This window comes from Rhinolophus hipposideros (genome assembly GCF_964194185.1).
Source record: "Rhinolophus hipposideros genome assembly, chromosome: 16".
NCBI lineage: Eukaryota > Metazoa > Chordata > Mammalia > Chiroptera > Rhinolophidae > Rhinolophus > Rhinolophus hipposideros.
This window is the reverse complement of record NC_138062.1, coordinates 38,743,151-38,884,076: the sequence shown is the minus strand read 5'-3', so window position 1 is coordinate 38,884,076 and position 140,926 is coordinate 38,743,151. Positions and strand designations below refer to the sequence as shown.

The 140,926-nt window shown below is 47.3% G+C and overlaps 7 protein-coding genes and 1 pseudogene across 17 annotated transcripts in view; 3 read left to right on the top strand and 5 right to left on the bottom strand.

Moving 5' to 3' along the window:
• The window catches only part of ELAVL3 (ELAV like RNA binding protein 3), a 14,400-nt gene extending 506 nt beyond the window's left edge, over nucleotides 1-13,894 (bottom strand). Inside the window, exons 1-7 of one of the 3 annotated variants that reach the window (XM_081075873.1) lie at nucleotides 13,454-13,894; nucleotides 7,117-7,336; nucleotides 6,760-6,863; nucleotides 3,232-3,385; nucleotides 2,844-3,069; nucleotides 2,068-2,106; nucleotides 1-443 (exon numbers count right to left, since the gene is read on the bottom strand). The exon at nucleotides 1-443 is cut by the window's left edge and continues 506 nt beyond it. In XM_081075873.1, coding sequence (XP_080931999.1) covers nucleotides 113-443; nucleotides 2,068-2,106; nucleotides 2,844-3,069; nucleotides 3,232-3,385; nucleotides 6,760-6,863; nucleotides 7,117-7,336; nucleotides 13,454-13,462 — 1,083 coding nt within the window. In that variant the 5' untranslated portion in view covers nucleotides 13,463-13,894 and the 3' untranslated portion in view covers nucleotides 1-112. Of the gene's footprint in view, nucleotides 465-2,067; nucleotides 2,107-2,843; nucleotides 3,070-3,231; nucleotides 3,386-6,759; nucleotides 6,864-7,116; nucleotides 7,337-13,453 lie in introns of all 3 variants that reach the window. The other 2 variants (XM_081075874.1, XM_081075872.1) reach the window with 2 other exon arrangements.
• Nucleotides 13,895-16,242: 2,348 nt separating this feature from the next.
• On the bottom strand, nucleotides 16,243-32,475 carry ZNF653 (zinc finger protein 653; the record flags this gene model as incomplete). 2 transcript variants are annotated; one of them, XM_081076735.1, is made up of 9 exons in its annotated part: nucleotides 16,243-16,666; nucleotides 16,870-16,969; nucleotides 17,766-17,880; nucleotides 18,953-19,064; nucleotides 19,149-19,329; nucleotides 19,459-20,070; nucleotides 24,326-24,541; nucleotides 26,575-26,618; nucleotides 32,174-32,475. In XM_081076735.1, the coding sequence occupies 9 exons, from the start codon at nucleotides 32,470-32,472 to the stop codon at nucleotides 16,489-16,491; spliced, it is 1,857 nt and encodes a 618-aa protein (XP_080932861.1). In that variant the 3' UTR covers nucleotides 16,243-16,488. The 2 variants fall into 2 exon arrangements, with proteins under 2 accessions (XP_080932861.1, XP_080932862.1); XM_081076736.1 differs by having other exon boundaries at nucleotides 16,468-16,666; nucleotides 16,870-17,034; nucleotides 32,174-32,472.
• Nucleotides 32,476-32,928: 453 nt separating this feature from the next.
• On the bottom strand, nucleotides 32,929-46,667 carry ECSIT (ECSIT signaling integrator). Of its 3 annotated transcripts, XM_081076657.1 has the most exons (9): nucleotides 46,275-46,360; nucleotides 44,217-44,373; nucleotides 41,102-41,220; nucleotides 38,065-38,482; nucleotides 37,476-37,699; nucleotides 34,407-34,464; nucleotides 34,142-34,290; nucleotides 33,846-33,951; nucleotides 32,948-33,288 (listed from the first exon to the last, which is right to left on the bottom strand). In XM_081076657.1, exons 3-9 carry the CDS (start codon nucleotides 41,195-41,197, stop codon nucleotides 33,041-33,043), a joined length of 1,299 nt encoding a protein of 432 aa, XP_080932783.1. In that variant the 5' UTR covers nucleotides 41,198-41,220; nucleotides 44,217-44,373; nucleotides 46,275-46,360; the 3' UTR covers nucleotides 32,948-33,040. The 3 variants fall into 3 exon arrangements, with proteins under 3 accessions (XP_080932782.1, XP_080932784.1, XP_080932783.1); XM_081076656.1 differs by lacking the exon at nucleotides 44,217-44,373 and having other exon boundaries at nucleotides 32,929-33,288; nucleotides 46,275-46,667; XM_081076658.1 differs by lacking the exon at nucleotides 44,217-44,373 and having other exon boundaries at nucleotides 32,940-33,288; nucleotides 46,283-46,368.
• Nucleotides 46,668-56,635: 9,968 nt separating this feature from the next.
• CNN1 (calponin 1) lies at nucleotides 56,636-62,495 on the top strand. The gene is made up of 7 exons (XM_081076952.1): nucleotides 56,636-56,779; nucleotides 58,725-58,846; nucleotides 60,425-60,491; nucleotides 60,583-60,720; nucleotides 60,902-61,012; nucleotides 61,507-61,653; nucleotides 61,734-62,495. Exons 1-7 carry the CDS (start codon nucleotides 56,717-56,719, stop codon nucleotides 61,977-61,979), a joined length of 894 nt encoding a protein of 297 aa, XP_080933078.1. The 5' UTR covers nucleotides 56,636-56,716; the 3' UTR covers nucleotides 61,980-62,495.
• Nucleotides 62,496-64,378: 1,883 nt separating this feature from the next.
• On the bottom strand, nucleotides 64,379-70,526 carry ELOF1 (elongation factor 1). Of its 2 annotated transcripts, none has more exons than XM_081075960.1 (4): nucleotides 70,474-70,526; nucleotides 66,633-66,766; nucleotides 66,463-66,533; nucleotides 64,379-66,171 (listed from the first exon to the last, which is right to left on the bottom strand). In XM_081075960.1, the coding sequence occupies exons 2-4, from the start codon at nucleotides 66,746-66,748 to the stop codon at nucleotides 66,107-66,109; spliced, it is 252 nt and encodes an 83-aa protein (XP_080932086.1). In that variant the 5' UTR covers nucleotides 66,749-66,766; nucleotides 70,474-70,526; the 3' UTR covers nucleotides 64,379-66,106. The 2 variants fall into 2 exon arrangements, with proteins under 2 accessions (XP_080932086.1, XP_080932087.1); XM_081075961.1 differs by lacking the exon at nucleotides 70,474-70,526 and adding an exon at nucleotides 70,255-70,381.
• A 5,034-nt stretch (nucleotides 70,527-75,560) lies between these two features.
• ACP5 (acid phosphatase 5, tartrate resistant) lies at nucleotides 75,561-123,744 on the bottom strand. 4 transcript variants are annotated; one of them, XM_081076765.1, is made up of 11 exons: nucleotides 123,551-123,744; nucleotides 102,050-102,176; nucleotides 101,783-101,855; nucleotides 99,693-101,471; nucleotides 84,606-84,851; nucleotides 78,795-79,050; nucleotides 77,681-77,767; nucleotides 77,180-77,440; nucleotides 76,851-76,978; nucleotides 76,383-76,728; nucleotides 75,561-75,995 (listed from the first exon to the last, which is right to left on the bottom strand). In XM_081076765.1, exons 8-11 carry the CDS (start codon nucleotides 77,438-77,440, stop codon nucleotides 75,744-75,746), a joined length of 987 nt encoding a protein of 328 aa, XP_080932891.1. In that variant the 5' UTR covers nucleotides 77,681-77,767; nucleotides 78,795-79,050; nucleotides 84,606-84,851; nucleotides 99,693-101,471; nucleotides 101,783-101,855; nucleotides 102,050-102,176; nucleotides 123,551-123,744; the 3' UTR covers nucleotides 75,561-75,743. The 4 variants fall into 4 exon arrangements, with proteins under 4 accessions (XP_080932891.1, XP_080932893.1, XP_080932892.1 ...); XM_081076767.1 differs by lacking the exons at nucleotides 84,606-84,851; nucleotides 99,693-101,471; nucleotides 101,783-101,855; nucleotides 102,050-102,176; nucleotides 123,551-123,744 and adding an exon at nucleotides 79,177-79,210 and having other exon boundaries at nucleotides 75,567-75,995; nucleotides 78,970-79,050; XM_081076766.1 differs by lacking the exons at nucleotides 84,606-84,851; nucleotides 99,693-101,471; nucleotides 101,783-101,855; nucleotides 102,050-102,176; nucleotides 123,551-123,744 and having other exon boundaries at nucleotides 75,567-75,995; nucleotides 77,681-77,760; nucleotides 78,795-79,186.
• LOC308509229 (glycine cleavage system H protein, mitochondrial) lies at nucleotides 111,417-112,540 on the top strand. Its single transcript, XM_081077012.1, has one exon. The coding sequence runs from the start codon at nucleotides 111,489-111,491 to the stop codon at nucleotides 111,999-112,001; it is 513 nt and encodes a 170-aa protein (XP_080933138.1). The 5' UTR covers nucleotides 111,417-111,488; the 3' UTR covers nucleotides 112,002-112,540.
• LOC308509047 (ribosomal protein uL24-like) lies at nucleotides 118,978-119,424 on the top strand (annotated as a pseudogene). The gene has a single exon. The product of its transcript is annotated as a ribosomal protein uL24-like (transcript).
• Nucleotides 123,745-140,926: the final 17,182 nt, after the last annotated feature.

The window sequence follows — 140,926 nt, the reverse complement described above, 5'->3', positions numbered from 1 at the left end:
GGTGCGGGGCCTCGTGCTGTCCGGGGTCTGCCTGTGCTGTCTCTCTCGGGCCCCTTCTCTCTCTCTCTCTCTCTCTCTGCTGCCCAGGGAGGGTGGGGAGGGCGGCGGCGGCTTAGGCCTTGTGCTGTTTGCTGGTCTTGAAGGACACCTGCAGCACACGCTCGCCCAGGCGGTAGCCATTGAGGCTGGCGATGGCCATGGCTGCCTCGTCATAGTTGGTCATGGTGACAAAGCCGAAGCCCTTGCACTTGTTGGTGGTGAAGTCACGGATGACCTTGACATTGGTGACCGCCCCGAAGGGCCCAAACAGCTGCCACAGCACGCTCTCGTCTGCCTCCGGCGACAGGTTGTACACGAAGATGCACCAGCCAGCGCCCGTTGCTCCCCCTGACAGGCCCACGCCCGCCAGGCCACTCATGCCGTCGATGGCGATGGGCGAGAACCTGGCGATGAGCGACAGGGGACTACTTTGGGGGTCACGCGGGCTCTGCCCTGACCCCCAGCATGCCCCCGACCCCACTGTGACCCCGTGACCCCCAACACTACCATGACCTCTGACTGTATCTTGACCTTGGGACTCTTGTGAGCTCTGCAGTGTACTGACTCGCCGTGACCTCCATCTGTAACCCCACCTTCAACCTCACCCTCTCTGAGACACCAGCCCCCAAAGTCCACCCTGACCTGTACCCTCTCCTGATTTCTGCCTGTCCCTGAACATTAGGCGCTCACCCAGGACCCTGCCCCGAGCCCCGAACTATACCCTGACCCCATGACCTTTGGCCCTGCTGACTCTGACCACTTCCCCACACCCTTGGCCACCCCTTCACTTAGCACATCTTCCCACACGACTGCCCTTGCCCCTATTCTGATTGCATCCTGACCCTGCTGTCAGTCACCATGCCCCTTTTATTTGTCCCACTGGCCACCCAGCCACATGGCTGGTGGTCCATCCGGGAAGGGCAATGCTGGGAGCCAGGATGTGAGCTTAGTCGCTTAAGTGCCTCCCTCCTGTTATTCAGGTGTCAGCACGACTCTCACCCCCTCAGGGTGGCCTCCTCTGACCCATAAAGTGGCCATCTCCTCCCTCTGCCCCTCTTTGGCCTTTTCCTATTCAAATTGTGTATTTATTATTGGCTCCCTCTTCTCTAGGTTTTGTTCCCTGTGGTGCCCCAACCCAGAACAGCTCCTAACAAACAGTAGGCACAGGGGATCCACTCAGCTGGGCAGAGATCCTCAGGGCCTGAACCGTTCAGTCTGAGCTTCTGGGACTAACTGCTTGCTCCATCCTTGGGGCAGTCACACCGGCTGTTCCTGCTGCCAGGAACTCCACTTGGGCTCTGTCGTCTCAGACTGGTTGGGGGTCCACGCTGCATTCTCATTACTCCTTCTGCCCCCCTCGCCACCCTAATCACTGTTCATCTAACTGTCTCCTTTCCCACTAGACTGAGATAATCAATAACAGTAACAATAATCATAATAACAGCTACCTTTTATTGAGCGCTCACTATGTGCCAAGCACTGTGCTCAATATCATTTCATCTCCACGAGGGACCAAGTCTGGCTGGGCCACACTGGATCCCCAGCCCCAAGCCAAACGCCTGGCACTCAGCATACGCTCAACAGCTCGTGATGCAATAAACACGGGACCTTCACAGGGTCAAAGATGTGGGCAATGTTGTGGGGTCCTCAAGGTCCACCCCCAACCACAGGGCAGAAGGGGGCAGTCTGTGACCCTCAGCAAAGACAACCAATAATGGCAGGTGGGACCCAAGGCTAACATGGGACCCAGGGGGCATGGCTGTGACCCAGGCAACACTGTCCACCTTCCACTGGGCTGGAGAGGGTGACGGACAGGGCCCAGGGCCCAATGCTGTAGTAGCTCTTTGTAGGCATTTACTAAGCTCCACAGCCCCCAAATCTCTTAATGGACACACTACTCCCTGACAGGGACAGACATGGCTAAGCTGGCATTCCTGGGGGTGAGGCGGGGGTGGGGGTGTCCATCAGGGTAAGGATTCGAGGAGGGACAGTGAGGGGCTGGGGGCAGCGGGGCGGGGGCACTGTTACCTCTTGACTCCGTAGGCCATGTTGAGCAAATTGTCCAGCCTGTGGAGCAGAAGGGGTGGTCACCGGTGGCCTCCAGGCACCATCCCGGCTGTGATGCTAGTCAGCCAGCCTGCCCTCCCCGCCCCCACTCTGCAGGCCAGCAGCCTCAGCCCTGCCACCGCCCCCCTACCCCTCCCCCTGGCTGGGCACCGCCTGGCACGGACCGTGGTTACTCCAGCACCGCCTCTCGCCTGCCCTGTCAAGCCCTTGTCTTCCCTCTCCCGGCTGCTCGGTCCCATTCTCCTGTCCCCATCCTGCAGGGCTCAGGTCCCCAGAAGGGAAGGTTCGAGTCTCCTCACCACAGTGCCTAGGCTGGGCAAGCGACAATGCCTCTCTGAGCCTCAGGGTCCCCATCTGTCAAATGGGCACAAGACAAGCTGCATTCTCATGGGGCTGGTATGTAGAGTAGAGTGCGCCTGGCACACAGTAAGTATTGCTGAGATGTGCTTGAGGGAACCACATGCCCAAAAGAGAGGGACGCAGTCAGAGCTGGACCTGATCAGGTGGCTCTAAATTCTTAACACTGATAATGCCACTTGTAGTGCCCTGCACACATTGAATGCCTGCTGAATACAAGGGCTTGGCCTCAGCACCCCAGCAGCCCTTTGCAGGGCCCTCAGCAGTCCCAGCAGGTGGGTACCATACTGATGTCCCTCTGCCCTGCAGGAATGGGGTTCAGGGAGGACAGTTTCAAGCCTTGGGACCCTACCCGGGGATAGGGGCAGCAGGTGGCTCACCGGAAGCGCTGCGTCTGATGGTGCAGGGGACCTGCGTAGCGCCGGGCTGATGACTGGTAAAGATGAGTGAGCAGGGCCTGCCCCGTCTTCTGACTTGGGTTGTTGGCGAACTTGACTGTGATGGGCTCAGTTGCACCCAGCGGCTTCTGCCCGTTCAGTCCTTTGATGGCCTCCTCAGCCTCAATCCTCTTGTCAAAGCGGATGAACCCCACACCCCGAGACACACCTGCCAGGGGGCGAGGGTATCCTGAGGACCCAGCCCCTCTTCGTGTGACCCCCTTCCACACTCCCCCTTCTCGCCCTGCCATTCCCCATTTCTCCATTCTGAATGCACCTTGCTGCCTCTACCCAACACCCCTGCCAGGTGCACCCTCCCCAGAGGCCTGACCTGTGACCTGGTCCACCAGGATGCGGGAAGTGATGATGCGACCATATTGGGAGAAGAGCTGCTCCATTTCCTTCTGGCTCATAGTCTTGGGGAGCCCACTGACGTACAGGTTGGCATCCCGGATGGAGGCCGAGCTGGGTCGGGCATAGGACACCTGAGGGAGGGTTAGATGGACAGGCGTGAGGGGAGACCCATTCTGCAGATGGCGAGAGAGGCTACAACTGAACCACCACTGAGTCACAGGAATGCCTCATCCGCTCACATAACAAATACCTACCTCTTGAGACGTCCTCATAGGTGCAGCTGACCGGGGTGTGGGGGACAGGGCATGGCCATGGCTGGGACAATGTGGCCATGGCCCTGCCTTCATAGAGTGATGGAGGACTGGGGTCACATGTCTCCCTGGGGATCTCAGGGACTCTTGTGTCCCCAGCTCATGCTCTCACGTTGGACATCCCAAAAACATCGATGCTTCCCACTCCTTTGGACACTGGCCCCTTCTTTTCCCAACTACACTGGGCCCCTGATGGTCACTCAGGTCTTTAGCCACCAGCTCAACCCTAATGACTCCCAAATGTCCATCCTTGCCATGGACCTGGCCACCAAACCCCATGCCTGTGTGACACCTGCCTCACTAGGGTCACACTCAGTGTAGTTATGTCAGGCTCCCAATTGCCCCCAACTTGCCTGGACTCAGTAATGGCAGCTCTGTCCTCCTGGGTGCTCAAGACTCAGCCTCAGTTGTCCTTGATGCCTCTCTGACTTGCACACCCACAGCCAATCCACTATCAATTCTGTTGACTCCACCTTCCTCGTTATCCAGAATCTGCACACTTCTGCCCACTTTGATTCCCCACTCGGGCCCAGCACCCACCATTGCGTACCACAACCAGTACAGCCATCTCAGTCCTGGTCCCCAGTCCCACTCTCACCCCTCACAGGTTGTTCCCCTCCACAGCAACCAGAGGGCGCCTGTGAACATCTGAGCCGCGTCACATCTCTCCTCTGCTCAGAACCTTCTGTGGCTCCCACCTTCCTCAGAGTTCAGGTCCTTTTCACGGCCCACAAGGCCCTACACAACTTGCCCCAGCAACCCCCTGACCTCATCTCTACACACTTCTCCTTTGATTGCTCTGTTCCAGTCGCACAAGCCTCTTCGTTGTTCCCCAAACACCAGGCACAGTCCTGCCTCAGGGCCTTTGCACTGGCTGTTCTCTCCACCTGGAACTCTCTTCCTCTGTTGTCTTCTCTAAGTCTCAGTTGAAATGTCCTCCCTGTCCTCTGCTGTTTGACTTTGGTTGAGTCCCCATTCCTAACCCTGTTACTCTCAAAGTACTTCTCTCAGTTGTGAATTAGACATGTTTTAGTACAATCATTTGATTCATGTCATTAATTATGGTCCATCCCAACAATGAAATCTCTGCAGCTGCTTAAAAAATGGTGGACGTGGATATTGATTTCCCTGAAACAGTGGTGAGTATTGTAAAGTGGGGGAAAGAAGAGTCCATTTATAGGTCAGTGAGTATTGTGTGACCCCATCTCATTGTGTGTTTATCAATGTCCTGGAAACATGGAATGGATGGCACCCCTCCCCCCAGTGCTAACAGGGTGACCTATAACTTGTGGGGGTAGGGTGGGGGGTGTTATGAGCTCCTCTCCCCCTTATTTTTGCCAATGTCTGTTTTCTATTTCTTCTAAATTAACCTCTGGGTAGATAGGGGTTAACCTCTGGGTAGATAGGGGTCATTATCAGGGGTCTGGCTTTTGTTTGTGGTTGTGAGTTGCAAGGTCATGTTACTTCATTACAAACAACTAATTAAAAAATTAACAAAATGAATAAATTGGGCTGGGAGTGGATGGGGTGAGGGTGCTGTAGGGGTGGTGGTGGAGTTTCTAATTAACACCACTGTTCACACCTGGGGTCCTCCAGGAAAGAAAGAAAACACATCAGCTGCTATTATTTCTGTAATAAAAATTAAAAATCTAGTAGTGCATTTGACAGTTTTCATTCTCCCCCATAGGTCTGTGAGCTTTGAGGGGTGAAGGCTTGTTGATGGATCGGAATTGGGGATGATGGGAAGGGGGCCTGAGCTCCTGGGTGTTTGGAGTCAAGGGTCATCTGAGGCACAGAGTAGGTCTTCAGGGGCCTTTCCTGTCCTTCCATGATATGGGTTGACCTGGGTCCCTCACTCCCTCACCAGGACAGGGCCTGGCTCACAATGGGCGGCTGGAAACATTTTTGGCAGAATCTGTTAGAACATCTAGTCGGGACTGACCATAGAACACAGCCACCCAGGCAGACACACTGTGGCACCCATTGCACAGCCAGGGCAACCACCCCTGCAGGAGGGTAACACAAGGCTTTGGCCACATTCATGGCGAGTCTAGGAATCTTGGGTAATAATAGTAAGAGTCATACCACCACACAAGCCCACAACATCACACATATTCCACCCTAAATGAGGCAGAGGTAGACACACCCACACAACTTCACCATGACACACAAACACCCTGTCACAGCCAGACACACCCATGCAGCTCCACCAGGTCACAGTCAGAGTCGCGGTGTGTGACAAAGCACACATATTAAACAGATACCATGTCCCACAGACACATAGTAACACACTCAAAGTCTATAATACCTGGATCCATGTGACAACAGCCACTCACATAGCCACAGTGTCCCACAAATACCGTCTCATAGCCTAGGGTCTCACACACACACACACACACACACACACACACACACAGTGGCCCTCTGGGCCTTATGGTTCGTCACTAGGTTCTACCCTCACACCTGGGGGCTTCTGTGTCTAGTTGGCCATGGAGGGACCCATCAGGTCATGCTCTCGCCCCTCCATCAGGAAGAGGAAAAGATTCCTGCACCTGTTCCCATGGTAAACTGGGGGCCAGATGAGTAAGTACCCCCCCAGCCAAGCTTCCCCCAGGGTTCAGTAGCAGATTTGTGGGGCGGAGCCCAGAAACGCCCCAGGAACCTAGAGAGGGGGTTTCCATGGTGATCTTTCCCCCAGGGAACCTGGGCTCCCAGGGTCCCAGCTGCAGCAGCTGAGAGGGGAGGTCGTGGGGGAGGGGCATTGCACAAAGGTAGGGGAAGGGCCCATCCTTAATCCCGCCCTCCCAGACCCTAATTAGGTTCCAGATGGCAGATGGGTCCCCACCCCTCCCCCATTTCCATGACAAAGGCAGGCAGGGGGATGCCCACCCTGGTCACACTCTCTTCTACTGCCAGCGGGGCGGGTACCTCCCTGAGCCACCACAGAATGTGGGGCTGACATTCTCCCCATTGACAAGTGAGGAAACTGAGGTTCAGAGAGGCAGAGCCATTGGTCGGGTGGTGGTGTTGGGGGAGACTTGGGGGAGAGATTTGAACCTCTCAGGGAATGAGCCATTGAGGAGGATGGGTGGAAGTGAAGGGGTGGCCGGGGGGCAGTAAGAAAGGGGAAATGGGGACAGTCAGGATGGGCACTAACAGGGGCACGAGCAGCCCAGGGGAATAAGGGCACCAACCTTGATGGTCTTCGTCTGCAGTTTGAGGCCGTTGAGGGTGTTGATGGCTTTGTCTGCGTCGTTGGGATCAGAGTAGTTCACAAACCCATAGCCCAGGCTCTGCCCTGTGGGCAGGATCAGGACAATGACCCACTGCCTGCACCTGCCAGTGTCCTCCCGGATCCAGGCCTGAGAGGCTGGCCTCCCCTAGGACATCTTAGACCCTAGGGTCCCACCTGTTCCCATCACCCCTGAGAGACCCCATACCTGTCTCTCCATCACACCTCAAACCCCCAGGTCCCGCCTGCCCTCGTCACACCTATATTCCCGAGGCCACCACCTCTGTCCCTCCTCCTCCCCACCTGCCAGCAGCCACACCTGTGATCTTGTCCCGAACCAATTTGCAGGACTCAATGTCACCAATGCTGCCGAAGAGACTCTTGAACTCATCCTGGGTCATGTTCTGGGGCAGGTAGTTGACGATAAGGTTGGTCTTGCTGTCATCAGTGGCTCCATTTGTACCAAGGAGTGGTCCATTGGGCAGGGCCGGGCCGGCCGGGCCCCCTGCCACCTGAGACTCCATGGCCCCGAGTATCTGCTGGAGACAACAGGCCATACCCGCTCACGGCCCAGTCCCCACCCCAGGCTCAGGGGACAAAGGAGGGGCTTAGTGGTGATGGATCAGTCATGTCTGACATGGGCTTGGACGTGAGGAGAGGACAACGTATTATTCTAATAATCCCTTCCACTCCTTGAGCACTGAGCAAAGCACTTAACATGATTATACTGTGAAAAATTCCATATATAAAATGCCATATGTCTCTTTGATGTTTGCCTGTTTGTATCAAACCAACCTGTGCACTTTCAGAATAAAAACGAACACTTTTGTCTTCTGAATGAGAAATGTAACATTTTTATTAGCTTTGAAGCCCTCATAAGTCCTCCTTGACTATGTACTTCCCTCCTCCCACCAAAGGTAATTCCTATCCTAAATGTGTTCATATTTCTTCTGCTTTATGCATAATTTTCCCACTAGGCACTTACCTCTCCCCCTAGTTTTCCACTGAGCTATTTTTTATGTATAACATCACACCTGCAAATAATGGCTGTTTTATTTGTCTCCAATCTATACCTGTTGTTTATTTTTCTTATCTTATTGCAGGGGCTTCAATATGATGTGCCTTCTTTATTTCTGATGTTAAAGAAAATGCTTTAAATATTTCACAGCTAAATATGATCTTTGCAGTAGGTTTCTTTTGTTGTTGTTAAATGGCCTGTATCAGGTTAAGATGTTTAATTTTAGTCCCAGTATTCTAACAAGCTATTTTTTTTAAAGGATGGATGTTGAATTTTACTGACTGCTCTTTTACTACATCTATGTTTTAAATTGAGATACAACTGACATGTAACATTGTATTAGTTTCAGGTGTACAACATAATGACTTGATATTTGTATATATTGCAAAATGATCACCACAACAAATCTTGTTAACAATCCATCACCATACACACTCACAAAATTTTTTTTCTTGTGATGAAAAATCTACTCTCTAAACAACTCTCACATATATTCTACATCTATTTTACATTGTCAAGAAGAATTTGAAAGCCACATCTGGGCTCAGGAGGAAATAGTGCTGGATTGATTGGTGTCTGTCGTGGACATGGGAAGGTAAAGTAGCCAGCATTTCCTTAGGTCTTCTCTTATGGCTCGAGTTGGAATAGGTTGCCCTCACTTGAAAACTCAAATCGATTGTAGGGTCTTTCTAGAGGGATGAAATTAAGGATTTGAAGCTATATCCAGTTTCAGCAGGAGAGACCACTGTGATGGATTAACAATATCTGCTGTAGCCACAGAATTAGTCAGTAGGTACACATCATCTCAGCCATCTCTGACCCAAAGTACAATATTATAATTGTTCCTAAATATTGTTCCCTATATGCCAGGCACAGAGCAAAGCCCTCTACAGGCAATTTTTCTTTTCTTATTCACAATAGCCCCCAAAAGAGGAGGGTTTTATTTACCCTGCTTAACAGATGCTATGGACTAAATGCTTGTGTCCCCCTCCAAATTCATATGTTGAAACCCTAACCCCCAATGTTATGGTACTTGGAGGTGGGCTCTTTGTGAGGTAATTAGGTCATGAAAGTGAAGACCCCATGAATGGGATCCATGTCTTTATATTAAAAGGGATAGGAGAGAAATGATCTCTCCACCATGTGAGGACAAAGCAAGAAGACAACTGGCTGCAAATCAGGAAGAGAGCTCTCACCAGGAACCGAATCAGCTGGCACCTTGATCTTGGACTTTCCAACTTCCAGAACTATGAGAAATAAATGTCGTTTAAGCTACCCAATTTATGGTATTTTGTTATAACAGCCTGAGCTAAGACAACAGATGAGGAAAATAAGATTCAGAGATGTTTTAAAAATTACCAAAGATCATGCAGCCTATAAATGGTCGATCAGGGATTCGCACATGAGTGTTTCTGATCCAGAGTCTGTATTTCCAACTGTCACTGCCAAACTCATGCCAGCCTTAACATTTCCCAGCTGTGTGTCCTCAGGTATGCTACTTAACACTTCTGGGCCTCTTGGCTCCACTTCGTTGCAAACTCCAAATTACTGGCACCAGTGTCCCAGGGGAGGATGTAAAGCCACATATGGGTGCAGATGAAAAGCATTCTGGGATCAGTTAGCCATGTCTGCCATGGGTACAACCATGGAAAATGGAAACAGCTTTGCCATATCCACCATCCCTGCCTCCTAATCCTGCTATTAATAATCATTCTGCTCCACTGAGCATGTATCATGTGCCAGGCACTGTGTGAAGCGCCTCAAGGCATCATTTCACTTATTTCTCTCAACAACCTTGAAAGACAGTAACACATTCTTCATTTTACAAGTGAGGAAACTGAGCTCAGAGATGTTGGGTGATATAAATGGGGAACTCCATTTCAAATCTGCTTGTGTCAGACTTTAGAGCTTTTTTAAATGACTGTGGCCAATGCGTTGGGGCAAATTTGTCACCTTATAGCTATGTGTCTTCAGGAATGATCTTAGCTCTTCTTTGGACCTCTGCTTCTTTTCCATTTATTCTTATTAAAAGGATGGCACAGAGGGTCAACTCCCCTGCATCTCTAATGAGATTGGCTACCTGGGGGGGCTACCTTGAGGATTATTCTGAAGCCACATCTGGGCTGAGCAGGAACAAGCACTGGGTTGATTAGCAATGTCTGTCACAGTCGCCTGTAGTAAAGCAGTAAAGCACACTCCATGGATCTGCGTCCCCTAACATTAATACTTTACTAATAATGTGGCCATATATTGAACTCCTGCTACATGCCGAAAAAATTCTTATGTGAGAATTTCCAGCAATTCTCCCAATGTTGAATATTAGGGGACTCTTTTCTCCATTTAACAGATGAGGAACCAGTCTCAATGAAGGGGTAGGGATTTGCACAAGGTTGGGCAGCAAGCAAATAACAGACCAAGAATTCAAATCTAGGGTTTGGACTCCAGAGTTCACTTTCCTAATAAAAAGGCCAATAATAGTAAAAATAACAGCCAACTGAAGCTGAGCACCCCACTCTATGCCACGCCTCAGACATCTATATATAAACCCACTCTGTTGCCTGAATTTACTACTCATCCAATTCAACAAATATTTACTGGGTGCCACCATGTGCCAGCTACTGGCTTCCCCCTCCCCCTGTGTGTCTTCTGACACTCACGTTGCCTCCCTGGGTCTCTGTCCCTCCACTTAAGGCACAGAAGTCCCCCAAGTGTGGAGAATTCTGAATTCCTGTCCAGACTCAGCAAGGTAGAGATCTGTAATCAGTTGATAATGTCTGCTATGGGAGCCTAACAAGCATTCAACAGTATACAGCCCTGTTTCAGGACACCTCAGATTCCAGCTTTGGGACCTCGATTACAGGGGTGTCCAAACTGTGGCCTGTGGGCCAACTGCGTCCCGGGATCCATTTTTAATTGGCCCACAGCAAATTCCAAAAATATATTTAGTTTACTTAAATAAACCAGGTGAGGCAATACATACTTCACCTCGAGTGAGTGGACAGGCTGTTTGCGTATTTTACCGCATATGGCCCTTGGTCAAAAACGTTGAAAAAAGTTTGACACCCCTGCTCTACTATGTGCCAAACACTGAGCATGTACAGTTTTCATTGAGTTCCCACAACTACACGGAAAGCTAGAGATTTCTTCATTTCTCAGATGGAGAAACTAAGGGGCAGAGGGACCTGGGGGTCCCCAGAGTGACAGGGGGAGATGGTAGTGACACAGTCATGGTTTGACTCCTGATCAGATGACTGCAAAGCCTACAGATTTACAGGTCCCCCCCCACCCTAAATACTGCCTTCAACTTGAAGGAGGTTAAGAGTTAATTGAGGGGTTCCTACCTGGGATCTTGAGCCGCAGCCTACTAATCTCACCATCACCCTTCTCCCTCCCATCTGTGCCAGAGCTTAGTTGGATCAGTGTCGCCTGCATTTCCTCCACGCCTGAGCCGGCTGAGCTGATAATGGGGATCAGATTGGTGGAGGTCACACCCACCCTGCTCCAACCCACAACAAATGTGTGGCCTGGGATGACACAGGAATCACAGGGACTTTGAGGGCTGTCCCAGGGATGGAGGAGTGAAATCAGAGGGGAGGAGGGCCTTGGATAGAGAGGCAGATGCTGACAGGGAGCAGTGGAACCTTCCCTCCCACTCTTTAACTCTTCCTCTGGATCTCTTCCTCTTTGTTTCTTTCCTGTTCCCTCCTGTTTCTCTTTCTCCTCTGTCCATCTCTCCACCTCTGAACTCTTCTCCCCCTCCCTCTCTCTCTTTCTCCAACTCTTTTGCACATACATCTGACATAAGGATTTTGCAGTGAACACACCTGAGATCACCTGCTGTGTAGACCCTCCAGTATCTGACCTCCATGACTCCCAGCTGCATGACCTCCATGACTCCCCCTCTCCCCCCACTCCCAGCCCGGTCACGGTGTCAGAGGCCTAGATAGGGACGACAATGGGGCATTGAGTGGCTATGCATGATAAGGCTGGGCCACCACGTGGTGCTAACTGAGCCTCCCACTTCTGGGCCCTTCTCCCTCTGTGCAGGGCCCTCACTGTCTCAATTTATTCCCACCTCCGCCCAGCCTGTCCCCATGGTGAGTCTCTGCCTGAGTGCCCTCCACTGGAGTAACCAATCCTCCAAGGCCCTCCTGTGACCTCTGACCACACCCTGTCCGCTTTGTGCATCTGTTTCTTTTTCAAATGAGGGAACAGATCTGAGGAATGGATGCTGGACTGCTGTGGGGGTTCCTGAGGGTTCTCAGGAAGCCACATTCACGTCCCTGCACCTGGATGAGCAGCGTGAAGCCCAGAGAGGGGAAGGAGCCACCTTGAAGTCACAGAGCAGAAAAGAGTGGCCTCTCAGGCCTTATTTCTCAGATCAGGGGGGCGGTCCCAGGATCCAGGAGAGTGCTCAGCATCTCCCCACCCACTGTGCTCTCCAAGATTGGAAAAAGAGGCCCAGAAAGAGACACAGTGTACAGAGACACACACAGAAAACCGAGAGACTGGAAGAGGGGAAAAAGGAGGCCCGGGCGCTGGGACCAGACAAAGGACGCGGCGGCGCGGGGAGCGGAGTCGCGCGGTGGGGGTGGGGGTGGAGCCGGGGTGGGGCTAGAACTGGCCAGCCCCGCCCCCGGGGAGACGCCCGGGATGCCGAGTGGAAATCCGAGGGCTCGGGCGAGGCAGGCCCCCGGGGCCCTAGGGGGCGGGGCATAGATGGGCGGGGCAGGGGCGTGGTCGGGCCGGGCGTGGTCGGGCGTGGCTGCGCGCTGGGGAGCTGACCAGCTCGGTGGCTGCTGAAAGCGCCAGGAGCCGGGCTAGTGGGGCGGGCGGGCGCGCTCAAGGTCACCCCGCGGCCCAGAGCCTTGGCGGGATGGGGCGCCTGGACCTGGCCTAGGGGGCCTGCTTGGGCCCCTTACCCCATCCCCCGGAAGGCGGGGGCCCAGCAGCCGGGTAGCACACCCCCACCCGTGGGCCCTTCTCTCCCCTCCCCCTCCCCACAGCCTGAGGCGCCCGCGCGATGCTACAGCCCGCGAAGAAGCGCCGAGAAACAAAGGGACGCGGCAGCGGCGGCGGCGGGCCCGCGGGGCCTCCGGGCGCGCCCCCTCCTCTCCCCTCCCCGCTTGCCGCAAGGTCGACGGACTCGAGGACGAGACACCCGGCTCCCGGGAGCGGCTGAGGCCCAGGGCGCGCGATCCGACGCCACCCGCTTCCCCGGCCCTCTCGGGGACGCCTTGCTGCCTTGTCCTGGCCCAGCACCAGTGATTGGGGCCCTACGTTTGCCTGGGCGGCCTGCGGGGTCCGGGCCTGGATGAAGGAGGTGTCCTCGGCCGCCGCGGCCCCTCCCCCATCAAGCCTACTGAGAGGGGCAATCCCGCCCCCAGGGCGCCATAGGATACCCCCCCGAATCTCAGCTCGGCTCCCTAAGGCCTCTAAGGCCAGACTCTAAGCGCCCTCAGCACTCTGGGTGCCGCCCTGCCCACTCTCAGGCCCCGAGGCTCGGTCCTACCCCCCCACCTGGGCCTAGCTAGGCCTGGTCCTACCCCCCCCACCTCGCCCCGCCACTCCATCTCCGCGGAGCCTGTGCCTAACCCCTTCTGGACCAAATTCCCTCTCAGCGACAGGGAATACCTACAGTGACCATTCTTGTGTGCCCGGCGGGCGCGGTCCGTGTTGAGGGCGGCTCCGGGGGTTGTGCTCTCCTTGGGGGGCGCTCGATGCTTACGCCGGGGTCCTGCCTGGGCCGCCTCTGGCACCGCCGCTGCAGAGATGTCGGTGAAGGCGGCGGCTCCCTCGAGGGCCGGAGACGGGCCCGAGCCCGGGGACGCGCGCGCGGATAACCGAGCCCCGGAGTGGTCTGCAGGCGGCAGAGGATGGAAAGAGGGAGCGGGCGCGGGAGTGAGAACGCCCCCTGCGCGGCCCTGCGGGGCCCGGGGAGGTTGCGCTTCCCGACAGAGATCGCGGCGCTCTGCCTTTTGCTGCCGCCCCTCACCCTGGCCTGTCCGGTTCGGGAGTGCTCAGTTCTCTCCCCTCGCCCGCCCTCCCTCCCACCCTCCGACCCGCGCTGCGCGCTCCGCGATCTGGGCCGCGCCGCCGCCGCCCCCAGCCCTTTATATCAGCAGCTGCCAGCGCCGCGTCGCTCATTGGCTGGAGCAACCGAGCCCCGCCTCCACAAGGCGCCCGACGGCGCGGCAGGTGGAAGAGAGCGCGCGCTGGCCGGAGTAGCTTCCTGGGGACTCCTGTCGTCAGATTCGGGCCCTTTGCCCCAGCGGATCCTGCTTCCTGTCTTGGCGCCTCTTTTTTGGGAAGGTTTTCTGACCGGTAGACAGGGCGGGCACTCCTCTGTTTAGCACCCAGAGCTGGAGGAGCGAAGAGGAGGAGATCTGTGGCCCGATTGTATGACCTTTCGGAGGGGCTGTCCACCAAGAAGACCGGAAAGGGACAAGGAAACAAGACTTCAATGGGCAGAGGCATGGGTCCCCAGATTTGGGGGTACCAGGTGTAGTCCCCTAAGACCAAGGGAGGAAGGTGGCGATAGGAGGGATCCTAATCTACCTGCAGAAGGACCTCGCACCCTGTGGGCTAGGAGTCTCTAGGATTCAAAACGTGGAGACTGACACTCTACAGTTCAGGGACACTCAGCACTGCTGCGAAGGGGGTAGAGAAGTTTGGGGCTTAGAGTTCCAGAAAAACTGCGCTGGCGCCCTGCAGTCCCTGGAAATCACTGGGCCTTCTCAGATCCCATAAATTTGGGATTGGCAGATCTGCCATGTAAATGTCCTGTCTTTCCGGCCTCGTGATTGGTCTGCTTGCGGAGTCATGCTCCTTCCTTTTCTGCTGGGGAGGACCTGGCCATTACTAAGATGTAGCGAATCCACCTTGGGTGCGCGGCCGCAGGTGCCAGTTTACATTGGGGCGGCCACCAGGCGGTTTGCTCCCTAGGACGGGACACCTGCGAATGAGGCTTCAGCACCATAGACAGCGGCCTGACGGCCCCATCGAGGGAGCTGCGTTAGGGATAGCCAGGACCCCCTAAACCCGAGAGACGCTGTTCCCACCCTATCCTCGTCCCTCAACGCCCTTTTAGGCTCCATACTGTCCGAGTGTGCCGTCAAACCCTGCGAGGAGAGCCTAATTTGACCAATCAGGGGCATCCCTCGAGAGAACGAATTGCGAGGAGGCCCTCGAATTTGAGCCAATGAGAACGCGCGGAGCAGAGACCGCTGCCACGCTTATGGAGAGGGCAGGCCAATCATAGTGGCCCGCATAGTCTGGGCGGTGGCGAAGCGGGTCCCCAGGTGGCCCCTCTAGGGTTTGCCGGGGCAACGTGGTTGTCAACCCTGGTTGTCAAACGAGCGATGGCTTGTTTCCCCACCCTGTGATCCTCCCGGCTCCTGTCGGATCAGAAGCTGTGCCTATGCCGGAAGTGGGGCTACTCCTGGGCGCGCAGACCCGACTGTGGTTCCCATGGAAACTGCTGACTACGGCTATGCAGGATAGTGAAGGGGACTGAGCCTGGTGGGAAAGGGGGCGACTGGCGGGAGGAGGCCCCAGCGGCCGGACTCGCTCATTCTTCCCGACACTTCTGTCCCTGACAAGGGTAGCCCCCTGGTCCGAAGCATAAAATAAGACTTTAGCTGCAGCCCCGCCCCAAGAGCTGGTGAGGAGCCGGCGGGGCCAATCCGCACAGGGCGCCTCAGGGCTCCCTAGGGCACGTGCCCGGGCTCGCGGCTGCGGTCCCCGCGGTCACGTGGCTGCAGCCATCAGGGCCCAAGCGGCTTGCGCGCCACCTGGCGGCACGCGGCCTGGTCTCACTCCCTGGCTGCTTGCAGGATGAGGAGGCGGCAGCCTCAGCATCCTCCTCTGGGAAATGGGGCCAGGGCAGCCATCCCTACCCCCGCGGCTTCCTTTTCCAGGGACACGCCGAGCCCATTCTACTTTGGTGCTTTGGCACTAGCTGTTCCTTCGCCCTGGGATTTGCCTCCCCCAGCTTTCTTCAGGGATGGAATCTCCTTGTCATTCTGGTCCACGCTCAGTTGCCACCTCCTCAGAGAGGCCCTCCCTGACCATCGACCTAAACAGCATCCCTGGAAATATACTACTCTATTTTCTGTACTGAACATCTCCCCAACGGGCCCCTGAGCTCTAGGGTGGGGAATGAGTGACCTATGAGGGATTTTAGAACCAAGCGTCAGTACTGAGTCCTGGGAGATGTCTAGTGGCCTCTCTGGGCCCCCAGCCACACAGCCCTGACCGTGTGAGAGAAGCGAGTGTTCGGGGTTGCCCAGGCACTGCCGAGGCTTACAGGAAAGGGCCCCGTCGGGTGTGCAGAGGCATCCCCTTCCTCCCCCGCCCCAGGCCTTGTTCAGGAAAGGATTAGAGAGGGGCCCACTCAACTGAAAATCATCCAGGCCTCGGGAAAGGTCATCTCCTTTCTCGCTCTTTAATCTCACTCTGTTCTCTTGAAACAGTTCCAGCAGTGCAGCCCAAGGCGCCAGCTCCGGGGACAAGGCAGGGTGGGGTGGGTGGGACCAGCCCCAGGGCGGGGTAGGGGCGCCTCCTTCCGGCCTGCGGTCCGAGCCGCCCTCGCAGCTGTCTGGGCCCAACAGGCCCGGGTGTAGCGTCCGAGCGATCGGACGAATAAATAGACACGGTCAGTGATAGGGTGGGTCAGGTGGGCTTGTGGTCTGGGTGGCTTTTGAGAGTATGGAACTTGACGCTGTCCAGCTTCTCGAAACGCTTCCCGCAGCGCTCGCATGTGAAGTTGTACTGCACCTCGGCCATGTGCTTCTTCATGTGCCAGTTGAGCGACGCGCGCTGTCGGCACTGGTAGCCGCAGATCTCGCACCTACAGGGAGTTGGTGGGCGGCACCAGGGCGGGGTCAGAGCGCGGGCGGTCCCAGAAAGGGGCGGCAACACCTGGGACACTAGAGCTAGTGGAACTGGGCGTGGCAACTCGAGGCGTGGAGCCCGCCAGTAAGACCTGTTTGGTGGGAATCCAGGCCAGGATCCCCTCCCTCCCAGTTCCCTCGCAGGACGCCCGTCACTCACTGCAGAGGCGTCTCGCCGGTATGCGTGCGCCGGTGTACCTCCAGGTGGTTCTTCCTCTTGAAGGATTTGCCACAGGTCTCACAGGTGAATTCACGGACACCTGGGGAAAATGCGAGGCTGAGGGCTCCACCCTTGGAGAGGAGACTGTCGGGTGTCTCTGCTGCGCTGCAGAGACCAGACAGGGTGCAGATGGACCAAACCCCATATCTTCCGAGCATGAATACTGACTCTAATAAAGAGGGGCTAACAAGAAGGGAGGCTCACGGCCCCTCCTGAGACGCGGGGAGGCTGCCCAGTTATACCCTGAGCAGAGCTGGAATGTGAACTCGGGTCCCTGAGGGGCGCAGGGTGTAAATGGTCAAGCCAAGATGGGTCTGAATTTGACCCCAATATTTGAACTTTGAGGCAACTTCACATAAAAACCCAAAGTTCTGGTCTGGAAAATTTTGAAGCTGTGCCCTTATTCTGGGCACAGATACCAGCACTGGCCACTGTGTCCACAGCCCCCAATTGAGGCAAAGGAGGAACTTGGAACAGAAGAAACAGAGGCCCTGGCCCAGGCTCACTCCACCATCCAGCCCATCTGGGGTGGTTCACTGTCCTCCCTCAGCCCCGGAATTGCTCCCGCATGAGACCTGCTTACAGGGGTAGGGAGGTCAAGGAGCCCCAGTTGGAGAAGAAACAGTCAGCCCTTGCCCAGCTCCACATGATTTGTAAGTCAGTGTCACTGTGACTTGTACAGTTTCAGCTTAGCAGAGGGTACCAGGTTAATCACTGTACTTCCATCATTTCATGCCAACCCACATGGAGGACAGGGAGGAGGCTCTGGGTCCTGTGCCTGCGTTTGACCCCACCTGCCCCGGCCCTGGCTCCGAGGCTGAGGCCCTGGGCCTGACCTGAGTGGATGATCATGTGTCGCCGCAGGTGGTTGGATAAATAGAACTTCTTGCCGCAGCCTGGGTGGGGGCACACTTTGGTCTTCCCTTTCCGATGCACGAGGTTGACGTGATTCTGGGGACAAGACAGGCAAGAGTGGGGCTGTGGGGACAGGTGAGGGCAGCTGGGAGGCAGGCTGGGGCTGACCTTGCTGGAGGAGGGAAGAGGGGTGCTTTTTCCCTTGGGATGGACTCCCAGCTCGGAGCTGGGGATCAAGGGCAAAATGGGAATCAAATAGCAGCTTTACTGAGTACCTGCTAAAGGCAGGTGAGCGGATGGGGCATCAGTCAACCTTGTCATAACCCTGTGAAGGGGCCCAGCCATTAACCCTGTGTATGGATGGGGAAACTGAGGCTCTAGAGGTTCAGTGGTTTGGCCTGTGTCTCACAGGTGGGCAGTGGCAGGGCTGGGATCGGATTCCAGGGCTGTCAGCCACACAGAGAGCTTTTTGCTATGGTAGCATGTTGCCCCCGGGGCCTGGGCAGATAGATACTCCCCAAGTCACTCCTTTCCCTCTTTAAACTCACTGGCATGTCTACAACTCCAGTGCCCAGCACCAGCCTGGCACCGGCAGGTGCTCAATGTGTGCTTAATGAAAACATGACTCAGCAAATACAAAGGTCTGCTGGTGCCACCTCCTGTGCCTGGAGTGGCGATAGGACCCTGTCTCTGCCCTTGGGGCATCCCATCCAGGCCTAGAGGGCAAACTACAGGTACATCCTGGTGGTGCAGTGACCTGGGGTTCACAGTCCCCACCAGTCCTGGGGGCCTGGGGTGGGCTTCCTGGTGTGTTCAGGGGCGTCCTCAGTTGAGAGGGTGGCCTGGGCAGAGGCAGCCGGAAGAACAGAAGTGTGTGCGGAGCCACCAGGCCAGGACCAGGCAGCAACTTGGGGTGTGCAGAGAGGCTGTGGGTGGGTGCCCTGGAGAGTGGGAAGGGAAGGGAAGGTGGCGAGGTGACGCCTGGTGCTCTGTGGCTGAGGCAGGGTCTGTGGGAAGCTGCTGAGATCGGCTGGGGAGAATGGGCATGCAGGAGGCAGGCCTGTGGCGCCTGCTGGGGCCCTCCACGAGTCACACTGCCCACACCCCAGCATATAGGGAGCTGGACACAGAAGCAGGCCCTGCTCAGCCATTCGGGTGGTGGCCTCACCTGGAAACTACTGAGGGCCACATACACCTGGCTGCAGCCCTCGTAGGGACAGTGGAACATCTCGAGTAGGCCATCGGCGTCCATCACCCGTGACCGCTTGCTACGCCTCCTCCTGGAGGGGAAGGGGCTCATGGCGTCAGGGCTCCCACACCCAGCCAGCTGTCCTCGTCTCCGCCCCCTCCCACTTGACACCCACTTCTCAGGCTCCTTGGGGATCTCATAGATGATGGCTGACATGTCACTGCCATCCAGCTCCTCCCCGTCTGCTTCTGCCTCAGGCTCTGTACTCGCAGGAACTGTCGCTGCCAGCTCTGCCAGCTCTGGGGCCACTGGCTGTTCCTTCTCCTCCTTCTTGAGCATGTACAGGTCCTCCTTCTCTACGGGGTGGACACAAGGTGGGTGTCCACAGGGACTGAGGCTGTTGAGGAGCCCGCTGTGGGGCCACTCCTTGCCCTCCCCCTCCCACATCCCCCACAGTCCTCCCAGACTAGCATGGCCCCCCACACCTTTCTTGGTCTCGATGCCTGCCATTGCGGCGGGGTCCATGGTGATGGGCTGGCTCCCCTCAGGCTCCGTCTGGGTGTAGGCCGCCACACCCTCCATCATGGAGCAGGGCACCTCGTCGCCCAGGCCCCCACTGGGGGTACCGCTGCCTGCTGCCACGTTGAGGTGGATGCCCTCGGCCGTGAGGGCATCATAACCAGGGCCTGCGATGATGATTACCTGGGAGCCGGGCACCATGCCTGGCATGGGACAGCTGGCCACCACCTCGCCCAGTGCCTCCTGGGGCATGTTCTCAAAGAGGGTGCCAGGGCCCGGGCCCACCTGCACAGGAACCGGCACGCACACCACCGTCTCCAGGGTTTCGGGTCCACTGCCTGCTGGGTTGGGGCACAGCGGGGTGCCCTGCTCAGCCAGGCTTTCCACGTGGTGGACATCAAAGGGGATGTGCACGCCCTCTTGTGTGATGAGCCCACTGCTGCCCGCTGGGCTAGTGGGGGTAACTGCCGCTGTTGCCACTGTCACTTTGGCTGGCTGACTTTCAGGGGGCTCCTCGGAGTCAGAGCCAGAGCTGGAGCTGGACGAGTCGGAGCTGCCGGCCACCAGGCCATTGTCTACTGTGGTGACAGAGGAAAGGGGACAGTTACAATAGTGGCAGCAGCAGCTGGTGTTTGCTGAGGCCTCACCAGGAAGCTGTGACTCCTCACTGCCACAAACAGCAGTCACTTCTCAGTCTCTATCCCCTCAGCCTCCCCAGGCGACCTGGCTCCTCAAAGACACTCTCCTTCCTCGGCCTCTGGACCCACTCTGGTTTCCTAGCCTCTCCCTGATGGCTCCTTCTCAGTCTCCTCTTTTGCTCTTACAGGTCTGGAAGGTTCTAACCAGGGCCTCTCCTGAGTGCTCTGCTCACGCCAGGGTCTCACCGGGGTGATGGTCTTAAATACAGCCCTGGCTCTGACACCAGCATGGTTTCAATGCAATTTTCACATTCTCTACCTGGAGTTGGTGTCAGTCCCTGCCAGACTGATCCCACCTCCGATGCCAGCCGAAAGTCATGGGCCACCTGTACTTCTGGTCCTAGACTGGGAGTTCCCACGACCAACTCCCTGCTTAGGTTTGATAATTTGCTAGAACAACAAACAGAGCTCAAGAAAATGCTCTACTTCTGATTATAGTTTTATTATAAAGGACGTAACTCATCAAGCCGGACGGAAGAGATGTATAGTGCAAGGTACAGGGGCAGGGGTCGAGAGCTGCCAAGCCCTCTCTTAGGTGTGCCAACCTCCCAGCACCTCCATGGGTTCACCAACCTGGAAGTTCTCTGAACCTTGTTGTTCAAGAGTTTTCATACTCCCGTCTCCAGCCCCCGTCCACTGCCTGGGGATTCGGGTAGGGCTGAGAGATCTCCACCCTCTAATCACGTGTTTGGCCTTTCGGATGACCAGCCCCCCTCCTGAAACTACTTTGGGGTCACCTCATTAGTATAGACCCAGGTATGTTCCAAAGGGGCTCCTTATGAAAGGGACTCATTATGATAACAAAAACATTTCTATCACTCAGGGAATTCCTAGGGTTTTATGAGTTCTGTGCCAGGAACCGGGAACAAAGACCAAATATCTATTTTTATGATGCTGCCACCACCCTGGTTCCTCCATGTGGATAGCTTCTGCCTGGACCTGGACCTCGAGTGGAGCTGCAGACTCTTACGTGCCACTGCCTCCTCTGCTGTCCCCACCCCACCATGGGGTCTCACAGGCATCTCACACTCAGCAACTCTGGGCTCTGAATGTGCTCTCAGAAAAAGCCTGCAGCATTCACGGATGTCCCTGTTACAATAGATGGCAGCTCTGTCCTCTAGTTGCTCAGGCCAAGTCCCAGGGCTATGCTTGACTTCTCCCTTTCTCTCACACCCACTTCCAATCTGTCAGAAAAACCTGTTGGTGCTGCATCCAAAATACATCCACAGGCTGACAGCTTCTGCCACCTCCCCTGTGCACCCTGGTCACGGCCCCGTCATCCGCCTGCCAGCACCGTGCAGTCCCTTCTACCTGCTCCCCTGGCTCCTACTTCGACCCCGCCTCCCCAGTTTGTCCCCCCCACAGTGCCCAGGGAGCCTAGGAACACCTGCTTAGGTCATGTGCCTCTTCGGCTGAGAACCCGCTCATCAATTTCTGTGAAGGAGACAGGCCAGATGCTCACCAAACCTGAGTCTGTTTCTCCTGACACCCAGGTAGACTACGTTTCCCAGCATCCCTTGTAGATAAGTGTGGCCACACAGCTGAGTCCCAACGGAATGTGAGTAGTAGTGAGCTCCCAGCCAGGAGCTTCCACCTCTGTTCCCCACAGCCAGCCAGGACTCAGAGGAGGCTGGAGCCCCAGAACAGGAAAAATCCGAGTCTTGGGATGGAAGGCAAACTTGTGGGTCAGGGGTGTGTCTGTTTCAGTAGTTGGTCTTACTGAGGTAAGGCCCTTCCCAATTCACTTGGCATAGCAGCCCAAGCTCTCACTGCAGCCACACAGCCTGCCCCTTCCCTCGAGCCCCACTGGTCTCCCTCCTGTGCCTAGGGACACTAGATAGCTTCAGCCTCAGGGCCTTTGCACTTGACATTTGCTCTGTGTAAACCCTCTTCTCTCAGACACCTGTGTGGGCTCCCTCCCTCACCTCCATCAATGGTGTTTTTTCAAGGGAGGCCTCTGAGCACCTGTCTCTCCTTTATTTCCCCCTCTATACTTCCTACCTTCCCGTGTACTCTGTATTTTATTGTCCACTGCAAAGTGCTTCCTGCGCATGGTCCCCAGGGCCCACAGGCTGTATGGTACACAGTGAGCCCATGTTTGTAATAGTGAGTGACCCTCAGGCCAAGGATGTGAGGAAGGCCAAGGGGGCTGACATCTTACCCAGGTGTTTGGTGCTAAGGTCCTAAGGGGACAGGAAAAAGGAATGACTGTCCCTAAAGTTACACACTCGTGACATAGTTGGGCACACTGTCTGGGAACCCATGTGTTCCACACCCCCAGAGGGTCACATGGAGAGTGCAGGCTCTGGAGACAGACAACCGGTGTGTGTGGGGGGATTCCAGTGCTTGTTCCTCCAGCTTTGTGAACACGGGCACCTTATATAATCTCCCTGGGCCTGGGGATAACTTGGCACCACCTTTGGGTGTTTGATGAGTAAACATGTGTAAAGGGCTGAGAAGTTAGCACCCTGTGAATGTGTCCCACTATCGTTAGTATCCTAATGCCCCACTCAGGCCCTGGGTGGGAGCGCGGGCAGCAGAGGATCAGCCCCTCCTTCCTATCTCCGGCTCTACCCTGATGGAGGGGGCAGTCACCTAGTGAGTTGGGGGGCTGGGTGTGCGTCTGGGTCCTTGACGGCAGTGTCCAGCTGTTAAGGCTGCCACTAGACTTCTCTCAAGATGATGACAACACTCATGACTGAAATGGCTGTGCACCCCCAGCCTCCCACAGTACTGGCAGGAGGTCCTTTTCCTGAGTGCGAGGTGGCAGGCGTGCCCCAGGCACAGAATAAATAAGGGTGATGCTGAGGGACCAGGGCTGGGACAGGGACACAGCCACTCCCTCACGACCCCCAGCACCCACAGCAGACCTGGCTCATCAATCATTCCGAAGAGCCCAGATCCAGCAGCCACTAGTGTCAAAGTTAGATTGGGGTGCAAGGGGGCTCCTCTGGGTGTCACATCCATCCCAGCCGGACTCATCAACACATGGGCCAGTCATGTTACTCCCAAGGCCTTAATTTCCTGAACTGCTCAGTGGGGCTAATGACAGGGCTATGGGGAGGACTCAGGCTTTGGGGTGGGCCTGGAGTGGAGCACAGGACAGGATGGCCAAGGGGTGAGCTGCACGCGGGAGGCCTGACCAACACAACGGGATGGTCATTGGCCAGGGTGCCTACCCAGAAAGCCTCTCACCCACAGCTTCCCCTCACCAGCTGGGATGCCACCTGCTCCGAGATGCCTGCCAGTAAGCACTCAGCCCCGTGACTGATGCCACCCTCAGCCCTGGGAGGGCACCTGGCATGGGCCCCACGATCCTCATCACAGCTCACGCCAAGCCCCTGAAGCAGGCTGGCGGCCCCTCCCCCACAATGTCTCCTCTGCTCCTCCACCAGGTCCCACTGGGCCTTTGTAACCGAGTCCCTCCCAGTCCTGAGCTGACAGCCAGCCAATTCGTGTGACCTGGGATGGCAGGAGAGGGGCAGGGACACTGAGAGACAGGACTGCGGGGACAGAGACAGAGATGGAGGAGAGATGGGGAGAAACAGAGGGGGGAGGCAGGGAAAAGGAAGGACACAGAAGAGAGAGGAAACACAGAAAAGATGAGTGAGAGAGACAGAGAGCAGAGAATGGAGAGTAAGGAGAAGGTGAGCAGGATGGACAGAGGGAAAGAGATGAAATTGGGAGAGACAGATCTTGAAGCCGAGAAAGGTCCAGAGAAAATAGAGGAAGAGGAAGAGGCCAGGGGAGAAGAGCCACACTGGTGAGTCTGAGGCCCAGCAGCCCTTCCCTCCTACCAGCCACCGAGCCAGGTTTCCGGGACCCCAAGCTCAGCCCTGCCTGCGACTGGCCTTGGGCACAGATGGTCAAACTGCTCCGTGCCTCAGCTGTCCCTGTGTAAAACAGGACCTCCTCTCAGGCTCTGTAAGGACTCAGAAGATTGCAGCCCAGCTCTATGAGTCTGCGCTCCACCCCGGAGCTAGAACCAGTGCCATCTAGTTGCTGTGACATTTGTGACAGTAGCCTGAGGCTACGAAACCCAGGAGGGCAAGGAGTCCAGGGTGACTCTCCCCTCAAGAGGCTGTAGCCCTCCAGACACTGGAGGCCACTGTGTGCCTTCGCCCTGCAGACCCACCTTTGTCACTGTCGGGATCCGAGTCGCTGAGCGGCTTCAGGGGTGAGTGCAGGTCTTGGAAGTAGCGGTGGCCAGCTTCGCACTGCCACACGGCCGTGGTGTACAGGCCAAAGGTGGGGTCCAGCTCAGCCAGGTGCGGTTCGTACGGGCAGCGGTGCTTGTGGTCCTCGTACCAGATTACCACGTTCTTCAGGCAGTTTACATTGCGTCGCCGCCCTGCGCACACAGGGCCGGGGTGGGTGTGAGGGGCACGGCTAGGTCACCCATGGCAGCACGGCCCCCAGAACTACCCGGGCCTTCTGGCTCCTAGGGATTGAGACAATCTTGAGCACCGTCCAGGCCTGTCCCTGGTTTATAGGTGAAGAAACTGAGGCTCAGAGAGGTGGGACACACCCTTGAGATAACAGACTGGCCAGAGACTGTCCTCACTAGATGAGTTAAGTCATATAACAGTGGGGCGTGATGCATGTAGGTGCGCAATCACTGTTAGCTGTTTCTTATTGTTATAATCAGTTCCCCTAACCGGCCCAGCTCCCACCCTGGTGCCCTAGTCTAATCCCCCCAAAACCACCAGAGGGCGCCTGTGACTACTCCGGTCAGGTCACACAGCGCTGCTCAGAGTGCTCAGGGCTCCCCCCTCACTGGGGCTGCAAAGCCAGTCCTCCCGTAGTTCACAGGCCCTGCATGTTCCGCCTCCTGTCCACCCTTGCCCTGGCTCACTCCACGCCAGCCTCGTGGCCTCCTCCCTGTTCAACTGCGCCAGGTACGGTCGTGCCTCAGGGCCTTTGCATTGGCTGTGTCCTCTTCCTTTCACTCGGGTCTCTTTCTCAGTCAGCCCACCCTCCCTTTCCCTCCAGCAGACCTGACTCTGTCCTTTTTCTCTAGGTAGCACCTAGATACCATCTATGCTTATCTGTTTCCCTTTCTTGTCTGCCTTCAGCACTAGATGTCAGTTCCCTAAGGGCAGGGACACTTATCTGTGTTCCTCCTGTATATCCAGCACCTACAACGAGGGGCTGGGGACAGTGAAGTCAGACCACCGGGGTTCACATTGTGGCTCTACCACTTCCTAGTTGGGTGGCTCCAGGCAAGTGATTTGGCTTCTCTGAATCTCAGTTGCCCCCTCTGGCCAGGGGTCCCCCTTCCGAGGGCTGCTAGGGAGGAGGTTAGGGAGTGAAGACATCTACAGGGCACAGAATGGGGCTGAGGACACTGCAAGTGCCCAAGCAATATGTGTGATGATCCTGCTCCCTCAATGGAGTGGGAGGAAGGTGTGCCCCCACGCTTCCAGGCTGGGAGATGAGGAGGGGGCCCAGAAAAGGTTCTTGGGCCTAGGGATGCTGCCCAGGGCCTCCAACACAGTGACAACCACAGGGACACCGTCAGTAGCACTTGCCCCCTTATCTCCATCCTCACCGCTTTAGGATTTGGGGGTCATAGACTTAGTTCACCCGGCCCCTGCCCCTGAGAACTATGAGAAGGAGTGGGGCTCACTACCACCAGACTGCTGTCCCTAGACTGCTGGCTCTCACCCTACTTGACGTGGCTCAAGACCCACAGCCCCAGGGCTCAGGGTCAGGAGGGATGGGCTCCAGCCTCTGCTCTGACTGCCCATGCCTGGCTCCCCTTGAGCCTGGCACACAATATGCCCTTCAGGCCCTGGCACAAGCTGTTCCCTCTGCTCTGCCTGGCTTTTTCCTGGCTGACTCCCACACACCGGGAAGGAGAGTGGAGGAACTAAGGGGGCCACTAGGAGACCGGAGGACCTGAGTCGCAGTCTAGTACCGCCACTTTCCAGCTGTGCAGCCTGGCGCAGTGATTTGGCCTTCCTGGGGGTCTTCATGTGTAAGATGGGGATGATGAGGGCACCTGATGGGCAAAACACAGGTTTGGTCCTGGCCCCACCCGGGGCTAGGTCAGAGCCCTCCTCTGGGCCCCAGTGCCCTGCCTTCTCCCATCATAGCCCTGCTCAGCTGGTTCCTTGTCTTTCCCTTGAGACTGTGGGCTCTATGAAGGTAGGGCTGGGTCTGTCCTATTTTGCACAGCACCTGCCACATGCAGGCCCTCCACAAGAGGTCGCTGAGAGAATGAGGGAGCAAAGGGGGAAGGAGGGAGGGAGGGAGGGAGGGAGGGTGGGAGAAAAGAGAAAGGGAGAGAGGGAGGGAAGAGAGGAAGGAGGGAGGGAAGAAACAACAAAGCCAGTTACTCCCAACACCCGGCCCCGCCCCCCTGGCTGCAGTCCTACTTACTTTTCTTCCTCTTTGGCTTTTTAGGGACCTGCTCCCAAGGCTTCCTGTAACAGAGAGAGGCAGGGGGGAGTGACACAGGGCTTTACTGATGTTGAGATAACGACAGCAACTCTGGCTACTGCTCATGCTGCTCTGGGGCAGCATGTTAACTTCTTTCCTGGGCCTGTTCTATTTCTCACGGCCCTTCACTTGGGCTCTCTCCTGCACAGACACCAGCCCTTGGAGGGAGGTCTAGTATCATCACCCACCTCGCAGAGTAAAAATCTGAGGCTCACTCAGCTGGTGAGGCCTCCAGCCCAGGGTCCCGTAACCAGGGAGTGGAGAGGTCAGAAACGGTACGGAAAGTTGGTGTGGCATGCAGAATTCTAAGATAGCCCCACAATCCCCCGCTCTGGGGTACATGTCCTGTATAAGCCTCTCCCCATGAGTGAGGCGCGCCTGTTAATACCACTCCCGCGGCTAGGTGACTGAATTAATCAAGAGGGAGCTTATGGAGGTGGGCCTGACCTAATCAGGGGAGCCTTTAAAAGGGTCCTGCTGAAGTCAGAGACCAGAGGCTGAGAATGAAGGGGTCACGTGGCAAGGACATTAGAATAAACTGCCGCTGGGAGCAGAGAGCAGTCCCACTGACAGACAGGAAGACTGCAGCGACCTCAGTCCTACAACCAATAGCACATGAATTCTGCCAATGCTCTGAGGGCGTCTGGGAGCAGATCTTTACCTAGTCTTGTCTCTAGATGAAGACATAGTTGGCTGATAATGTTGATTTTGGCCTTGTGAGACCCTGAGCTGAGGACTCAGCTAAAATGTGCCAGACTCCTGACCCATAGTGAGATAATTTGTGTGGTTTTAAGCCACTAAGTTTGTGGTCATTTGTTACACAGCAATAGAACCTGGGCTGCCCCATCCAGGGTCCTGCAGAGTCTGCCCCCCAGGCTGGCCAAGAGCCCCGGGAGATTGTCAGGCTGGCATTGCTCTGACCCTAACTGCCTATTCCATGAGGACCTCAGCCCAAGGTGCTCCCCCTCCAGCAGTCCTGCTCTTGCGGGCCCAGTCAAACACCTCCTTGTGGGGCCTTCCCCACCCTGGCTGAGGCTCAACACCCCAATTGCAAGCCCCAGTAAGCCATGGCCTTAGGGAGCCCCGGCCAGGGCCCTCATGGCCTCCTACCCCAACACGGCCATCAGGGGGGCTCCTAACCCCACTTGGGCCACCTGGCTGTGGCCCAGCACCAGCTCTACATAGACTGAGGGCAGGTACTTTGGATCCATCTCTGGACCCTCTAGGGGCCTCCCTCTGCCTTCCTGCCACCATGCTTCCGGGTCTGCCCACCTCACTCTGGCTGCTTCCTTGTTCTTCCTTTTCTAAGCTGCAGCAACAGCAGGCTCCGTGACACTGGGTGAGTGACCATGCCTCCCTGTATCTCAGTTTCTCCATCTGTAGCAATCATAACAGCACCTTCCTCATGAGGTTACATACATTGTAAGGAGCTTGGTGCAGCCTGGCAATCAGTACTCACTCAGCAAATGGTGATAATGATCATTATGATTATCAGTGTTATCAGAGCCAGACCCTGGAACACTGACCTCCTCGCTGTGGCTGGGGCCATGCTCTCAGCACAAATATCCTGACAGCCAGTCCAGGGTCTCTTTTCAGCTCCATTGCCCACCCTCTCTGTCCTGTCTAGCCTGATAACAATTCTCAGGCCCCGAGCCCCAATCTTCTTTGTCCTTCTTGCCCCAAGTTCTAATCTCTGCCTGGTGATCCACTCCCCCTCGCCCATCCCAGGAGTCTCTATCCCCACCAAGGGATCAGGCTGTGCAGACCCTCCTGCAAAACCCAAGTCTAAACACCCACGGCCACTTCCACCCACTCATGGCCTCCCCATGACTGGGGTGCTGGGAACACATTGTGGTGGGGACAGGCTCATCTCTGCTATCGAATGGCTGTGTGGCCTCAAGCACGTCCCATCCCCTCTGAGCCTCAGTTTCTCATCTGTGAAATGGGTATAACAGCAGTGCCTCCCACAGAGAGCTGCTGTAGGGATTAAATGGGATCAGGCCACATTCTGACCTCAATGCAGTGCTTTCCCCTTCAACCCAAAGTACCTTCCTTCACTGCCTGCTTCTCTAAGCTCTACCACCTCTGTGACTCCCTGTAGTTGTCACCTGCATTTGAGGACAACAGTTGTTGTTGGGGTTTCTCTAGGGCATGGTGGTGCTTTCCTCTCAGCGACCAGCCCCAAATGGTGGCCAGCAACTATCCTTTGCTCCCCTCTGCGCTTTGTTTTCACTCTTGACCTGACATTCCCACCAGCATCCAAACACGCTGGCACTTCTAACATCTTGGATTAAAATGACCTTGATCCCCTTCCCTGCCAACTTTCGCGCTATTCCTTTGCCATTCTCTGCCTGAGTTGTCTACACTAGCAGTCTCCATGTCTGTGCCTTCATCTCCCTTGAGCCCCTCTAGTCAGGATTTTCCTGCACCATGCCTCAAACTGCCCGGCTACAATCGCCAGGGACGGCTCGCTCATCCAGCTCGGCAGTACTTGACCCGTAGATCCTCTCCTTGTTCTCTAGGACATTGCCCTGCCTGGTCCTCTGCTGGCCTCCCAGGCTGCTGCTTCTCCCTCACCTCTGACTTCCTGAAGCACGGAGAATGGCAATGGGCTCACACATGTGTGCTCTGTTCCCACGCATCCCCTTGGCAAGCTCCATCACCATACCGTCACTACCCTGGTGACTGCCACACTCAGCTCCTGCCTGGCCCTCTCCCCACCACAACACTCCAACCTCCTCCTTGACACCCCACGTAGGAGTCTCATATGTAAGCTGTCATTCTGAACCCCAAGGTGGCCCTTCTCAATTAACAGCAACTGCAACTTTCCAGGTGCTCAGGCCCAAACCTGTGGCATCTCTCCTTCCCTCACATCCACTTTTCTCCACTTCCCGTGGGCCTGCCCTGGTCGAGCCCCACCACGGCTCTCCTGGACCAGCGCAGTCACATGCTTCCCGGTCTCCCAGCTCCTGCCCTCCCCTCCCACAGTGTCAACATAGGAGTCAGGATGATTCTTTCGATTTTCTTAAGAGTTTAAGATTTAAAGTCTTTAAAAAGACAAACACACATAAAGCTAGAGAGAAGAGTGAACCTCCTTGAACCCATCACTAGCTTTAATAACTGTCAACTCTGGGCCAACCTTCTTTCAACTTATACCCCACCCATTCCTCCTGCTACACACACCCTGGAGAGTGCTTCTTTTAACATCTAAGCCGGACATGTGACTTCTCTGCATTTCTGAGCAAAAATCAAAACTCTGCACTCAAGGAAGGCAAAAAAATCCCACCAGAGCTCCCACTTCACTAGGAGGAAAAACCAGGGTACTCCGTGTAGCCCACAAGGCCCCATCACCTCCCTGCCTTCATCTTCTCCCTCTCTTCTCCCTCACTAATTGTGCTCCAGCTACACGTTCCCCTTGCTGGCCCATGTACAGATCAGGACACCAGGCAGGGTTCTGCCTCTGGGCCTTTGCACTTGCTATTCCTCCTTCCTCTAACACTCTTCCTCTGGATATCTGTATGGCCCTCCCCGGCCTCCTTCCTTCAGGTCTTTACTCAAATGCTGTCTTCTCAAGGTGGCCCCCGATGCCCTATTTAAACCTCCAGCTCACACTCCTGATTCCTCTTTCATTATTTCACTTTTATTTTTTCCACAGCCCTTATCAATCTTTCACATACTACATCATTTATTTATTATGTTTCTTGTCTGCAGCAGACAAGCCTTTGCATGCCCTCTGCCCTTTAAAATGTCAGCTACATGAGGCAGTGATCTTTTTGTTCATTGCTGTATCCTCAGCACCTATACGTGTGTCTGGCACATAGTCGGTGCTCAATAAATGTTCCTTAAACAAATGAATGAAGAAACACTGGAAATTCCCCTACGGACCATTGTTTCCCTTTTCCCACTGGCTGCTAGAAAGCGCCAAGGCAAATTCAGGGCCTATTCGCCATTCCCACTTCATGTCTCTTGAACTCGTCTGGTTTTACCTCACCATGGCACAAAGCTGCCCTTGTCATGTTCCCTGTGCCGTATGCCTCAATCCAAAAGCACTGATTCTGGCCTCACTGTGTCCTTAGTTTCTTTTCACTTCTACCTTCTTGTCCACATTCTACAGACCTTGAACAGAAATCCTTCCAGGTATAAGACAGGTTATAAATAATTGAACAATTGAAATAACTGATTCCCTACCTCTGGTCATGTCTGTTCCCCAAAGGGTACTCCTCACCCAGGTTGGCATATTTTCCTGACTATCCATGGACCCAGGGCCAGGTTTTTGCCACTCACTGACTGGGCTGTCTCAGTGCCTCTGCCCCAATTCTGCAGGCCCACACAGCTCCAGCTCAGCCAAACCAAGTTTCTGCAAATAACACTTTCAGTTTAGGGACCTCCAGGGGCTCCCTCTGGCCAGTAGTTCTCCAGCTGCAAATCAAGTCTCCCCAGAAGCTTTGCAGAATAAATAAATAAGTAAGTAAGTAAGTAAATACAGGGTTTGCAACTCCACCCAGAAATCCAATAGTTGGACACTGGCTTGAGGTTTTTGAAGCACCCAGCATTTCCTGCCATGCTCTTGGGCATATAACCCAGCCTGCCACCCTGAGGAGTGGGTGGGTACAATTAGGCAGGATCTGGTTGATTCCTGACCCTCAGAATCTCTCCCTGGAGAAACGAGAAAACGTGTACAAATAAAACCAGGGCGGAAAAAGGCTTTTGTTGCAGCACTGCTTGTGATGGAGAAGAAACATCCTAACAGCTAATGCATGCAGTGCTCACTATGTGCCACACTGTTGTAATCCCTTTGCTGTATTTTAACTCATTTAATCATCCCATCAACCTACAAGGCCGGAAGCGAAAAATTCCACCAACATTGCTCATTCTCAAGACAGAATCTGCAAAGGCCTCTCCCTGCCCTCCACCTGTGCAACTAACTCTGGGTTTTCTCTTCACCTGAGTCTCCCTGGGCTGAGGTGCTCCACAGAAGCTAAGCGGTTTAGGGGAATGAGATCTGGATTGTGAGGGGTCCTCAGGTTATGTGGGTCGAGGGTTGTGGGAATGGGGCGACACACAGTCCAAGCTGTGGCACTGGAACCTCATGAGGGGCAGAGTCTCAGGCTTCACTGTTTTAGAGTTTTAGAGGATGAGGCTTGCGAGACCCCACCGGTCAGCAGGAGCCTCCGGCCACGGAGGACTCAGGAGGCGGGGCCGCCCCTTTAGGGACTGGGCAGTTAGAACGTTTGCAGGTGGGGCCCGTACCAGGATTGGGCAGCCAGAGCTCTAGCGGGCGGGGCCAAGCGCCCAGGAGGCAGGTCGAGGCTGGGCGCATCCTAGGATTGGGCGGTCGGAGCGACGGGAGGCGGGGCCGAGAGCCAGGCGCGTTCTAGGACCGACAGTCAGAGGGAGACCCAGGCCAGGACTGGGGCTGCTGGGCGGGGCTCAGAGGTGCTAGGGGCGGGCCCTGGACGGAGGGGCGGGGCCACACTCAGCGGGGGATGGGGGCGTCTCCTCCCTCGCTCCCTCCCTCCCTCGGGCCGGGCCCCCTCACCCGTGGCGACCGCTCCGCTGGCCGCGCTCCAGCGAGATGAGGTAGGCAGCGAGCTTGGCGTCGCTCCAGCCGCTGCGGCGCCGCAGGTCCACCCAGGGCCCGTGCGCCTCGCCCAGGTACACGCGCCGCACGTCGTACTTCTTCCGGGACTCGAGCCGCCGTCGGGCCCGGTCCGACTCCGTGAGCCGCGGCCGGCCCCGCGCCTTGCGGCCCGCCGCGCCCTCCTCGGCCGCCGCCTCCCCGCCCGCTCCCGCCTCAGCCTCAGCCTCCGCCTCTGCCTCAGGCGCCCGCTCCGCCATCCCCCCCTCCCTGGTTACCAGCCTCCCCCGTTGTTAGGAGCCCGACCGGAAGTGGCGCGCATCTTCAGCGCCGCCGGGAAATTTCTCATGGACTCACTGCCTCGCGGCGCCAAAAGGAGACCGAGCACGAAAAGTGCGCATGCGCGCAACCCGCACGTGCAACAGCTCATTTCTTACTCCTTTTCTGTTAAACTTTCTAACTTCGTAGAGATGGAGGAGGGGCTGAAGGTTTGAGGGCAGCCCCAGGAAGAAAGAGGCAGATGAATCTGTAGACCTTGGGGGATGGGGGCTTCTCCTTCCGTGCCTTTGAGTGCATGTTGGAGATGACAAGGTAAGGGTGGGAGCTGTCAGGTGAAAGCAGAGGGAAGGCCTGGGTCTGACCTGTCAGTCCTGGATGCTGGAGGGCCCTTGGAAAGCCGTGCCGCCAGGCATTAATGGGGCAGGGATGCCACAATGCCAGAGAGGAGGGAAGGGAAGGCAGTCCAAAGCCGGAAAAATTTATTTGCTGTACATTCAAAGGTCATGCTTTCACAGCAGTCCAAGCCTGTGCCCTTGTGACGGCTCAGGCTCAGCTCTGGCCCCGCTGCTGTCGCTGTGGATCATCTTCCTCTTCTTCCTGCTCCTCGGGTGGTGGTGGGGATGGCTCTTCTAGTCCTGAGGATGCCAGGAGCTCCCCGGTGGATGCTGCCAAGCGGAAGACCACGGGAATCTGGGCCAGGGCTGGGTTGGTCTCCTGCAGGCCCTGGATCCACTTGGCCAGTGTGGCCTGGTCATGGGCACCCGCCATGCACATGGCAAAGATAGGGCCTTCCTCCACTGTTGGTAGAGACAGGCCCTCAGAGTTTACGCAGTGGAGACGGGAGCAGTCCCCCGCTCCTCCCACACACACACACCTCATGCTCACACACCTTCCAAGGGCAGGTGCTTTAAGTTCTCTTTCGGCTTTCTTGTGTGTCCAAACCTTTGCACAAGATACGCACTCTACCTAGACTGCCCATCCCATGTTTCACCTGTGATGCCTCCTGGTTCTTGGAGACTCCACCAGAAAGTCCTCACCACGCCCCACCTGAGACTAGGTGGTGTGCTCTTTCCCTGAGACACCAGGAATATAACTTACCTGTTTCCCGACTGGCCCTGTCCTGGTCAAGCTTGGCAGCCAGCGCAGAGGTGCTCCATGACTGAGGGCTGACAGGCCTGGAGCCCCTGGGCGGGGTGTGTGTGTGTGTGTGTGTGTGTGTGTGTGTGTGTGTACTTGGGTATCTGCTGGGTATGTGTGATAAATGGGCTGGGTCTCAGCCTGGACCCCACCCTCCGACCCGAGGCTGCACCGCATCCAGGGTGTTGTTTGGAGTCCTGCTCATCCCAATTTTTACCTTCATTAATATCAAACTGATAGTCATCCCAGCCGCTCCTCCCATAGTCCAAGTCAAGCTGCATCGGGTAGTAGAGGTTCCATTCCTCTGGAATCTCCTCCACTTCCTACGGGGCGATGGGCGTGCAGGCAGGGTGAGAGGCCTAGAATTTTGCAGCCACCTACAGTCTCCCCCTTCACCACCACCTGGAACTGCCACCACCCCCAACCCCCACCATCCAGAATCTGAGCCCTCATGAGCTCTCAGGGCAGTGCCAGCCCACCCCCTCAGCCCCCACTCATGCTTTGGGACCTCACCCTCTCCTCAGGGGGCAGCAAATCAGCTCTGAGGATGTGGTAATAAACACATTTGTTGCGAAGCCACAGGGAGAAAGGGCCCTCGACGAAGATAGGCCGGGCTGGGTTGTGGCGGGCCAGGGCAGCCTGCTGATCGGGACTCTGGATTCCTGGTAAGAGAAACACATGCCCAAGGGGCCTTGGCTAAGGGGCTCAGTCCGAAGCCCTTGTGAGTCCACCCAGCAGTCCCTGTGAGAAACTAGCTGCTCCATGCGCAGGGCCTTACCTACGATGTGTGGCTCGGTGGGATCTGCTGTACCTATGGAGTCTTTCGATGAAGGCATCTGCAAGGAAGAGTAGGGGTGGAAGCTTGCAGCCCCCTGCCCCTACAGAGGAGCAGGGGAGAGAGAAGTTGGAAAGGGGGGGGGTTTCAGTGCATTTTGGGCCCTTCTTCTGGGCCTCATACACATCACTCAAGCCCGCCCTCTCCCTGCTTCTGTCCAATTCAGCATAATAGCCACCAACATTTAAGATGTTCACACAGTGGGAACGTTGGCACCCAACCACCTGCGTTAAAATCTGTGCTCTGCCACAGGCTGTGTGACCTTGGCCAAGTCACTGTACCTGTGCGTCAGTTTCTGCAATTCAAATGGGGATAATAACAGCACTTACTTGAGATAGTTCTAAAGATGCTGAGAATAGTGCCTGGCACATAGTAAGTGCTCAGTGCTTGTAAAATTTAGAGAAGAAAAAGAATTCCACATGCACAGAATATTCCATAAGAGACATAAGAAGCAAGTCTCAGTGTTTGCCTCTGTAGAGGACAGGGAGGGAAGGAATACCCTTTTGCATCTACTTAGTTTTACACTCTGAATATGACTAAAAAAAATGAAATTTAATTTTTAAAAAAATGTACATATGCGGTGGACAATACATCTGAGAGTGGACTACTATTGGCACACACATCATCCATTTCAAGTTAAAAAGAACTGAGATGGATCAATGGATACAAACATAGAATGGATGTCCAATTGTATTACTGAAATCAGCAAAAGGCGTGATACAGAACGTGTGTGATGCTCTGCCATTGGTGAAACACTTTTTAAAGTATATTTTTGGAGGTGGAAAAAGTATGTTTTGCTTTGGGGCCCTTTTACTGGACAATATATTTATACTGATTTTTCATTTCAAATTTAACACTATGGAGTTTTTTAAACATTTGATTATATAATTATATCTCATGCTAAAAACCTTGGTTCCTATCAGCAGTAATACATGCACTTATTGGATTTATGCGTCAATATACATAAATAGTTTTGATATGACTACTAACCATAAGGTTGTGGAGTTAAATTCAGGATTTCTCTGCAGATCTTGTTTCTTTAGCCACTGAGGATGGGCAGTCAAATGACAGTGATTCAGAAGAGTTTTTTTCCTCATTGGTTATGCTATCAATTAGATATTTAGCCACTTTCATTTGTTTGTTTTTAATTTTGGTGGTGTTTCCTCTTTTTATTTAATACACTAAACATTTACATAGTTTAAAAGCCAACTTGTATTAAATAAAACCATGTCTCTCTTCCTTTCCTATTCTCTCTACTCCATTTCTGCCTGCCTAGAGGTGATGATTTCTACATATTTCTTTTATTTTTTTAAGGAGGGCACAGCTCACAGTGGCCCATGCGGGGATCGAACCGGCAACCTTGGTGTTATCAGCACCATGTTCTAACCAACTGAGCTAACCAGCCACCCCAAACTGAGCTAACCGGCCAGCCCCTCTATATATTTCTGACTTATCTTTGCATTGTTTATTTTTGTGAAAATAGGCAAGTAGATATATGTACTTTTATTTCCCCTCCCTTCTCACACTGATGGTAGCTGACTAATACCTACATTAACAAATAAGGTATAAATAAAGGGTGACATACTTCACCCTTTCACTTGTTCTTTTCACCCATCTTTGACTGAGGTGCCACAGTCTACAGGCACAACTCGCTCTTGATGGATTGTTTCCCTTCTAAAACTAGGTAGTGTCAGTGATCATTTTACCATGCTTTTAACCTTTCTGTATTTTTCATGAGGTGGGGAAAAATAAGACTAAACACAAAGGATATATGTGCCAAAAAAAAAAAAAGTGCATTTGCTTGCAAACGCATAGAATCTTTCTGGAAGAGACATATAAGTGATTACTTCTGGAGGAGACAGGGCTGAAGGGGCAGGAGTGGAGAGAACTCTTCACTGTTTGTTCTTATGTACTGTTTGGCTTTTTAATGCATTACTTTAAAACAAGGAAGAAACGTGTTAAAAACTACCCTGCAACATGTTGCTACACTCAAGGCCAAGTCTCTGTCTTCTCTCACCTGGACAGCACTATCCTAGCTTCTCTGCCCTCTCCCCCACCATCCAACATCAGCCACACAGCCACTAGCGAGCACTTTCAAAATGGCAGCTCCTTCCAGAAAGTTGACTTCCACCCCATCCCTCCTCTTGGCTCTCCTCACCAAGAGATTCAAAAACCATCATCCTCCATGCCTCTTCTCCCCCACCCCGACCTCCTGCACCAAAGGAAGCTCTTTCAGTATCTCCTTTAACCCTCCAAGTCTTGGCACATGCTGCTTCCTCCCTGGAATACACTCCTCGCCCCTCCTGTCCTGCCTGAGCCCAGTTTACCTTCACCTCCTCCAGAAAGCCCTCCCTGCTCCCTGCCCCTTCTGGGCTACCACAGCCTCCAGGCTTCTCCATCTCAGAACCAGTGCCTCTGAGGGAAATTGTCTGTCATCCAGTGTCAGCCTCCATGACCAGACAAGTGCTGTGAGGGGCTTTCTTTGGATCCCCCGTGGCCTGGCATGAGTGGGCCCCCAGGACATGGGAGATAAGGAATATTTCATTCAGTCATTCAACAAACAACTGCTGAGTGTCATCTTTGTGTCAGATCCCATGTTGGGCCTTGGGTGACACAGGGAAAACAGAGTCACAGTAAATGAACAACCATGCTCAGTACAGGGAAGCAGTGGTCAGGAAGTGGGACCTGAGGAAGGGATGATGGTGCTGAGACTAGAAGAACGTTAAGTCCCTGGGGAAGAGTGTTTCTGGCTGAGGGAACAGTGGGCGCAAAGTGTAAAGGCCTTTGGAGGGAACTGGCACAGATCACTCAAGGAAGAGAAAGGCAGGCAGATGCCTGGATTATAGTGTGTGTGGGGTGAGAGGCAGGAGCAGAGGTCAGGGGTCAAGCTGCAATAAGGAGTGAGAGCCATGGGAATCTAGCAGAGGCTTCGGCCTGGAATCATGGCCTGTTGGGCTGACTGAAGGGGGGCCCAGGCCAGGGTGGTGGCCAAGGGTGTGGATGGGTGCATACCTGGTAGACGGTGACCCTGGCGCTGAGATCAGGCTCCATGTGCCGCAGGCCCAACCTGGCCAGGTCCACAGGGTCCTGGGGGAGGTCCCGGGGCACCGGGAAGGGGTTGATGTTCTTGAAACGGGAGAACCACAGCTGCATGCGCACGAACTTGAGCATGGGATAGCTTTTGCGCCCAAATATCTGAATCAGCAGAAACTCCGTCTCCTTGTTGGGCATCAGCCCTGTACCGGGTGGATGGTGGCAGAACCTCAGTGAGGGGGCAGAGAGGGAAGATGCGGGACAGAGACCAGTGGAAGGGACCAGGACCAAGAGAGAATCATGGGAGGGCCAGATGTAAAGAACCAGAGACAGGGAGAATGGAAGTCAGGGAATTGATGGTAGAGAGGGAGGAGGGAGTCCAAGAGAATTTAAAGAAAAGACAGAGGGAGAGAGAAAAGATATAAAAGATAGAAAGAGAGATTGAGAAAGAGGGGGAGGGGGAACAGGCCAGACAGACCGAGAGGAGTCAGAGCCATGGAGCAATGGAGGGGCCCTGACACGGGACGGGGAGACAGCCACTCCCCTGCCCCAAGCCTGCTGGTCTCACCGTGGTTCTCCATCTGCTCCAGGACAGCAATCCCACACTCCTGCTGCCGGGGGTAGTGGATGAAGATTTTCTGGAAGATGTTGCGAGGTCGGAAGACCTCCTTGGGGAAGATGTCGAGCAGCATGTTGTAGACGGCCAGGTCCCGCTCGACACCATACTCCTTCATCTTGCGCAGCGCCAGGTAGATGAAGTCCACGTGGCCCCGTTTGTGCACATTGTGCTGCCCGAAGTTCTGCACGGCGCGCACAAAGCTGGCCTTGTCCCGTGCCCCAGCTGGCGTCTGCCTAAACAGCTCCTCGTGGAGTGCCAGGGCCTTGGCAGGTTTCCGCAGGGGCTCAGGTGGGCGTGGGACCAGGGATGAGTCAGAGTTGTGGGTGGCTGAGCTGCCGTGGAGGCCCCTTGGGCTCTGGGGGGGCAGCTGGGGACAGAGAACCACTGCTGGAATCTGGCACCCCAGTGCCCCAGGGGACTGCCGGACTGGCTCTTTCCTGGGAAAGGTGCCAATGGGCATCCCTAAGGGCCTCTGAGAAAGTGTGCTGTGGTTACAAACCCAAGATCAGGCACCATCACAGATGAGAAAACAATGGTAAAACCTCCACGGAGGCAATTTGGTAATATCCACTATGAGGAAAAACACACACCCTCTGTCACAGCAATCCTGCATCTGGCATTTAAATCTGACAGCTCTGAATACACCTGCACTAAGTGACTTTTGTGCATCCGCTGTGTCAGTGGAAATGGCCTCCAAATGCATCAGCAAGGAGATGATAATGCATATGGTCATGAACTTGGACAAGAGCACCTTCTGCTGTAAGACACACTGAGGCGGTCTCATGTGAGCTTGGAGGCATATTGTTAAATGGAAAACAGCAGGTGTAAAACTGTAGAGTAGGTTCCCGTATGTATAAAAAAAACCCACTTATATACAGTAGATCCTCATTACTTGCGGATTCCATATTTGCAAATTTGCCCACTTGCTAAAATTCATTTGTAATCCCCAAATCAATACTCTCATGGCACTTTCCCGGTCATTCACAGACATGTGTGGTTGAGCCCCTCCAACCCAGTGGAGGTTGCTCTGCCTTCTTGTTTCTGGTCTCTTATCCTGTCAATAACTGTCCTTTTAGAGGTTTATTTAGTGCATGCCTGTCACATCTTTTTGTTGGCGATTCTGCTGTTGAAAATACCCCCCGGGTGTGATGCAGAGTGCTGCCTAGTGTTCCTGTGTGCAGGAAGGCTGTTGCTTACGGTAACATGCACGTGGTAGACACGTTTCGTTCAGACATGAGTTATATAGTTATAGTTATAGTTATAGTGCTGTTAGCTGTGAGTTCAATGTTAATGAATCAACAATATATTAAATAAGTTGTCTTTAAACAGAAACACACTTACAATGTTATGTATTGGTTGGTTGAAGAAAATGTGACCAGAAGCTCGCAGGAACCCCACCCCGTATTTCCCTTGGGAGTAAAGGTCTAATAATCACAATTCAGTATATGTGGCAACTTTACAGACCATAACTACAGCGAATAATGAGAATTGACTGTGTGTACATATATTTTTTGCTTCTGTGAAGTATCGCTGGGAGGAAATACAATAAGTGGGTAACATCTCTTGCTTCTAGGTGGGGAGCTAAGTGGTGGCCAGATGGGAGGACAGACCCCTGTCATGACGTAGCCTCAGAACTTTCTGAATTTTGAACCACTTGAATATTGCCCACTGTAACTAACTGTAGCACCTCTTCAAAAGGTAAATTTCAAAAACTGAGATAAAAAAAGAAAATACAGATGTTGGAGTCAGCAAGAGTCTCAGTTTGACTGTCCTCTGCCAGGTGACACCCACATCCCACTTTATTGCTCAGGCCTCAGTTTCTCCATCTGTTACGACGGCATCTCCCTTGGGTTAAAGAGAAATCTTATTTCCAGAGTGGGGAGTGCATGCTGCTGGGAGCAGATAGAGCAGAACAAAAGTAGGCAAACCACTGCCTGTGGACAAATCCAGCAAGTGCCTGTGTTCGTTAATAAAGTTTTATTGGAACACAGCCATGCTCATTCATTGGTTTGGTGTAGGGTTGCATTGTGCTACAGAAGCAGAGTTCAATAGTTGTGACAGAGCATGTGGCTTGTGAAGCAAAAATATTTACTATCTGGCTCTTTATGAAAAAGTGTGCCAACCCCTAGTCTAGATGGTACACTAACAAATTTCTTAATTTAAACTGAATGTTTAAATTAGAATGGTTATACATAAGGCATCTTTTAAAATATACAGCTAATAACAACTAATATACTGCGTATTCTTATGTTTCAGTCATTGCTGAGCACTTACTGTACCCATTTTACAGATGAAAAACTGAGGCAGAGGGGTAAAGTAGGATGCCTGGTGTCACATAGCTGCAGAGCAGCAGAGCTGGGATTAGAGTTTCTGCTCTGCTGCCATCCGGAAGTCCTGCTTAGATAGGGTAATGTCAAAAAAAATAAATAAAAAAGCATTCATTTAAAGTGAAAGTGTAGGCAACTAATACTACAGGTGGTGTGTGCATAAGGCAAAACTCGGAAACGATGCTCTAGAATCCCCAAAATAAGGGGAGACCCCACAAAGGAGACAATGTAAATGAAATGCATAGCACAGGGCCTGGCACAGAGGAAGGGCTCATAAGGGAGCTATTACCACCACCATCATCACTGTTGTTGCAATCTATGGCTGTTGTTTGGTTTGGGCCATCTGGTCACTTTGGGTAAGGGGTTGAAGTTCAATTTTCTGCCCACATCTTCACAAGTGGACGTAGGAGATACCACAGTCACCACCTACTCATCTCATACGAGTACATGCTTAGTTTCAATTTCAAACCCCTCAGACATATGGGCACCTGCACTTTTTAAAATGAATAAGAGATATTCAATTGGCCCTTAGAGCAAACAGACCAGCCCAGATCCTGCAGAGCTGGCTTCACTGGGTGGATTATGAAGGGCTTGGAAGCAGATCCCAGGCTTGCCTGTCTGCCTCCCTCCACCCTGATGATTGCTTGGCTGGCAGTTACCTGAGAGAAGGGGGCTCCCGTGAGGGCAGCGCCACAGATGCCTCCCCAGGCCCGAGACAGGCCCCGGGCCAGCAGGATGGCTTGGGCCCAGCTCATGCCTCTCTCTGTTGGACAACCACCTGGACAAGAGAGAAGAGACAGCATCAGCCTGGCACCCCACCTGCTTAGGCAGGAAATATGTTGCAGACTTAATGGCTAACTCACCAGCCCACTGGTTTCCTCATCCATAAGATGGAGCTTAAATGACTGTTACAATCAAGAGTCCCTGTTCTGCTGGGCCAGAGCCTTCAGTATCTAGAGGAATTTGCTCCAGCAATGGTCCCCCTCCCTACTGATTCATTCATTTTTTTTTTAACAACTTTATTCATGTACCATACAGTTCACCCTTTTAAACTGTGAAACTCAACGTTTTCTTTTTTAGTACATTCAGAGAGTTGTGCAACCATCACTGTAATCTAATTTTAGAACCTAGACCCATTAGCTGTCATTCTCATTTCCCCTCATCCTCAACCCTGGGCTGCCGGTAATCTACTATTTCTATAAATTTGCTTACTCTGGGTATTTCATATAAATGGAATCATATGATATGTGTTCTTTTGTGGCTAGCATCTTTCACTAAGCATGTTTCAAGGTTTATCATTTTTTAGAATGTATCAGACTTCATTCCTTTTAATTGCCAAAAATATTCCATTGTATGGATATAATGTTTTATTTTTCCGTCCATCAATTGATACTCATTTGGGTTGTTCCCACTTCTTTACTATTATGAGTAATGCTGCTATGAACACTCATGTAGAAGTTTTTGTGTGAACATGTATTTACATTTTCTTGGTTATAGACTTATAAGTCATATTGCTGGGATATATGGTAATGCTATGTTTAGCATTTTGAGGAGCCCCTGGCGCTGTTTCCCAAGGCAGCTGCACCATTTTACATTCCCACCAGCAATGTATAAAGGTTCCAATTTCTCCACATCCTTGCCAATACTTATTATTGTCTATCGTTTTTATTACAGACGTCTTAAGGAATGAGAAGTAGTATCTCCTTGTGATTTGGATTTGCATTTCCCTAATGATTAATGATGTTAAGCATCTTTTCGTGTGCTTATGTGGCCATTATGCACCATCATTAGAGAAATGTCTATTTAGACCCTTTGTCCATTTTTTAAATTGGCTTCTCTTTTTATTGAGTTGTAAGAGTTCTTTATATATCCTAGATACTAGACCCTTATGATTTACAAATGATTTTCTCCTATTGTTTGGGTTGTCTTTGCACTTCCTTGATGTTACCACTGCAGCACAATTCTGATGAAGTCCTATTTATGTGTCTTTCTTTTATAGCTCTGCTTTTGATGTTGTATCTGAAAAACCATTGCTGAGCACAAGGTCATGAAAATTTACTCCTGTTTTCTTCTATGAGTTTTAGCTCTTACATTTAAGCCTATGATCCACTTTGAATTAATTTTTATGTATGGTGTGAGGAAAGAGTTCCCCTCATGTGGATATCCAGTTGTCCTAGTACTATCTGTTGAAGAAACTATTCTTTTCCCCATGTTATTTCTCAGCACTCTTGCTGAAAATCAGTTGACCATAAATGTAAGGATTTATTTCTGGGCTCTCAATTCTATTCCATTGATCTGTACGTTGAGTCTTAGGCCAGTACTACACTGTATTGATTTTTGTAGTTTTGTAAGTTTTAAAATCAGGAAGTATACAAGTCCTCCAGCTCTGTTCTTTTTCTGTATTTTTTTTTGTTTTTTTTCTTCAGTCTAGTTGTGGAGGGCGCAGCTCACTGACCCATGTGGGAATCAAACCAGTGACCCTGGTGGTATGAGCACTGTGCTCTAACCACTGAGCAAACCTGGCCGCCCCCAACTCTGTTCTTTTACAAGATTGTTTTGGCTTTCTGGATCCCTTGAAATTACATATAAATTTTAGAATCAGCAATTTCTGCAAAAAGCCAGAGGCATTCTGATAGGGATTGTGTTGACTCTGTAGATCGATTTGGGGAATATTGGTATCTTAATAATTATCTTCTGATCCTTGAATATGGGATATCGCTCCATTTATTTAGATCTTTAATTTCTCTCAATGTTTTATAGTTTTCAGTGTGCGAGTCTTTTAACTTTTTGTTAAATTTATTTGTATTTCAATCCTTACGAAGCTATTATATATGGTATTCTTCTTATTTCTACACTGTTCATTGCTAGTGTATAGAAATACAGTTTATTTTTACATGGTGATCTTGTATACTGCAACTATGTAGAACTCACTTATTAGCTGTAATAGATTTTTATTTGACTCCTTAGAATTTTCTATATGTAAGATCATGTCATCTGCAAATAGAGATAGATTTACTTCTTCCTTTCCAATCTGGATGACTTTTATTTCTTTTTCTTGCCCAAGTGCCCTGGCTGGAACCTTTAGTACAACACTGAATAGAAGTGGCAAGAGCCACTTCCTTGTCTTGTTCCTGATCACAGGGAGAAAGCATTCAGTCTTGCATCATTAAGTATGATGTGAGCTATGGTTTTTCATAGATGCCCTTTATCAGGTTGAGGAAATTCCCTTCTATACCTACATACTGAGTGTATTGGATTTTGTCAAATGCTTTTTGTTGTATCTATTGAATTAATCATGTGGTTTTTGTTCTTTATTCCATTATTATGGTATATTTTATTAACTGATTTTCAGATTTTAAACTAACCTTGCGTTTCTGGGATAAATTCCACTTGATCATGGTATACAATCCTTTTTTACATGTTGCTAAAATTTGGTTTGCTAGTATTTTGTTGAGGATATTTACATCCATATTCGTAAGAGATATTGATCTGTAGTTTTCTCTTAGTGTCTGGTTTGGTATCAGGGTAATGCTGGCCTCATCCAATGAATTGGGAAATGTTTAGATTATTCCGATCACTATTTAAACTTTCTCTAGCATCTCTCATCTTGACCTGAAGTCTCCCTTCAGCCTCTGCTCCACATCTTGCTCCCTTTACAGCAAAGCTTTTCCTTAGAGGTGTCTACATACTGTGTTCTACTCACTCCAACTTGGCTGCTGCACTAACCACTCCACTAACACTACCATTAAAGGTCCCTGTGTGTTCTAAACTTACCAAAGCCAGTGTGATTATTTCTCAGGCCTCATTTTGCTTGAGTTCTCAGTAGCATGTGGCATGGGTGAGGCCCTCCTGCCATCTTCTTGACAATCTTGATTTTCTTCCTAGCACCCAGGCCTGTTTCTCAGCTAATCAGCAAGACCCACTTCCTTCTCTACAGTTTACAATGTTTGCAAACTTGAATGTGCGGACGAATCACCCGGATCTTGTTAAAATGCTAATTCTAATTCAGCAGCTCTGGCGTGAAGCCAGACTCCTGCACATCTAACACACTTCTGAGTGATGCTTATGCTACTGATCTTACTTAGAGACCACACTTTAAGTAAGAGGGCTACAAAGAGTACTACATTCTAAATTTGTCTGTTTACTACTCTGAGGTGTCATTCAACTTGTTCCTCTGTTCTTTGTATTCCTGTGGGCAGTTCATGTTAGAGTCATCTAGGGAACTTTAAAAAATTGCCATGCCCAGGCCATACTCCCGACATATTAAATCAGAATATCAAGAGGCAGGGCCCAGGCACCAGCATTTTAGCACACGCCAGTGACTCTCATACACAGCTAAGATTAAAACCTTAATTGAAACATTCACTGCTCAAAGTGTGTTCCAGGGACAAGCTACATTGGCATCATCATCTGGGAGTTTATTAGAAATGCAAAATCTCAGCCCTAACCCAGACCTACTGAAACAGAATCTGCATTTTAACTACAGTCCAAGTTTCTTCTATGTGTGTTAAAGCATGAGAAATGACGATCTATGTGCAGATGAATCGAAATGTTTATCGCCAGTTGTGAGCAGCGGCCTCCATACCTAATTGCACTTTGGTGTATACTCAGCCATCTCAAACTTAATTTGCTCCAAACTGGTATCCCTGCTTACACTTGTTCCTCCCCATCATAGCCAATGACACCATCATTCCTACTCATTCATACCACAAACCTAGGATTCACTTCTGAGTCCACTGTGTCCCTCATTTCCATATTCAATCCATATAGTCCTGATGACTACTTCCAAATCCATCCCAAATGCGTCCATTTCTCTCCATCTGCAAGCCAACACCCCAGGGACCTCTTTCTCATCCTCCCACTTCTTTCCTTACTTGTCTCCAGTCAGCTCTCCCAACCTGGGCCAAAGGAAGCTTTTTAAAACGTGAACTATATTCAGCATTCTCTGCCTAAAATTGCTAATGATATATCATACTTAAGATAAAATCAGACAGGGTCTACCCTTCCAAACTCAACCCTTACCACTGACAGCTCCAGCTACCTCTATCTTAAACAAGCTACGTTTATTATAGTCTCAGAGCCTTTGCACTTGCTTTTCCTTCTGTTTGGAAATTTCTTCCCCTATCAGTCCACAGGTGTCTCTGATCATTCAAGTTTATATTCAAAGTAGAGGCTTCCCTAACCGCTGCTGCCACACTTCCTATCTAAAGCCTCCATCACTCTGATAAATGCATTTTAGCCCCTACTAGCATCTGAAATCATCTGTTCTCTTTCTTTCTGACTTGTTCAATGTCTGCCCCCTCCCTCCGCCCCCAGGAGATGACGGATTTTTGTCTGACCTCCTCATTGCTGTGTCTCCAGCACCCAGAACAGTGCCTGGTAAATGATAGGTACCTAACAAGTATCGGTGTAATGCGAAGAAGAGCTAAACTTCTACAAAGCGTCTATAATCCATAAATCTGAATCCCATAGCCGGGTGTACCTACAGCAGCTTTGAGACGGGCTGCCAGGATTCTGGGCTTCTTGGGAGAAACGGGCAAATGCGGGTTTGAATACCAGCCTAGCTGCCGACCTGCGGCGTGACCTCGGGAGGGGCCCTTAACCACTCTGAGCCTCAGCTATCTCATCCGCAAAATGGGCAATTAAGGACAGGAAGAGGCGGGTGCACAGAGGGAGGCTTTTCCCCGCATGTCCCAGCCCGGCACCCTAAAAGGTCATGGTGCCCTGGCTCTGCAGCCAGGTCCCTCCGGGCCCGCCCTTCCGCGCTGCCGGTCCAGAATGGGACTCCCCGGGGTCCTGCAGTTCGCGCTCGCCTCCCCACGCGCGACCTACCTACTCACACGGGTGGCCGCGGAATCCCAGCCAGCTGCCTCTTGCCGCTGGGCGCCGCCATGTTGCCCGGAGAGCTTCCAGGTCACGGACCACCAAGGACACAGCAAATCAAGAACGCCGGTTTAAAGAAGTCCCGCCCAAAAGGGATGATCACCAATAGGAAGGCAGATGACCCTGGTACCGCTTAGTAACGAACTAGGCCCCTCCCCCCAACAAGGCAAGCCACATCGCTGACCAAACGAATTGAAGAGTATGGCCGGGGAAGGAGTGACAGGATCGTTTCCGGGTTGGGAGGCTGGACTTGGTGACGGCCGTGAATCCAGTTAGCGGTCCGTTTACCTACGTGAAATGTGGGAATGAAATATTAAGGGTGCAAGTATCCCCAAACGTGTCAAAAATGTAGTGTCTGGGTCCCTGTATTTATACGTCTCCCCTCTGTGCAGCATGTCCATGATCACCGGATAATCCCTTTACCCCCCGGCAGGGCGACAGTAGAGATGGTGTATCTGGCATCCGCCCCGCTGACTATAGGAGCTGGGCAGTCGGACATAGGAGGTACCCGGAGCGTGGACGTGGCTGCAGCGCAACGACTACACATACCCATCCCTATGGTCCCCCCTCTTCCGTGGTTCAGCCTCCTGACTTCCTCTTGCGCAAGATCAGTTTCTGGGTGCTGTGGGGACAGAGCCAGGAGTGCAGTTTCCAGGCTCTCACCCTCACGTGGAAAGGTGCTGGCTCAGGTAGTAAATGGCCATCAACTGTGATTGGCTGGCCATCAGCTGTGGCTAGTTGGCCGTCAGCTGTGACCAGTGAGCGAATGGCCACTAATATAACTGCTGTGGCTACTCTAGCAGCAAATGGGGGCTAGCAAGAAGATGGTGGCTGAGCTGGCAAGAGCGGATTGCAGTCAGCATGGAGGATTGCAGCTAGCAAGTGAGTTTGGTTGGCAGAGAGAAGTGGACGGCAGGTTGCGGATAGTGTGGCTCCTACTTCCTATGTATCCGTCCCAGCAGCCGGGAAGAATATAGTGGTATGACTCTCCAATTATGGCTCTGTGTGTGTTCCTTTTTGGCCTCACCATATCCTGCGTTCTAATGTGGGGAGCGGGACCAGAGACCCCGCATGACACCCTGCATGACAGCGCTCAGCCAGCGCGTGTTCCACAGTCTCACGTGGGCTCAGAAGCACCTTGGAGTCACGCAAATGCCTCCAGGTAGTGCGGGGCGGGATCTGAGGGCCTGGGCCTAACTCCCTTTTCCTCCTTCACTCCGCTCGCTGCCCTCGTCCCCAGGTGCCCATCCATCCTCCTCTTCCTGGCCATGAGCGCCCTCAGGCGGTACAAACTGCTCTCCAAGGAGAAAATCAAAATCAACCTCACTCCATGAATCAGCTGGGTGAGGGTGGATATTCTCCACACCACTCCCACCCCTGCTCTTCGCTCCTGTGGGGGCGGGGAGCTAGTAGCATGGGGAGGACACTGCTGAAACTGTCCACGTGAGGAAGGATCCCCTCCAGGAAGGTTCTCAGAGCTAGGCTAAGGAGCCTCATGGGCCAGCCCTCTGTCTCTACCCCAGCCCTGGCAGAGGTTGACTCAGGGTCTTGACCCCTCCATGCCAGGCCCCCAGTTACCCTGTCCAGAGCTGTCCAGAATTTTGGGGCGGGGGGAGTCAATGGACTCTGTGCCCTGGTGACTGTGGCTGATGCTTCTAGTTACCTGCTCCATGGCAGATGGGGTACAGCTGTGTGGGCCCAGGGTCACATTCACTTAATCCCTTGCCCCCCTCTGACTCCTCCCTCCCTCCAGACCTCGTGCTGATCCACTGCAACTAGGCCATCAGATGTCCCCGCGTTACCATGCAGTTTCTCTCTTCAGCTTTCACCACTTGGAATAAAGACCCTTGGAGACACCCCACACACACACCACCATGATGTATGAACATCTCCTGTGTGCTCCTTTAACATAAGCTCCATGAGAACATGGAGATTTTGTCTGTTGCGTGTGTTGTCACCAGCATTAGAGACAGGGCCTGGAACATGGTAGGCGCTCACTAGATGTTAGTTACAAAACGAATAAATGAGTAGATGAATGTTCTTTTCATCCTAATATTTAAACCCTAGAAACTGTCCCTTGTGAGTTGTCACAACTGTCCTGATGCTCACCCAACCTTTAAACCCCAGCAGTGACACCTTTAAATCCCTTGTGACAGTACCATGTGACTGCCTTTGCATGCCTAATTACCCTACCACTGCCTTCCCCCATCTTTCCCCAGCTCCAGAGCAGCCTGCATCACCTCACAGACCTCTATGCCAATTTGCTCACAGTCCTTTGTCAATTTGGGGTACTTGGATTTGGGGACATGTGAGGGCCTTCCTGCTCCTCTCCTGCATTCCCCTTTCCCTCCCTCACCTTGACCCCCCCTCTACTGTCCAAAATTGGTTGCTGAGTACAGCGAACTGCCCCTACAATTTGCTAATGGCCTTACTGAGTGGTGTGCCTCTGGCTGTGGTCTGTGTAGCTGGCATCAGTGTGATGTTGTTTTGAAGCTTGAGGGGTATTGACTTAGGCTACACCGGCCGTGGGCATCCTCAACGTGCTGTGAGTATACCATATCATGCTGTCCAGAGCATGAGGCCGGGGAGCCCTCATGTCCCAGAGCAGAGTGCGGGAAGGTGTTGAAGAGATGTGGAAGAGCTCCCCTAAACCTGCTGTAGACTTGGACCCAGGGCCAGAATGGTGGAGGCTGTGCCCATCCCACAACCAGAAGGCTCAGATTCCCTCAAGAAGCATTCATTGAGTGCCTCCTTTGTACCAGTCACGGCTCTAAGCCTCGAGGAACAGCGGTGAGCACAAAAAGATTCCTGACCTTGGGGAGCTGGCATTCTAATGGGGAATACAGACAAAAGACCCATGTTCTACAGAAATATTTTACAACTATTTGCAGCTTGAAAAATATTAAGTGCAAACTCTAAAACTTTTGGATATGATTTCGTCTATCATCTTGTTAACCTTAATCTACTTTTGGACTTCGACCATGTTACCTTTTGTTAATAACATTTTTCAGTCCTTTTTGCTTGTGTGTAGAGCTTGACTCTGTGTTCTGTGTATTAATTTAGTTATTTAGATTTATGTATTCCGTCATTCTGCCATCTAAAACAAAGCATCAAAATACATTCATTATACATATTTTAAAACAAATACGTGTTGTGTGCTGGATCCAGAGGGAAATATAAAATTAATTTGAAAAGGGAAAAGAAATTTAAGTTCGCCAAATGCTTAGAATTTTTTTCCAAATTCATGAAGGAAAAATGTAAAATGCGGGGCCAACCTGGTGGCTCAGGTGGTTGGAGCGCTGCGCTCCTAATGCCGAGGTCGCCAGTTCAATTCCCACATGGGCCAGTGAGCAAAAAAACAAAACAAAACAAAACAAAAACTATCAGTAAAAATGTAAAATGCTACATGTGATTAACATAATGGTTATTATTAGATTAAGAATTTTTTTTAAAAAATAGCTTGAGCTGTGTGGCAATTACATGGTATATATATGTAAAACTTCATTGAGCTCTCCATTACTCTTTGTGCATTTTACTTTAATATTTCAATTTAAAAGTTTTAAAAAGTGATAAATGATTCATTGAGCTTTAATTTGTATAGTTTTCTCTATACATTATATACTCTAAAAGTCTATTTAAACACTTTAAACCCATTAGGATGGCTATTATCAAAAAAGCATAATCTAACAAATGTTAATGAAGGTGTGAAGAAAGTAGTACCCTTGTACACTGCTGATGGGAATTTAAAATGGTTCAGCCACTATGGAAAACAGCACAGTGGCTCCTCAACAAATTAAAAATAGAGCTACCATATGATTCAGCAATTCCACTTCTGGATATATACCAGAAGAATGGAGAGCAAGGACTCAAATAGTTACACACCTTATTCATAGCAGCGTGATTCGCAATAATCAAAGCAACTCAAATGTCCATCGACAGATGAACTAATAAAATGTGGTATGTACATATAAAGCAATATTATTCAGATTTACAAAGGAAGGAAATTCTGTCCTTTTGTGAAATAAACCAGTCACAAAAGGACAAATACTATGTGATTCCACTTATATGAGGTCCCTGGAGTAGTCAAATTATCATAGAAACAAAAAGTAGAATGGTGGGTACCAGGGGTTAGGAGAGGAGGAATAGGGAGTTAATGTTTAATAGGGACAGAGTTTCAGTCTTGGAGGATGAAAAAAGTACAACATACGTGTGTACTTAATACCACAAAACTGTACACTTAAAAATGGTAAATTTTGTTATAAACTATACCATAATTTTTAAAACGTCTACTGAAAAATGATAAGTGATAAGAAATTAGGTCAGATTGAAGTGGTGAGGGAGAGGTCCTGGGCTCCTGGAGAAAGCTTCAGTTTTAGGGTGTTAATCTAAGTGGACTAGCACATAAAATGAGGGCTTGGCAGTAGCAAAGGCTCTAGTCAAGGACAGTTATCTGCCCCCATTAAGAAAGCCATTTCTGCAATACTTTGGCTTCCATGACGCAGGACACTGGCAAGGGGACAGGAAGATACACGCAGCCAGCTTAGGATGCCTCAATGACTGCGCAGTGGCAGCGTCTCTGCCCTATCAAGATTCCTGTGATTGGTCGATCTGAGACAGACTTCAGCCAATCAGCTGTTGGTCCAGGAGGGCTTGCGCACCCCGCCCCAGCACGTTGACAGCCACGTGGACAGCTGCCGGCGCGCTACTGCCCTCTGTCACCCGGCGCGTACCTAAGGCGCAGGAGCAGTCAGCGTGGGTGAGGGCACTCGTGTTTGTTGGTGGGGTTGCCATCTGGCAATCTGGTTTCAGAGTTCCCAATGTCCATTCCCCTCTTGAGGCAGTTACGGCTTTTATTTTCTTCACAGAAGTAGTCATTCAAACAGCAGCCTTTACATATTTTTGTATTTATTAACAGAGACCACAATGGTATGTGTTAACTTTGCAGACCCTTTAACACGCAGTCCTCAAAACAACCCTGGAGAAAATAGCAGCTTCACAGTGGAGGGTCCTGGCAGAACCACTTTAACCAAGGGACCAAGGTTAACATCACCAGCGATGACTCATAGTGACATCATATGCCCCCTCAAAAGGGAACATCACCTCTCTGGTATCTCACTATCCTTCCTAGCAATGCAAAAACCTCAGTCTGATCAAGACAAACCAAATTGAGAGGCAATCTACAAAATTACAAACAAGTACTTTTCAAAAGAGTCAAGGTCATAAAAGACTGAGGGACTGCCACAGACTGGAGAAGTCTAATAAGACATGACAACTAAATGTAATGAGGAATCTTGGATTGTGTCCTGGAACAGAAAAAGGATATAAGTAGGAAAATGAAAAATCCAAATCAAGGCAGTCTGTAGTTTATTAATAATATTGTACTAAGATTAATTTCTTAGTTTTAATAAATGTACTATGGTTATGGAAGATTCACAGCAGGGGCATCTGAGTGAAAGGTATATAAGCTATTTTTGCAACTTTTCTGTAAGTGTAAAATTATCTCCAATAAAAAGTTAAAAAAATAAACCTATGAACCAGTCACTATTAATATGCCTATTTTCCAGAGGAGGAAACTGAGGCACAGAGAGGTTAAGACACCTGTACAAGATCACACAGCCAGGAAGCACCAGGGTGTATCTCAAACCCATGGAATATGGATCTGGAGCCCCCACTCATAACCACAGCACCACAGTGCTTTTATTTAAATGAAACAAAGTGCTGCATATTCTGCCTTCATCTTTGTCTATCTCACTTGTTCCCTGTTGATGAGCTATAGTGTGACTTGTTATTAAAAGGCCACTATAAGAAATGTTCTTGCACATACGTCATTCTTCACACCTACACTTGTACTTCTTAGGACTATCCAAAAAAAAAATTTGCTGGTTCAGAAAGTAGGTAAGACAGAGTTCTCCAGAGAAATGGAATATATATATATATATATATATATATATATATATATATATATATATACATATACACATACATACATATATACATATTATATATATTATATATATATAATTAGTTGGTTCATTGTAAGGAATTGAGTCACATGACTATGGAAGCTGGGAAATCCAAGATCTGAAGTTGGCAAGCGGGAGACCCAGGAGAGCCAATGGTGTAAGTTCCAGTCAGAATACTGCTGGCAGGCTAGAGACCCAAGAAGCACTGATGTTTTAGTTCCAGTCTGAAGGCAGAAAAAGACCAATGTCTTGAAGGCACTCAGGCTGGAACTGTCTCTTAACAGAGGGTCAGCCTTTTTGTTCTATCCAGGCTTCCAACTTGAATTGGAAGAGGCCCACTCATATTGGGGAAGGCAATCTGCTTCACTCCATTACCAGTTCAGATGTTAATCTTATCTGAAAAACACCCTCACAGTCACACCCAGAAGAATGTTTGACCAAATATGTGGACAATATAGCCCTGTAGCCCAATCAGATTGACACATAAAATTCACCTTCAGAAAGGTAAGGACACTTGTCATTTTGAAAGCTATTGACAAATTGCCCACTCTCATCAACAGTGTTGCCACAGCCTTGGTCAAGTGTTCTGATTTTCACCCATCTGATCGTCACCTGTCCACTTTTTAAAAATGCTCTCTTGTTTAACTAGATGTTGCAAAGCTCACGGCTGGACAAGGGAGTGGGCAGCTGTAGAATGGCCTGGAATAACTGCAGCCACAGACTGTGACCTAACCCCCTCTCCATCATCCAATTGGTCTGGGGAGGGTTGGAATGCAAATGCAAAGATGACCCCCACCTCAACTGTCCTCTGCCAAGGAGATTCTAGGAAACTGTACCTTTTGTGTGTGTTTAAGCACCAGTATTTTAGACAGACATGGGTTTGAGTCCTGGCTCATTCCTTTAATTCTATTTATGCACCGAGAATTGTTTGAGCACCTGATGTGTACAGGTACTGTACTGGGCACTTGGGATAGAGCAGTGAACAAGCAAAGCCTGCCCCCAGGGGGTTTCTCTTCTTATAGTATGAGATAGATAATAAGCAAATAGGAGATGGTAAGAAAAAGAAAGCAGGAGGTGCTTTTTTAAATCAGTGGAGGTAGACATTTTATGCCAGGTGCAAACACAAGTGAATAGCTCCTCTCCCTCATGCCCACCCTCTCGGTCAGTCTGGTGGGAGGGGATGCTATTATTTTACAGCAGGTGGTCAGAGCGAGCCTCTCTGAAGAGGTGACATTGGAGCAGAAGAAGTGAGGAGAGGCCATGCCATGTAGGTATCTTGCGGAAATGTGTCCAGGTCGAAGGAACTGCCCATGCAAAGGTCTTGTGGTAGGAGCTTGCTTAGCAGTCAAGAAATACATGGGAAGGATCTGGGAGCAGTGTGGCACTGGGAGAGTGGCTTCGCCTCTCTGAACCTCGAGTTTCCTTATCCATAAAGTGGCCCTGAGAGTTTTCACCAAGAGGGTGGTGGTGAGGATTAAATGAGATTGAGCCTGGCACAGTGCCTGCCAGGGAGTGAGCCCTCCAGAAACAGAAGCCATTGGGAATAACAGCCTATTCCTCTTTTCCGGAGGGGAAAACTAGGTCAGAAGAGAACAGGGCTGCCAAGGTAGGCAGGTGCAGGGGGAAGGGCTTGCGACTCTTTCCTGGAGACTCACAGGTACAGAGAGGTGTGTGTGTGTGTGTGTGTGTGTGTGTGTGTGTGTGTGTGTGTGTCTGTTCTGAAAGTCAGGTAGGTTTTAGAGGACTCTTATTAAAGTTGAGAAAACGCAGGGCTTTTCTTTCATGACTAGACTGGATGGACCCTTTGGACAACTGTTCTCTACAAGATCCCATCTTTTCATTTAGATGGGAAACCTAGGGGCTGGGGCCTGGGTAACACGAGATAGGACTTGAGTGGACTCACACCAAGCAGCCAATGATAGGGGAGTCCCCTGGGGTGGGGAACCCCGGGATGGCATCAACCCCCCTCTCTGTCTCTACTCTCATTTACCCAGCAGAGACATCGAGAAAGAAAAACAGTGGTCCAGAGATGTGGAACAGAGACAGAGAGATACTAGAGGAGACATGGCCCGGGGGTGGGGGGGGGAGGGGGGGAGGCAGTGTGACAGGCAGATTCATGGAGACACAGAGAGACAAAGGGTGAGACAGAAAAGGGTTAAGCGACGCGGAGGGACAGACACAGAGCAACCAAGAAACAGAGCATAAGATACAAAGACACAGACCCAGAATTGGAGGGACAGGACAGACCCAGGAAGGGCCGTCCTCTAGGGAGACCCCCGGTTGCCCTGTCGGGGGGCGCGCCAACTATTTCTCCACTCCGCCCCCGTCGTGCCTGGGCCGTGACTTCAGAGCCGGCGCGGATTCTATAAATGGCCAAGCGGCCGCAGATCGGGAGGCAGGGCCGAGTGAGTCAACGTGCACGTCACCACCACCGGGTCCCTGCCAGACCCTCCCCCCGCATCCTGGGCCGCCAGGGGGCGCGGGCCACGAGCTCCTCAGGGGCGTGGGTCTTCACATGCGCAGTAGCGACCTGTGGCCCGCCGAGGGCTGCTCCGCGTGGGCAGAATACCGGAATCTGCGCGTTCGAATCCTGGCTCCGCCACCCTCGTGCTGTGTGATCTCCGGCAGTCGGTTCCTCCTCTGTGCCTCATATCCACCCCACCTCATAAGGCTGTTGTGAGGAATGAGTTAACAGATCCAATGCATTTAGTACATAGCAGGAGCTAATTGTTAGCTCATTTATGTATTTTAGTGTATCTTCAACATATTATTACACGCCAGAATTTGTCTAGCCCAGTCGATCTCAAATGGGGGAGAACTGCCCCCCACCCCTCGATCATTTGGCAACGTCAGGAGATATTTGACTAAAGGGGTGCTACTGGCATCTGGTAGGTAGAACCCCCGGGATGCTGCTTAAAACCCTACAATGCCCAGGACAGCCCCCTACCTCATAGAATTATCCAGCCCCCTGTCAACAGTGCGAAGGTTGAGGAACTTGCCTTTGCCTCTTAGCATTAGGGGTAGGGACCTGGGTTCAAATTCTGCTCAGCCACTGGCAAGCAGTGTGACACTGAGGCAGTGATTCCACACTCCTGTGCCCCAGTTTCCCCATCTTTAACTTTCATATAATAACAGCGTCCACTTCTGAGAGTGCTGTGAGGATTGAGCTGACAACATGCACAGCGCTTGGAACAGGGCCTGATATAAAAGCTGCTGTGATGTTAGCACATCACAGGTGTGCCCTTGGCATGTGGGCAGCAAACTGCATGTCCTTAACATATTAGAGTATGGCAGGTGATGACAAGTCATCCAAGTGTCACTAACAAGGTCTTGACCTATGTGGCATAATGTGGGCATGATACCCCCCCCCCAGTGGTCCAGAGGTAAGATCTGGCCAGGGGGAGCTGCTTGCAGGTGTTCCCTCCAGGCCAGCCTGGCTGGTACAGGGACACATGGGGCTGTCCAGGGCCTGGAACCTGTTAACAGTCAAGACACAAAGACACAGACCCAGAATTGGAGGGACTGTGTCTCAGTCTGTGTCTCAGACTGTGTCCTTGGATAATTGGAGAAGGTGAGATCCGGGATCTCTGCTCCCCCCAAGACCTTATGAGGGACTGGAGGGGACAGAAATGGATGCCAGAAATGGGTCCCCCCAGAATTGGAGGGACTGTGGCTCAGGCAACCCTTGGGTAGTTGGAGGTGAGATCCAGGATCTCTGCTCCCCCAAGACCTTATAAGGGACTGGAGGGGGCAGAAATTGGTGCCAGATTCTCAGCAGAAATAGTGCTGTTCCCTGAGTCTTCCCCTGTGCCTGGCACTGGGAAGGCATGTTGGAGGCCTTTTTACTTCTGATCCTCAGAACACCCTCATAAGCAGGGACTATCATTAACCCATTTTACGGATGTGGCAACAGAGAAAAGGAACTTGCCTACAGTTATGGACTGTTATGTCTGGAGTTAAATCTAAGGTGGTGCTTGCTAAACTACCATGTGTCGCTGTCCTGCCTCAAAGCTGGAGAGAGACATGGAGAGATGGCATCAGAGACACAGCCTCAGAGACAGACACAAAGAGTCTAGGAGACCCAGCCAGGGCCCAATGAACAGTTGGGGGTGGGGAGGAGTGAGGGAAAGGTTGGTCTCTGTCTGGCTAAGCACCCCCTCAAAGAATAACCCAGGCCGCCCCTCTAGGTGGAAACAATGACACAATCAGCTCCCAATACCAAGGCCCTGACATCACGAGGTGGGGGTGGCCGAGGTGGGGGTGTCCCGCCCCTTGGCAGGCCCCTGCAGCCAATGGGATGGACTTGGACGAGGCCCGGGCCGCCTCCGTAGCTTCAAAACCGTGTGAGGAGAGAAGAGGGTACAGACAGAGCCTCAGCTGCTGCCCAGTCCTCAGCACCACTGTCACCACTGCCCACCACTGGCCAGCATGTCCTCTGCTCACTTCAACCGAGGCCCCGCCTACGGGCTGTCAGCCGAAGTCAAGAACAAGGTAGGGCCGGAGTGCCTCCCCTGGCCTGGCCCACATGCCCTGCCAGGCAGGAGGCCCCACTCTTGGGGTTCCCTGGATCCCCTCCTGCCTATCCCATGTGACTTAGAACCTAAGAGGGAAGAGGGACAAGTGTGCCACAGGGGCTGCCTTCCTCCCCCTGCTGAGCATCCCAGAGCCCTCAGCTTTGGTTGGGGGGTGGAGTGGGGGGCACATAGGCAGCCACAGGTAAACAGAGGGAGTTGTTCCATTCTGAAGACACCACTTGATCAAAATCCCATTAACCCTTTGTTTTTATGGTGGCCTGGGAGAGGACTTGTTGATTTTCCCTACTCCCCTAGCGGGACAAAGAAGTTGGGGAGTCCTTGAGAGCTGGGGTTCCTGGGAGGTGAGGCCCAGAAAGTGTGGGAGATCTTGAAGGAATAAGGAGACAGCTGAGGAGGGCAGAGAGTGGGCATTAGAGATACGGCAGGAGTCTCCTAATTTTGGAATTAAGAAGGTACTGAGACACCACTTCCATGCTATGGATGGGTAGACTGAGGTTCAGAGAGGAGAGGCAAGCAGCTAGGGTCCTACAAAAGGGAGGTGTACAGCTAGGACCCTGGGCTCACCTTCTTTACACCAGAATGGGGTTAGCTTCTCTAGGGCAGCACATTTGAAGTACCTAATCCACTGGAATGCTCCCTTGAGGCCTGCCACGAGAGGAATCCCAGCCCCATTTGACAGGAACACTGAGGCAGAGGGTGGCTTTTGCCAGGGTTCCACAGAGAGGAAGTTCGGAGCTGGGATTGGAACCTGGGTTGGGAATCCTCGTGGCTGGACGAGGGAGCAGGTGGGGGGCGGGTGCTCAGGCTTGAGACACATCCCAGCACCACCACCCCCCCTTTCAGAGCCGGGCCCCAGAGCTCAGCGGAGCCGCCAAGCCATATAAGGCGGCCTTGGGGAGCCCGGCCCGCGGGGCCGTGCTATATAAGGGCCGGTTTGCTTTATAAATCCGGCTGGTGGGGAGGGGGACAGCAGGGCCCCTGGACCAGGTGAGGGGGCCGTCCTCCTCACCTCTCCCTCCCCCAGAAGGGGCAGCCCTGTCCTCCAGTGGCTGGGAGCCTGTCTGGGCTGGGGGAGAGGGTTCTAGAGAAACGTGATTCTGAGAGCCTGAGACAGAAGAGAGACAGATGTGGGAAGGCAAGCCAGGAGCGAGATAAGGCTGAGACGGGGATGGAAGGGCAGAGGGGGGAAGACAGACGAGCCCCACTCCCATCGGAGGGAGGAAAACTGGAGTCCGAGTTGAAAAGTGACCCAGAGATGGATGAACCAAGAGCCCCACCCCCAGCCAGACATGGAGAGATGGTGGGGACAGGAAGACAGGGCCAAGGAAAGACAGGCATAGCTGAGAGACAGACAGAGGACACGGGAGATGGGGAGAGAGACAGAGAAATACAGACACAGCGCACAGGGCCAGGAGTAAGACAAAGACAAGCCCAGACCCCCAGCCAGAGCTGGAGCCCCAGAGATGAGGGCCTGGAGCAGTCCTCTGCGAGGCAGTATTCAGGGGCACCCTCTTAGGTCTCCTCCCCCACTGCCTGAGGCACCCAGTCTTCCAGCAGGGGGGTGAAGAGGGGCAGGGCCAGGGGAAGCAAAGCCCCAAGTTTGGCCTGGAGGGGGAACTAGGAGGCTAGGCGCCACCCCCCAGCTCAGAGTATCCCCCTCTCCACCCACCCTTGTCTGAATTCTCTGGTGCCAAACCTCAGAATGCCCGGAATGGCCCCCTGGGCAGGTGCCATCTCAGTCCTGGCCCTGAGCCCCCTCAGCCTACCCCACCCCCAACTTCCATGGACACTGTGGCAGAATTGCCTTAGTTGGGAAGGAACAAAGAAGTATATCAAGCTTAGGGAGCGAAGCTTCCCCCCACCTGCATCCTCACCATCATGTCTGTGCCCCACACCCCCAGCTGGCCCAGAAGTACGACCTCCATCGGGAGCAGGAGCTTCGAGAGTGGATCGAGGGGGTGACAGGACGTCGCATAGGCAACAACTTTATGGACGGCCTCAAAGATGGCATCATTCTTTGCGAGTGAGTGGGACACTGGTGGCCTAGACTCTGCCTAGGGCTGTTCCCCAAATTGGTACCCATCTCTCCCCCTCAGTCCCTCCTGGATTGGGTACTTTATATCTCAGACTTTGAAACAGTCCTCTTGAGGTGGCTAATAATCATTGTGCCCATTGAACAGGAAAGAAAACTGAGGCTCAGTTAGGTAAAACACATCACTCAAAGTCCCACGCTGTTCCAACGGAAATGTCTCTACATTCTAGCCTTTTAACCATCATGCATACAGGGCACACAGGCCCATTAAAGGCCTCTAGTGTCCCAAGAAAGAGTGGTCACAACTAAAAGACAATGGGGAACAATGGCTGTCCATCATGGCATGATGACACGAGGGATATGCCACAGTAATTTAAGAGGGCCCTGATTGTCTACCTGTCTCAGAACTTAAATCACTGAGGAAGACGCAACCCCTCCCAGCTCCCAGATACAACCTCAGCCCTAATGCTGGGCGGGAGGGGCCCTGAGCCTAGCAGAGGTCCTGTCTACATTTTGGAGTCTGACCCAGGGCAGGGTAACCATGAGGTGCAGAGTGTGCCCTTGGTAAGGTTCCGGAAGGTGCAGCCTAGGTACTGGGAAGGGGGAGGGGAGGACGGGAGAGTATCTTTTTCTACCATATCCACAGGGAACACGGAAGAGGGGGACAGCCTGGTGTCCCAGCTCCGACAGGGCTTAGGGAGAGAAGAGTGCAGAGCCACCCACCCTGGCAGTCCTTCATGCACCCAGCATTTATGGAGCTTCTGCTGTGTGCAAGGTCTAGACACTGGAGATATTGAACAAAAGAGCCTCGGAGCTCACATGGAGATTGAGACCTAGTGGGGGATCAATCGAGAGATCAATGAAATAATCACATACTTGCCTGTGGTGGAAAGCACCATGGAGAAGTCAGTGGGGAAAGATGGGGGCTGGATGGGGTGAAGGGTTGCTGTTTTGTATAGAATAGTCTGGGAGATCTTTCTGAAGAAGTAACATTTGAGCAGAACCTTGACTGGAGTGAGGGACGGAGCAGGGTGAACATCTGAGGCAAGAGTGGGACAAGCAGAGGGGACAGCCAATGCAAAGGCCCTGAGGCGGAACGTGCCTTGCGTGCTCCAGGAAGAGCTAGGAATGGCCGGCTTCGGGAAGTGGAAGGATGTTAGCTGGGGGCCGATGACTTGGGGCCTTTTAGTCATGCTAAGGAATTAGGAAACCATGGGAGCATTTTGAAGTGGGGAGTAACTGGAATTGTTTTGAAAAGGCCATTCTTGCTGCAAGATGAAGGGTCTGTAGGGGACGAGGTGGAAGCCGGGAGCCCATGGGGAGGCCATTACAAGAGTCCAGGAGAGAGACCCTGGCTCAGAGCAGTGTGGTGGGAAGCTGTGGTGTTCTGGATGTTTTCAGAAGGCAGAGCAAGAGGCCTTGCTGAGGGATTGGATGTAGGGGTGAGAGAAGGCAGAGAGTCAAGGAAAAGTCTGAGGGCTTTGCCTATACCCCCGGAAGGCTGGGTTTCCTAAGCCGCGGAGGAAGGAGGGAGTTCTGTCACTTCTCTCTCCCACTTCTTTCTTATAGGTTCATCAATAAGCTGCAGCCAGGCTCTGTGAAGAAGATCAATGAGTCGACCCAAAATTGGCACCAGGTGAGCCCAGACTCTTTTTAACTCTTTCAACCCCTGGCCACAGCCCCTCAGACCTCCCCCCAACCACCTCCTACCACTGACTCCCCTCCAGCTGGAGAATATAGGCAACTTCATCAAGGCCATCACCAAGTATGGGGTGAGGCCCCATGACATCTTTGAGGCCAATGACCTGTTCGAGAACACCAACTACACCCAGGTGCAGTCTACCCTCCTGGCCCTGGCCAGCATGGTGAGTGAGGGTCAAGGGTGGGTATGGGGCAGGGGGCGGTGGGCAGTCTGGGTTAGGGTTTGAGTGGGTCCATTCCTGTCCTTGAGCCCAGGGTGGGTGGGAGAGGGAGAGCAGGTGCTAGGAGGGAACCCTGAAACCCAGTGGCTCCCTCGCCAGTCCCTGCCCACCCCTCTACCCCCAGGCCAAGACGAAAGGGAACAAGGTAAACATGGGGGTAAAGTATGCAGAGAAGCAGGAGCGGAAATTTGAGCCGGAAAAGCTACGAGAAGGGCGGAACATCATTGGGCTGCAGGTACTGCCCCTTCCTCACCTGGGTCTTCTGCTGCTGAGCCAAGGTGGGAGGTCAAGGAGGCCGGGAAAGTAGCCTGGTCCCTGTAGGCTTTGGGGGACAATATTATCTGGCCTTAACTAAACTATATGCCAAGCATTGTGTTCTAACTCCATACCCTAACTCACTCCTACAACTCTAACGGGTGGGTACTGTTACCATCATACCCTTTATACAGATGAGGAAACTGAGGCCTAGAGAAGCTAGCTCACTTGTCAGGATCATCAAGGTGATGAGAGGCCAGGCTGGGACTTGAACCCTGGAGGTCAGGCCCGGGTGCTCTGGGCCACTTACTGGGCTGTGATGCACTCTCTCCGTGCCTCAGTTTCTAGTCTGTAGCCCCAGGGTGGACACAGTGCCTTGTTAGAGGGCTGTGTGTGCCCACTGATGTTAGTGTGTCTCATGGTGCGTGGTGAGGCTCTGTAACCCTTGAGGTGACTCTCCTTCTGGCTCTGTAGATGGGCACCAACAAGTTTGCCAGCCAGCAGGGCATGACGGCCTACGGCACTCGGCGCCACCTCTATGACCCCAAGCTGGGCACAGACCAGCCCCTGGACCAGGCCACCATCAGTCTGCAGATGGGCACGAACAAGGGAGCAAGCCAGGTGTGTTGGGGGACTGTGGGGCAGGTTGAGGGCCCTTTGCCCTCGCCGTGCCCACAGCCTGAACACGCTGCCTTCTGCAGGCCGGCATGACGGCGCCCGGGACCAAGCGGCAGATCTTCGAGCCAGGGCTGGGCATGGAGCACTGTGACACACGCAACATCAGCCTGCAGATGGGCAGCAACAAGGGGGCCTCACAGCGGGGCATGACGGTGTATGGGCTGCCGCGCCAGGTCTATGACCCCAAGTACTGCTTGACGCCGGAGTACCCGGAGCTGGGCGAGCCCGCCCACAACCACCACCCACACAACTACTACAACTCTGCATAGGGCCCTGGGCCTTCTGCCTTTTCCCCAGGGAGGCCAGCTGCTGCTCTCAGCAGGGCCCAGCCCGGCCCTGCTGACCCCCGCCCCCTGCATGGCGCCCTCCAGTCCCCTGGCACCTGCCTACAGGGTTAGCATTTGTGGGGAGCAAATTGGGAGGCTGGTGTGGGGGAGGGGACCCTCCTCCCTGGATTGCTGCAGGGTCCAACATCGATCGAGCTAGGTGTTCCCAACAGCACCCAAAGGACGCACTGAACAAAGCTACCCCAGCTGTCCCCCAACTCCCTCACAGTGGGTCCCCCCAGGACAAGAAGCCCCCCCAAGCGAAGCCCCCAGAGCCCAGGCTCTGCCCGCCCCCACCCCATTCCCGCAGTGGGAGCCAACTGCATGCCCAGAGACCCAGCGGACACACGCGGTTTGGTTTGCAGCGACTGGCATACGTGGATGTGACAGCGGCGTTTGTAACTCGAGCACTTTCTTTTTCTACTTCACTGGAGCACAATAAATGGCTGTAAAATCATCTGAGGACTCAGGTGGCTCTGTCCCAGGGCCTGTGTGGCTTTTGCACATGTGTCGACAGCCTTGCTCAGACACGCACCATTGCTCTCACATACATCTGCTCAGGCGCACATACTCACACACACCCTACGATACACACACGGAACTCACAGCCACTCACACACAAAAGACACACAAACACCACTTGGTATGGTGTGCACACACTCTCTGCAGCCTTAGGTATAGATACACACATGCAGCACACACTCCTACATAAAAAGACACACGACAATGCACACCCTCACATACGTACACAATACTCACACATGCTCAGTGTTCATGTACCTTCCCTGGGAGCCTATGGGTTGCGGTGAGAAAGAACCCAAGTGCTGAGACAGGATAGATGGGACTAGGTGACCTTGGGCGAGTCACTTCCCCTCTAGGCCTGCTTGTTCATCTGGAAAGTAGGGACAGCAAGCAGGGGGTCATGAGGAAGCTTAAACGACACCTCCAGATGGGATGATATTTGGCACCGACCAACGAGAATGGACAAGCTGGGTCCTGGACGCGCGTGTAGGCAGGGGGAGCCCTTTAGTCCTGGAGTGGATTGTGGGGGTGGAGGAGAGGGCAGTGGGGGAGGATGGGCACTTCAGTGGCCCAGGGCAATAGCCCTTTACCGACTGGCACAGAGCATGCGCCCAGCTCAATCTGCCCTCTTAGGGCTCATTCAGGTCTCGCCTCCTAGCCCAGGACCTTACAAGACTATGGACAGAGCCCCAACCCTCCTACATTTCAGAGGGGACCCTGTTCTGTGATGTGGGCCCCAGCTATCCTTCCTGCAAGCCACCTCTGCCAGGGTTCCAAGGAGAGGATGCAGCCATGCAGGGGTCACAGAGCAGACTCCCCCTTCCCTCCGCAGGGCAGGGGCGAGGCTGGAATGTGGGCACCTACAGAGACAGACACCAGACAACCCACATGCACAGATGCAGTCCCTGGGGCCTTGTAAACCAGATTCCAGGCGCTCTTGGCCTGGCTACCGTGAGTCCTGCTCCCCCATGGCCAGCACGGGAAGCCATACTGAGGAGGATCCACGCCTGGCCCTGGGCCCTGCCTCCTCGGGAAAACAGCACCATATTAGCACTTGGCCTGTGAGACCGGGGTTGGCGGGCCCTGGATGCCAGAGGAATTAACCCCCTTTCCCTGGACCCTGGAGACAACTCTCCCTACCATCCAGGCCAGTCTGCCCATGTCTTCTGGCTTCCGCCTGGGCCAGGGTACCCTACCTGGGCCTTGGAGGGGAGTTGGGAGCAGCAGGAAGGGGCATGCCAGGGCAGGATGGACCTCTGGGGGCACACGCCAGACCCAGAGGCTGGGTCTGGTGGTCAGGGCTTCCAGCCAGCTCAGCATCTTCCCTGGCTATTCACATTCCTCACTACCTGGGGTAGGTTCCCGAGTTGGTCAAACCAGGCCAGGCACCGTGCTAGGCGTCTCCATCCTCAGCATGGCCCCGGGAAGAAGGTTCCATCGTCCTTCCCACTGTACCAATGAGAAATCCAAAGCAAGAAGAGGAGCTGGGTCTGCCCCCCGCTGCTGAGCACCAGGCCCTCCATACCCAGGAGACCACCTCAGGGCACCATGAGTGCCCAGGCACTTACCATCAGTCATGTTCAGATGCGTGCTTTTTCCAACACTACCAAGCAATGAACTCAATTTTGACACTGGCCACCGGGAGACAGCGTCAGAGCCCACCGGATAAGGGGCTGCTCCTATACGACGGCCTCTCCCGCCCGCACTGCAGGTGCCAATTCCAAGTCCAGCTTGTCACCTGTGCTTTGGACCCACTGGCTACCGATCAGGTTTGCCCACCAGCCCCTCCTTGGGTTTACTTTACTAGTAGCTCACAGAACTCAGAGAAGCATTTTATTTATTAGATTACGGTTTATTGTAAGATATAAACTCAGGAACAGCCAGATGCGTGGGGCAAGGCACGGCGAAGGGGGTGGAGCTTCCATGCCCTCTCCCAGCACCACCACGTGTTCACCAACCTAGCTTATCAAATCTTGTTGGTGTTTTTTTTTAAATTAAAGTTTATTGGGGTGACAATAGTTAGTAAAGTTACATAGGATTCAGGTGTACAATTCTGTATTACAACATCTACAAATTCCATTGTGTGCTCACCACCCAGAGTCAGTTCTCTTTCCCTCACCATATATTTGACCTCGTTTTGAAGTTTTTAAGGGAGCTTACTCAGTAGTCACCCACACCCACCTCCTCTTCCCAGAGGTGGGTAGGTGTGGCTGCCATTCCCACCCAATAATCACTTGGTCTTTCTGGTGACCAGCCCCACCCTGGGTGATCACTCAGGAAATTTCAAAAGTTTTAGGAGCTCTGTGCCTCGAACCAGGCCAGCATTTACTGTAACACACACCTGCATCTGGCACCACCTCCAGCCTTCAAGACTCTTTACCACCCTTGGACAAAAGTGCCTTTTGTGGACTCTTACTCCTCGAAGTTCCCTGTCCCCTACAGCCCCCAGGAAGCCACCAGCTGTTCCCATAGCCTGAACCCTGGGCTGTGAAGCCAGGTTTCCCAGGTTCAAGGCCCAGCTGCACCACCCTCCGGCTGTGGGATCTTGGGTCAGTTTTCTCATCTGTGGGCCTGAGGCACGTGCCTCCCAGGGCCGCTGTTGGGACACAGCATAAGGCAGGCAAGCCTGAGAGCGGTCGGGCACAGGGGGCCCTGGAGCACCACCTCCTTCAGGCCAGGAAGGCTGCCCTGACCCCCGCCCCCGCCACACGCTCTGTTGGCCCCATTTCTCATTGGGACTAAAGACTTGCCCAGATGTCTGTGGGTTCCTCGATGTCCCTTGTGCCCAGCACTGCCCTGGTTTCATCATGAATGCTTGTCGAGTGGATAATATTGGACAGTTTGAAGGACTGACCAAACCCCATTTCCAATGGCCTGGCCAAGTTAGTCTCTCCCTCCCCTCTTGTTGAGCCCTGGGGGGTGATCAGAACCCAGGAAATCCGAGAGCCAGGAGTTTGCAGCGACTGCTTTATTTAAGGGCTAGTGACCAACAGTTGGCCCAGACCCAGCCTCTCCGTCCTCTAATAGAAGCTACTAAACATGATTCGGGGTCGCCCTACCAGGGCCCAGCTGAGGAGCCCGTGGCTTTGAATCCCAGGCCACAGGCCTTGGAAGGCAGGCAAGGAGGACGGGCAATCCAGTTCAAATGGGTCAGGTGCTGGGGAGGTGGGTGAGGGTGCTGGAGTCCCAAAGCTGTCTCTGAGGGGCTTGCCCTTGCTCAGGCTGTCAGGACATCGGCCCCAGGAGGAGCCAGGGCTTCAGAGACGGGGGGTCAGGGGCTGGAGGAGGGAGCAAGCCAAAGGCTTTCGGAGCCAAGGGAGGCAGTTCAGGCTCCCAGGGCCTAGCAACTCCACCCCACCCCTGCCCATAAGCACACCCCATGGCCACACTTGCAGCCACACATTCACACCCACTCCCACTACACCTACACCCACACCCACACACAGAGCTGTGAGGGTGCTGGACCCACCCTAGACCCCAGGAATGTCTCTGGATTGGTACCCAATCCACAGCTGCGGGGCTGCCAAGGGGGTGGGTCCTCTGCATCGCTACTGATTGGCTGCCTCGCAGGCGTCTATCCAATCGCTGTACACATCCACTGGTTCTGACAGATCTGAGCCACTGAGGTCAAGGGCAACCACTAGCATCGGACCCCTTCCGCTATACATCTCGTGCTGACATTGCTCATGCTGGTGTCAGCCAGACCCTAGCCCTGCACACTGTGCCCCCACCTAAGTCAGAGGCACCCATTCTTCTGAGTGGCCGCAGCCCTGCACCAGGGCACACAGCATGGCCAGAGTTGCAGGGGCTGGGTTCTAGGCCCCTTGCCCTTTGCCAGGTGCCCTGGAGCAGCCCTGACCACCCCCCTCCCACGCCCGGAAAGGGCCCAGTTTCCCAAGGATACATGTGATGGGTGTCTGGAATTCCTCTAGGCACACAGTACAAGAAATGACTCCGGTGTTACGGGCACGGTCCCTGTAACAGGAGATGGAGGGACTGGTGAGTGAAGAGGCCTACGTCTGGGGGGAGCCACCTCCTGACTGAGGGGAAGGGAGGCCCCCACCCTCTACTCACATTTTGACGTCACAAGACTTCTCGTGGTTGCAGAAGGGACAGGTGAACTGGGTCTCTAGGGTGCCCGTCATCTTCTTCTTCGGGGGCGGCTTCCGTTTTGACTTTCTGCGCCCCATGCCTGTAGGAGGGCGAACCTATGGGGTAAAGGGACAGAAGTCAGCGACTCATGGGACCCATGAGTCTCTTCAGATGCTCTTGGAAGCAGGCCGGGAAGCTGGTCTGGCTGGCTTATGGTGAAGGGAGGACTTGTACAATAGGCCAATCCCAGTGCACTCTGGGTGAAGGAGGTGGGAACAGGCTCTGGGTTCTAACCCCAGCCCCCCACTTATGGCGTGACCCTGAGTAGGTTACTTAATCTCTCTTTGCCTCAGTTCCTTATCTATAAAACAGAGCTGCGGTTGCTACCTCAGAGGGGCCAACATGACACACTATAAGTGCCTGCACACTGACCCATTCATCGTTGGCACCTGCACAGGAAGCCACTGTTCCTGGTAAGGATGACACGAGGGACTGACAGGCCAGTTGTCCAGGGCTGGGCAGAGTCTAAGTGCTCAGGAGGTGACTTAGGAACAGCTGCTCCTCTTGTCACGGGACAGGCGAGTGACACCAGGAGGAATGACACTCAAGGGATCTGAGAGCCTCTGGATGGGCCCCTGGCAGCCTCTCCAAGCTCAGGGGCCGCTGGGCAGAGAGGGGAGGACAAGTGTTTTGAGCAGAGAAACACAACATGCAAAGCTGAGGGGCAGGTATCTGAGGGCCCGGCCAGCATTTGGGGACCATGCAGGTTGAAGAGGGGGCACAGGCTGAAGAGGGAGCAGACAGGAGGTTTCAAATGTTTAGATGGATCCTGGAGGCCACGGAGGGAGAAATAACGAAATCGTTTTCTGCTTTTAAGGGACTGAGGTACGTGAGTCAAAAGTCTGGATGAAGATGAAGTCAGAACCAGGACAAAACTGTTTGGGGTGGAGAGACAGAGGCAACACTGGGGAGGCAAGTCAACAGAGTGAGCGAGTACGGCGTGAGGAGGAAGAGTCCAGAATGCCTCTCAAAGACTGTGGTGGGGGACAGAGTTGGTGAGTAGGGGGAGAAGGTGGCATTACCCTCTGATGTCTAACATATGGGAAGAACAGGGTATTGGGGAAAATGATGGGGTCAGATCCCAAAGGGACGTCTAGGGACAGATGTCTCGGAGGCAGCAGCTAGCACTAAGCACATCTCTATGCCAGGTGCTGGGCTCAGGGCTCTGAATTCACCACCCCTGAGCCTCCCAAGGAGCTCCACTCCCCAGTCACACTCCGTCTTTCTCTCTCTCTGTCTACTGCTTGTTCTAGCATCATTCCTCTGTGACAGGGGAGGTCAGCAGCCTGCCAGAAGAAAGACCCGAGTTTCAGTCACATTTAGCCATTGCTTTTTATGTAACATCCTCATTCTTAACTGAGGGTGCTTCCAAGTCACTGAGTAAACAGAAGCAGTTGGCAGAGAACATCCATAAGCCCCCAGGACCACACATCCGGCCTTTCCTCCTTTGCCTTGGAAGAATGTCTATGCTCCCCACAAAAACAGCTTGTGACCTTGTACTCTGGATCCCAACATCACACTTTCTCTCTCTACTGAATCATTAACAAACACACTCGCTACTACAGCTCCCATCATTCAAATAAACAAATAAACATTCTCTGCAGGCTTTTCCAGTAGAGCTGTCTGCATGTGCCATCTGCATTACCTCCTCTTCTCCCTCCACCACTCACCCTATGCTGCTCATCCCAAGGGGCAGTCCCCACTCCTCAGGGCACTGGATACACTGGTTCCCTCCTGCCGCCCTTCCCACAGAGCTCTCAGGACCCTGCACTCTCATTCCCCTGCTTCACTGGCAGCTCCTTTTAGTCTCTGCTGCTGCTGCTCCCCCCACACCCACAACTGCTCTAATGATGTGAGTCCACAAGCTCAGTCTTTGGGCCCCTCCCCTCTCTGTCCACATTCACATCCATGGAGATCTCACCCAGCCTCAGGGCTTCAAATGCCTCCTCTACACTGATGCCACCTGACTCTCTGGCCTTGCTGTTGCCTCTGAACCGCAGACTCGCCTGTCTACCTGCCTCGGCCATATCTCCACCTGATGCTCACAAACGTTTAAATCAGGGGTGTCCAAACTTTTTTCAACGTTTTTCACCAAGGGCCACATGTGGTAAAATACACAAACAGCCGGGCCACTCACTCGAGGTGAAGTACTTATTGCTGCGGGCCAATAAAAAATGGATTGCGGACCACAGTTGTCCAGCGGGCCGCAGTTTGGACACCCCTGGTTTAAATGTAACCTGTTCAAAACCAAGCTCCTGACACCTCAACCTGCTCTCTCAGTCTTCCCCTCTCAGCAGATAGTAAATCCATCTTTCCAAAAACCTCGGGCTCATCCTCGATTCCTTTCTCTCTCTATCTGACCCTGCTGCTCTACCTCTAAAACTCTTTCAGAATCTGGCCACTTCTCACCACCTCCACGGCCAGTGCGCTGGTCTGAGCCTGGAGTCCCAGTCATCTCTGGCCCAGGTGATCACAACAGCGTCCTCATTGGTCTCCCTGAATCTCCAACCCTGCCCAACACACTCCAAACGTAAATTCCATGAGGGCAGGGATTTTTGTCTTTTCTTTGTATCCTCTGAGCCTAGAACTGCTGGTGGCACAGAACTGGCACTCAGCAAAATGAGTGAATGAATGAATAAACGAATGCCAGGCCCTACCTACACTAAACCACAGCAATGCTGCAATTGAGGTGAGCAAGGTATCTGCCTTTGTGAAATATATTCTAGTGGATGAAGACAGACCCTTGATAAGTTAACTAATAAGCAAGATCATTCCAAATATTGGTTCGTCCTCTGAGGTTAACAGGTAAACACTTCCAGAAGGGGGCTCAAGGGTGGAGTGGGAAGGACCCTCTGGGTAAGTCATTTAGGCTGAGGCCTGAATAATGAGAGAAGGCACCATGCAAAGTAGTCCAAGCAGAGGGAACAGCAACTGCAAAGGCTCTGAGGCCGAAGAAGTTTTTCTTAAGAGAAAAAAACCTGGTACAGCTGAAGCTCAGTGAACAATGGGGAGATAGGTATGAGCTGCAACAGAAGATGGAAGCAGCAGTTAGACCCCACAAGACCTTGCAGGCTTCACTAAGACGCGTGGTCAGCCCATGCTCTCACCAGCCAGGGCACTGTCCCCCCCCCCCCGCCCCCAAAGTCCGGCCCTGGGTACCGCCTGCAACACAATCACCTGGGGCTGCTCACTAAACGCTGATTTCTGAGCCTCACCTAGATGTCCCCGCACTGGAATGTCATGAGAGGCGGGGCATGATTTGCCCACTGCTGAAGCCCCAGCACACATAGTGCCTCGTATGCATTACGCGCTCAGTAACTACTTGTTGAATGAATAAATGAGTCTCCTGAATCAGAAGCTACAGGTGGGCCCCAGAATCTGATTTTACCCGCTGACTGCAGCACCCCCACCCCGGAAAGGGCCTCGGCCTGTCTTTCAGTGGCGACTTAAGTCCAAGGGCGCCAAGGTTGGGATGGAAGAGGGGTCGGCCCCTCATCCAGCTGTAACTCAAGAGGTAGTGGGCGAGCGGTCCCTCCGTGCTCACCGAGGCTTCGGCATCGCCTCCCGCCCGTCGGAGCCAGGCACACGAGCAGCCGCGCTTAGCACGCGGGGGCCTGGGGGAGTCAAGCTCCCCGACCGGCCACCCCCCAAGCCCGAGGCCCTCGGCGCCTCCTCCAAGTCCCCGTGAGTGCCCCCAAGTCGAAGAGCACCCAGCACCACCCGGTTCCAACGCCCGCCCGCGCGAACAGTCACCCACACTCGCCTTCCCTCGTTGGGACAGCTTCGTTCACTCGAGAGACAGAGACTTCCGGCTCTCGGCGGAAGCGGAACCACCTCCTCTCCCCACATGTCCCGCCCACTCTCTGCCGGGACCACCCAGCGAGCAGTCCCGCCTCCTCCAGCATCTCTGGGCGCATGCGTACTCGCATTCGGGGAGAGGGACGGCGGGAGTTTCGCAGTGCGCCTGCGCGAGGGCTTGAGCGCGTTTGGCTGTATCGCGTGCGTTAGTACACCGGGTCAATTTCCCGGGCTGCTGGTTCCCACGTTGTAGGGGCGAGGGGCCGGGCCATCCCAGCTCTGGAAAGGCTGTCCTGCCTCGGTCGTAGCATCTTCCTGGGGGTGTGTCACTTGTCTTTTCCCGTTCAAACCCCAGTTCTTCTCAGGCCACCTAGCTCTCCCCAAAGTGGGACACATTCAAATATCCCGGGGCTAAGGAATGGCAAATACCCATATGGCTGATTCAGGGTGAGCGGGAGGCTTGTAAGACGCTCTGTCAAATCTGAACAAGAACCTGAGGCTCTTATTACAATTCAGGTCTGATTCATTAGGTCGGGAGTGGGGCCCGGAAGTCTGCCTTTCCAAGTAGCTTCACAGTGACATCCATGCTGCTGGTCCGAGCACACTGTGAGTTGCTGAGGTTCCAATAGCAGAGGTTCTATAGGGGGGCAGTGGCTGGGGAGGGGACAAGGCTCCACAAGTCCCACAACTTAGTGAAGAGTCTGGACACAAACATTAAGGATCGATCACTACAATCTTCAGTGCAGCAGAGGAGAGTGTGGATCTCTGAGAGCATGGGACGGTGGAGAGGGTTGCCGAACTAGGCTGAGAGGTTAGGGAAGGCTAATGCTCAAGTTGAATCTGCAGCCTGAGTAGGAGTTACACAGACAGAAGTGGCACCTGTGGAATTTGTGATGGAGTGAAGGAGAGAGGAGAGTCAAGGATGACTCCTACTGTGGAGCCCTGGGTGCTACTTTTTACTCAGACGAGGAAGGCCCAGGGGAGATGATTTGGAGAAGTCAAGGGCTGTGTTTTGGGTAAGTTTGAGACGAGCAAAGGGAGATGTGGAACAGGCCATTGGAAATGGAGTCTGGAGCTCAGGAGAAGGACCTGGATTTGATTTTCAGAGTCGGAGGCATATGGAGATTACTGGAAGTCTTGGGGCCAGAGGAGGTCACCTGGTTTCAGGCCTGAGAGGCAAAATATAGCAAAAGAAGAGGCGTAAGAAGGAGACGGGGGCTCCCCAACCGTAGAGGTGAGGAGGAGAAGCCAGCAAGAGACTGGACAGGCCAGTGAAGTAGGAGGAGAAAGAGGTGTGTTTCCTCTTTGGGAAGCCGCCAGAAAAAAGGTTTTTCAAGTCGTGGAGAGTGGTCAGCTGTCATAGGTAGCTAGGAGTTTGAGTAGGACCAGACTGTTGACATTGGCAAGCGTTTGGTCACTGGTGACCTTGATAAGAGCTGTTTCATTAGCGTGTTCAGAAAAATAAATAACTTATGAGACGTCAAATAGACCTACCTCCAAGGTTTCCATCAGGGGGCAGTGTTACCCTTGGAAGTGCCTTCCTGGAGGCCCCCCCCACCACCGCACCCCCCCAGTGTTGATACAAACCTGAATACACACACAGGATGGGATCATACTATGCACGTTGCTTTGCAACTTGCTATTTCCACTTAATGGTCAATACACATACGCGTACAAGTAACTCTTGTTTTTAGCATAGCTACACAATTCATAGTGAGACTCTGCCACCGTATATGGGCAAGCCTATATTTGCTGGAAATTAGTTCTTCCTCCCTCCCTCCCTCTCTCTCTGCCTCGGTCCCTCCCTCCCTTCCTTCACAGCTTTATTGAGATATAATCAACAGACAATAAACTGTATGTATTTAAACTATGAAATTTTGTCTTGACGTGTATACACCTATTATGAAACCATCACAAAATCAAGATAATGAACACCGCAAGAAGTTCCCTCATGTCTCTTTGTCGTCAATTCCTTCCCCTACCCCCCCCCCCCCCCCCCCCCCCCGCCAGCTGATCTGATTTTAGTTCTTATAGGTTTGTATCTTTCAGAAAGTCACATAAACAGAATCATACAATATGTAGCCTTTTGAGTTTGGCTTCTTTCATTCAGCTTACTACTTTCCAGGCTGATCCAGGTTGTGTCTACTAGTAGTTGGTTTTTTTTCATCATTGAGTTGTATTCCATTATGAGGATATACCAGCTTCTTTATCCTTTCGGTTATTGATAGACATTTGGATTGTTTCCTGTTTGGGGGCAATGATGAATAGAGCTACTGTGAACCATCCCATTCAGATTTTTGTGGGGATGTTTATTTTTCATCTTCTGTTTTATTTTTTATACTGAGAATATGTGATCCATCTGGAATTTATTCTTATACATGGTTGGAAGTAGGGTTCAGGCTCTGTCTTCTGGGCAAATCGACAAAGTGAATTATACCTTTTCCGTAAAGTTGCAATGCCACCTTCAAACTAGATGATATTCTCATGTGTTCTTGAGTTTCTTTCTGGATTCCCTCTGGATGTTTTCCTAGAGCCAGTGTCCCGCTGTTTTGATGACAGTGCATTTTGCTGTTTAGTAAGGCAGGTCTATCACGTTCTTATTCATGATTCTTGGAAGTTGTTGAGGAGGTGGGTGTGGCCTGACTCCCCAGTGGTGGCATGCTTGCTGCATGAGGGTGCTGGTGCCCCTCCCAGCACCTGGTGTGAGGAGTGCAGTGGGGACATGGCATCTGTGATGACAGAATGAGATATGTGGCTCAGGAAGAGTGAGAAGAGGAGAGTCCCTGTGACTGGTCTTGAGGAGCTCTGTCATCTTGTTCCTTGCAGTTTAGAAAGCATCTTTTTAACAATGGCTGTCTGCTCCTTGGTGTCGTCCAAGCTGGACAGAAGCCCTCTGAGGGAGAGTGTCCATCCTGCCTTATTGTTTTGGTGATCCTTGTGTCCCCGGCTATCGGGCACAGGACTTGGTCCTTGGCACTTGGTAGAGTGCTTGGCCATTGTGGAAGAGGGGTCCGTCACCCTCCCTACCACTCATTCCCTGTGTCAGTTTGTATGTGTCACTTCTCCTTTCCACCCTCTGGGCCCTGTGAACAGGGACATTGGGCAAATTCCACGCTCTGGGCCCTGCAAACGGAGACATTGGGCTGACCTCTGATTCAAACCCCTGCCTGCCCAGAGCCTCTGAGTCAGTGGGAAGAGGCCGGGTGGCTGTGAGCTGTCTTGACTGCCGGGGTTAAGAGTGACGGTTTGCCACTCCTTGGCATGAGCCTGGGCACTTAATCTGTCGTTTCTGTAATGTTCTTTGAGAAGCAAGAATGATTATGGCCCTGGCCTCATGGGTCAGAATTAGAAGTGATGGTTTTTTTTGGCATAAAGCTAGGCTGGTAGTAAGTAATACCAGCCAGGTAAACGTCAGCTGGAAGGAATTCATGGCTGACCTTTTGGTGAAATAGCTTTGCTTAATTTTAACAGTAACACATGCACCTTGTAACGAATTCAACACCATCGACATCGCTAAAGTCGTGAATGGAAGGTGTCACTTCCACCGAGTTCCTCTCCCCAGCAGTAACCTCAGCCACATATTGTCCAAGTTGTTATTTCAGTTCATTCAGCTGAGCTAGCAGTCTCAGCCCTGCAGAAGCTGAAGTGACAGTTGAGGGCAGGCCCAGGGAGAAGTTCCGGTGACTTGCCTTGTGGGGGGCGGGGGCGGTGGCGGGGGCGGGGGAGGGGTCTGTGGGTGGGTGTTACTCAACTCTTCCCAGAGGGGAACTGGGCTTCTCTGCAGCTTTCAGCTCAGGAGGCACACTGTTTTCAGCATTCGGCATAAGCATCAGGCCCTGAAATAATTCCACTACTGGAAGTTTTCCTACATATATACGAGTACTTGCACACATGTACAAAAGTGTAGGTCCAGGGATGCCCACGGTAGCTATGTTGCGAAAAGGGTAAGATCGGAGAGGATTTCAGTGGACCCCAGTAAAGAGCCAGTGACACAGGCCGAAGCTCTGTGGCTGTGAAAAAGAAGAGCAGTCCTGCTCTTGGAAATGTATCTCGTTTATCCCACAAACATCGCTGCCCACATAGGAAGCAGGTACAGGGTCATTGATTGCAGCAGTTTTTGAAGATAGCAACATTATTGGAAGCGCTCCTGGCAACCCTCAGGAGACGGCTGGTTAGATAGGCAGTGGGTCAGGCATATGGTGGGGCGTCTGCAGCCAGAGTCAGGAGCTGCTGACAGCTGATGGGCAGATCTCCAGGTATAACAGGCAGGAAAAGGAAAGTGCAGAGAGCACCTTTTGAGGTACAAGACATGCATATATCTTGATTGTGATAGTGGGTTTGTGTCTTTGTCAAAACTGACAGAACTTATACAGAACTATACGCTTTAAATGCATCAATTACACCTCAAGAAAGTTGTTAAAAAAAAAAAAAGCAAGGTGCCATCAGTGAGAAAGGGAAGAAAAAAATCACATTTGCTTTTATTTGCATAGAGAGATACTAGAAAGAAACAAAGAATTTATAAAATGTTATTTCTTTTTAGGAGACGGGGAAGGAAAGAAAGGGAGGGGGTGAGAGATTGTACCTAGAAAGGTGAAATTTTAGACTTTTGAGCCAAATGACCATATTAACATGTTAATGCCATGTTGAAATTAACAAAATGAATGTTCTGTTAGGAACAGCTGAGTTGTGTTTAAGTAGAAACAAGAGTTATGATTAACTAGAAAGAACACATGGAGAACTGTGTGTCTATTGTATTGCTTTGTATAAAAAGTGGGGGAGGGATGTGTTTATTATGCAGGCATCAATTGTGGAAGGAAAGAAAATGATGGTGGTGGCTGCCCCTAGGGAGATGGGCATGGGAGAGGAAGGCTTGCTTCATGTTGTACCCTTTTTTCTGTTTGGTCTTTACTTAAAATTGTATCCATGTATGGGGCCAGTTGGTTGTGGATGGGATAAGAGATGGAGGTGCAGGCCAGCAAGGGAGTGGGCAGCCACTCTCAAAGCCAGGTGATGTATCTCGCCAGAGATGTGAGGAAAGGGACACTCGTGACACACGTTCAGTCATCTATTCTTTTATTGAATATTTGGCAGTGACAGAAGGATGTTGGGTTCAGGAGCATCTGTGGTTCTCCTTCCTGCTCAGCAGGACCACAGGCCCCTGAGAAAGCTGGCAAGGGGCAGGGTCCTAGCAGGGCCCCGCTCCCCCGGCAGGGAAGCCCCTCTGCCTCAGGTCCCTCACAAACTCTCAAGCCTGGCTCGCCTTGGCAGCCTGGTCTTGAAGAGGGACTTGCCAGAGGCCTCGATGTAAGTGACGCTCATCTCTTTGGGGCTGATCTCCACATAGGCGAAGCCACCGAGTGAGTTCTCGACCCCATAGTGGAAGCGCAGGTAGCCACTAGGAACCTTGCGGAAGTGCCTCTTTGAGGGGTCCATGAAGTTCCCAGCCCCGCTCAGTATGTAGCCCGTGCCGTTCTCATCCTGAAGGTACTGTGGACAGAGGACCCAGGGTCAATGGCCTCCAGCCCCTCAGGGGTCAACCATGGGCTTTGTGCCTACCTGTCTTGAATCTAGGGTCTTAAGTGGTCCCTGACCACAGTCACCTTGGGCATGGAACACGAATACCCTCTAAGCCTCAGTTTCCTCACACGTAAGAGTGCATTGATCCTACCTCACAAGTCTAGCTGAGTAAGCTATTGGCAACCTGTGGCTATTATGACGGATTTTAGGGAACTATGGGTTTTTTTCTTGGTTAAAGAGTATAGAGTTTGAGGGACAGTGATATTTGGGAGACCACCAATGTACTATGTGGCACATCAACTGGGGTGGGGACCCCTTATCTAGCTCCCCACCCCACCCCACTTGCAGACCTCTCACCTGCAGGTTGTGGTCGTGGCCACAGAGGTAGGCAGTGACGTTGTAAGCGGCCAGCAGCGGGAGCAGGTGATGGACCAGGCAGTGGGTGGGCCCGTGCTCGGCAATGGACCACACCGGGTAGTGGCCAGCCACCAGCACATAGTCCTCCTTGGCTGCTGCCAGCTGCTTCTTGAGCCAGGACAGCTGCGTGCGAGCCATCTGTGTGTCACGGGGCCTCTGCGGCTGTCGGCTGAGGAAATCGTCCGAGTTGCCACACAGTGTCACTGTGTCCAGCATGAAGATGGCCACGGTCACATTGGACCGTGGGATCTTGAAGTGCAGGCGGTAGTAAGGGCTGGGGAAGTTCCTATGGAGGGATAGAGACAGCAGGCGTACATGTTGTGTGGAGAGGCCCCAGGGTCAAGCTCAGGCCAATGGGTCCCTCTGCCCATCAGAGCGAGGTGTGGGGAGGGGAGGGGGCAGGTTCACCAGCGCTTGGAGATCTTGGAGTAGGCGATCTGTGCTGAGACGTTGCCCAGGTGGTCGTGATTGCCAGCCAGCACGTACCAGGGCACGCTGCGGAGGGAGGGGGCGGAGAACACATCCTCAAAGGTCTCCTGCAGTGGACAGAAAGGGCACCCCCCACCCAAGGGTCAAGCAGCTACCCCGTTGCTCCCACCAAGTCAGGAGCTGGGGACAAGAGAGACACTGAGTGCTCTAGGTCCCCACAAGTGTCAGCTTCCCTCTGCCTTCTTCAGAATCAAAAGGTTGAATGACTTCTCCACATGTCCCGCTCCCCCCACTCCAGTGGCACACACCCGGAACCTCTTGTCGTTGGCATCCTGCACGCCAGTGAAGTAGAAATTGTCCCCCAGAGACAGGATGAAGTCTGTGCCCAGGATCTTTGCGGTCCTGGCAATCTCCTTGGCATTGGCCGTTTCCCGGGCTGTGTAGAACGGGGCATTGGGGACCCCTCCCCAGTCACCCACAGCCACAAAGCGCAGGATGGGGGCAGTACTGTCAGCCAGGGGGAGCACCAGAGAGGCTTGAAGGATGAGCAGCACCGTCCTTGTGTCCATCTGGGAGGGGAGAGACAAGTGTCTGGGGGCCCTGGGCTGAGTGTGGGCAGCAGGCTCTTGAGATGCCCACTTGCCCTGCTCTGGCCCAGCGAGAAACCTTTGGGGTAGGCGGGCCTACTTCCCAGGACTTCAGGGAAAGAGTTGGCAGGGAGAGTGGGACAGGCAGGGTCCAGCCAGGGGCCAGGAAGGATGGCCATGCAGGCCCATTCTGCCCTCCCTCATCCCGGGCCCAGCACTCACCCTGGCAGAGGCACAAGCCAGTCAGCTGGGCCTCCAAGAGGCAGGTGAGCTCCAGGACAGAATGGTGAGGGTCACTGAGCCTTTATTCTCCGGGGCGGAAATGGATCATTAGCAAGGATGATGCAGTTTCTCCGAGGATTGTTTCAGAAGCCCTCCCCTTAGGTCATGTGAGCCTTGCAGTTCCCCAGTGCTGGACAATGGATTGGGGTGGGGGTCTGGCACATGCCGCCCCACTCACACCCATAGGCTCTGTCTGCCTGCCTGAGCTTGTCTGTGTGGTGGGCCTGAGGTGCCGGGTATCTGCACATGCTGTGTTTATCCCAAACACACATCTTGTGTGTCCATGTTTTCTGAGGACGTTGTCTGTTTGTGTCTGGGTGTGTCTGAGTTGCTTTCTGTGTGCAGTGAAGCGTGCCTGGCTGGGTCACATGTCTGCTGTGCCTGGGAGTCCTGTGTAGATATGTACACTGAGCTGGCAAGGCGCATGTATCTGTGATGAACGCCTGATTTCTCAACTGAAACTGTGTGGGATGTTGATTTGTGTGTCCATTTTGTGCCTGCGTGGTGTTGTGTCTACATTGTCTCTCTAACATTAGTTGTGTGTCCGGTGTGTGGTGTGTTTGACAACCACTGAGTATGTATCCCAGGGTCATACCCCTCCCCCAGACAGCAGGGTCTCCCTTTTCCAGGAAGTCCTGCTCACACCTTCCTCTCCTCCCCACCCCCATTCCTACAGGAGGAACCCAGGCAGGAGGCAGCTGATGACACACCATGTGACCACAAACTTTTGACCCTCACACCCTCAGCAGCTGCCCACAAACTCTCCAAATAACCCCAGCCCGTTGAGGACAGGTGGCTAGGTGCCTGGGCAGTGGGGCCCCTGCACTTGTGGCCTGAGGTGCCCCTCACCTCCCTGCCTCCCTCCTCCGCCCGGATTCGTCCCTTGCTGGGGGGAGGGGGGCCGCTCATTCAACGCCTGGGTCACCCAGCACGGGCTGGCTGTCTCTCTCACTCCTGCAGCCCAGACAAACAGGAAGTGGGTCACGAGGACAGGCGCAGACCCCTCCCCCGGGACACGGCCCACCCGCATCTACACCCGTGGAGCCGGTCTCACCTGTGGCCAGCGGGCCCGGGGTTAAGCTCAAAGGCAGGCGCCCCGGGAGCCCAGCTGCAGAAGTGCGGGGTGCTGGTAGTCGGGGGTTGCCCGACTTTCAGGTGCAGTGGCCCATTCGCCCTGCCCGGGGGCCCTGGGCCGGCCCAGGTGACCTCTGGGGCTCAGCGCTCCTCACCTGGCCGGGCAGCCGCGCCCGGAATCCTGCTCGTCTACCCTGCGCCGCCACGCCTCCGCCTCCCGGGCTCAGGCAGCGCATCTGTCAAACAGGGTAACATACTTCAGAGGGCGGCCCAGACCCAACGATTGGGGCTCGCCAGGGGGGCTCGGGAGGGATTTTCTTCTTTCCCCCACAGAGGCCCAGAGGCCCAGAGTCGCCACCTGCCTTCACACGTGGGGCACCACAGCCCTGAACCACCTCTGGGTGGGGCCTCACCCTCAGCTGGGCCACCCTTTAGTGGGGAAGTCTGTCGTCTCGGCTTCAACCTCAGTTTCCTGGTCTTTAAAATGGGTGTGAAGAGGGCAAAAGAGTCAAATCTTCCTTAGAATTCTAAGTCATGTAAATTGAAAGTCTCCTCCAAAAGCTAGAACTCAATCCTTCCTGCTTCCTTTTGAGTGTGGACCAGATTCAAAAGAGTTATTGACTCTTATCCAATGCATAAAGTATGGAAAAGCAAAAGACTTTACTGTGGAAACACCCCGCAGACACCCCTCACCCAGACGGTCCAGGCTAATATTATAGCGGTACATCTTTGTGATATCACATGGCCCTGACATACTGTAGTGAGACGGGCACGTCACCTCTGTGGGTGAGGTAACCAGTAACGAGTAACCATGGGCCGATGATGAGAAGGACAATACCAGATACACCCAAACTGAGGGATATTCTACAGAAGACCTGCAAAAATATCCCAGTAGTGAAAAAGAAAGAAGTGTGAGGAACTGTCCCAGGCTGGATGAAACCCAGCACACAGGAGGACACCATGAAATGTGGGATCCTGGGCCAGAAAAGGGGCATTGGTGCAAAAACTAGTGACACCCAAATAAAGCCCCGAGTTTCGTGAATGGTAACATAATTAAAATACATAATTTCTTAGTAGTTGCAGGAGGATCACGGTGCTAGAAGATATTAGCCATAGGGTAAGCTGGGAACACTAGATTGGAGCTCTTTGCACTGTTCTTGGCAACTTTTCTGTAAATCTAAAATTATTCCCAATTAAAATAGTTTACTTTGAAAATGGGCAGGACCCAAGAAACTGAAAAACGTACTCAACATGTTCTGAGCACGCACTGTACCATAAGCCTGACAAAGCAGTGAACAGGACAGACAGGAAATCCCACCCTGCTGGGGCTGACATGCTAGAGAAATTTATACTCTAGCTGTTAATTACTCTCCTTTTTTGGAGGGTGGGGTGGGGCGTTCTCTTTCTCTTTTATAATTTATGTACTGTTTGGAGTTTTGTTTAAAAAGCCCTTTTAGTTATTTTGCCAGCAGAACAAATGCACACTTCCTCTTAACATATCTGTAGTCAAATGCAAACACAGGAAACAGAGACCTCACTCCAGATTCAGGTCAGTATTTGTTTTTGGGGGGCACGGGGTGGGGGGTGGAGGTGGGGGTGGTTGGTGTGGGGGGGTGGAGGGAATAGAATTGGGGTTTGGGGACAGTGGGGGGGGTTTGGAAAGGGGCTTCAACTTTATCCCTATTGTTTCCTTTCACACAAAAAGGAAAAAAGAAATCAGAAATCAGCAATTAGGATCAAATGTTCACATTTGCTTCTTCATGTGGTGGGTACAGGGGTGTTTTTAGGGATACTCTTCTATGCTTTCTGTACTATTTTTAAGATCACACAAAATTATATTGTCTAATTGTAATACATGGTCTTTATAGAAAAGTTGGAACATACTGAAAAGCACAAATAAAACGATCACACTCGCCAGTAATACCCCTGCCTGGACAGTCACTATCCATTAATTTTTCATGCCTGTTGATATTTCTATGCCTATATTTGCTCTGCAGAAAAATGGGATACTAGTGATACCATTTTATAAGTTTTTAAAGTGTTAATGTTTTCTATGTTTTTTAAATTAAAAATCACAAAAGCAGGTGCACATGACTAAAACAAACCAGACTTTGTGCAGAGTGTGCAATGAAACTTGTGAATCCTTGGCTAGACCTCTCTGCTCACCTCTCGGGTTCTGAAATAAGCTCTTTGCCCTCCATTTGCCCAGGGGAGCCCTGTTCTGCTGATTTTCGGTGGCAGTGGATCAGAATTTGGCTCAGAGACTACCTCCCCCTCCAACCCTGCTTTGCTTCCCAACTGCAACATCGATCCCTTGGTTGAGTTCCTCCTTTGGCGTCTGCACGCCCTGCTCTCACTCCCCTCTCTTCTTGCTTTTACCACTCCTCTGGTCTTCTTAACCTTCCTGGGATAGGGCCGTGCTCTGACCTCAGGGCCTTGGCACTTGCTGTTCCACCTGCCTAGAAGGCTCTTCCTTCTCTAGATTACCCCCACCCCATGGCTCCCTTCCCAATGTATTTGAGTTTCTTTAATTTATTGAAAATGCACCCCTCCACCCCATTCTGACTCCCTTTCCTGCTGCAGTTTTCTCTGTTGCCCTTATCCTGACTTGGCAGACGACACACCTGTTTATTTTGTTTTTGGTCTGTCTCCCCACCAGAGTGAGCTCCAAGGGGCCAATAACTTTCTGGGTCTTGTTCCCTGCTTTGTTTCTCTGGCATCTAGAATCCAGGGCACAAAGGTGGTTGCTCAGGAATTATTTGGGGGATGATGGAGTGAAGGGATGATCCTTCAGGACCCCTCTTCCCTCTAGTCTGAATGTGCAGACTTCCCACCCCCCCACCTCCCAGCTTCATCCCACCAACTCCTTTACAGCTGGTTCCAATTCTAACATTGCTGGTGGTAGTGTTGATAATCTGACCCAGACACAACTCTTGGAGATATTTCAGTCACCCCTGATTAGACTGTACATCTCTTTCACATCCGGGTCACAGCGCTCAAATCACACTAAGGGCAGATTATTCTCACCTCAGGGCCTTTGCACTTGCTGTTCTCTCCACTGGACCACACTCCCCCCATCTTCCTGTCATGGAGTACTTGCCTTAAATGCCACCTCCTCAGACTACCCTGACACCCTGACACAATTAGCACACCTCCCCATCACCCACTCCCTAGTTTCTACTGTTGTCAAGAACGCTCCCCCACCCTCCCCACCAAGAGTTCCCATGAAAACAGATCTGAATGGATAACCAGTGTACACTCAACGGGGACAGATGGGGCACGGGGCTAATATTACTTCTGACAAGCACGGGTCAGTGAAGGGAGCTTGGCACCGACTGGTACATGTGATGTAAGGAGAGCCTGAGGTGGAGGCCAGTGGATGGTATCAGGAGGTGGGGAACAGAGGCTAAAGGGGCCATCGGAATAATGGCCTGGAGCTATGCAGTAGGGACTTGATCTGGAGGGTGACAGGTTTGGAGGAGGATGGGGTCCAAGCTGTGTTTTTACAAGATCAGGGTGGAAAAGAGCAAGTCAAAGAAGATCTATATTATATATCTATCTATCTATATATCTATCTATATATCTATATATCTATATCTCTCTATCTGTCCACTTATCTATCTCTCATCTGTCTCTACGTATCTCTCTCCCACTCTCTATCCTTACATCTATCTATCTATCTATCTATCTATCTATCTATCTATCTATCTATCTATCTATCTACCATCTGCCTACCTACCTACATACTTATCAATCAATCACACTATATCTTGATACAAAACTACCAGTGCTCAGTTGCTACACACCAAGAAGAAATTCCGATGTCAACAGGAACCGAATTAAGAGTGATATCCTCTGGGGAGGGTTGCTATAGGAAATGATTACTTTATACTTTATCAATTTCTTTATGGAATTCATCTTTACAAATTATAAGCGGGTACTATTTTTGTAATCAGGAAAATGATATTTACCTAAATAGTCATTCAGCACTCCAGATGCCTGTTCAAAGATGGTCGAGCCTGGGTGCTCTGCAGCTGTCTGCCTGGGTTTGGATTGCCGCTGCTCAGCTGTTATTTAGCTGTGTGACTGTTGTTTAGGGACTTCACCTCTCTGTGCCTTATTTCTTCATATTTAACATTGATTATGTTACAGTTGTTCAATACACGGTGTTGTGTGGATCCAAAGAGCTGCCACAGGAGGAACGTGTGGAACAAGGCCCTGCCCATAGCAACACTCGCTATAAGCCAGCTGCCGCTGCTGATGATTATTCTACCATCACTATTCTGTGCATTATTCTTATAGGGCAGTGAGAGTTTGGATAGACCGAACATGCTTAAGAGGCAGAAATGATAGTTAGGGGACTAACTAATCCCAGTTTACCCAGGGCCTTTCCTGATTTTAGCATACAAAGTCCTACATCCCAGGAACCCTCTCCGTCTTAGGTAAATTGGGAGGACAGTTGATCACCCTAAGATAAATCCTGGGACCCAATGGTGACAGAGAGGAATCACCGGCAACCCCTTGCTTTTGGGCCTGGTGAATCAGATCCCACTCCAAGGAGGACACTCGGGAGAGGAACCATTTTACAGGGAAGTACTCATACATAAACCCAAATGTGGATGTGTTGAATTTGAGGGACCACTTGCCTGTCCAGGTGGGAGAAGATAGATTTTCCTGTGGGAAGTTAAAGACAGACGTCCCGGAATTTTATTCGGAAATACTTCAAACATATGAGGTCTAACAATTAAGTTCGCAAACTTATTGCAATGATGTTGCTAACCATTTTTGACATCAGAGGGATTATTCATTATGAATTTGTACCAACTGGACGATTAACCAAGTTTACTATTTGGAAGTGCTGAAAAGGCTACGTGAAAAAGACAAAAATGACCTGAACTTTTCACCAACAGTTCATGGCTCTTGCATCACGACAATGCACCAGCTCACACGGCACTGTCTGTGAGGGAGTTTTTAGCCAGTAAACAAATCACTGTAATGGAACACCTTCCCTACTCTCCTGATCTGGCCCCCAATGACTTCTTTCTTTACCTGAAGATAAAGGAAATATTGAAAGGAAGACATTTTGATGACATTCAGGACATCAAGGGTAATACGACAACAGCTCTGATGGCCATTCTAGAAAGAGTTCCAAAATTGCTTTGAACGGTGGACTAGGCAATGGCATCAGTGCATAGCTTCCCAAGGGGAGTACTTCGAAGGTGGCTGTAGTGATATTCAGCAATGAGGTATGTAGCACTTTTTCTAGGATGAATTTGCGAACTTAATTGTCCAACCTCGTGAACATCCACATACTCACTCCTAGATACTGCAATTAATATTTAAATATATTTGCTTTAATGTCTATTCATTCATCCATCTTACTTCTTCCCCATGTTAGTATGTCACAGACATCTGCACACTCTGCTCTCAATACTTCATACCATTAACTAGAGTTTAATATTTGTTTGTAGTTCTTTGATGTAAAATTTACATAAAGTTGTGTACACAACTCTTAAGTGTATGCTGGCTGAGCTCTAATGAACCTCAGCTATAGCCATTAAGGAAATAATTTACTCATTCCTGGTGAGATTCAAAACAAAACATAAAAGTTACTGGAGGCAGCTCAGACTCTGCCGTGTGCAAAGCTCTGAGACACAGAGCAAGTGGCTTATCTTTTCTGGGCCTCAGCTTTCCATCTCTAAATGGGAAGAGTAAGGGAGTCTACTTGAAATCTGACGTGGTTGTTGTGAGTGTTAAACTAGTTAATCTATGTAGAAATACTGAAGAGTACCTGGCATGTAGGAAGTGTCTTAAAAACACTTTCCATATTACCCAGATGGAACAGTCAAAAGAATTACAGTTGGCGGAGGAAGAAGTAAAGGCAAAAGTATGTTGTTGAAAACTTTCAAAGATGGCCAACAGAGGAACTTCAGCAGGATCCACATGGTTGTGAGGAGACAGGTGGGGGGAGAGGGAGGCTGTGAGCTAAATCGTGATCCACTGCCACGGAAAACCAGCAGGTGAAGGCTCCATTTACCTGTGGGTGAAGAAATGGAGGAGAGTGCATTCAGAATCTGGACATGACCAGAGGGAGAAAGGTAAGACTCCACAGGTGTTTGCCATTTATTATAAGCCCTGCAAAAGATCTCATTTATTTAAATCATGTACATATGTTTTTGTATTTTTAATTTAAATTTAACTTGAAAAACAGACAAGATTCTGACACATATTGTAACATGGAGGAACCCTGAGGACATTATATTAAGTGAAATAAGCCAGACACAAAAGGTCTGTGAGATTCCACTTATATGAGGTCCCTAGAGGAGTCAGATTCATGGAGACAAAAAGTAGGATGGTGGTGCCAGGGGCTGGGGGAGGGGAGGGGAGTGAGTGTTTAATGGGGACAGAGTTTCAGTGTGGGAAGGTGAGAAAGTTCTGGAGATGGATGGTGGTGATGGTTGCAGAACAATGATAATATGCTTAATGCCACTGAAGTGGACACTTAAAAATGGGAAAGATGGTAAATTTTATGGTACAGGTATATGTATTTTACCTACATTAAAAACAAATTAACAAATCAGAAAGCACAGAAGATTATCCCTAAAACACCCCTGTATCACCACAAGAAGAAGCTAATGTTAACAATTGATTCTAATTATTTCAGATATATATTTTCCTTTTAATGAAATAAACTTGTACTGGATAAAGTTGAACACCCTTACCCCCTGCCCGCCTTGTAATTTCAATTTAAAAAATCCCAAGTAGTTGTCATGCAGGGTGTCATGCGGGGTCTCAGCTCCCGCTCCCCACATAAGAACGCAGGACACGGTAAGGCCAAACAGGAACACCCACGGAGCCACAGATGGGGGAGTCATACCACTATATTCTCGCTGGCGGCTGGGTTGGAGACACAGGAAGCAGGAGCCACACGATCCACAACCTGCCGTCTGCTTCTCTATCAACCAACCAACCCACTTGCTAGCTGCAACCCGCCATGCTAACTGCAATCCGCTCTTGCCAGCTCAGCCACCGTCTGCTTGCCAGCCCCCATCTGCTGCTAGCATAGCCACGGCAGTTATATTAGTGGCCAATGGCTCACTGGTTACAGCTGACGGCCAACTAGCGACAGCTGATGGCCATCCAATCACAGTTGATGGCCATTTACTACCTGAACCAACACCTTGACAACCTGGAAACTGCACTCCTGGCTCTGTCCCCACAGTAGTTTACAGTGAGAAGCCTCCCTCCCACTCTGGGCCCCCAACTATTCCCCCCCTCACCACCACTTTGGAGGGAACAAGTTTACCAGATTTTTGTTTTCCTTCCAGAGATGATTACTTGATTTCAGGCTGGTAACTTTAAGTTGAAAAATATACAATAATTTGGCTGAGTTTAGGAGCAGTACCAGAATGTTTAAAATAATACATTTCCTCCTATTTATATGTTTAATTTTTAAATTTATAACTGCTAAGGACCTCAGAAGGGTTTGTTGGGTGGAGGCACTTAACAAGATTAAAGAATAAAATATATGATTTAATAAGTGTCACCTATAATGTTTGAGTGATTTCAACCCACTACATATGTAGTTCTAAGTGGACCCAAATGTGGAGCCAGTGGCCTCGTGAAAGTGATGGTCCACTCTGCCAGGTATAAAGTAACATAGTAGCTGTAACTGGAACTTAAAGGCTGAAGTGAAACTGTGTTTCTCAAGGAATAATTTAAATGGACCATACATTTACAAAATAACTATAAAGATGGATTTTTCTGGGCACCAAAGCTGCTCCAAACCCAGACACTGTGCTGAGTTTGACTTGAGGAACCAAAAGGCTAGTGTGGCTGGAAGAGAGCAAATGAAGGGGAAAGTGGGAGGAGATGAAGGCAGGGACGTGAGGAGGTGTGCGTGGGGTAGATCGCGTGGGGCTTTAGGGCCTGCGGGGAAGGGGGCTTTTATCACCAGTGAGGTGGGTGCAATGGAGAATTCAGTGCAGAGGAGGAACTGATCTAATTTAGGTTTTGCATAATTTTCACTTGCTGTTGCGCTGGGGGGCACCGCCACTGGATGGGAGGAGCAGGTGGGAAAAACTGGGTCTTACTCGTTAAAAAAAAAATTTATTTTTTTAAAAGGAGCAGAGGTCTTGGCTTGGAAAGCTCCAGGGATGCCAAACGGATCAGAAGGCGGGGCTGCCTTTTAGATCCTTGACCTGTCCATTGCTGCCCCCCCGTGGCCACAGCTTGAACTGCAGAAATTTAAGTTGTACAGCAGGACTTACATAGATTGTGAAATGATTACCACAATAAGTTTAGTTAACATCCATCATTGCATACAGATAGAAAAAAAGAAAAGACAAAAAAAGTTTTCTACCTTGTGATGAGAACTCTTAGGATTTACTCTTTTAACAACTTTCAAATACACAATACAACATTGTTAACTTAGAGTAATGCCCTCAAGGTCCATCCATGTTGTTGCAAATGGCAAGATTTCCCTCTTTTTAATGGATGAATAATATTCCATTGTTCATATATACCACAACTTCTTTATTCATTCATCAGTCAATGGACATTTAGGTTGTTTTCATGTCTTGGCTACTGTGAATAATGCGGCTATATACGTGGGGGAGCAGATATCTCTTTGACATAGTGTTTTTGTTTCCTTCGGATATATTCCAGAAGTGGAACTGCTGGATCATAAGGTAGCGCTATTTTTAATTTTGTGAGGAACCTCCATACTATTTCCCATAGTGGTTGCACCAATTTGCAATCCCACCAACAGTGCACAAGGGTTTCCTTATCTCCACATTCTCCCCCACACTTGTTGTTTGCTGATTTATTGATGATGGCCAATCTGACAGGTGTGAGGTGTTATCTCATTGTGGTTTTAATTTGCATTTCTCTGATGATTCTTTATATGTCTGTTGGCCATGTATGTCCTCTTTGGAGAAATATTTATTTAGGTTCTCTGCCCTTTGGAGAAATGTTTATTCAGGTCCTCTGCTCATTTTTAAATTTTTTCGTGTTAAAGTGTATGAGTTTCTTATATATTTTGGTTATTAACCCCTTATTAGATGCAAATATCTTCTCCCACACAGTAGGTTGTCTTTCATTTTGTTGATGGTTTCTTTCACTGTACAAAACCTTTATAGTTTGATGTGGTCCCATTTTCAATCTCGCTTTTATTGCCTTTGCTTTTGGTGTCAGATTTTAAAAAATCACCAAGACCTACAACAAGGAGGTTACAGACTATGTTTTCTATAAGTTTTATGGTTTCAGGTCTTAATGTTTAACTCTTTAATCCATTTCGAGTTAATTTTTGTGAGTGGTGAGAGACTGGGGTCTGGTTTCATTCTTTTGCATGTGCATATCCAATTTTCCCAGCACCATTTATTGAACAGATTTTCCTCCATTAGGTTTCTTGGCTCCCTTGTCAAATAATAGTTGATTGTATATGTGTGGGTTTATTTCTGGGCTCTAGGTCTATGTGTCTGTGTTAATGATTGTAACGTTTTGTTTTGACTACTATAGCTTGGTAATATAGCTTGAAATCAGGAACTATTTTTGAAATCAGAAAACTTTGCTCTTCTTTCTCAGAATTGATTTAGGTATTCAGGATCTTCTGTGGTTCCATATAAATTTTAGGATTTTTTTTTTCTATTTTGTAAAAAATGTCATTGGAATCTTGATAGGGATTGCATTGAATCTATAGATGGCTTTGGTAGTATGAACATTTTAACAATATTCTTTCAATATATGAACACGGGCTATCTTTTTATTTATTTGTGACTTCTTCAACTTCTTTCATCAGTGTCGTATAGTTTTCAGTGTACAGCTCTTTTACCTCCTTAAATTTATTCCTAAGTATTTTATTATATTTTTTTATAGTTTAATGTATTTTAATAGCAAATTTACAGGAATAGCACAGGTGCTGACATTAAAAACAGATACCTGCATGTAGGACAATTCAGGTAAAGAAGTATAGTGAATGGATGGAATCTACTGTATGATAAAAATGCTACAAACTCCATTTTGTTGCCATCAGTAAGAATTTTTTTTTTTAAATAAAAATCTAAATGCTGGCATTGTTTAGAAAAATTTAACAGGTTTATTTATAATTGTTATAAAGTGAAACTGTTGAGACGCATTCACTGAAACATTTTGACTTGCATTAATGCTTTATGTCCCCATGTTTATATTAAAAATTCACACACAAATGAAAATGGAAAAACTTTTAATACCTGATTTCTGTGCCCTATTTTTTCACTTGCAACCATCTACTTAAGTACCTCTTGACCCCATGGGAAAAGATATTTAACAACCAATAACAGGAAGACAAGAAATTTGGGTTTTTAAAGAATGAAATAGTTCCTATCATAGTGGATTGTTAAGCACATCTCCACATACATGGCATGATAGATGGTGTCTTTTGGCATAATTGTTACACATTTGGCATAGATAGCACACAGGTTGGTGTCCTCTAAAAGGCCAACCAGATGGGCCACACTTGCCTCCTGCAAAGTAGCAATAGCTGTGCTCTGAAAGCACAGGTCTGCTTTGAAGTCCTGAGCATTTTCTTGCAACAAATGCTGGAAGGGAACTTTAGACTTTTACCTTTATTTTTTATTGGGGAATGTTGGGAAACAGTGTGTTTCTCCAGGGCCCATCAGCTCCAAGTCGTTGTCCTTCAAGCTAGTGGTGGAGGGCGCAGCTCAGCTCCAAGTCCAGTTGCCGTTTTCAATCTTTAGTTGCTGGGGGTGCAGCCCACCATCCCATGTGGGAATTGAACCGGCAACGTTGTTTTTGAGAGCTTGCGCTCTAACCAACTGAGCCATCCGGCCACCCCTCCAAAAGCTCAGCGGCAGCTCGTTGTCTTCAATCTAGTTGTGGAGGGTGCAGCTCACTGACCCATGTGGGAATCGAACTGGCAACTCTGTTGTTGAGCGCTCACACTCTAACCATCTGGCTGCTCCCGGTCTTTCTTTTTTCTTAATGTAGGAGTTTATCACTGTAAACTTGCCTTTTGAACTGCTTTTGCAGTATCCCATAGGTTTTGTTATGTTGTGTTTCCACTTTCATTTGTTTGAAGTTATTATTTTTAATTTTTTTTGGACCCATTTGGTGTTCAGGTGTATGTTGCTTAATTTGCACATATTTGTGAAATTTCCAGTTTTCCTCCTATTATTGATTTTCAGTTTTATTCCATTGTGGTCAGAAAAGATACTTGATATGACTTCAGTCTTCTTAAATTTGCTAAGAATTGTCTTGTGATCTATTATATGATCTACCCTGGAGAATGTTTCATGTGCACTTGAGAAGAATGTATCTTCTGCTGCGGTTAGATGGAATACTCTGTATATGTCTGTTAGGTAGCACAAGGGTCTCGGGGTCTGGGTGTTTCTTGTTATCCTTGCTAAATGTTAAAGTGTAGCACAGTATTTGGAGATGCAGCTGTAAACAGGATGAGCTTGATAGGAACCCAACCTGATAAGTATATCCAACTGCACAGAAGAAACTAACATGTAATTAGCCAAATAGTATACACAAGCAATGGCCAAGCCTCTCTTTAGGGAGACAGAGCTTTGGATGTGAATCCTGTCTCCTTTACTTGCTTCAAGTAAATAAAACTACCACCTAACAACAACTATGGTTTGTTCTTAAATGGTGAATGCTTTGAGTTTGGTAATAGGTTCATTTGGTCTAAAGTATGGTTTAGTTGGATGTTTCCTTGTTGATTTTCTTTCTGGACGATCTATTCATTGTTGAAAGTGGGTACTGAAGTCTTCTACTATTATTGTATTGTCTACTTTCACCTTAAGATCTGTTTGTATTTGTTTAATATGTTTAGGTGCTCTGATGTTGGATGCCAATATATTTATGACTGTTACATCTTCTTGATGAATTGACCCCTTTATCATTATAAAAGTATACCTATTCCTGCTCTCTTTTGGCTTCTACTTGCATGGAATATCTTTTTCCATCCCTTCACTTTGATTCTATCTGAGTTCTTAAAGCTGAAGTGAATCTCTTGTAGCCAGCATATAGTAGTTGAGTCTTGTGTTTCTTTCTTTAATCCATCAATCTACTCTACGAGTATGTCTTTTGATTAAAGGATTCAATCCATTTATATTTAGAGTAATTATTGATAGGTAAGGACTTACTAGTGCCATCTTATTAATTTTTTTCTGTTCCTTTTGTAGTTCCCTTGTTATTTTCTTCATCTCTTGCTGCCTTCCTTTGTGGATTGATTTTACATATTAGTATGCTTTGATTCCCTTCTCTTTATCTTTTGTGAATCTTGTAGGTTTTTGCTTTGTGGTTACCATAAGAATTACATAAAACATCTTGTAGATATAACAGTCTATTTTATGCTCTTAACAACTTAACTTCAGTCATATACAAAAACTCTACCCTTTTACATTTTTGATGTCACAATTTACCTTTTTTATTGTGTACTCATAAGCAAATTATAATAGCTATAGTTTTTTTTTTTTTTTGGTTGTTGAGAGCCCACTGGCCCATGTGGGAATCGAACCGGCAGCCTTCGGAGTTAGGAGCATGGAGCTCTAACCGCCTGCGCCACCGGGCCGGCCCCTATAGTTATTTTTAATACTCTTGTTATTAACCTTTATACTGGAGTTAAGTGTTTAACTCTTCACCATATTACAGTATTAGAGTATTCTGAATTTGTCTTTACCTTTACCAGAGTGTTGTGTATTCATAGGTTTTCATTTTACCAGTTACTGTCCTTTCTTTCAGCTTGAAGATTCAGCATTTCTTGTAAGGCAGGTCTAGTGGTAATAAACTCCGTTGGATTTTATTTGCTTGGGAAAATCTTTCTCTCCTTTCAGTTCTGAAAGATAGGTTCTCTGGGCAATGTATTCTAGGTTGGCAGTTTTTTTTTCTTTTTCTGTCAGCACCTTAAATATATTTTACCACTCTCCCCAGGTCTGTAAGGTTTCTGCTGAGAAGTCTCTGATAGACTTATGGGGGTTCCCTCATAAGTTACAAGCTTTTTTGTCTTGTGACTTTTAAGATTCTTTGTCTTTGATTTTTGACAGTTCTATTGTAATGTGTCTTGGAAAGGGTTTCTTTAAGTTGATTTTGTTTGGTAATCTGTGAATGTCACTTCCTTGGATATCCAAATATCTGCCCAGATTTGGGAAGTTGTCAGCCATTATTTCTTTAAATAAGCTCTCTGCTTCCTTCTTCCTCTCTGTTGCTCTGCAACTCTAAGAATTTGCAAAATTTTTTTTTGATGGTATACTATAGATCATATAGGCTTTCTTCACTCTTTTTCGTTCTTTTTCTTTGTTCTCTGACTGGATGTTTTCAAAGTTCCTGTCTTCAAGCTCACAGATTCTTTTTTCTGTTTGATCACTTCTGCTGTGGATGCTCTCTATTGCATTTTTCATTTCATTCTTGATATTCTTCAGTTCCATAATTTGTTTGGTTCTTTTAAATGATTTCTATCTCTACATTAAACTTCTTGCTTGTGTAGTCTTTTCCTGATTTCATTGAATTGCCTGTGTTTTCTTATAGCTCACTGTTTCCTTAGAACAGCTATTTTGAATTCTTTATCTGCTAAATTGCAGATCTCCCTGTCTTTGGGTTTGGTTAGTGAGATTATTGTGATCCTTTGGTGGTGCCATGTTACCTTTATTTTTCATGTTCTTTGAAGTTTTCATTGCTATCTTTGCATTTGAAGTAACAGTCAACTCTTCCAGTCTTTTACTAACTTCCTTCAGGAAAGGGATAACTTCCATCAGCCCTGCTAGAGATGCTGAGGGTATCTCAGACCTTCTGTGGGTACACCAGCTCCATGCTTCTTGCTCCCTCTTGTGGCAGAATTTGTAAGTTTGTAAGCCTTCTCTGGATCTTGTAAACACTAAGTCAAGTGTGGACAGTCTTCCCCCCTACCCCAAAGGTGGCACTAAAGCTCGTTTATGGTCTCTCCTTGGCCAATAGATTTTGCTGATTTTTGCACGTGCTCACTAGCCATCTGTGCACAGAGAGCTGGCCACAGGGTAGGGGAGGTGTGTAGGTGAGGTATGCAGAGCCCTTGGAGTATCTATGGGCTAGTTGGGAGAATCCATGGGTGAGGAGTTCCCAGTGGTTTGTTGGCAGGCTTCTTGATGGAAACTGATGCAGAGAGTAGGATCCATGTCCCTTCAATGTCCTCTGAGAGTCTTATCTGCCACTCTTCCTACCTCTCTCCTCCCCCAAGTCTCGCAGCTCACAATTCAGTGCTCTCAAGATCTCTCTTTTGGCCTATAATTGTGCCACTTAATGGAGAGATGATGCAGGTAAAATCAAACTGTTTCTCTTACCCTGTTCAATGTATCCAAAATCACTCTTTTTTTGTTTGTTTCCTCCAATGGAGTGCTGGAACTTCTCCTCCAGAAATATGAACTTCCACACTTCCTCTCCATGGGTGATTGTTTGAGTCAGTGTTCTCCAGGGGCTCCCAGACCGTGGCTGAGAGGGCCTGAAGCCTGTTTACAGGCCAGTAAATGGTACACAGCTGGAAATGAGGTCTGTCTGTTTGGCAATTTCATGCACATATTTCACTTGCTCAAGTGCGTGCACGTGGTTTGCCATGTCTGCATTCATTGGGTTGCAACCCTTACTTCTCCCCCCAAAAGATCCATTTTGGTGATGAAACACCTAGTCCATATTATTTTTCACTCAAATTTTGGGGGCTTGTCTGGGATTCCAGAGAACAACACTGACAGCTTCATGGCAGGTGAGCAACCAGTTGCTGGCACCCGACACAGAGCCACTTTAGCTCCGGTCTTGCTCTCCAATTTGAAAGCTTAGGGTAAGTCTTCTCCAGGAATTGAGCTTCTGCTTTTTGTATTTTGAAGCTCTCTGGGCTTTATTTGGTAATTGTTTAAAATTTTTGTTGTTGTTGTTTTTGTTTGTCTTGTTGTTGTTGTTGTTAAAAAGGCCTTGTTTGTCTGTGTCTATAAGTACTCGATTTGGCACATTGACCTGATTTCTTTGGAAACAGGTTGTCCACTGAGACAAAGCTAGCTTTGGCCTAAAGATCCCTTTGGGGATAGAAGTTATTTCCATGGAAATTAGTCAGTTTGGCCCAGAATTAGACTGTCGTCTCATTGAGAGGAGTGCCACTCAGCTTAGCCTATAACTGGACTCTTCCAGGGTCAGTTATATAAAAGGCTAGAACTGGCTTTTAGCCTTCGGCCTGGTCTTCTGTGATCAGACTGTTCCAGAGTGAGGCTGGCTGGTAGCTCACCTGCAGGCTGCTCGAGCTTGTTTTGGTCTTTTGGCTCTAGAGAAAAGTATCTGACAAATGGGATATCGGCTATCTAAATATTTTAAGACTGTCTCTCCTCTGCCAGGGACTCTGGCCGAGTACAAGGTTAAAAGCCACAGACAATTTTCATGCACGTTTAACTAAATGGACAAATCTGACTAAAAGTAATTCAGAAAATCAGTGGCCACTGTAGGGAACTTTTGAGATTCCCAAAATTAATTTTCTTAAAACCAAATTGGACAAACATAGTGCTAAAACTGAGTGGAATCATTTTGAATGGTATTTCAAGGCTTCCAAATGAGACCAAGAATCTGAAGCCTCCTCTTTGTTAAATAAAATCTTAAAAGGTTACTAAAACTTAAATGGCGTCTGAAGTCACGTGTTCTTCCTCTGCAGCACTGTCTTGCCCTCCCCCCTCGACTCCATTGTCTCAGGTTCCATCTTGAGGTCCACCCTATCCTTCTATGCAGACTTTGCCTCAGGTTTATTCTCCAGTTTGTGCAAGTGTTTCTTCCCCAACTCCATTGCCTCACACTCCACTTTTGACACCATCTTGCCTTCCACCACTGCTTTTACTTCTGGTTTCACCTTAAGGGCCATTTCCTCCTGAATCCTCCCCTGCTCTTTCTTCCTACAGCACAGGGAAACCTGTGTGCACTGCCCTGGACAGTTTAAATTGCCTAGCTCTTTTGAGATTTGGCAAATAGTTTTTACACAGCTTCCCCTCATCTCATGGATATGTTTTAGTCATGACATGTTTGTGTTCTCACTGGACTGAAGTTTCCCTTGCAGACAAGTTAATGCCTCTAAAGTGGCTAAAGTGCTGTTAGAGATTATTCCTACTTGGGAAGTCCTCTTGAACGCCAGTGATCAAAGAATCTATTTCACTGGTCAGGTGCTACAACGAATCTATTTGGCCAGTTTTACATTTTCACTGTGCTTACATCCTCAATCCTCAGGTTTAGTTGAACATTATGAAGATTCATTTGGCAAAATTTGCAGTAACTCTCCAAATACGTTGGCCAAAAGCATTGTCATTGATCCTCTTAAATGTCAGATCTACCTCTTTTGGGACTCAAAGGCTTTCCCCTTTTGAGATAATTACAGCACTCCCCATGCATTTGGCTCCTGCTTCTTTTGATCCACAGTTGGTAAAAGACGTACTTCAATAATGTAAAGGCTTGTTTCTATTGAAAATCATGCTTTGGTAGAACAATCTTTTCACAGTGTACTCCAAGGAAATGAAAAACTCAAGATCTATACAACCTGGAGACTTCGTTCATTGGAAAAGACACCTCAAAAAAAGATTCCCTCCAGCCTTGTTGGAAAGGGGTCTGTCAGATACTATTGACAAACCCCTGTGCTGCTAACTCCAGGCAGTAGACTCTTGATTACATGTATCAGGTCTAAAGAAGGCACTAGTCTGATGACCTAAAACTAAAAAGCTGTCAAAAATTAAAGCAGGTGGCCTCTGAAGATGAATTGCCAAAACAACTGAACCAGGCCTGGACAATTTCTTTCTTACTATTCTTAGTTCACTTTCTTTTCCTAAGCTATTGTGAAAAGGGGGGAATTTCTGGTTATTGCATCTGTCATCAAGAACTTTGATCTAAGATAACGATGGTCTTCATCTACAGGCTTGAGCTCCTGTTTTAAATTCATCATGTAGACTAAGTTGTTATATTGTTCTAATCCTGTTTTGAATTCTTAACTTTTGCATGTGTTGCCTATTAACCCTGGACAAGCTGTTCCCAATCCATACACCTTTCCTCTGATATGAGACACAACACCCAGAAGAGGTCCTGATATCAAGGGACAAAAAGGCTGAAGTTGGAAGACCTGTGATGCTTTCAGAGAAAGACCTTGATCAAAAGGGAGGAACGATAAAAGACTAATTAGGCCTTTAAGCGAGCGTAACCAGTCAGGAGGCTCTATGGGAAGAACTAGAGCCTATGGGAGGACTTCTCACACTCTATGTAATCACGCGAACTCTACACATGAGGACCCTACAGGAAGAACTGTTTATAATAAAGCTCTATGGTTCTAACTACTCCTCCCCTTAATTTCCTTTCCCTTTATATATAAATACTTCTCCATCTTGGCACGTGGGCCAGAGTGTGCACGTGGCTTGCTATGTCTGCATACACTGAGTTGTAACCCTTTCTTTCTCCTGAATAAATCCTTAGTGATGAAACACCTAGTTGATATTTTTCAGTTGATGAGGCTAATTCCAAAATGAAAAGTGTCTGTGGACAGGCTGGAAAGACAAGGCTCCCTGTCCCTGCTGTTCCAGAGGGCTTTCTTCCTAGGAAGAGCAGGACTTCAATGTTTATAATCCCACCCCAAGGTACCTATTACTGAGGCTATGTGCCTGGTGAGTGTGCTTGAAGAGTGGTAGTTCACCTCCAGAGGCAGTCTGTTGGCAGAATTCCTTCTTGCTTAGGGAAGGGCAGTCTTTGTTCTATTAAGGCCTTCAACTGATTTGATGAGGCCCACCCACATTATGAAGGGTATTCTGATTTACTCAAACTTTTATCAATTTAAGAGATGTTCTCACTCAAAAAGCACCTTTATATAAACATCAAGTAGAATATTTGATCACAGTGGACTTGCATAAATATCACTCTATTCAGAGAATAAATTCAGCATGGCCTAAAACAGTGCAGATAACCTAACCTTTTCTCAAAATTGAGAGGGATTCCAGGGTTTAATATAGGAGCAAAATGAAAATCCCAAATACTATAAAACTTTAAAAATAAAGGTGAATTAAAATTTTCTTAAATGATGTTAAACACAAAGACACCAGAAAGAGTTGTGGCCTAAATCAATGGAAATTCTCAAGGTCCAGATACTCATGTCCAAATTCATGATCACGTGCAAAACTGCAAAAAGAATGAATATGAACTACGTCTGTATTTTTATGGGGAATCTTCCCTGTCAATTACAGGAATGCAGGACTTCCTCCATTGCTGTCCTCTATTTACTTCCACACCAAAGCGGTTCTTGAAACTGTAAGGTGTATTACATGCTGGAAATTCATGTGATTGAAAATGACACTGTCACTCACTGAGGCTTCTACTTTCAGAGAAAATATATACATACATCCAGCCTCCCTAATATCTTGTTTTTTTGTTTTTACATTTCATCAAAGCTCTAATTTCCATCTTATAAACCATACTTTACCACTGGTTAACCATCTCTTTTCCTGTAAAAATGAGCATCAGATGAAAGAACTGGTTTATTTCACACCTCTATATTACATCTGACTGCGCCTTATTTGTGCTAAATTGGGTATGTTTTGAATCTACAGTGTCTGGCAGATGAGGTATGTTGAAAAATTTGTATCAAGAGTATAGTCTCTGAGCAAGAAAGGATTTATTGGAATAATGGTCCTGTCTTTCTCCCTTGCTAGGTTTGTGTTCTCTCACAATTTACCTAAACATATAGGCCTCAGTTGAGTCACAAAGGAGATGTTAAAGGTTTTATGTACTTTACTAAGATGTGAATTTTTACATTTTCACTAACGTACTTTATGATAAGTAATGTCCATCCAGTACACCGGTATCAGTATTTAGATAGTGAGTAGGAAAGACAAAAAAACTGGCCCAGTGGACTAGGGGCTGGCCTTGCTTTTTCTTATTGTGAAGTGAAAAATGTCAAAGGCTTCCATCATCAAACAAAGCTACTCAGTGATCACAATGGATTCATACAAAAATAAGGGTATTTTAAAACTGTATCTGTAAAACTGGTGAGAGAGACAATTCCAAATCATAAAAACGACCAAAATTTCCCTCTTAATAACACGACTCACTGGAGCTTATGGGTTAGGTTTCACTCTACTACACTGTTTTAGCCTTCTAGAAAACAACATTTATGATTGCCAATGATAGAATTAAGTTTATCTCACAGCACTCAAGACATCCAGAAATGTCTTGCTTCCTTGAATAGTAATCAAATGACTTGCAAAAGCCTAAATCATATATTGTTTTGAGCACCCTCTTACTGACAAAGCCATAGTCATTTAGGGTTTGCAGTCATTCTTAACACTACAATATACACCACTCTTGTCGACTCCTGGTGTAATCCTGGTAGGTTTAGTTGAAATGGCACCGACAAAACAAATGAACAAGAAATTAGCTTCAAGACAAAAACTGTTAACTATAAAAAAACAAAACACAATTTACCAGAAAAAAACCCAAAATATGTATATGCAAGGTAATATTGAGTGAGAATATAGAACTATTAATTTGACAAAATTACAAAGTTGATCTGAAAATCCGTAATTACAATGGGGTATTTTAATATATGTGCTCAGGAAATAAAAATCACAACTGTTATATACAAACTGTATGAAAACAATATTTCTAAGAACTACAGATTTTATGACAAAAATACCATGTTTTTAACCACAAACACACATAATCAAAAATTTGCTGCACACTTATGTATAGCTGTGAGCAATGGGAAACATTCACAATCTGCCTGATATGAGGAAGGTGCCAATTCTCACATGGAAGGAGTGGGTCACAGAAGTCACTACACAGTGTAGCAGAGGAACAAACTCCAACCTGGTTCGTTTGGACGGCACCATTGCAGCTGTCATAGTGGAATCAGAAACACATGGTCACTAACAGGATTACCAGAACAAGGTTTACTGTACAAATTAGATCTTATATGAATACGGTCCAGGAAAGATGGAAGTGCAAGCATCAGAAAATACTCCAAACCATGAAAGTTCAAATTAGTTTCCTAGTAGACACATGGAAGATTGCAAGAAAATTTGGGAAGACCCAAATGATGGATCTTTGATGTGGAACTTCTGAAGGTATGTGTGGAAACTATACCTCTGAGAAAATGGAAGCAGTTGATTGTGGTTTTGAGGATACTCTTGATTGACAGAGCAAGGAATCAGGAAAACAGGCTGGAAGCAGGTGTCCTCAATTCTTGTGCACCTGCGCCCCTCCCTGTATGGTGACTCCAAAACCTGACTAATGCCTTCTATACTTTTGCATTCCAAATCTCATACAAATGAAGCTATAGGTGAATTCTAAAATGAAACCATAGAAGGAAAAAATATTCTAAAACTGGTCACGTTACCCAGGTGACAAAACACAATTTAGGAGAACCAATTCTACATTTCATTGTTCAGTAACAACAACCCAAACGTCAACTCTATGGTTGGGAATCCATGTTTGTGGACAACTGACTGTAGTTATACTCAGATCTTCAACTGCATGGGAGGTCAGTGTCCCGAACCCCTGCATTGTTCAAGGGTCAACTGTCATTCACATGAGACTATATCATAAAATTTGCATATTTACAAATTTATGTCATCTTTTATTAGCAAGGAAAATGGAATAAGGGTCTTCTGGTGAAAACAAGAGTAGGTTTTCTCGTAAAAAAGAAGGAAAATATATAGGATATCCAGTATCTGGCACAGGAGGCCAGTTGAAATCCCAACAAATATTAAAATATCATGTCAATAACCCCTTATAAAACAATTGAAACATAAAAATCTATTGCATATTAGAAATACATTTCACCTGTATATCAAACAGGCTCCAAAATAGAAAGAGAAAAATGTTATTAAGTAATTTAAGAAGAAAATACCTATAGATCCTATGTAGTATTGCATAAAGAGTATAACTTCAATGTTCATTTTTGGAAGTAGTAAATATCCACAGTTCAAAGATCCACTTTAAGAATGAGGCACTAATAAAGACAATATATTTGTAACTTTTATAATGACTTTCATGTTATAGTTTTCTGGAACTTTATACATGGATTAATTTGTATCGGGTTTTCTCATATGACTTATATTTATAGGATCTCATTCCAGTGGGAATTTTCACATGTAAGGATGAAGGCTGACTGATGTCCTTTTCAAATTGTTTACATTCAAGACGTTTTTATTCTGTATGACATTTTTCATGCCTTCTAAAGGAATGGGGACGACTGAAGGCTTTCCCACATTGTTTACATTTGTATGGTTTCTCACCAGTGTGCGTTCTCACGTGTCCTCGAAAGGTAGTGCGATAAACGAAGGCTTTTCCACACTCTTTACATTCAAAAGGTTTCTCTCCAGTATGGGTTTTTTCATGTGTTCGAAAGGATGTGTAACAACTGAAGGCTCTACCACATTCCTTACATTCATAGGGCTTCTCTCCAGTGTGAGTCCTTTCATGTATTCGAAATGAACTGGGAAAATTGAAGGCTTTCCCACATTCCTTACATTTATAAGGTCCCTCTCCAGTATGCATTATCATGTGTGTTCGAACACTTGAGGGAGAAATGAAGGCTTTCCCACATTCTTTACATTTATAAGGTTTCTCTCCACTGTGCTTTCTCATGTGTCCTTGAAAGGTTGTACGATAAATGAAGGTCTTCCCACATTCCATACATTTATAGGGTTTCTCTCCAGTGTGTATTCTTTCATGTATTCGAAAGGAACTGGGCCAACTGAAGGTTTTACCACACTGCTTACATTCATATGGCTTCTCTCCAGTGTGAGTCCTTTCATGTGATCGAAAAGAACTGGGACAAATGAATGCTTTCCCACATTCCTTACATTTATAAGGTCCATCTCCTGTGTGTGTTACCATGTGTGTTCGAATGCTTGAAAGAGAAATGAAAGCTTTACCACATTCCTTACATTCATAGGGTTTCTCACCAGTGTGAATTCTTTCATGTATTCTTAATCCTAGAGGAGAACTGAAGGTTTTTTCACACTGCTTACATTCATATTGTTTCTCTGCAGTGTGAGTCCTTTCATGTCTTCGAAAGGAACTGGGACAACTGAGGGCTTTACCACACTGCTTACATTCATAGGGTTTTTCTCCAGTGTGATTTCTTTCATGTATTCGCAGACCTAGAGGAGATCTGAGAGATTTACCACACTGTTTACATTCATATGGTTTCTCTCCAGTGTGAATTCTTTCATGTGTTCGAAGTGACGTGGAACAACTAAAGGCTTTCCCACATTCCTTACATTTATAAGGAGCATCTCCAGTGTGTGTTATCATGTGTCTTCGAAAGGTTGTGAGCCACGTGAAAGCCTTCCCACATTCCTTACATTCATAGGGTTTCTCTCCAGTGTGAGTCCTTTCATGCCTATGAACAGATTTGCGGTAACTGAAACCTTTCCCACATTCTTTACACTTATAAGGCTTCTCTTCACATTCATGATACTCATATGGTTTGTGTCCAGTGTGAGATCTGATGTGCCTATTAAGCGATGAATGACGCACAAAAACTTTTCCACACACACTACATTTACATAGTTTTACTTCAGAAGTTTTCTTGTTCAGATTAAGATTCAGAATTTGGCTGATGGTTTCTTGACACTGACTACCTTCTTTGCTTTCATGGAGTTTTTCTACCATATAGCTTCTGTAAAAAATGAGAAGCATGTTATTAATGATTTCTCTAATTTCATATTTATTAGTAAGTGATTGGAATTGCATTTTTATAATTTACAACAAAGGTGAAGGTTTTCTGTCCTTTCTGAATAGTTTGTAAATGAATATACTGAATACTTTGTAAGAGGACTTGGCCATGGCTATTATGAAAACAGTAATCTTAATATATGGGATTAAGGATAAATAAATTTGAAGAAGGGGTTATCTTATTTGCTTGTTTTTAAAAATTCATGACATACTAGAGTTCTCATGTGGAATAAGGCTGTCTATTGTGTAACTTACCTTAGTTTTCTCCCCTGGATTTTGTACTGATTTTCAATGTTATAATCTTCCCACTTTTTTCCTAAATGCAGACCTAGAAAAATAATTCCGAATTATGAGAAATTACAGAAATAGCACTAGATCATAGGTTCATAATGAGCCGTGACCATGCTTAGTTTATTTACTAATGTATTCCTTTTCCACATTCTACATCTTGGAACAATGCTGATGGGCAAGAAATACTTTTTCTGTAATTCACAAAGTAAGTAAAAATGTTGTCATCCCTACCTACTGAGGCCAGGTTCCTGAAGGTTTCCCGCATCACATCTCTGTAGAGTTTCTTCTGTGAAGGATCCAGTAAAGCCCACTCCTCCAGGGTGAAGGTCACAGCCACATCCTCAAAGGTCACTGAGTCCTAAAACATTGCAAATATATGTACAGTAGGATGAGTGAGACTGACAGCACTGGGGATTTACATTCAATTTATAGGAAGGTTACATATGATTCTGTGGTCTCAAAACATTTAGTTTATGTCTCGATCATCAGAAACTCACTTTGTCCACACTTAATTCCTCATAAATTTAACAGTGTCATGAACGCATGCAAAATATTTATGCATTTTTACTGTGATTACTTTAAATATTATTGCTCTTTAATGGTAGGATCTGGAGAAATGAGAGAAATGCTATACAAATGAAACAAACATCATTTTAAATACAGCAATTCCTTGTGAGAAAAACTCTCATCTCCTTTCTTATTACCTACCATTTAACTCAGCACTCCATGATGTACACGGTCAAATCTACATGAGGTTTTAATGAATAAAAACATGGCAAGACATTGGAAGCTTTTACTTCTATTCCCATCTCCAAACATGAGAGTCCAGGCAGCCTGGGGAAATCCAACCTGTAATAAGAACCAACTGGCCATATCAGTGTGAAGCACTCCAGGCCATTAGAAGTAGGCAGATCCAGTTGGCTAAAAAAATATTCTTGTGAAGTAGTAAATTTTGTAATATTTATCACAGACTCAGTTTACACATTCTCTCTGTCCCATTTCATGGAACTAGGAAGTTAGTTCTTCAGAAGCTAGGCCTTAGGCAACTTCACATGATATGGCATACTAAAAAGGCATGACGACTTAGGCCTTCAACCATAACCCTAAACACATGAGCCCCAAAGGTGCTTCTCACCAGTTTTCAGCACACATACTAAGATAAGGTGCTAGAAGAGCTCTTTTCGGTCAAACCCTACCAGTATGTCCCATCCTTTGCTGACCTGGAGTAATAGATTAAGAGCTGCAAATTGCAAGGAAGTTCAATGAAATCCACAATGGCTTGATGGACTGCCCATAATCATAAAGTATATAAAGGATTCTGCAGTGCTTTCCTCCAAAAGAATCTAACATCTCCATTTTCTAATTTCAGGAGGACGTTTCCTGACCAGCCACTCTAGAGGCAGCCCTTCCAACTTCTCTCACTTCTGAGCTCCCCTAGGGTGCACAGAAGTATAAGAGCCCCCCCGCCCAAGTATAGGCATCCCTAAGTTGGTGACACCACACACTGCCAAAAGGGTATGAAAGAGTTTATTACTTCCATAAATGATGTCTCTGGGGAGTAAAGCAGGCCTCTCAAGGTATGAAATGAAAGAGCATGGAAAAGCACATGGACTTGTTTTATTCAGGTTGTGGGTGGACTAAAGTGAGTTCACTCACGGGGGCAGCAGCTTGCGTGGACTGAATCTTTTGCCACCCCCAAAGGAGAAGCACGAAGTCTTCCTTATCACCCTGGATAAATGTGGGGCACAAGAAGGAGGAGGATGAGGCTTTAAAGCTGTCAGCAGTCGATCATCAAAAACTGGAGTCAGAGATTTGTTTTGCTTTTTTCTCTCTCCTGTCTGTCATATAGTGAACTTAGTAGCTGTTGTTCCCAACCTCACAAGACAAAAGCAAAACACCTAAAATGAACAACCTTCTTGGGTCTATCAGATAACTGGGGACATGGGGAAACCACCATCTCCAAAATTGGAGAGACACAAAAAAAGCTACTTTATAATATGATCAGAATATTCTATAGTTAACAAAACCTGTCCTTAAAATAACATTTCACCAGGGCCTACGCAAAAACAATAAAGAACACAATATCCAAGAACTGTGCAACACTGTCATTGTAACATGACAGGTGTAACATACACATAATAGGAATACTTGATAGAAAAAAAAGGCAGAAAGGAACAGAAGAAATAAGTGAAGCAATGATCACTGAGATTTTCCTCACATTAGTGACAGACAGCAAAATATAGATCCAGTAAGCAAAGAGAACACAAAACATGAAAACAAACAAAACATGAAAACAAACCCCCAAAATGCACACCCAAGCATATCATATTCAAAGTGGAGAAAAATCAAAGACAAAGATAATTTACTGAAAGAAACCAAAGAGGAAAAACAAACCTGAAACAAGGATAAGAATTGGATTTATTTTCAGAGACCATGCAAGCAAGAAGACAGTAGAGTGAAATATTTAAAATGCTGCAAGTTAAAAAACAAACAAACCAATATCCTATGATTCTGTGTCCAAGCAAAATTATTCAAAAGTGAGAGACAAACAAAGACTTTCTGAGATAAAAACTGAGAGAATCTGACCCGTATCAATACCCGTTTTGCAAGAAATGTTAAAAGAAAATGATCAGAAAAAAGGTAAATGATAGAGGTGGAGCATCAAAAAAAGGGATTAATGAAGATAAAATATATTACCCTTGTAATACATATAAAATATATATTACTCTTTATTTGTACTTAATCTGATATTACTCTGTTCAAGGATAAGTGAAACAAATGACAGCAATGTTAAAAGAGACAGAGGGAGGAATTGAAAATATATGTGACCCTTGAACATTTATGGGTTTGAACTGTGTGGGGCCACTTATATGTGAATTGTTTTCAGTCCAGTTGGCCCACTTATACTTGGATTTTTAAAGCCTCCTGTATGACTCTCCAGGCCCTCCTGCAGACAATCAGAAATGTAAACATAGTCCACAACTGCCAGAGACTAAAGGAACCAAAGGGAAGAAATGGAAAGGAGAGCTTTTTGAAAAGGTTCCCTTCTCTAAGCCCCCGTACTCCCCCCCCACCCGCCATGCTTACTTAAAAATTATGTGTCAAGGACAAATACAAATCTTAAAGGTGTTCTTTAAAAGTAGTAAGAGCCTTGCCATCTGAACAAATAAACCTAACAACTTATTCCAACTGTAATAAGTTAGTGAGTTTTTTGCCTTATTATACTTGTCTCATGGCTGAAATTTTAAAAATGAAACTATCAGGTCTCTGGTTGAATCTGTCTATATATGTGTGTGTGTACCTACAGAGTATATTGACAAAATTGGTTTGTAAAATTCTCTGTTTAACTTATAAAACTTAAGTGCTTATATAAATTAACAGAAACTAACCCAAATAACAGAAACTTACCCAAATATTTTTCAGACTCTGGAAAAATACTTGATATTAAAGTTAATTAAAAAAGGCATGTCTTTAGTTATCAGAATTTAATACTTTATTCTACCTAGGCTTATAAATCTATCAGCAAAAATAATAACTTAGAATGACTGCTGACTTGGTCTAACATCTCATGAAACTTTTATGGGTAATCTAAACATAATTATCACAACAGGTAAAATAAATAGATATAGGTAGGGACAAAACGTCTTTTAGATGAAACACTTTAGCAACAATTATATGTACTTAAAAATAGTTTCTGAAGCTCTTTTGGTAACTTGAAACTTTAAAGTTTTGCTAGCTAAATTAACTGGTGATTACCTGAATATTTAGATCATTTTCCAAATAAAATACTAAAATATTAATTCTTAATAAGTCTATTTTCTCTGCTTATTGCAAAGAAACTAAAACATAAATTTGGATTTGCTGTTAGTAAATGTGTCACATTGAAACACTGCACTATTAAAAGGGAAACATGTTTCTTCAAATTATGAAATACATTAATAAATTTTCCAATCTAAAAAAAACCCCTGATATAACAGTTCACAATAGCTTCCTTAGTTTTCATTAGAAATTGAGGTTTTTAAGAGTTAGAAATTCCAACATATATAATTGAAACTACTAGGGATATGTTTTCAGTAAAAGAAGGTGTAAGGTATGGAAATGGGGTTTTGAGGAAACGTTTTACAGGTTTGTGAAAAGGAATCCTGACAAAGTAAATTTTGTACATGATCAAACTAGATAAGGTTGAATGTATTTATTATAAATTTTATTATCAACAACGTACTTATGTAAAACTAAAACAAATGTACTTATGTAAAAATAAGACAATGTTACCTGCTAGAAGCACAGTTTTCCTGTACAACTGGTATGCTCTTAATAAGAGATTATAAAGCAAAAGCAAAGATTTTATGTTTCATTAAAATGATTTCTTGTGCTCTGTATCATCAGGTTTTTCACTGCTTAGGTAAACCAATACTGGGGGTGCCAAAAAAATGTATACATATTTTAAGAGCTGTTATCTATGTATTAGATACTTTTTGAAGTTGACTTGAATTACGGTAGCCATGTGTAGTATGATGTTCACTCAAAGGATGGCGTTAATGCAATGAATGCCAGCGTCACCATGTGACAGGCAGTCAGAAAATGGCAGAAGCATGGTTGTCGTTTGAGGAGCGCAAGGCCATTTTGAAGTGGTATTTGAAGTTAGAGAATGTGGTGGAAGAAAAACAACAATGGAGACGTGAGTCTACAACAGAGCCTCCAACACGCCTACCAACTGCTGGCACCGTGATAAGTGAGACGCATGGTGCTGTGTGTGATGAGCACAAGGGAAGAGCCGGGAGGCCTCCCACAGCAACAAGTCCTGCTGCCTCTGCTGTGGTGTTGGAACGCTTTACATGCTCGCCACAGAAGTCTACCGAATAATGTTCACTGTAATCAGAGGTGTCTGGACGCTGATGGGAACCACTTTGAGCACCTCTTGTAATTGCAGAAGTCAAACGTGAGTTGTATTCATCTTTTGTTGTTGGTATATATTATTACAATTTTAATACAGTTTTTCCCTTTCTTAAAATGTGTATGCATTTTTTAAAAGAACTACATTTCTTAAAATGTGTATGCATTTTTTTAAAAGAACTACATTTTGCTTACTACATTTTGCTTACAACTATGTAATTTTCTGTATTTGCTTAGGAAGTCTTGAACTGTCACCATGATTAAATGGATAACCAAGTATTGTTTAACAGTGACCTATGATCCTACTTGACCAAGCGTTTTAAAAGCTTTTGATGTTTGCCAAACTTCCCCAAATTCAAATATTAGTCTTTTTCTTAACCTGAGATTTTTAAGGGAATCCTTGAAACATTTCAAATGGTATCTCTCTCTCTTTATAAAAGGGGGAAATTAAACCATTTAGGCCTATTTGCTATGCTAATATTACATGGGAAGCATTGTAAAATAAGGAATAACGTACTTGTAATGCAAGTATTATTGTTACTAAAATAGTATGTTGTAGAAATTATATAAAACTTCTAAAGATCTAAAACATCCTGATGTATTTTTATTTGCTGTTCTAGATGTTACCTTAGCATGTTGAGTATTGCACAGAAAAGCAAATTTCTTTTGTCAATTGCATTGTAATCAGATCTCTAACCAAGTCATTGAAAATCAGGAAAGTCACTGAAATTAGGAATATCATTAACAATCAGAAAATCAGGAAAGACATGCAGTCAGTTACACATTGCTTAACAACAGGGACATGTTCTGAGAAATGCGTAATTAGGTGATGTTGTCGTTTCAACATCAGAGTGCACTTACACAAACCTAGATGGTACAGCCTACTACACACCTAGGCTACATGGCATAACCTGTTCCTCGTACGTTACAAACCTGTACAGTCTTATTGTACTGACTACTCTAGGCGAGTAAAACTAATGTATCGTGTTACAACATTACGACAGCTATGATGTCACTAGGCTATAGGAGTTTTTCAGCTCCAATGGGACCACTTGTCATACATGAACTCCATTGTTGACCAAATGTTATGTGGTGCATGACTGTAGTTGAATTGAACAGCACCATCAAACAACCGGTTTAGGGGTGACATAAGCAGCATGCAGTGTAAGATGTCTTCCAAGTCTCTCCCTTTGATGTTAACAAGTTGCACAATTATAATTTCCCTCCCCCACAAAGGATTCCCTGCTTAACACACAAAGAGGTCTGAGATTTCCTCACATTAAAACATCTGAAGGTGGGCGTCTTTGAGCAAACAGGAAAGGACAGAGATGGGTGCCACAGGCTCAGCTCAGTGCTCACTGAGGCTCCGGAGGATTGAGCGCGGGGTGCAGGCAGGTTACAGCAGATGCACTCTGCAGCCCTAAGGAGCCCTAAGGAGCTCAAGCAACATTCCTGCGTGAGCAGCCAATACACACTGTAGCTGAACCCATACAGGGGCAGAGATGGAACACAAAGGTGTGGCAGATGTGCTTCAGCAGCCACCATTACTAGGCAGAAAACAAAGCCCCAGTTGTGTAGTCACCTCTCCTCACCCTCCCAGCAAAGTATCCCCAGGGGACTCTGTAATAGCAAAAGTGTTGGGTTACAGAATACACTTCTGGCAGCCCTGAAGACTGCAGGGACAGAAACATTTCTCCCTATGGGGCAGGCACATACTAAACCCAGTTACAGGGGCGGAGATACAGAGGTGTGGCTGAGGTCTGGCAGCCGCCATTACTGGAAGGAGAACAAAGCCACAAATGCAGGAACCAGCGTTTCCCACCCATCCTGCCACCTCCCATCATAGCAGAGCAGGTGGAAGCACCCGGGATACCTCACGTAGTACAGCACTGCTGGCAGCATCTAGTTGCATGAGGCAGCGCTGAGCATTTGTGCACCCTGAGTCCCACTGCTTACCACACTGCCCCATGGGGGTGGAGCCCCAAGACCAAGGTGACCTGGTCACAGAGAGGATGCCTCCTCACCCCCAGGGAATATGGGTATTTTCCACAGCCAGGTGACACCACCCCAGCGATCCTGGAAACCCCTGCAGTGTATTTGAGAGACAATAAACACTTGCACTTCAGCACCACCTACTGGAAAGCAAAAGAAGACATCTACAAATCAATTCAAAATAGTGAAGTATCAAATACTTTCAAAAAACCAAATTTCGGGGCGGCCGGATGGCTCAGTTGGTTAGAGTGTGAGGTCTTAACAACAAGGTCGCCGGTTTGGGTCCCCCACGGGCCAGTGAGCTGCACCCTCCACAACTAGATTGAAAACAACAACTTGACATGGAGCTGATGGGTCCTGGAAAAACACTGTTCCCCAATATTCCCCAATAAAACAAAACAAAAACTAAAACAGATTTTAGCTCTCTTTCTTGGGCTGCCTATGCAGGTGGAAGCCATCTCCTACTCAGTATCATGGCTGCCCTCAGACCCCTTGTGAAGCCCAAGATCATAAAAAAGAGGCCCAAGAAGTTCATCCAGCACCAGACTGATATGTCAACATTAAGCATAAGTTATGGAAACCCAGAGGCATTGACAATAAGGTGCAAAAGATTCAAAGGCCAGATCTTCATGTCCAACGTTGGTTATGGGATTTAACAAGAAAACAAAGCACGTGATGCCCAGTGGGTTTTGGAAGTTCCTAGTCCACATTGTCAAGGAGTTTGAAGTGCAGCTGATGTGCAACAAATTTTACTGTGCTGAGATTGCTCACAACAGCGCCTCAAAAAACCACAAAGCTATCAATCCCAGTGCCAGACAGCAAAGGAAATGAATGGACAGCTTGTACGCACATTTTATTTGTGTTAACAAAACCGTAAAATTCTCAACCCCCCACAACAGATCCCATTCCCATCTGTGTCTAGGCAGAAAAATAATCCACTAAATACCATGCATAACCCAGATAACAAGTAGCTCAGAAAGAAAATGAAAAACCTCCAGAAAAAATATTTTTAAGGACATGGAAATATATGCCTTAAATAACAGAGAATTCAAGATTAGAGTTCTGAAAAAACCCACAACTTGAGATACAAGAAAATTCAGAAAGGCAGTTTAGTGAATTCAGAAATAAAATCAATGAACACAAAGAATACTTTACTAAAACGATTGAAACTATAAAAAACAACCAAACAGGGCCGGCCCGGTAGGTCAGGTGGTTGGAGCGCTGTGCTCCTAATGCTGAGGTCACCAGTTCTATTCCAACATGGACCAGTGAGCTGCGCCATCTACAGCTAAGTCTGTGAACAACAGCTCTCCCTGGAGATGGGCTGCTGTGAACATCCAGAGGTTGGCGTGAGCTGCCGCAGGCTGCTGAGTGCTGTCGCGGGCTACTGTGTGCTGCCATGAGCGACCTGTGGCCAGCGTGAGTGGCCGTAAGCCATCATGAGCAGCCGGCAGCCAGCGAGAGCTACTGTGAGCAGCCCATCAATGACTGGCAACAGCCGGGGGGAGCGCAAGGCTCATAATACCAGCATGGGCCAGGGAGCTGTGTCCTACACAACTAGACTGAGAAACAACGGCTTGAACTGGAGGGGCGGGGGAGGCGAAGAAGGGGGGGAATAAATAACTAAACAAACTTAAAAAAACCACACAACCAAATAAAAATACTGCAGCTGAAGAACTCAAGTATATATATGCAGAATGAACTAATGAACTTAGGATTTAGAGTAGACCAGGTGGAGGAAAGAAGTGATGGCAAAGATAGGAATCTAAAAATGACTCAGATGGAAAAAGAGAATTGTAAGAAGAAAAAAAAAGAACTCTATGAGAACAGACTCTACCAGAAAAATATAAGAATAATGGGTATTCCATAAGAAGAGAGACTGAAAGGAACAGAAAGCTAATTCAAACAAATAATTTATGAGAGCTTCCCAAACCTATGGGGAGAACTGAGTACTCAAATCCAAGAAGCTAACAGAATACCTAATTATTTCAATCCAAAAAGGCCTCCGAGGCACATGTTGAAACTGTCAAAAATGAATGACAAAGAATTCTCACGGCAGCCAAGCAAAAGACAGTAACCTATAAAAGAAATAACATTAGATTATCATCAGAATTTTTTTTAAAGCAAAAACAAGCTGGAAAGAGTGGAATCAAATACTCAAATAACTGAAAGTGAGAAATCACCAGGCAAGAATAATTTTTCTAGCAAAGCTATCCTTTAGATATGAAGGAGAAATAAGGGCTGTTCCCGACATACAGGAGCTGAGAGAATTTACCATCACTAGATAGACCTGCATTACAAGAAATACTGAAAGGTGCTCTACCCGAAACAAAAACAACAAAGGATACAAAACTATGAGTAAGATGACTGACAGACATAAAAAAGCAGGAAATTACAACCTTTGTTCAGAATGCTATTAAACACTTAAACAACATAAAGGTTAAAGGAAGCAAAAACATTAAAAAAAAGAGAGAATGTAGTAGCTAAGTTGCAAATGAACTCAGCATAAAAGGGGTGATTTGTGACAAGAGAAACATAAAAGTGGGCTAAAAGACTGAACTTGCACAGGGGAATGGAGAAAAGATGCAATCAGAAGAAAAAGAACTACTGTATATTGTAAAGCTTTCTTTTACATAGACCTAATTGTAACCACACATAGAAAATCTGGAACTGAGAAACATAACATTAAAAAAAAAAGAGGAAACAGCCCCGCCCCCGCTCCACCTCGACCCCGACTGCGCGGTGGCGGAGGAGCTGCACCACGACCCTCTGCACTCGGGCGAACATGGCGCTGCGATCGGCGCGGAGCGTGCGGGCGGCGGCCTGCAGCCTGCGCGCCGCCTCGGCGCCCTGCGCGCCACGGCCCTGGGGCCTGAGGGTGGGCGCCGTGCGGACGCTGCGCACCGGCCCCAACTTGCTCTCGGTGCGTAAATTCACAGAGAAACATGAATGGATAACAACAGAAAATGGTATTGGAACAGTGGGAATCAGCAATTTTGCACAGGAAGCTTTGGGAGATGTTGTTTACTGTAGTTTGCCTGAAGTTGGGACAAAATTGAACAAACAAGATGAGTTTGGTGCTTTGGAAAGTGTGAAAGCTGCTAGTGAACTCTATTCTCCTCTATCAGGAGAAGTAACTGAAATTAATGAAGCTCTTGCAGAAAACCCAGGACTTGTCAACAAATCTTGTTATGAAGATGGTTGGCTGATCAAGATGGCGCTCAGTAATCCCTCAGAACTAGAGGGGCTGATGAGTGAAGAAGCCTACGAGAAGTACATAAAGTCTATTGAGGAGTGAGAATTGAACTCCCTGAATAAAGCAGTGTGAAACAATTTAATCTAGCATAGTTGTCTTAAATTAGTGGTGGATAGAAGATTTAAAATAGCAACCTTTAGTAACACCAATGGAAAAGAAACTACAATGTTTCTGGGAAAAAATACCCTTTAACTTTCCAATGATTGCAGATAAACACAACATACATCTTCATAACACCCTATGATATTTTTAGGCTAGGCTACAGTTCAATGTTCAGAATTCCTGAAACTATTTGAGGTAAAATGCAGTTATAAAATTTATGTAATTCAACAATAACATACCTTAAGCACTATATAGTATTATAACTTGCTTACACTCATCTCTGGATTTGGGTCAGAATACTTAGTGATCTTTACATTTGAAATAACTGGCAGTGGAGAAAAGCTTTTGCTGTTACAGTATCAGGTGATGAACAATTCTGTCTTAATTTTGCAATATACTGCGTTTGCTGGTGCTATTTTTATACAGTGAAGCAACAGCCTTGCAGGAGAACAAAGTTTAATAATAAAACATTCAATTTCTTTATTAAAAAAAAAAAAAAAAAAGAGGAAACAGAGAAAAACAATCACAGAACACCACCAAACTAAAATAACAGACAGAAACAAAGAGAAAAGAAACAATGGAGACACAGAATTACCAGAAAACAAAAGATAAAATGGCTATATGAAATCCTCACATATCAAGAATCACCCTAACTACAGATGGACAGAACTCAATTAAAAGGCACAGAAGCAGGCTGCATCAAAACACAAAACCCAACTCTATGCTGCTGGCAGGAAACACATCTCAACTGCAAGAAGAAACAGACTCAAAATGAGGAGGTGCAAAATGATACTGCAAACATATGGCATCCAGAAAAAAGCAGGTGTAGCTGTACTTATATCTAACAAAATAGATTTACAAGATAAAAAAACGAGGGGGTGGAGGGGGGCTTAGTTGGTTAGAGCACCAGCTCTGGGTAACAGGGCTGCTGGTTCGATTCCCACATAAGCCAGTGATCTGCACCCTCCACAACTAGAATGAAGTCAATGAGCTGCCGCTCTGCTCCCAGGTGGCCAGATGGCTCAGTTGGTTGGAGCGTGGGCTCTCAACCAGAAGACTGACGGTTCGACTCCTCGACTCCCGCAAGGGATGGTGGGCTGCGCCTCCTGCAACTAACAATGGCAACTGGACCTGGAGCTGAGCTGCACCCTCCACAACTAAGATGGAAAAGACAACAACTTGACTTGGAAAAGTCCCAGAAGTACACACTCTTCCCCAATAAAGTCCTGTTCCCCTTCCCCGATAAAATCTTTAAAAATAAACAAACAAAAAAAACATAACGAGACAAAGGTGGACAGTTTATCGTTATGAAAGGAAGAGTACATCAAAAAGACATAACATTTATGTACACACACACACACACACACACACACAAACATAAAACCAAAGTGGAAGCACCAAAATATACAAAACTACTACTAACACAACTACAGGGAGAAACTGATGACAATGCAATTATAGTAGAGGATTTACATACCCCATTGATAGCAATGGATAGATCACCCAAACAGAAAATCAATATGAAAATATAGGCCTTAAATAACACATTAGACCACATGGACATAATCGATATTTACAGAGGTTTTCATCCCAGAACACCAGATTATACATTATTCTCTAGTGCAGATGGAACATTCTCAAGGATAGACCATTTGTTGGGACACAAATAAATCTCAACAAATTTAAGATACAAAGCAACCAAGCATATTCTCTGACCACAATGCTTTCAAACTGGAAATCAACTGCAAAAAAGAAAGCAGGAAAACCCACAATACATGGAGATTAAACAACATGACAGTAAACATCAACTGAGTCAAAGAAGAAATAAACAGATCAAAAGATACTGAGACAAACGAGAATGACAATACGACATACCAAAATTTTTTGGGTATAGCAAAAGTGGCAATAAGGCAGTTTATATCATTACAGGCCTACAGTAAGAAACAGTAAATATCTCAAATAAAATCTAACATTTCAATTTTTAAAGAAACAGAAAAAGAACACAGAAAGCCCAAAGTCAGTAGAAAGAAGGAAATAATAAAAATTAGAGCAGAATTAAACAAAATAGAAAAAAACCCAATAGACTAAAATTAATGCAACAAAGTGCTTGTACTTTAAAAAGATTAATAAAATTGACAAACCTCTGGCTAGTCTCACTAAGGAAAAAAGAGAAAAAAGACTCAAACAAAATCAGAAATTAAAGAGAAGTTACCAATAAACATCACAGAACTACAAAGGACTATATAAGAATACTATGAAAGACTATACGCCACCAAATTTGATAACATAGAAGAAATGCACAAGTTCTTAGAAATACATAACTTTCCTAGACTGAATTATGAAGAATTGGAATATCTAAATAAACTGATCAAACGAAGAAAATTGAGTCATCAGAAATCTCTCCCAAAAACAAAAGTCCATGACAAGATGGCCTCACTAGTGAAGTCTACCAAATATTCAAAGACGATTTAGTATCTATCCTTCTCAAACTCTTCCAAAAAATTAAAGAGGAGGCAATACTTCCTAACTACTTCATGAGACCAACATTACCCTGATACCAAAACCTGACAAGGACAACACACACACACACAAAACTACAGACCAATATCTCTGATGAATATAGATGCAAAAATCCTAAACGTAATACTAGTAAGTCGACTACAACAATACATTAAAAAGTTAATACATCCCAAACCAGTCGGATTCATTCCAGGGGCACAAAGATGGTTCAACATATGCAAATCAATGCGATACACATTAACAAAATAAAGGATAAAAATCATGTGATCACATCAATAGATGCAGAAAAGCATTTAACAAGATACAATATCTATTTATATTTAAAACACTCAATAAAGTGGGTATACAAGGAAAGTACCTGAACATAATAAATGGTGAAAAACTGAAAGTTTTCTCTCTAAGATCAGGACTAAGGCAAGGATACCCACTCTCACTGTTATTCAACATGGTACTGGAAGTCCTCGCCAGAGCAATCAGGGAAGAGAAAGAAATAAAATGCATGCAAATTGGGAATGAAGAAGTAAAACTGTCACTTTTTGCAGATGACAGGATTCTTTATATAGAAAATCTTAGAGACTCTACCAATACAATAAATAAACACAATAGAGTTGAAGGACACAAAAATCAATGTACAAAAATCCATTGCATTCCTATATATTAGCAATGAAATTTCCGAGAGAAAAAAATTCCATTTGCAATTGCAACAAAATAAATAAATAAAATAAAATACCTAGGATAAATTAAAAGATGTGAAAGACCTATACACTGAAAACTAAGACACAATGAAAAGAAATTGAAAAAGAAACAAAGATATGGAAAGATATTTCCTGTTCATGGATGAAAAAATCAACATAATTAAAATAGCCAAATTACCCAAAGAAATATACAGATTTAATGCAATCCCCATCAAAATCCTAATGACATCTTTCAAAGAAAAAGAACAAAAACATCATCAAATTTGTATGGAACCATGAAAAACCTCAGATAGCAAAAGCAATCCTGAGAAAAAAGGACACAGCAGGAGGCAACATACTTTCTGACTTTAAGTTATACTACAAAGCTGCAATAATAAAAAAAAAAACAGCATGGTATTGGCAGAAAACGAGACACAGACCACTGGAACAAAATTGAGAGCCCAGAAATAAACCCACATACATACAAGCAAACAATTTTCGAAAAAGGAGCCAAGAACATAATGGAGAAAAGAAAGTTCTTCATAAAATGGTACTTGATCTTTGGAAAGCCACATGCAAAAGAATGAAACTAGACTGCTATTTGTCACCATACATAAAAATTAACTAAAAAATGGATTAAAGACCTAAATATAAGACCTGAAAGAATAAAATACATAGAAGAAAATGTAGGTACTAAACTTATGGACCTCTGTCTCAGAAAGAATTTTATGAATTTGACCTCAAAGGGAAGTAAAAGCAAAAATAAATGAATGGGATTATATAAAACTAAAAAGCTCTGTACAGCAAAAGAAATCATCAACAAATAAGGCAACCAACTGAATGGAAGAAGATATTTGCAAACAGTACCTCTGATGAGGGGCTAACATCCAAAATATGTAAAGAACTCATACAACAACAGAAAAATCCAGTTAAAACATGGGCAAAGGACCCAAACTGACTTTTACTAAGACAACATGCAAGTGGCCAACAGATAAAGGAAAAGATGCTCAATTTCATTAATTATAAGGGAAAGACAAATCAAAACCTGATCTGTTAGAATGGTTATCATCAATAAGAAATAACAAGTGTTGGAAGGGACATGGAGAAAAAGGAACCCTCATACACTGCTGGTGGGAATGTAAATTGGTACAGCCACTAGGGAAAATAGTGTGGAGGTTCCTCAAAATATTAAGGCAATCCCTCTTCTGGGTATCTACCTGAAAAATTCGAAAACACTTATTCATAAAGATATGTGCTCTTATGTTCATTGCAGCATTATTCACGGTGGCCAAGAAATGGAAACAACCTAAGTGTCCTTCAATGGATTATTGGATAAAGAAAATGTGGTATGTATACACAATGAAATACTACTCAGTCATAAGAAAGGATGAAATAATGCCATTTACCACAACAGGGATGGATCTTGAGAATATTATGCTAAGCAAAATAAATCAGATGGAAAGTGAAGAACTATATGATTTCATTCATATGGGGGATATAAAACAGAAAGCAACAAATGAACAAGACGAACATAAAACTCATAGTCACAGACAACAGTACGGTGCTTCCCAGCAAGGAAGGGGGATGTTGGAAGGTAGGGGGTTATTGCGAAGTAGAAGATGTTAAAGAGAGTCAAATATACGGTGATGGAAGGAGACTGGATTTTAGGTGTTGAACACACCATGCAATATACAGATGATGTATTACACAAATGTATACTTAAAACTGTTATAATCTTATTAACCAACGTCACCCCAATAAATTTAATTTTAAAAAAACACACCACCTTCTGGGACATAAAACATACCTTAACGGATCTGAAAAAACCCCAGAAATCATACAAACTATGCCCTCAGAACACAGTGGCATTAATATAGAAATAAGTAACAGGAAAATAGTTGGAAAACCCTTAAAGACACGGAAATTAAACAACACTTCTAATCACACACAGGATCAAAGAATTCTCTAGAAAAATCAAAGCTTATTTTGATCTACACGTGTTTCCTGGCTTATAGTGCAATCCCAGTAAACCCATCGTTAAGTTGCAAATATCATAAGTTGAAAATGCATTTAATACACCTAGCCTACTAAACATCAAAGCTTAGCCTGGCCTACCTTAAACGTGTTCAGAACACTTACATTACAGTTTGGCAAAATAACCTAACACAAAGCATGTTTTATAATAAAGTGCTGAACAGCTCATGTAATTTAGTGAATACTGTACTGAAAGTAAAAACATAGAATGGTTGTATGGGTATTACTTTGGCACCACTGTAAAGCTGAAAAATTTTAAGTTGGGGACCATCCGTAAGTGAAATGAAGATAGAACATATCAAAAGTTGTCTGATGCAGCAAAAGTAGTGCCTAGAGGAAAATTTATAGCACTGAACAAATAAACTAGACAAAAAGAATAATCTATAATCAATAATGTAAGCATCTCTCTGAGAAAACGATAAAAAGAGCAAATTAAAGCAGCCAAGTAAATACTCCAGTTCAAAATGGTGATGTAAGAGGATCCTGAACTCACCTTCTCCCACAGGTACACCAAATCTACAGCTACAAAGAAAACAATTTCCTTGAAATAAAACCCCCCAAAACTAGCTGAGTAACTTCTACATCTTGGGTGAACAAAGGAAAATCCACATCCAAGCAGGTAGGAGAGGTTGAAACACAAACTGGCCGTAAACTCCACCCGCGTCGTTGGAAACCCATCATTGGGAGGGAACTCAAAACCCCAAACTTCTTGAGGAGTGAAGGTCTTGAACCCCATGAATCTGGCACATTGACTTGAAGACCTGCACCTAAAGATGAGCAAACATGTAGCTTTGAAAGCTAACGGCTTAAAAGTCTCAGGTGAATGGACTCAACCACCCCAGGACCCATCCTAGAGGCAGCCAACGGAAAAGTGCCCAGACATTCTGTGAAAGGCGCTTACTTGCTTGTGTTAAATCATCGGCCTGACGGACAGGCATGTACTTCAAACACCTCCAGGGACCCACTGAAATACTGTCCAAAGACAGAGCTTTGCGGACACAGCTGCTGCACTCCCCTTCTGCCTCTCCAGCTCTCCGCTATCCTGCAGAAGGAGCCTGTGCCCTTGACTGGTGCCCCAATTTTGGCAGCTGCCACCTGGAGAACACCTCTACATCACCTGGCTCTCGTGGCCAGTGGGGCTTCTGTTTGAGGATTCCAAAGGAATATAACAGACGGAGAAAGAGTTCCTACCTGGCTATCACCCCAAGGACACAGCAGGGACAACAGGCTGATGGTCCCAGTCTTTTTGTGAGAGATGCCTGTGAGCATATCTTCATTGCTGTAGCCCGAGGGGCAGGCGTCTAATTGAACAGACATCTAGGAGCCTACTGAAACACCTCCCAAAGACCAAGGCCTCTGAGTGCAATCTTTACACTCTCACTCTGCCTCGTGCTAGCTCACCAGTATCTCCAGGAAGAGCTTCTCCACTTGGTCTGGTGCCCCGATTTCTGTGGCTGCTGCCCAGGGGACATCGTTAAATTGCCAAGCTCTGGTGATGGCGAGGCTTTTATTCATGGGTCCCATGAAGAACAAAGGAGAGACAAGTGTTGGCACTGCAGAGACAGCACTATAACACACATCTCAAGTTTTTCTGTGATCCACATCCAAATACAAAACAAAAAAATGAATGTATATACAAGCCTCACACCTTTCACAAAAATTAACTGAAAATAGATTTCTGGCGCCAGACGGTCACCATGAAGTTCAACACCTTCGTGACCTCGGACCGCAGCAAAAATCGCAAACGCCACTTCAGTGCCCCCTCACACGTGCGCCGGAAGATCATGTCGTCCCCGCTCTCCAAGGAGCTGCGGCAGAAGTACAACGTCCGCTCCATGCCCATCCGCAAGGACGACAAGGTCCAGGTGGTTCGAGGACACTACAAAGGTCAGCAGATCGGCAAGGTACTCCAGGTTTACAGAAAGAAGTATGTCATTTATATTGAGCGGGTGCAGCGTGAGAAGGCTAACGGCACAACTGTCCACGTGGGCATTCACCCGAGCAAGGTGGTTACCACCAGGCTCAAACTGGACAAAGACCGGAAATAAATTCTTGAACGCAAAGCCAAATCTCGACAAGTTGGAAAAGAGAAAGAAAGATATAAGGAAGAACTTATTGAGAAAACGCAGGAATAGATATTAATATAACCTGTTGTCTGTGCAACCCCAGCTTAACTGCAGATTTTTAGCCTGGTTTTGAAGGTATCTCTGGAATATTTGTTTCCTTCTTGTTTTGTTATTGATATGTGGCTCTGTAAATCTACTTTTTCTGTTTTGATTTATGAATAAAAATTGGAAATGTTTTATAAAAAAAAAAATTAACTGAAAATAGACCACAGATCTAAATGTAAAATGCAAAATCACCTAGAATATAACAAGAAAATGAAAGTGATCTTGGATTGACAAATTTTAAGATACAACAAAGGTAAAATAGTAAGTGTCACTTCATTAAAATAAAATCCCGTTCTACAAAAGGCAGCGGTAAGAGAATGAAAAGACAGGTGGGGGGGAGGGGGGGCGCAAGGGGGGACGGGGAATCTTTGCAGAACACTTATCTGATAAAGCACTGGTATCCAAAATGTCCAAAGAACCCTTAAAACTCAACAAGAAGACAATCCATTTAAAAGTGGGGAAAAGATCTGAATATACATCACTAAAGAAGATATACAGATGGCAAATAAGCATATGAAAGTAAGGTCAAAACCAAATGTTATAAGGGAATTGCAAATAAAACAACAATGGATATCACTTAAGACACTTATTACAACTGATAAAATTCAAAGGACTCAGAACACCAAATATGGTGAGGATGGTAAAGTTACAGGAATCCTCACTGCTGGTGGGAATGCAAAAACGGTTTGCCTACTTTGGAAGACACGCAGTTTCTTACAAAACTAAATATATTCGTACCATAGTATCTAGCAATCATACTCCTTGGTATTTACCCAAATGAGTTGAAAACTTGTATTCACACAGAAACATACAAATGGATACGTATAGGTGTTTTATTCATAACTGCCAAGACTTAAGAGTTATCCTTCGATATATCCTTCAATAGAATAAACAACCAACTTGTGGGAAATCCATAGGATGAAATATTGCACAGTGATGGAAAAAAATGAGGTTATCGAGCCATGAAAAGACCAGGAGAAAACTTAAAAGTATATTGTTAAGTGGAAGAAGACATTCTGACAAGGCTACACACTGTATGATTCCAAGTATATGACAATCTGGAAGAGACAACACTATGAGTCAGTAAAAAGATCTTTGCTTGTGAAGGAATTGGGGATTGTAGGGAGGAATGAATGGATGGGTAGAACACAAGGTATTCTGAGGGACGTGAAACTATTCTATACGATATAGACAGGTTGCGAAAACCCATAGGTTGTGTAACACAAAGAGTCAATGCTAAGGTAAACACTAAACTTTAATGCATCGATATTGGGCTGTCAATTTTAAGAAACATACCATGGTAAAGGAGATGTGAATAAAAGTGCAAACTGTGTGAATGCACAGGGGTCAAGTGGAAACTGTACTTTTTGATCAACTTTTCTGTAGATCTAAAATGCTCTGAAAAAACTGGTCTCATCATTTCACATCTTAAAAAACTACTAGACTTTAAAAAATTAGTATCTAGTGAATTTCTTATGCTCCACATGCATGTATTTAAAATAAACAGAAATTTATATATACCATAGTTTACTATTTAATAGATTGTTTTCAATTAACTTTCGCTAATTCAATTTTAAATTAATTTAAACTTTTCTATATAGGAAATCATGCTAAGATTTAGTTCTTTAAACACTAATGGATATAAAACTGCATACCATAAAAAATAAAAATTTTCAAAATTTTTCAAAATTTCAAAAATTTTCTAACTAAAAGGACAAGACACATAGTTTGTCCCTCCACTTCATTTCACATCAGGGATACTGTCAGAAGTTAGCAGTTTAGGGGTTTACATTTAATCCTTGAAACCTACTAGGATTTTCAAAGAGTTACATAAGCTTGAGTTGTTTTTCTTATTATCAATTAAAACAGAAATTCAATAGCTTTTTCCTTTCATCAATTAAAATAGAAATTCATTTGTCTTTAGTTTTCAAAATATCAAAGTTCTCTAGGGACATGCACATACAAAAACTAATCTAAAACTGAAAAACGTGCCTGAGAATTTAAATACACCCATCTCACAGCCTGAGATTCTGTTGCCTGAAATGGAACAAAAAGTCTGTTTGGTTTCAGGATTTTCTTGCTTTACACACTTATTTCTCAATCAACTTACATTTTCAAAGTCCAAGAAATAAAAAATCTTACACACTAAAACAGGAAATAAAACTGTGAACTGCTAAAAGAAACTACAATTAAATGACTGATATATTCAATAGATAAAGGTATCTAAAGGAGAGAAATACAAAATACTAAAATTAGTTGAGATAAGCAGCCTGCTTATCCATGGTTAAAAAGAAAAACCCACGTTCAGAAAGTTAAACACATTCCCAAGCTTGGGGGTCTAGATACCCCCAGTTGAGACAGAACCCATAAATCGAGTCAGTCCCTGGGGAAGGAGGGACACCTGAGCAGCCCCAGGAATGAGCTCTGGGAACTCCACACACACCCTCCTCTCCTGTAAGCATGGAAGCGCTCCCTCCCACACACTTCCATTATCACAGTGAGGAAAGTTTCAGCCTGAGTCAGTTTAAGGTTCTGACCCAAATGAACTTCCAAATTCATAAACCTTTTTTCCAGGAGATAGGAATCCCGACTCTCAATGTGCACAAATTACACTCTGTGTATCTATATCATGAATACAAAACTCAACATGTAAAAATCGTCTAGGCCTAAGAAAACCCCCTTTGCCAGGTCAAGGAGGGGTTGGGGGAAGCTTAGTTTGGAGTCAGTGGCCTCAGACCTCTGCTCCCCAGTCACAATGCTTTGGACCACCACTGATCATTTAAATGACATAAACCCAGTGTTTCAAGAATCCAGCAAAATCACTTCAACCCAGATTGTATAATGAGGAAAGAAAATGGTAGGGGACTCTTACTAGTTCAACAAGAAAACCCACAAATGTCTATTCCTATCAGGAATGAGGATGCCAGTTAATAATTATTTCAAAAAAAAAAAAAAAAAAGTGATTTGTAAACAACCATATTGGAACACTCCTAGATGCTTTAAGTCTAAGGCCTGATATGCCATTTGAAATCACCCAAAGGAAAAGAACAGACCTTAGGATATTACTACACCCACTTAGGGGGAGAAGAAGGAAATAAAACTTTAACAAATGTATGTAATAATGAAATATTTTATTCTTATTTTTTTCTTAAATTCACCTCTTTCTTGCTCCCTTGGAAATATTTTATGCCGTCTCCCAAGCTGTAGTGATTAAATAAATTTTCATTTTTTTTGAAAACCGACGTCGCAAGTGAATAAATCTTTTCAAAGTGGCAAACGTGGGGAGGGGCAGTACTGACTAGGAACTGCGCTGACAGGGCACATCACCCAGGAAAGTTTCCCAAGAGGAACATCCACCCAACGGACTTCCCACAGGATGTCTGTTCTCACGGGAAAGGTCCTGGGGGGCGGGGGGGTCGGAACGGGGATTTCATACAACATATTCCAGGTGGTTATTCCCTGCTTTCCTCTCATGGAAAATATCCACAAAAATTAATCTTTGAAAAGAGCCATCCGTACCTCAATAAGTGATAAACAATTAAAATGTTGCGTCTGTTTGAAATGCACCACGGAGGACAAATAGTTAATGGTACTATGAACTGGAGAGAAGATGGCGTCTGGAAACGCGGGGAAAGATCTGGAAATTTAGGGATTTACTGCCAGCCCTGGAAAGAGGTAAGCGGAGGAGGCAGGATCGTGGATTTGAGGCCCTGCTTCCCAAACATCTGGAAAAGTGAAAGGAAAACGAGTCGCCTGGGGCAAAAGGAGGAACTGGGGATCCCCCACACCACAGCGCTTCCCAGGCACGAACCCTGGAGACTGAATCACGACTGTCCCGTTGACCCTTCCGCGATCACTACACAATCTGGGGGCTACACGGCCACGCCACGCGCGGTGACAGGACAGGCTGCCCGGAGGTCCCGGCTACCAGCAGCTGCCAGCAGAACTTCCACGCTGCGTGCCGGAGGGGACCTAGGTCCGAGCAGACTCCGGTCCACAGGCTCCGGGATGACCTCTGGGAGGTTGGGTCCTGCCTCGGCTGGTACCAACCAGCCCCTGGTCTCCGTCTCCCGACATCCTGCACACTCACCATTTCCCGGTTTCTGGGGTTCCCTGCCGTCCACCCTACGACTTCTGCGGCAAGTGCAGGTCACAGCGCCGAAGGATGATGTGCCGCAGGCCTTTGAAGGCAGTGAGATGTGACCCGCTACGTTCACAGGAGCTAGAACCTACTACCACGCAGTCCACACCGTCCACACCGTAATCAGAGCACCGCCCCCACGTACGTTACCACTGACTCCCCTGATTGGACAGTTCGAAAGGCCCCGCCCTCTCCTGCCTGAGTGACAGTAGGCCGGAGGTCTCGTCTCTGGGCCGACTTTGTGTCGGCAGTGGGTCGGAACCGGTGCTCTAGAAGGACACTGCGTTTAACTATAAGGCCACCAGGCCACTTACAGAACTGTGACCCTTCTTCACAAACACAGACATTGAAAAGTGACCTCACCATAAGTAATGATGAATCTGGCTCCATTTTGATCTTTGATCAGTTCCAGCGGGGAGACGTCACCCTTCCCTCCCCCATCCCCACTCCTCTGGTACTTGAAAGAATCCTGTGGTCTCAGGAGCACTTGGCTCTGACGGGAAGTTTGAACCCCACAGTCCGAGACCAGGTCCGAAGCTTCGGATGACAGCATGTGTGAAACAAATGAGGCAAAGTAACCGCTGGGAAACCTTTTCAAGGAATTCCATTAATACCCATTTGGTGAAAGAACAAAGGAGGCACAATTGAAAGAACAGTCCTTAGTGGAAAATAGTAGATGGCAAAGGTATGAAGAATAAAGAATCAGGACAGTGGTCAGTATGGGGCAGGGCAGAGATGAGTCAGGGACGGGAACATCAAGACACCCTGGCCACTGCCCACAGGCCATTTATGAATCTTGATGATGATTCCAAGGGTGTTCATGTTGTTATTACTAGATTGTACCATAACACAGTTTGTATATTCTTTTCTGAATGTATTTGAGACTAAACATTTTAAGAAGAAATTCAGTTTTGAAAAGAATATAATTCGTATGTTTGTTTGCCCTGTAAAGTGGCAATCTGAGTTTTCACGCACAGTTTGGCAGCAAAAATTGGTAACAAGCCATGTGTCTATTTAGAAAAAGTGGCTTATATAAATTCACCATTATATGTACACTTTAAGAACAAAGAGTGGTATGTATTGATACGTGAAGATCTGGAGTATTTACCAATAGAACCATTAAGTAAAGTGTATTGCAATATATGTAATATACCATGTTACCTCTTCTGTAACTGTTATGGTCACTTGCAGAGTTAGGTGGGCCCCTACTCTAGGTTTGGTTGACAACACATTCTTGCCAGAAACATACGAAAAGGTTTATTACTTCCACAACTGAAGTATCTGGGTAGGCCTCTCAAGCAGGTGGGAAATGGCTTGAGAGAGCAAGAAACAGAGGCTGGCCTGGGTTTTGTTTTGTTTTTAATTGAGGTGAGGGGATGGGCTAGGGTGCACACAGGACAGAGGCTTCCAGGGATTAAATTCTTACCAGCTCCAAAGAAGTGAGCATTCAGGCTTTATTATCGCCTTGCACAGATGTGGGGCACAAGGGGAAGAAGGAAGATGAGGCTTTTAAAGATGTTAGCTGTCAATCATTAAAAAATGGAGTCAGAGACCTCTGGTTTCTCCTCTGACATGTAAGGAGCTTGAAAGGTGACATTCCTATCCTCACCAGAAAAAAGCTAACAAACTTAAAATCAACAACTCAGCTCTATCAAAGCATTAATCACAGGGCAAAGAAAGAGACAGAAAAATAGCCGTTTTGAAATATGCCCACAATATTCTGTTCTTCTTAACAAGACCTGTCCTCAAAGATTCTATTTCAGCAGAGCCTAATAGACTGGGATTTTACCAGCACCAACTGACACGGGGGAGGGAAACTGGCAACTGAAGTCCCTTTCTGCCTGACCTAAGTTGACGTTGGGGAAAACTTAGAAACATTTGTGAGGTTAGTTTTTTTTAAACTCCTGACAGCAAATATGTGGTATTTTTCCAAAACCACTCTCCAACACCAACCGGGTGGCTTACAGTTCAATTCAATTCTGACAGTAACCAGAGTTAATATCAGATTCCATAGTTTAAGGGCTCAGTTCCACAAGACTGCCCCCACTTCAGATGCCAGCCACAAATAGGGAGGCCCAGGCCACACACATTTCTGTATGGCCGACTGCAGATTTGGAGGGTCTCTGGACACACCTCATGTTTGTTGAATGACTTTTAGAACTAAGAAAAGTGCTTTATTATTATTGGTTGATTGTAAAAGATACAACTCAAGAACAGCCAAGTAGAAAGGATACGCAGGGCAAAATGAGGGTGGGAGCGTAGGAGATTCTAGGCCCACTCCAGGAAAGACACCCTCCCAAAGCACTGATGTGTTCACCAACTCAGATCTCTGAATTCCAAGGTACAGGGTTTGGATGGTTTCATTATGTTGCTGTGACTGATTGAATCATTGGCCAGTGGTTATTAACTCAATCTCTAGTCCTCTCCCCTCCCCAGAGTTTGGGGCCTGGGCTGAAAGTTGTAAGCCTCTAATCTAAGTTTGGTCTTCCTCGTGACCCACACCCATCCTGAAGCTATTTAGGGGCCTGTGGTCACCTCATTAGAACATCATATGCTCCCATCACCTTATCACTCAGAAAGTCCTAGGGCTTTAGGAGGTCTTTGCTAGGAACCATAGACGAAGACCAAATATCTTTCTTATATACCATAGAATGTCATAGACCAGGACACAGACTCATTAAAATACTGAGACCAAATCACCGAACTATAGAACACTTCCTCTCCACCCACAACAGAGCACTACATCAGGAGGACTCCTAATTATAACAGTGGATACACTGAATTTTTTTTTAAACTTATTTAAGAAGACTCTATAAACCCCTAAAGATGACATGGATGACAAAAGCTAAAACCCCTGAGTATATTTTGGCCTCTGACAGTTACAGCAAATAATAAACACAGCCTAAATCCTAGTCAGATAAACATAAAACCTCACACGAAAGGCTTATTTATCTAAGTTCCTTTTACACAGTACATCATGTATGGCATTCAACAAAAAACTACAAGCAATGCTAAAAGAATTAAGACACAGTGTGAAGAGACAGAACAAGCAAAAGAACATAATTCAGATGTAGTAGATATGATGGATTATCAAACCAGAAATGTAAAACAATCATGATTAATGTGCTAAGTGTTCTCATGTAAATAGGGGACAATATGCAAGAATAGAGAGGGAATGTAAGCAGAGATGGAAACTCTAAGAAAGAACCAAATGGAAAATGCAAAAAATAAAAAACAGAACAGAAATGAAGAATTTCTTTGGAGGGCTTAGCAGTACAGTAGAAATGTGTGAGGAAAGAATCAGAGAGCTTGAGGAAAGGTAAATACAACTTTCCAAAATGAAATGCAAAGATAACAAATAAAAATAAAAAAGAACAGAAATCCAAGAACTTTGGGACAATTACAAAAGGTATAACATATACATAATGGGAATACATGAAGGAGAAGAAAAGGACAAATAAGTAAAGGAATAATGAGTGAGATTTTCCCCCAATATAATGATAGACACCAAAACAAAGATCTAGAAAGCTCAAAGATCACCAAACAAGCTAAAAACCTAAAAATGCACATCTAGAAATATTATATTCAAAGTTTAGAAAAATCAAAAACAAAGAGAAAATCTTGAAAGAAGGGGGGAAAAAAAACTTAGAGGGAAACAAAGATAAGAATGAAATTGGACTTCTTTTCAGAAACCATGCAAGCAGAAAGAGAGTTTTGTGAAATAAGGTGTTCAAAAAGAAACCACCCAACTAGAAATTTGTGTCAGCTAAAATTATCTTTCAAAAGTGAGGGATACATAAAGACTCTCTGAGACAAACAAAAAGTGAGGGAATTTCTCAACAATACCTCAGCTGTGTAGGAAATGTTAAAAGAAATTCATCAGAAAGATGGTAAATGATAAAGGTAGGTGGCGTGTTAGGGAAGGAATAAAGAAAGGTAAAATAAAACCATTTGTTTTTGTCATTCTTAATTAATCTGACAGACAGCATTTTGCTGAAAATAATAGAAGCAATCTACTCAGTAATTACAGCTTTTGGATACATGAATGACAGCAATGTTATAAGGGACAGGACAAGAGGAATGGGGAATACTCTATTTACACATCCAGTGAATTGTTCTGGTGTTACTTCAGAGAGGACTTGGGATAGTTGTAAAAATGCATACTGCAAACTCAAGGGCAATGACGAAAACAGTGAAAAAAAATAATGTAACATGATATGCTAAGAAAAAATTAAAAAATGGAATCAAGTAAAATGCTTTAAAAAAGGCAGAAGAGGTAGAAGACAAAACAGAACAAGGGCAACCTAAAAAATGATAAAAATATGGTAGATATTAATCCAGCTATATTAATAATCACTCTAAACATCAATTATCTAAATATGACAAGTAAAAGACATGTCAGTAAGAAGGTGAAATAGGGAGTGTTCTACCAAAATCTCCCCACCGTGCACCGATTTTGACAAACCACCCACGTATAAGAATACTTTTCTGGGAGTCCAGCAAAGTTTCAGCACACCACTGGAGAGAATAAACTGAGAATACACACATCACAGACTAAGAATCACAGTTTCATGCTACCCACATCACCACTCGCCCCATGCAGCACACCTCACTGCCAAGAGAGACTCCCTTGCTCTGCCTGTGTTTTCTCCCACTAGGGAAAAAGCGTAGTGACTGAGCATTTGGCTTTCCCAGTGGCGTGGGACACTGCCCACGAGGCTCACTGCTTTCTTGTCTCATTTTTCTCATCAACATGACAAAATGACCTTGAACGAAACCACATTATTTGAGGACCTGCTGTACTTCAGAAAAGGGGGTGTTCTGTCTATCCTGGTACAGGCCTACCACAGAGATGATGTAGGTTGGGTTCCAGACCACCACATTAAAGCAAGTGGAGCAATAAAGTGAGTGGCAATCTTTTTGCTGGTGGACGGTCTTGCCTTTAATTTGTAACAAACGCAACATCTGTGAAGTGCAATAAAGCAAAACACAGTTAAATAAGGTACGTCTGTATTTACATTTTTTTTCTTCCGAAGAGCCTCTAACTAGTGCCATCAGGGTCAGGAGCCTCCGCCAGGACAAATGGTTTGTTGTATAGGGTTTAAGGACCTAAGCTGAAGTCAGGTTTGAACTAATCCCTTGAGTATGCCCCAGTGGGGCTATGGGTGTTGTCCGCTTAACCCAGAGGGTCAGGATCTGGGCTGCAGTAGAGGCAGGGGCAGCAGCAGCAGAGGCATTTAGGGGTCCTGGGGAGCCCTCTGGTATGATGTGGATCAACCCGCCACTTATTGGCTGCCTTTCCCCACCCGCCCTCCTTTCTTTCTTTTTTTGAGTAACTGCTCTTTAAGAAGTGATCACCCCATGGGCCCACCCCCCACACAGGGTGTAGTCCCACTCTCCCTCCCCATCCCCGGGTATGTCAGGGCCAACCCACCCTCTGTCACAGCTTCACTCTAACACATAGAGAAATCCCGGCAAAGACATCGATCCAGGACTTTAGGGAAGGCCCCAATCCCATACGCCTGCTCCCAAATGCCTGGAAATTCTCCAAACTGCCCACTCTGGTGGACTGCACATAGCACTGGGATTGGGTGGGGTCAAAACTGTCCCACGCGGCAGCACAGCTCACAGCACCAACTCCCCGGCACCCAGCAGCCCACAGTGCGGCCGCCATCAGGCAGCAGAGCAGGTGAGCAAGTCAGAGCAAGAGAAGACAGACCCACGGGGTGGTCACGTAAGGACAGGCTGCTCACAGTGCCAGGCGTTATGATCACCTGCAGAGGGGTGGTTCTCATGCTGAGAAGGATGCTGGTGTGGGCCCTTCTTCCCCTCTCCCGCCCCTACACACACCCCAAGAGAGTAGGAAAAGGCTTACAACTCACATAACAGGTCTCAGGCCTCTGAAGCAGCTCTCAAATGACTTCAGGAAGAAGGAAAGGATCCTGGTCTGGGTGTCCACTGTGGCTGGGTGCGGGGCCAGGGCAAGAGTCCTGCTCATAGGCAGGGGCTTGTGTGGTGGAAGGTGACAGTGCCAGAGGAGGGAGCCCCGCACTTTGTCCTCAGCTTGTCCAGCTGTGGACACAAGGGGAGAGAGGAGGAGGAGCCTTAAGCTGTCAGCAAACAACAGAAAATGTGGAGTCCAACAGCTTATAACAAGGACAAATGCGGGTAAGAAAATTATGCATTTACAATGGTTTGTTTTTATATAAAGAAATACTAAGGAACCTGAAGAAATGATCAAAACTGTATTTGGGGGTGGTCGGAGTAACAGTGCTAAAGGGGACAAGGACATGTTTGCAGGAAGTCTTCTTAACTCAGACTCTTCTATCGTATACATTTATTGAAAATAAACACAGAAATTCATACACCATAATTTACTATTTACTATCCATTCTAAGATTTAAATCCTTTAAACACTAATGGGCACAAAAGGATAAACTATACAAAGAAAATGTTCAAATCTCTTGCTAACTAAAAGGACATGTAAAATTCTCGTTCGTCCTTCCCCTATTTCTCACACTTGGGGGTATTTTCAGGAATAGGTAGAATATTAGACTGCCACAGTGTTTTGAGTTCAGCCCCTTAAATGTAGTAGGATTGTCAAAGATTTACATAAGTTTTTGGCAGTTTTCCTCACATGAATTACAATAGGAATTCAGTTGCTTTAGCCTTTTTATTTTTCAATGTGCATACAAAACCTGATCTAAAAATAGAAAATGTACATCAGAACTTAAATGCAGTCATCTTACATCTTCAGGTTCTCTTGCCTAAACGAACAAAAACTCTATTTGATTCCACAATTTTCTTGCTTTCCTCACCTCACATTTCTCAGTCATTTTCCAGTTTGGGTGAGCCTCCACCCAAAAGACTTCCCAAAGGACATCTGTGCCCAGGACAGGTCCTGGGTGAGAGGAACAGGGATTTCATACAACGTCTTCCAGGTGGTTATTCTCGGCTAAAATATCTTCTAATAAATCTTCTAATAAAATATCTTCTAATAAAATATCCACAGACAAATGTAAATCTTTTAAAATGATCCATTCATTGACTGTAGGAAAATGACACTTAAAATGTTGCGTCCGTCCGTTCCAAATGCACCACTAAGTACAAAAAAGTGACAACGAGGCTGTCAGTAGAAGAGGGGAAGCTGAAGTTTGGGAATGCCTGGAGGTTCTGGAAATTTAGGGACTTACTGCTAGTCCCGGGGAGAGCTAGGCTGGGAGGACAGGGTACTGGATTTGAGACCCTGCTTCCCAAGCATTTGGAAAACTCTTGAGAAATGGGTCCCCTGGGGAGAAAGGAGGAACCCCACAGACCACAGCCCCTCTCATGCACAAACCCCAGAGAACGAGTTATGATTGTCAACCATGACCCTCCCTGTGGTCACCGCACCCTCTGGGGCCCGGGCCCAAGTCGCAGTGCGCAGTGACAGGACAGGATGCCAGGAGCCCCGGCTGCCGGCCCAGCGCCCACGCTGCGTGTGGAGGGGACTGAGGTCCAAGCGGAGCCCGGGTCCGCAGACACGGGAGGTGACAGGGAGGTGACAGCGGGGAGGCCGGGTCCCGCTCCCAGCGGGTACCAACCAGCCCCTCGTGCTCCTCTCAGAACCTGGCCCCGCACACTCACCGTTTCCTGGGTTCTGGGGTACCCCAACGTGGTACCTACGGCTCGCTCGGCCTGTGCAGGCCACAGCGGGAGTGACTGACGTTAGAGCAGAGACACCTGGACCGTTAACCCGCAGGTGAGGTGAGATCGCAAGAGCTGCCAGGAGCATCTACCCGGTTAACGGAGCGTGGCCCCACCCAGCTGCCCTGATGAACCTCTGATTGGACAGTTCGCAAGGACCCGCCTCCCTAATTCCTGAGCTGACAACCAGAGAAACTGGTCAGTTGGCTGAGCAGAACTGTTACAGAAAGAGGGTTCTTGGCCTCACATATCAACGGAAGTCCATATAGAGTTTAAAGTAAAAGTAAGTTTATTTAGAGTAAGAAAACAAAGTCCACCCATAAACAGAGTGGCGGTCTCTAATCGCTAATGGAAGAGACTCTTTCCATCCCCTGGGCTAGAGTTTATACCTGTTTTCTGCTTCCATGGAATATTCATTGGTATGGGGGCGGGGGAAGGAGAATAGAAAAACAATGTTTATCTTTACCTTTAGTAAGATGCAAGAAGAACAGGGGCAGTTTTGTTTTTAACTCTTATAAAGCACAACCAGTGTTTTCTCTCCGTGGGCTTAACTAAGAGATGGTCATAATGGAACCTCTATTTTTTCAATAGTTTGCTCTGTGTAATTGATTAACATCTGCCTGAGTTCTGTGTGTTAAAGCACATAGGCAGCGGGCTTGGAATCCAACCTCTTAGTTCCCTCTTCTGTAAAATTAGTCCTCATGCCCCTTCCCTATATTAGAACCAGCTTCTGCCTTTGGATGTCACCATGTCTCCCTCAGGGACATTTGCTTTTAATAAAAATTTGTCCTGGGCCGTAAAGGGACAGTGGTATCTTCCTGTAGCTCTTTCTGAATGTGGGGACACAGGTGTGCACAGAAAATTCCACACTCAGTTTCCAAATAGAGGGATGCCCTTGTCCTGAGCAAGAGGGAGATCCTAGGCCAGGCCAGACTGGGACCAGAGGTTCAGAGGTCTTCCGTGGGTCAGGGGTTTGCATAGGCTGTAAGGCCACTCAGAGAACTGTGACCCTCGTTTAAAAACACACCTAAAAATGACCTCACCATGCGTAATACCATTTTGATCTTTTCTTACATCATTAAGGCTTCTACCCATCCCTTCTCCACTTCCATACATGTGTTTCTAAAGCTAGAGAATTCCATGTTGCTGGATTAGGTTTGCTAGTATTTGTTGAGGTTTTGTGCATCCATTTTTACAAGAGCAATTGGTCTCTAGATTTTTCGTGATATTTTTGTCTGTTTTTGGTATCAGTGTAATACTGGTCCCATAGAATGAATTTGAAGTGCTGTGTTGATTCTGTTTTCTGGGAGAGTATGTGAAGAATCATATTAAAACTCTGAATATTTTGGAGAACTCTGTGGTGAAGCCCTGGGCCTGGGCTTTCCTTTTTAGTAGTTCAACCACTTCATCTGTTACACTTAGGTTTTCTGGTTGTTTCTTTTCCCCTTGAGTTAATTTCAGTAGTTTGTGTTTTGGTCCATTTCATCTAATGTGTTGGTATGTTGTTGTTCATTGAATTCCTTTATAATCCTTTTTATTGCTGTAAGGTAGGTAGTACCTCTGTCTGTCTGATTTTAGAAATCTCAGTCTTCCTTCTTCTATAGGCCAAATAGCTAAAGATTTGTTAATTTTCTCCTCCCACAACCACATCAAAATTACAACTAAACCACAGAACAACCATCATTAAGAACTGCCTGAAGTCTAGCTGAATAGAAATCCTATAAATAAGTATATATAGAAGCAGCCACGATGAGACTGGTAGGAGATGCTGAATGGGCTGCTCCCACACCCACATGTTGTGGTTAAAAATCGGGAGGGACATCTTGGCTATAGAAGCCCCTGTGAGGAGTGAGGGTTCCCACATCAGGCTCCCCAGCCTAGAAATCCAGTGCAGAGAAGAGAAGTTCCCATAACTTCTGGCTATGAAAACCAATAGAGATTGTGACTGAGTGAGACGGAGGGTAGCAGGAATCCGAGGTGTTCCTCTTAAAGGGCCCACACATGGACTTAGTGCTGATGGACCCACTTGCTCTGAGCTCCAGTGCTGGGGCAGCATCTTGAAAGAGACCAGGGACAGATGAGGAGGAACTAAATTGTTTGGCTTCAGGACAGAAGTACTGGCAGAAGCCATTGTTCCTTTGTTAAGCCCTCCCCCACCTAGCCTGCACACACAGGCAGGTGCCATATCTGAGTCTCCATCAAACTAGCTAACACACTACACTCAGGTTTCAGGCCTACCCAAGGCGCTTCCAGTGGCTTTTCCATACAAAAAGTTTGTCTTGGTTCATGCTGTGAATTTTCCTAAAGTCTCTCAAAGGTTCACAAAACCCCATCAAGCAGCATCTGGCCTCAATATGCCCTGTACCTCTGGCTGAGCAGCCCTAAGCCAAGCACTAGTGGCAGCCAGCCTTGGTTCACAGCTTAGCCTCTTAGGCCCCTCCAAGCCCAACACAAGTGGTAACTATTTGCAGATCACTTTATAGGTCATACCAAGTGGCTGTGGGCAGGGCATAGTCGGTGGCTGATGTTGGTCTGCACCAGAGCACCTCCCAGGAGGCCTCAGAACCATCACACCTGGTGCCCGCCTTCAGACCACACCACAGCACAACCCAACTACCTCCACAAATGAATTACCCAAATGGCAGACTCAGTAGGAACCAGACACCCACTGAAGTGTATCCTGCTCTGGAGGGTCAGCCTTGACAACAGCTCCTCCACTGTAGTCACAGCAAGTTCTCACAACCAATCAGCCTGAAGGTCAATCCCTCCCATTGCCATGCCAATAGCAGTCAAGACTCAACTACAACAGGAGAGCACACACAACCCATACAAGGAAAACACCTGGAGCACCTGGCTCAGGTGACCAGGGAGATGGCACCACTGGGCGCCACAGGACACCTACATTAGGCCACTCTACTAAGACCAGGAGACATAGCAGCTCTACCTAATACATAGAAACAAACATGGGGAGGCAGCCAAAATGAGGAGACAAAGAACCATGTCCCAAATGAAAGAGCAAGAGAAAACTCCAGAAAAAGAACTAAATGAAATGGAGGCAAACAATCTACCAGATGCAGAGTTCAAAACACTGGTTATAAGGATGCTCAGTTATAAGTTCTCAGGGAGAACTTCAACAAAGAGATAGGAAACATAAGAGAGGACATAGAAACCATATATAAAAGAAACAGTCGAAATGAAGAATACAATAACTGAAAGGAAGAATACACGAGAAGTAATCAACAGCAGATTAGATGCAGAGGATCAAATCAGCGATTTGGAAGACAAGTTAGTGAAAAACACCCAATGATAACAGCAAAAAGAAAAAAACAATTTAAAAAAACGAAGATAGTTTAAACCTCTGGGACAATATCAAGTGTACCAACATTCGCATTGTAGGAGTACCAGAAGGATAAGAGAGAGAGCAGGGGATCGAAAACCTATTTGAAGAAATAATGATGGAAAACTTCTCTAACCTGATGAAAGAAATGGACATACAAACCAAGGAAGCACAGAGTTCCAAACAAAATAAACCCAAACAGGCCCACACAAATGACAAAGAAGGACCCGGTAATCCCACTTCTGGGTATTTACCTGAAGAAACCCAAAACACTACTTTGAAGGGACATGTGCGTCCATATATTCATTGCAGTGTTATTTACAATGGCCAAGATGTGGAGGCAGCCTGGGTGTCCATCAGTGGATGAATGGATAAAGAAGAGGTGGTACATACATACAATGGAATATTACTCAACCATAAAAAATGAAATCTTACCATCTGCAACAACATGGATATCTAGAGGTTATTATGCTAAGGGAAATAAGTCAGACAGAGAAAGACAAATACCATATGATTTCTCTTATATGTGGAATCTAAAGAACAAAATAAACAAATAAAACAGAAACAAACTCATAGACACAGAGAACATTTTGATGGTTGCCATACAGGGGGATGGGAGATGGGTAAAAAAGGGGAAGGGATTAAGAAGAACAAATTGGTTACAAAATAGTGATGGGGACATACAGTATAGCATAAGGAATATAGTCAATAATATTGTAATAACTATGTATGGGGTCAGATGGGTACTAGATCACGGTGATCACTATGTAAGTTATATAAATGTCTAATCACTATGTTGTACACCTGAAACCAATATAATATTGTACGTCAACTGTAATTGAAAAATAAAAAAACATTTTTCAAAGGAGCATTTTATTATAGAGAGCATATAGTTGGATATTCTTCTTGTCAAAAGTAGGGTAATAATCCCTAACTCTTGGCTGAATTATGCAACCCATTCACATTTGGTATTATAATTCCAATTACATTTGCCATTTTAATTTTTCCCCCTACAGTTCTCATGTCTTTTTCAGTTCCACTTTTCCTTCTTTATTGATTTTTTAAATGGAGTATTTTATAAAGGAGCGTTTTACTTTTTAAAATAAAAATTTCCTAAACACACGACAGGATTGGGTTAGCATTGTCCGGGGCCTTCAGACAATGAGTGGGATCTCAAGGTCTGGAGAAAAGAGGTGAGGAGGTAGGTGAGCCATCCCTGGGTATCAAGTCCAAAATCAAAGGCACTGTTTTGGAAAGTGTCTTTCATGGATACAGGAAAAGGGACAAATCTAGTGCTGAAAACATTAGAAAACAAAGATAAAGCTTTGTGGTCTTTCGGGGTCCAACTGTGCCTGTGCAATCCGGTGGCCTTTTCCCTGTGTTTTATTATTATGGTAAAATATATATAACATAAAATTTATCATCTTAACCATTTTCAAGAGTACAGTTAATTGATAATTACATTATATTTTTGTGCAAGTATCAACACTTACCATCTTCACAACTATTTTCATCTCCCCAAACTGAAACTCTATACCAATTAAACAACTACTCCCCATTCCCCTCACTTCCCATCCCTGGAAACTGTCATTCTACTCTATCTCTATGCATTTGACTTCTCTAGGTACCTCACATAAGTGGTACCATACAGTATTTGTCTTCACACGCATAGCGTATTTCACTTAATACAATGTCCTCAAGCTTTATCTATATTGTAAGATGTCAGAATTTCCTTTTTTAAGATTGAACAATAATCCACTGTGCATGTATACTACCGTCAATCATCCAATCATCAATGTACATTTGGGTTGGTTCCACCATTCATTTGCCTACTGTGACTATTGAAGCTATGAACAGAGGTTTACAAATATGTCTTGAGTGATTTTCTTTTTTTTTTAAATGAGGGCGCAGCTCACAGTGGCCCATGAGGGGATCAAACAGGCAACCTTGGTGTTATCAGCACCACGCTCTAACCAACTGAAGTAACCGGCCACCCCTTAGAAATATGTCTTTGATTCTCTGCTTTCAACTGTTTTGGGGTATACCTAGAAGTGAAATTGCTGAACTATATAGTTACTGTTTTCAATTTTTTGAGGATCCAATGTACCTTTTTCCATACTGGTTCCAGCACTTTACATTCCCAACAGAGCACAAAGGTTCCAATTTCACCACATTCTTGCCAATATTTGTTATATATTTTCTCATATTACACATCCTAATGTATGTGGGTATGCCTTTATTTTTACAGGAAACATTACTGTTGCCCACAAACACAGAACTGTGTCTGTATTGTGCCCACTATTTACATTCACACCTGAGCAATTCCTGAAAGTGTTAATATGTTAGATGGTAGAAACGGAAATGATTCATGATGACATCCTTAATCACTGAGGCTGTTACTCCATATAGGAGATCCACAACACACCCATGGTTCCTGTTATCTCACACGTCATTATGAACTTTCCTTCAAAGCTCTCGTTTCTGGTTTATAAGCCAAGCTTTATTATTTGTTAACAATGTCTCTTTCCCCACAAACACAAAAGCCGCAGAACTGGAAAAACTTGTTTCATGCCTCTATATGCAGAGCCAGAGTGCCTTGATTAATTTTGTGTTTAATTACATGTTTTGAGTCTAGAGAGTCTCCCAGAAGAGACACTCAAAACTCAACATTAACACATGCTCCCTAAGCTAGAAAGGCCTGATTTGAATAGTGGTCCCATCTTTGTCTTTTGCTAGATTTGTGTTTCTGATATTTAATCTAAATACATAGGCTTCAGTTGACTCATTAAAAGTGTTAAAACACTTTTAAAAAATTTATTGGGGAATATTGGGGGACAGTGGGCTTCTCCAGGGCCCATCAGCTCCAAGTGGTTGTCCTTCAATCTAGTTTCGGAGGGAACAGCTCAGCTCCAAGTCCAGTCATTGTTTTCAATCTTTAGTTGTAGGGGGCGTACCCCACCAGCCCATGCGGGAACTGAACCGGCAACCCTGCAGCGAAGAGCTCACGCTCTAACCAACTGAGCCATCCCGCTGCCCCTCTAGAAGTTCAGTGACATCCCGTTGTCTTCAACCCAGTTGTGGAAGGTGCAGCTCACTGGCCCATGTGGGAATCGAACTGGCAACCCTGTTGTTCTGAGCTCGCGCTCCAACCAATTGAGCCATCTGGCTGCCCCTTAAAGTACTTTTTAAACTTCATACTTCATGAAGTGGGCAGTCTCCAGTCTCAAGAGTACAGAGAACTGCAAAGGCAGCAAACTGTGGTAGGGTAAGGCATTCAGAGAGTAAGGAGAGTGTTTGGTGTCAGTTCATTGGCTGGGGTTGCACATCTGACCTGATTCAGAATAAATAAATTACAGCTGGGGATTGGCTCACTGGCTATACTGTATTTTGGGTCAAGCAGAGCATATACAGGAACAGGAAAGTTAGGGTTCCTTGATGCGGTACCTTGGGCTAAAGCAGCTCCATCTTGGGTCTAGGAATTTATTTCAACAAAAGAGATAATTAAGTATGACAGAGTTTGCTAAGGAAAAAGTGAATTTATATATAACTAAGTTACTGAATGGAAACTCTTGAAATGATGTCAACTATACAGCAAGAAATGTTCAAATGTTTAGATCATAACTGAGAAGAAAAAATAGTGCTGAATAAATGAGAGCTGCCTCCCACTCCCTGGTAGTAAAAATTCTGTCGAAGTAAAAAAGTCACATTCATCCCCCATCAGACAGTGCTGCCTGATAACAGTGATGGATCACAACAAGATCAACATACAGACTCATACAATTCAGCAACAAAAAAACCCAAACAATGCAATTAAAAAATGCACGGAGGACCTGAACTTTACCAAGGAAGACATGCAAACGGCCAGCAGGTATACGAACAGATGCTCAGCTTCACTACCTATACGAGAAATGCAAATGAAAACCACAGTGAGATTCCTCCTCACCCATCAGAATGGCTGTCATCAACAAGACAGGAAATAACAAGTGTTGGAGAGGCTGTGGAGAAAACAGAACCCTCAGACACTGTCGGTGGGAATGCAGACTGGTGCAGCCACATGGAAACCAGTGTGGAGGTTCTTCAAAATATTAAGAATAGAATTACCGTATGATCCAGCAATCCCTCTCCTGTGTATCTACCAAAAAATATCTGAAAACATTTATCTGTAAAGATACATGTACCCCTATGTTCATTGCAGCTTTATTCACAATAGCCAACACATGGAAACAACCTAAGTGTCCTTTGACTATAAATGGATAAAGAAGATGTGATACATACATACAATACTACTCAGCTGTAAAGGAAAAAAAAGATGAGATATTGCTATTTGCAATGTGGATGGATCTTGAGAGTATTATGCTACCCTGTTTCCCCGAAAATAAGACCTAGCTGGACAATCAGCTCTAATACGTCCTTTGGAGCAAAAAATAATATAAGACCCGCTCTTATAGTAAAATAAGAAACGTGGTAAGTAAAATAAATCAGGTGGAAAAGGACAACATGGTAAGTAAAATAAATCAGATGGAAAAGGACAAGAACCGTATGATTGCACTCCTATGTGGGATATAAAACAAGAAACAAACAAAAAAACAAATTCATAGATAGAAAATGGAATGGTAGTTACTGGAGGGAAAGGTAGAAGAGGGGTAGGATGAAGAGGGTAAAAAGGGGTCAAATACGAGGGGATGGAAGGAAACTAGGCTTTGGGTGGTGAGCACACAATGGAGTAAACAGATATTGTATTATAAAGCTGTACACCTGGAATTTATATAATGTTATTAACCACGTTATCCCCTAAGTTTAATAAAAAATATACATAAAAAAGATAAAAGGACTTCTGTAATGTCTCTTAAAATGGTAAATGGGAACAGAGTCCAAACCACAAAAATGACCAACCATTCCAAACAATTATGATTACCAAACACAGAATTACATTTATCTCCTCACAGCATCCAACAAAGTAATGTTGGGGTGGCTGGATGGCTCAGTTGGTTAGAGCACGAGCTCTGAACAACAGGGTTGCAGGTTTGATTCCCACATGGGCCAGTGAGCTGCGCCCTCCACAACTGGATTGAAGACGAGATGCTGCTGAGCTGCTGGAGGGGCAGCTGGATGGCTCATTTGGTTAGAGTGTGAGCTCTCAACAATAAGGTTGCCAGTTCAATTACCAGTTCAATTCCCACCTGGGATGGTGGGCTGCGCCCCCTGCAACTAAGGTGGAAAACGGCAACTGGACTTGGAGCTGAGGTGTGCCCTCCACAACTAGATTGAGGAACAACAACTTGGAGCTGATAGGCCCTGGAGAAACAGTGTTCCCCAATAAAAAATAAATAAAAAAAGAGAGTAATGTTTGGATTCATTGAATATCAATGAAGTCACCTAACACCAGTCCAAATTCTCTAAGAAGACCTTTTAAGCACCCTCTTACTGATACGTGCAATCATTTATTGTTTGCAGTCGTGCTTATTACTACAAGTCAATACACCACTATGACTGCATGTGTGTCCTGGTTGTCTTTGGTAAGAGGGTACTGAAAGAAACATGATTTAAGTTTATGGTATTGTAAGTTAATGATGATAAGTTAGTTTAATGACAAAAATTTAAACTATGTAAGAATCAAAATTAAATTTGCCTGAAATTTTCTGAACTGGTATGACATTCTAATATTAACTCAGAATGTATGATTAAATGGAGAAAATTAAAGTGGATCTGAAAAATTCAAAACTGAAAAGGAACATTTTAATATGTGCTCTCAGTAAATGGAAAATAAAGACAATAATATTCATTACTAAAGCAGTCATTTGAAAACACAGCTGTATTTCTAAGAAATATCCACATAAGTGTTTGACAAAAATTATAGGTTTTTGCAATACCAGAGGTAAATTTAAGTATTCTTAAGATTTTGAATTTTGCCCCAGGTTTTTATTTTTGTAGTTTATCTGCTCATAGTGTTTAAAACATAAATACATTTTCTCTTTGAGGTGGACGTAGACATAAAACGTGTGTCCTTCATGCTCTCAAATCCAACACTTTATCTGTTTCGGCTTGAAATTCCCAAGGTTTGGCGAATACCTGACCAGAAAATACCCAAAAACTCTTGTTTATAAAAACAAAAACAAAACAATTTTAACCAAGCAAAATCAGGACGCATGTTAATTTCCGCACATCTGTGAATTTTAACAATAATGTTGGAAATAGGCCTTTAGTGTAACTTTTTGTTTTCTTCAATAGGAGGTACACTGTTTTTCATGTTCACTGTACCTTCAAGTGTCAGGGACTTCAATAACCTCTCATGTCCTTGTCTT

Coding starts and splice junctions, on each gene's coding strand:
- ECSIT (XM_081076656.1), bottom strand. CDS start 41,197: ATGAGCTGGGCCCAAGCCATCCTGCTGGCCCGGGGCCTGTCTCGGGCC. Junction 38,483..41,101: donor CGGGAGCCCCCTTCTCTCAG/GTAACTGCCAGC, acceptor CTCTGTCCCCAG/CTGCCCCCCCAGAGCCCAAG. Junction 34,465..37,475: donor CCAGGGTCACCGTCTACCAG/GTATGCACCCAT, acceptor TCTTCCTTGCAG/ATGCCTTCATCGAAAGACTC.
- CNN1 (XM_081076952.1), top strand. CDS start 56,717: ATGTCCTCTGCTCACTTCAACCGAGGCCCCGCCTACGGGCTGTCAGCC. Junction 56,780..58,724: donor CAGCCGAAGTCAAGAACAAG/GTAGGGCCGGAG, acceptor CCACACCCCCAG/CTGGCCCAGAAGTACGACCT. Junction 58,847..60,424: donor GATGGCATCATTCTTTGCGA/GTGAGTGGGACA, acceptor TCTTTCTTATAG/GTTCATCAATAAGCTGCAGC.
- ELOF1 (XM_081075960.1), bottom strand. CDS start 66,748: ATGGGGCGCAGAAAGTCAAAACGGAAGCCGCCCCCGAAGAAGAAGATG. Junction 66,534..66,632: donor AAGTCTTGTGACGTCAAAAT/GTGAGTAGAGGG, acceptor CTCCTGTTACAG/GGACCGTGCCCGTAACACCG. Junction 66,172..66,462: donor ATTCCAGACACCCATCACAT/GTATCCTTGGGA, acceptor TCAGTGGCTCAG/ATCTGTCAGAACCAGTGGAT.
- ACP5 (XM_081076765.1), bottom strand. CDS start 77,440: ATGGACACAAGGACGGTGCTGCTCATCCTTCAAGCCTCTCTGGTGCTC. Junction 76,729..76,850: donor TCCAAGATCTCCAAGCGCTG/GTGAACCTGCCC, acceptor ATCCCTCCATAG/GAACTTCCCCAGCCCTTACT. Junction 75,996..76,382: donor GCCACGACCACAACCTGCAG/GTGAGAGGTCTG, acceptor CTCTGTCCACAG/TACCTTCAGGATGAGAACGG.
- LOC308509229 (XM_081077012.1), top strand. CDS start 111,489: ATGGCGCTGCGATCGGCGCGGAGCGTGCGGGCGGCGGCCTGCAGCCTG.